Source organism: Callorhinchus milii, unplaced genomic scaffold (genome assembly GCF_018977255.1).
Source record: "Callorhinchus milii isolate IMCB2004 unplaced genomic scaffold, IMCB_Cmil_1.0 Scaffold6, whole genome shotgun sequence".
NCBI lineage: Eukaryota > Metazoa > Chordata > Chondrichthyes > Chimaeriformes > Callorhinchidae > Callorhinchus > Callorhinchus milii.
Genome location: NW_024704747.1, coordinates 16,951,899 through 17,096,077, shown reverse-complemented (window position 1 = coordinate 17,096,077; position 144,179 = coordinate 16,951,899). Strand labels below are relative to the sequence as shown.

General features: G+C 43.2%; 5 protein-coding genes across 14 annotated transcripts in view; 2 read left to right on the top strand and 3 right to left on the bottom strand.

Moving 5' to 3' along the window:
* LOC103176821 (cyclic AMP-responsive element-binding protein 1) overlaps positions 1–8,641 on the top strand; it is a 25,738-nt gene extending 17,097 nt beyond the window's left edge. For all 4 annotated transcript variants that reach the window (XM_007890586.2, XM_007890584.2, XM_007890585.2 and 1 more), the window contains 3 exons: positions 4–180; positions 2,421–2,577; positions 3,538–8,641. In XM_007890586.2, coding sequence (XP_007888777.1) covers positions 4–180; positions 2,421–2,577; positions 3,538–3,682 — 479 coding nt within the window. In that variant the 3' untranslated portion in view covers positions 3,683–8,641. The remainder of the gene's footprint in view (positions 1–3; positions 181–2,420; positions 2,578–3,537) is intronic.
* Positions 8,642–22,175: 13,534 nt separating this feature from the next.
* mettl21a (methyltransferase 21A, HSPA lysine) lies at positions 22,176–29,286 on the bottom strand. Of its 2 annotated transcripts, none has more exons than XM_007890592.2 (4): positions 29,211–29,286; positions 25,228–25,402; positions 24,699–24,810; positions 22,176–23,057 (listed from the first exon to the last, which is right to left on the bottom strand). In XM_007890592.2, the coding sequence occupies exons 2-4, from the start codon at positions 25,372–25,374 to the stop codon at positions 22,660–22,662; spliced, it is 657 nt and encodes a 218-aa protein (XP_007888783.1). In that variant the 5' UTR covers positions 25,375–25,402; positions 29,211–29,286; the 3' UTR covers positions 22,176–22,659. The 2 variants fall into 2 exon arrangements, with proteins under 2 accessions (XP_007888783.1, XP_042192066.1); XM_042336132.1 differs by lacking the exon at positions 29,211–29,286 and adding an exon at positions 28,187–28,197.
* On the top strand, positions 28,848–48,855 carry ccnyl1 (cyclin Y-like 1). 3 transcript variants are annotated; one of them, XM_007890589.2, is made up of 12 exons: positions 28,848–28,935; positions 29,219–29,429; positions 32,344–32,418; positions 36,908–36,942; positions 39,301–39,318; positions 40,961–41,061; positions 41,770–41,805; positions 42,697–42,748; positions 43,508–43,627; positions 43,791–43,957; positions 46,381–46,543; positions 47,478–48,855. In XM_007890589.2, exons 2-12 carry the CDS (start codon positions 29,237–29,239, stop codon positions 47,592–47,594), a joined length of 1,077 nt encoding a protein of 358 aa, XP_007888780.1. In that variant the 5' UTR covers positions 28,848–28,935; positions 29,219–29,236; the 3' UTR covers positions 47,595–48,855. The 3 variants fall into 3 exon arrangements, with proteins under 3 accessions (XP_007888780.1, XP_007888781.1, XP_007888782.1); XM_007890590.2 differs by lacking the exon at positions 39,301–39,318; XM_007890591.2 differs by lacking the exons at positions 28,848–28,935; positions 29,219–29,429; positions 32,344–32,418 and adding an exon at positions 34,547–34,580.
* A 25,091-nt stretch (positions 48,856–73,946) lies between these two features.
* LOC103176824 (frizzled-5) lies at positions 73,947–75,945 on the bottom strand. The gene has a single exon (XM_007890593.2). The coding sequence runs from the start codon at positions 75,839–75,841 to the stop codon at positions 74,075–74,077; it is 1,767 nt and encodes a 588-aa protein (XP_007888784.1). The 5' UTR covers positions 75,842–75,945; the 3' UTR covers positions 73,947–74,074.
* Positions 75,946–92,171: 16,226 nt separating this feature from the next.
* On the bottom strand, positions 92,172–143,823 carry plekhm3 (pleckstrin homology domain containing, family M, member 3). Of its 4 annotated transcripts, none has more exons than XM_007890594.2 (9): positions 143,714–143,823; positions 141,740–141,886; positions 133,270–134,750; positions 126,918–127,841; positions 117,106–117,251; positions 115,001–115,194; positions 109,387–109,450; positions 100,089–100,246; positions 92,172–95,623 (listed from the first exon to the last, which is right to left on the bottom strand). In XM_007890594.2, the coding sequence occupies exons 3-9, from the start codon at positions 133,838–133,840 to the stop codon at positions 95,449–95,451; spliced, it is 2,232 nt and encodes a 743-aa protein (XP_007888785.2). In that variant the 5' UTR covers positions 133,841–134,750; positions 141,740–141,886; positions 143,714–143,823; the 3' UTR covers positions 92,172–95,448. The 4 variants fall into 4 exon arrangements, with proteins under 4 accessions (XP_007888785.2, XP_007888787.2, XP_007888788.2 ...); XM_007890596.2 differs by having other exon boundaries at positions 143,761–143,821; XM_007890597.2 differs by lacking the exon at positions 141,740–141,886 and having other exon boundaries at positions 143,714–143,738.
* Positions 143,824–144,179: the final 356 nt, after the last annotated feature.

The following is a 144,179-nucleotide window of genomic DNA, read 5'->3' as shown; positions in this document are numbered from 1 at the left end:
CAGTTGCTATCACGCAGGGAGGTGCAATCCAACTAGCTAACAATGGCACAGATGGCCTTCAGACACTGACAATGAGTAATGCAGGAACTACCCAGAGTAGTGCAACCATTTTACAGTATGCCCAGAGCACTGATGGACAGCAACAGATCTTTGTTCCAGGCAGCCAGGTGGTGGTACAAGGTGAGTGATGGTAGTGGGCGCAGAAGAAAGATGGTGTTCTTTCATGTGTTGTCATTTTAATATATTGATTGCCTTCACTTCAGCAGGTTAGTTCAGTAGTAGTACTAGTGTGTCATTTTTAATGCAGAGACAAACCTTAAAAAGACAAACTCAAGCCACTAACTGCATTACTGATAAGGAGAATGTCTTGCATGTTACTCTTGAGTCATAGCAGTAGTGGGACAGATATAATTGAAAATTGTTTGATTTCTGGTGTTTTAAACTAAGTTTTTATGCTTCAGCATTGTGGCTGCTGAATACCACAGCTTGCAATGTGAAAATTTGCTAGGCTGGAACAATGCACCATGGTCAGGCCAGAAGTGCCTCAGAGGTTGGTTCATGTGTAGACTTTGTTATACACACATTGCTCTAGATCTGAACAATATACAACTTAATTTTAAGCTGATTTTTGTCAAAGGATGTGAGAAATTGTAACACCCAAACATCTCTTATAAATTAATGTTCCTTATATAGTGTCAAGAGCCCTGTGCTGAATGTTACCATTACAAATCATGTGCATGAATAACACCCACTATCTTTTCTTTGATGTCAAAGATGAAAAATGTAACTTTCTCCAGGGCAAAAAAAATCCTTTATAAAATATACAGTTTTAACAACCCTATTCCCAGGCAGTTTAGTTCTCATAACCAAGGTATAAAGTGGAACAGGGGCTGTGTGTTCATTTAGTTGGTATCAGTTTGGATGCTACAAATGGCCACTGTTCCTTCAGAATTTCCTGCTGGGAAGCTTGTGTGCTGGGTGTTGGGTGAAGACAGAATTAACTGTAATTTATCCCCCTCCCCCCACCCCCAAAACCACATGGTTTCACGGCCTGCTTACACTCACTTTTTGGGTTGATGTGAACAATGTGTCATTTGAGAGGTACGTCAGAGCAGTCAATGCCTGTGAAACTGCACAAGAGCACAAGTCAACAACTTCAGGTGAAGAGAAAGGGGAATAAGAAAACTATTTTAGAGCAAGGAGGATTTATGCAGTATGAGATTTTATCACAATGTTTCAACTGTTCTTAATGTGGATCTTGATGGAATAATCCAATGGTGGTTACAGATTCCATCTGTTATATTTAGATCGGTTAAGTATGAATAGTAAGTGATTAATAGTGTTCTAATCTCTGCATTCCAATAACCTGATGACAGTTTCCTCTGCACCTTCCAACTTTTTTTGCGATGCATCCTTGAGTTTAATGTCGGACCAATGCATCCTTAAATTTAATTTCAGTCTTTAGAGATCAAAACTAGGCGGACGAAAATCTGAAATTAGGATCTAAAAAGTAACGCTTTAGCAGCTGGTTTTGCTAATGAGGAGTTCCCCTGCCCACTCCCCCCACTCCCTACTTCATTTTTAAAGTTGCAAAATGTTTAAAGTTGCTGTTTGAAGCTGGGATGGGGAATTGTAATGTCAAATCTGGTGTCAGGGCAAATTTAAATTTACTCTGCACCAATTCTGATCTAAGGTCGGAGAGTGTAGCTCTGACACTTAAGTATGGTGCTGTATTACCAGGTGTGATCTCTATGGTGTTAATTTTGACCAATCTGATGGAACAAGTTTTCCAGTAAGCAGCTGGGTTGTACAGACCTAACCAGTGTCAGGTTTGATGCCCAGTTCTGTGCAGCTGACCTCAGCCGGGGCAAAAGGAAGGGTACAGTAATGACTGTCATAATCAGCCCCTTTGGACATCCTCCTGACGTGAAAGGCGCTATAGAAATGTAATTTTGTTGTTGTTGTAATTGACCTCAGAAGATAAATTGGGGAGATCAAACATGGGTTTGGCTAGGATTCCTGCTTCTGATCACTGTCCAGTGAATTCCCTAGAGGTGAACATGTATGGATATCAAGCGAGGACAGGATTAGGCTTGGCTGTGCTTAACTCTGCATTCCAATTACCTGACGACACTCATTGTCAAGGCTCACACATGAATATTGATAACTTGGACGACATACTGGGGCCAGCTGGTACCAGCATTGTATTTCAGCAAGAGTTCAGTAAGTGAGAAACTGGAGAACAATTTGTCAGAAGCTAAGATCTGCAAAATTCTGATCCAATATAGGGAATTTATTGAGTAATTAATGTAGATGAGGTTGTGTTAGCTAGTTCTCTGGGATACTGACACACTACAATAGTGTTATCTATTTATAAATCCTTATTGTGCTAACATACATTTGCTGCATCTTGCTTGCAGGTGCCGCTGGAGATGTCCAGACCTATCAGATCCGCACCAGTCCCAACTCCACTGCCAGCCAGGGTATGGTGATGACATCATCCCCAGTCATGCACAACCAGCCGCATAATGCCGAGGATACAGCTCGCAAGCGAGAAATCCGCCTCATGAAAAACAGGTAATCCTTTGCTCTCAGTGCCAGGGCTTGGTGGGCCAATTGCTGTGCACACCATGGAGAGGTGATGTGAACGAAAACCATAAAGTGTTCGCCCACAAATATACAGTCAATTCACTTTACAGTGTGTTCTGTGAAGCGCTTTGGGACGTCCTCCTGACGTGAAAAGCGCTATATCAAATGCAAGGGTTATTATTATTATTATTATTATTAAGTCTATGAGACTTGCACTCTGCCTTCCCACTCCCATGGTGGCTGTTGTATTGCAATTCGTTATTGTAATGCAATGTTGGGCCACTTAACAGGAAATGGTTTATGAAGACTAACCTCTAGTGGGGTAACTTTACATAACTGTGAAAACAGTATTGTGTAATACACTCCTCTGCCCATTGATGTCGACATCGCAGGATGTCATTATAAGCGGGTGAGATAAGGGTGTAGCACTCTATTCATTTGTCGTAGTTCTAAAATAACCAACATGATCTTCCTACACAAAGCACTGCTTTTTTTTAAACAAAAGTCAAAATTTGAATAAAACTTGTAGGAGGGCGCCTCCCACAATAGTTCGGTGCACTATATATTGTACTGACCAGGATGAAACTAGCTCCACTTCATTGACTATGCTGAGTTAGCTGACTTCAGTCAAGGCAGAAATAAGTGGGTCAATTGATCTCAGTAAACTGCTCAAGAGAGAGGAGGGGTAAAAAAAATCAGTCAAGTGTCTCATCCATCGATCGCTCTGCTAGAAAAAATGCTTGAGTGGTCATCAGGTTACACCCCAGGCAACCAACCTGCCAGTCCATACTGCCAAAGTTCACACGTGAAGAATGTTTTCTGGTGGGTGGTTAGTGCCTGTCTCCCAGCATGAATCTCCACTATCAAGAGTCAGAAAGGTGGGGGAGAAAGATCAGTTGGTCCTGTTTGGTTGTCCTAATCCTATTACTCCCACTCTCCCCATTTCAGGGAGGCAGCACGTGAGTGTCGTCGGAAGAAGAAAGAGTATGTGAAGTGCCTGGAGAACCGCGTAGCTGTTCTGGAGAATCAAAATAAGACGCTTATTGAGGAGCTCAAAGCACTCAAGGACCTGTATTGCCATAAATCTGACTAGTATGCCACTTGTCAATCCTGTGAATGATAACAGACTGGCTCCCAAAGACATATCAGCATGAGCTGGGCGACTCTGCTACCTTTTCTATTGATTTCTCTCCTCCACGAACTGCATGGATGCAGTTCCGGCAGCTGCACTCCCATGCAAAGAGGATCATGCGCTGGATCCCGCGGTCCAGACCGGTCGAATATATCTTGTCCCAACCTCAAGACAGCCTCATAACCGGTTGAGCAATTGGTTTTCACACGAACATTTTTATAAACAAACTAACTTATTGGTACAAAAAAAATGTTCAGTGTGACCAGGAAATATCACAAGCAAATATTTTAGTTTGGTATCTCTTGAAATATCCGGAGCTTATTTCTCCTCCCTGCTTTGTTTTACTTCCACCTTTTCCTTGCAGCACCACAGTCGTGGATTGTGGTCATCCTTCGGGCTAAGCAGAAGCTTGCTGCAGCTTGCAGGACTAAAATGTTGCTTTGCTGGCCTGTTAGTTGAGAGGTGCACTCTTGTGTCTCAGCCTCTCCCTCACCCAACCAATATTAGGAGACACCAGCATTTGCTGCCAGCCAAGAAATGCATTGCACATGTTGGTAAGTGGGACAGAGGTTTGCATCGGGAGGGTGGGGGCATAAAGGCCACCTTTAACCAGAAAGGTATGAAATTAAGCACCTTCTACTGCTTTACTGACAGGCTGTTCGACTCGTCGCCTTTTTCCTAGCTTGCATTTTGGACGTGTCTCTTGTTTGTATTCATTGCATTTTAAAAGAACAATCCAGCAGGAGCATTCAGTCAGTCAAACTGAGCAGAGTAACCCATGCCTAAAGCTCATGAAACTGGAGATGTTCAATTTTGTATTGTGTTATCCAGTCCTTTAAGTAAAATATTGAGGGATTGAGCCTCAGCCAATTAATGCTGTAAGTCAGAACCCAAATTGCAAAGTGATGTGAAGTCGTGGGCTGTTTAGGGGATGGGGGAAGGCATTGTTGTGAAACTGGTCATCTTGTTGATGCCTTTGCACTGTATTAATAACACTTTACATTTTTATACTGTATATACTTCAGAAAGAAGCGCTTTGCTGCAGGGAGAAAGAGACAAAAAGTGGAAAAGAGCCAGGGTTTCTGATGCAATTCCTTACCGCTATCAACACAAGGCAGTGTTGCTTGGGCAGGCCAAGGTTTGGCATATTTTCCCCTTCCCTCTCTTCACCCCCCCCAGACACACACACACAAAAAAAACCCTGCTCCAATATAAATCCTACAAACCGATGAACGACCCACATCTTTTTGAAATGTTGCAGATTTTATAGAGTAAGCAAGAACAGACAAAATGTGCAATACAGAGTAAATGCATACAGTATCATCAATGGAAACCATCTCCATTCCAAGGCCTCTGCATCCCGCAGGCCTCCGGTAAATTCCCACAATGAGGAGTAGCTCTTGAGGGTGAATCACTATGTTGAAGACATAGCCCTCCCAGTGGCAAAGGTAGTGTCTGAATAATATAAAGGACATTGAGGAGCTTGTCTCGACAGTCGCAACGTACTAAGTTGCAGACCAATCTTGCCAATCTCTCCCCAAGACATCTTTGATATTTAAGACAGACAAACTATCCAAGATGTAGGATAGGTTGTAAATTAAATAAAATCCTAAAAGAGATGAAAATGGTTGAGATGGGAAGAAATATGTACATCCTAATTTACAACCAGTCTGCTAGGTATTTGGAAGGATTAATAAATTTCCAAGGGAATAGGTAGATTCAGATTCCTCTCAATCCACCAACAGCTTCCTGAGGGAGCTCCTGGGAGAGACAGTAATCCAGAAAGAACGCTGTTTACAAGTAGGTCAGACATCACTCTTGTGTGACTGACATATCTCCCAAAGTATCTGGATCAATTGAATGAAGCATTTGCAATAGCAGTCATGTGCAATGCTAGTTGACTGGAATGTGCCTTGGTGCAGCATAAAGGAAACAGTCATTCAAGCGTATCATCCTGGGATCTAGAAGAATCTTCAAAGGAAACCCCAATAAGCAATATATCAACAGGTCACATTCAGTTAGTACCCACAATAACTTGCTTTTATATAGCGGCCTTCACGCAGGGCAGCGTCCCGGAGCGCTGGACAGATATATGTCCAGAAGATGTGGAGGTTGCTAGCTCCTCAGACATTAGGTGCATGATATGTGCAGTGTAAAATCTTCAACCAATTGCTTCTGATTATGCATATTCAGGAAACCTACTTTATTTGAAAAAATATCAAATGGTAGGACATCACAAATTAAAATACTTCAAATTGAACATCAGAACTAAATATGTTAATCCTGCTGATAGTTTAAACTCCTTACAACGCTGGTTGATCAAGCAATTTACTGTCTATTAGATATGTTCATGCACCTTCATGCAGCAATAACTTAACCGGAGTTAAAAATATGACGACCTGTTCTGTGGCAGCAACTCTAATACCCTTCACGTGCACATATTAAGACAAGACTGTTCTGATCATTAGGGGTGGGGGGGAATGCTAAAAATCAACATCGCATGTGGAAACGTAATGATGTTTCAGCATGTTAAGTTGGTAATGGCAGTAGTTCTGAACTCTGAATGATGTTTTTAATTCATAATCTACCTTTTACACTTTTTTAAAGAAATAGCATGCAATTTTGCCAAGATGTTTCGGATACTTCCCTCCGGTAAAGTTGCTTCCCTTGTGTATGTTGCACTCTGATTGGAGACTGTTTTATTAATGCCCTGGGGTAAAGTTACTAAATATCCTGGGATGTTAGTTAGTAATTTATTTACTGTGTGAAGAGGGCTATAACTAAAGTATGAATACTTTCTTGTCAGTTTTCTAAAGATATGAGTATTGGGTGATTAACTTAAATACTGTGAGCCATCAATATGTGCTTACTGTTGGATGTCCTTGGTATCAGGGATCTCGTGTTCACATTTTCTTGCCACCTGTTTTTTTTTCAAACCACGAAGACAATTAATAGGCTATGGCGAGCAGCGGGTTTGATTAAGGAACAACATATGTGCTCACGTTGTACATCAACAAATTGGAGGATTGGATGAAAATCTTCTGACTGCAGTCTCTGAATGGTTATAAATGTTACAAGTAATTCATTATAACTTTACTCCTTTAATAGTGTGTCTGTTGGGTTTAGTAATGGGGCCTGTCAGAATCCTTCTGCAATATGAAAATGCATATAAAAGCTGTTTGCTGTAGAATTCTTTCTAGCATTTTTAATTTGTTCGCTTAAAATCCCAGGGCATGACGCTCCCCAGAGTGCTGATGTTTGCACTATTTGTTACATATTGCATTATGGTTTCATGATTTTTATTTTTTCTGTTGGAGCTCATTTATAAAGCCTTTCAGTGCTTTCGAAGTGTTTTATTTCATGCTTACCATAGTTTATGTTCTGAGAAAGACGAAAGAGCTGGAACTTCTGAGTTGGTCGCATCCTCCATTGTGTTGAGTGCCTCTGGATGAGGTTTCGTACTGATGCTCAGTTCCCTTTAACTGTATATAGCTTTCTCTGTTGCAAAGCATTGGCATTGCTTCTGTTTTCCTTTCAACATCAGCCTATGTTTATTGACCAGAATACCATCAATTCTTGCAGCAGTACTCATACATTGCTGTTGAACATTACCTTCAGCACACTGAGAGGGAAATTACTCCTTCAGCGAAGGAGCTAAATTAGCCTTTTTTTTTAGAATAACAGCAGTTTATCTTAAACAGGGAACAAGGCAAGTCAAGCCATTCTCTATCTCACTGCGGTACCCTCAGTAACGCCAATATTGTTTGAAAGCATAGTGAGTAGTCTATTCACAGGTATAAAGTTATGAGATTTAATGTACATGAAGTTTTTTTATTAAGAAAATCTCTGGCTTGCACCAAATTTCTGTGTTATTCTGCCTGAGTTTGTAGGTTGATAAGGTTTATATAGTACTGCATCTGTTATTTCAGGTTGTTTTTAAGTTACCTCTGTGGAATCTCACAGGAATACCACCGATTGAGTATTATGAGACATTCTGTTCTCATACCCTGAAATGTCCAGTTGAATTGCGAATTGTCCTGGAAGGGCAGTGCATCATGTGAGGCATCACATACAGCAAATTGCACTTTTGAAGCACCTTTCACATAGGACAATGTACCAAAGCGCTTTACAGAAACAGTGGGAACTTGAGCTGTGTGTGATATGGGGGAGGAGGAGTGGCCGAAGACAGAATCAAGAGGTTTTCGATCAGAGTGGTGGAAAGTGGTTCAGCACCTGATCATCTATCTGACCAACTTAATCATGGATAGTGTGTGTACCCTGGAGGGATTTGGGAGAAAATAACTTGGGAGAGGAGGGAAAGCTGAGCACCTTCACCCACAAAACTAAGCCAAAACTCAAAATGTATCTAAAAGGTTGCTTCATCAGTGAGATTTTCTATATTTTTACTTAATCAAACTCTCAAAAATGTAGCTGAAGGCAATAAATGTAATAAAGAAAGATGCACCTTCAGCTTGTCTTGGGTGACGGGGAGGCAGGGTTGTAGGGTTTTATTAGGGTCTGAAGCAAGGAGGGATGAGAAATGAAGGGACACAGGGTGAAACTTAATGGTGTTCTTGGGGATTAGCTTATTCTATGCAAGGTGGAACGTTCTCCTGTGTGTTTGCCCAGACACTGTTCTTAGAAACAATTCAATTTAGTAAGACTCCCTTAATCATGTGGGATCTGTCACAGTACATCCGCTGTGTGAAACGCAAAGGGAACCTTGACATTCACATGGGGCTGCAATAAAGCCATGCTGTACAGTTTTCTGGGGGAAGGCTGGCCAAATATAAATATTTCACTTTGTTTTCTTAAGTCTTTATAGCATAAAGTTATTCATTGAGATGTTTGTATTAGATCTAATAATGCAAGGAATTGAATATGTTTTGTTATTTTTTTGTATAAAAGGCTTTTGTTGCAGCTATGGTTTTTCAGTGTTTCTCTGCTACCAGTGTTTTTTTTTGTCTGTTCCTCTACCTTTCCTGGTGTTTAGAAAAGAAAGTCCAGAGTTTTCTCCTGTAGTGAGATTCTGAGGACAAGATTGATCAAGGTGATTGCACACTCATTGCCACCCCCTCTTCCCCCCCATTTACCTACACTTCCATACAAACACATTTTCCCACACGTCCGTACATACATACAAACACTTTCCCATGCTTGCTTACTTACATAATTACATATCAAACTCACATACTTTCTCACACATACACATGTGCAAACGCCAAGCCACAATGACTACATACAAACAAAAATGGACCAGAAATCAAGTTTAAGTTGCTGCTTACTCTTAATTCAGATTTACTGAGGTGTTGGTTCGGCACCAAAACCTGTAGCTGGGGCAACTCACAGAACAAGAACCATTCTTGTGTGTGAACATTTGAAAATGGATCAAGGAGTTCCATTCAATAAACTGCTAACTCACAACGATGAGAGTATATTTGATGCCAAGTTTTTAGTCTCTTATGTGCTGTTTTTAGTGAGTTATGTACATTATAAAGAAACCCATGTGATTGGCAGCGACTTGGATTTTTGATGTTCGAATGTATGCTGGCAAACTGGAACTTTTTATTTGAGAACTGAAGTCTGCCATCGGTCTGCCTTTAACTATTTTACATAAGAACATCTGCCATCCTAGGCTTTACAACACTAAAGATGGCATTTCTAAAATTTAAAGCATAGTATAAAAACTACAGTATTTCTTAATTCATTGTAATTCTTGTATAAGTACAAAATGATTGATCTTATTACATTTGAGTTTCATGGAGAGATCCCCAAGGATCCAAATTAAAGCATGTCAGACTTGGCACAAAGCTACTTGCAGTTTGGCATTGATTGGCATTAAGTTCAGAATGTCCCTCAGGATAGATGGTGTGGGCAATAGAAATGGTACAGTGGGCAGTACACCTTGTTGAACGTGATTTCATTCTCGGAAGTTGCGTGGGAAGCTTGTAGCTATATAATCATCTCATACCTTGGCATATTTAAAAGAAGAACGTTTTTATCAGGGGTGCAGTCATTCCTGTCAACTGGAATGCTGTTCTCCCCACCCCACCATAAATAGCAGAATAAAAGACCAGTTCTACTCTCACGGTTTTTAAGTATTGCAGTCTTACATAAGCTGTGTTTTTGCAGTGAATTTGCAAAAAATATCTACGGTTTGCTGCAAAATAGGGTTTATCTCCACATGAGATAAAAGTCCTGTAAAGGTAGGGATTACAGATCACATGGGGGAGGGGGATAGGGTTCTTTCTAACACTCAAGCACCAGAAAGGAACTTGAATCCTGCCAAAGGCAAGTATTTTAAGGTAGTTCATGTCAGCATATGTTCACTGGTGTTGCTGTGACCTGCAGCTGGGACAAATATGAAAACCGCAAGCATTTGGAAAGCTCGCCCAAGTGACCGTTGACTTGCAACTATCAAAATCTGGATTGTACTCCTGCGTGAACATAGTATTTCTAAAACTTGAGTTTCAAGTTCAATACTTAAATTTGACTTGTTTAACAATATGCAATAACAGTTGTGAATACAGTAGGTGAAAGTGAACATGGAAATCAGACTACGGCCACTGGTCTGTAGATTCTTCTCACTCGGCACAAGCCTCCCAAGTTTCAATCTGCCAATTCTATATCACCTTCAGGATAAGGCCTTTTTTCACCCTGGCAATGTTCCAAGCCACTGGACACAAGGCTGGAGTCATCGTCTCTCTGCTTGTTTAGTAAATTTACTGAAAACTTGTTTTTGTTTTTCAAGCTGTTTTTTCAAGGTCTTGCAAAGAACAAAATTGACAATCTTTTGGAAATGTCCTTGACAGTGTGCTTGTGGATATACTGGAAAGACTCTTAAGGTTTGAACTGAGCTAGACATAGTTCTCAGGATGGTTAACAAAAGTAGGGGAGAGGTTTGTAGGAATTTCTTAGCGTTTTATTAAGGGTGTGGAATTCATTAGCACAAGTGGCTACTGAGGGTGGATCAATAGAAGTATTCAAAAAGCGAACTGGATAAGCACCTGAGCAGTAAAAAGATTAATGGATGTGGGGAAAGAACTGGAAAGTGGGATTAATAATCACACGTGATAATACGCTAGTAACATCACAGACACAATGGGCCAAATTGCTTCCTCATGTGTTGAATGTTTCTGTGCAATCTATTATGGCATTGAAGGTACTGTATATAAAATATAGGTGAATTCCCACTCTGGCAAGAATGAGTGATGTTCATACTCACTCTTTGTTCTGACGCATGCCTGGTCACCCCTGTGTTATAAAGTTTGTGTTCAGAGCAACTCTTTCCAACCAGCTCAGATGGTAGCAACCCCATTGAGCAGGAGGTAAAACATTATAAATCAAGGTGGCTAGTTTGTTTCACAAAACTACTTACATTTTGTTAAAATGAACACATTGATAGTATTTGAGCAGACCATTTTGTCTACTAACTTCCACCGCAAAAGGGCTGTAATTCCAACAAAGTTAGTCGCAAAGTTTCATAGAAAATGCTATTGGAACTGTGACAACAGTTATGAAATAAGATGCACATCAATTTTAATGCCTGGCCTAGATTTTGCTCATTTAGGGGCCACATAGTGAATCACCCAGTAGCTATAAAGTGTTCGTAGATACTCTATGTAAAAGTTGGTCTACCTGGGTAAACGATGGCTAGCAATTATGACTCACTTTTTAAAAAAAGCAATTAGGTGCGGAGGATTGAAAATTGGTTTGGAAGCTTTTGTAGGATGAGGATGGCTTTATGAGTTACTGTGATCCAGGACCTAGCAATGTAGTTTGGAATGCCTGTGTTGTTATCGGTAGGCGTGCAGGCAATTTGAAATAAATATGCAGTCTTTACTGCAAATGTAGCACTTTTTTATAAAGAAGTGATGGTCCAGCAAAACACCAAACTTGTTTATAGTGTTTGAGACAAGGTATCAAATACCCGTGCTATTTTCAACCAGTAGTTGCTATTACTGTTACAAGAATGTGGATACACAGCCCTAGAAGACCAAAAATGCATAATTGATTGGAACGTTTGAAAGGGAGATTGTTATTTAAGAGGCAAGAGTCTTAAGCGATATGCAGGAGAGGTAGGGAGATGGCATTAAAACATCCCATTTCATGATTTCAAAAAATCAATCCTGTTTTTTAATAAGATTTTTTTATTTTATATTTTTGTGTGCCCACAATACTCACAGAACAGTGATATCCCACATACCCACACATGCAGCACAGTGATGTCCCACACATCAACACATACAGCACTGTGATATCCCACACATGCAGCATAGTGATATCCCATACACCCACACCTACAGCACAGTGATGTCTCACACAACAACAACAACAAGATTACATTTGTATAGCACTTTTCATGTCGGGAGGACGTCCCAAGGCGCTGGACAGTGTACAGCATTTCAGACCCGAGCTGGAATCAGGGCAGGAGAAGGGAGGGGAGGGGAAGGTGGGGTGGCCGATGGCATGGTCGAGGAGGCCGATGGCATGGTCGAGGAGGAGGGTTTTGAGGCGGGACTTGGAGGCTAAGGAGGGGACAAGGCGGAGTGATTGGGGGATGGAATTGCAGAGTGGCTGAAGGCTTTCCCACCAATGGTGGGGCGGGTGGGTTGGGGGACGTGAAGCAGGCCAGAGCCGGCTGAGCAGAGGAAGCGGGCAGGTTGGGAGGGGGTTAGGAGGCCACAGATGTAGGGTGGGGTGAGGCCATGGAGGGCTTTGTAGGTGAGCAACAGGATCTTGAACTAGATCCTCTGAAGGATAGGGAGCCAATGGAGTCGGGCGAGAATGGGGGAGATGGGGTCACAGAGTTTGGTGTAGGAGAGGACACAAGCTGCAGAGTTCTGGATTTTCTACAGCCTGTGGAGGGAGGATTGGGGAAGGCCGACAAGCAGGGTGTTTGCACAGTCAAGCCTGGAGGTGATGAAGGCATGAACAAGAGTTTCAGCGGCCTGAGGGGTGAGGTAGTGGCAGAGTCAGGCGATGTTACAGAGGTGAGGGAAGGCAGAGTGGGTCATGGCTTGGATGTGGGGAAGAAAAGACAGTTGAGGGTCGAACAAGTCACCTAGGTTCCTGACTGGCTTGGTGAATTGAAGTGTGCAAAGCACAACCACACATACAGCACAATGGTATCCCACACACCCACACATGCAGCACAGTGATATCCCACACATCCACACATGCAGCACCGTGATATCCCACACATACAACACAGTAATTCCCTACACATGCAACAGTGATATCCCACACATACGGCACAGTAACTCTCCACACATGCAGTATATTGATATCCCACACTTACAGCACAGTAATTTCCCACACATGCAGCATAGTGATATCCCACACATGCAGCACAGTGATATCCCACACATACAGCACAGTAATTCCCCACACATGCAGTACAGTTATATCCCACACCCATACATACAACACAGTAATTCCCCACACACCTACAAATTCAACATTTTGGTAATGCACACACAACTCAGTGATCCATCAATACTGTGAAATCCCACACAGTCAGTTGGTTTCAATTTATCAATCTGCCAATCTTAGTTTTACAACTGTTTTGTGCTTAATTTGTAAATAGGTGATAAATGAAAATGAGTATTTTAGTTATTGTTGGTGGCAAAAATGTTTCCATTCATTGAAACCATTACTCTTTAAAAGGTCAAAGTCACCAAATTGTGTTATGGGAGGATTTCGAGCTTAGGATTCTAGGCATCTGGAAATACTTTACTTTCCAATTCTGAGAACTGTTTGTTTAAATAAGGCCCTTACTTTAAACTGAAATGTTGCTTTTCAAACCTTGTCTGCATTGTAAGTCTGTTGTGCCAAGGTTGCCAGGTGTGACTGAATAACATATACAAATGTAAATATATTTTTTATTTGCTAGATACACAGTGGAACAAAAATGTGGTCGTGTCTAGTGGTGTAGAGCTCTGCTTCATTAAAATGCGGTATGCATCATGCAAAGTCTTGGAAAGAAACAGCCTAAGAGGGAGGAGTTGTGTTGTGAATGAGTATTATTCCTTTATAGGTGTACAACTAGCTCATAGAGGCCCCCCTATAAACTCTTTTTATTTGAAAAAAATCTGGTGTGGTCAGTGGGTATTGCTTTATCTTTTACCACCTTAACCCACAATGGCTGTATTGTGATCATTAACATTTATTTAAGGGGCTTCAAATATTTCAAAACTATAAACTGTTTCCTCTAACCCCACCCCCACCTCCCTCTCCCCACTTGCAGCTCTGTTGCCTTCTGTCACCAAAGTTAGTTGGTTCTAAGTATTCGAGATCTCAGAGTAAGAAGGCATCCTGTGAGCCGATTAGTTGTCTATTACCTTGTAGTTTGCAGAATGCCTCCTTACTCTCAGATATCTGTTAATTTGTACTGTAGATTACAAGCTATCTCCTGATTCTCAAATGTCTAATACAAGTCACAGGCTGCTTCCCTAGAATCCTGTAACTCAGTGATAAGAGCACTCGCCTCACAAGCGAGAGACCTGAGTTTGATTCCTGGCAGGGCGAAACCTTGGGCAAGTTTCCTTACTCCATATGCCTGATAATAATAATCCCTCAAAAAATATAATAATTTGGTCATTCAATCCACCACTGATTGTGGGACACTGCTGTGCGCAATTGGCTGCCGCGTTTCACTCAGAAATATACAGTCAATTCACTTTACAGTATATTCGGTGAAGCGTTTTGAGACGTCTCTAAGACGTGAAAAGCACGATATCAAATGCAAGGATTATTCTTATTATACTTTGATTATTTAGTTATAAACGTTGTTATCCCCCACAAAAAGCTTGTGGACAATTATGAGACCACGAGAGCCGTTTCAGTCTTACTCTGTCTGTGGTTTATTAATGGCAGAAGACACAAGTGAAATGCTGCAGCTGTCTCAAAATATATAACAAGTATGCCACATAATTTTATTTCAATGAATCATCTTTCCATCTGGCTTTTTTCTTTCCTGGCAATAGAAATTCAGTGTGATCTGTCAAAATTGTGGCTAAAAAATGTTTGCATTAACCCTACATACCACCAAACTACTTCAGGTAAAAAATGAGGCAAAATTGTTTGCACCTCCTCTTCACCCCTCTTTCCCCCTCCATCTACCTGTCACTTTTAGGCTCCAGAGATGCAAGGCTAATATATGATCGCAGTTATTTTATCAATTGCAGTTTTTTGCCTATCCAGGGAACTGTAGAAAATAGATCATAGAATGATGCCTAGTTGCTAATCCACAGAGCAGTTGAGTTATTGGGTTGAAAGAGGTGCCCACAGTTTGAAAGGAAAATGTTGATGAAATGCAATAAAAAATAGCTTCGCTTACAGTAAAACATTTCCCTGTTATCCTGCAATCATGTGGAATTAGCTGTAGCCTTTTCATACTCTCAGTCAGTATGTTTGCTGTAATACAGTATCTGTTTGAACTGGTACATTTTAAAGGAAAATTTTTGATGAGGTTTGAATCAAGAACCCATGATGTAATACATTCTGTGTACAAGTTTGTATATGGATCATGCACTGTATATATACTGTATATATAAAAAGTTTTTATCAAATATATTGCTTTCACCTATGTAATGTGTCTGGAGTTGTGGAGTTTGCTTGGCTGTAACTTGTAACTTCCATATCAATGTGCTTAAGCATGGGAAGACATTATATCTGTCTTGTCACAAATCAATTACCACCATTTGGGTCAAAGCAAGTGAAGCTATGCTCGGAAATTCTCTCGCTATCCTCCTCTGAAAAACACATCTGATGCAGAACATAAGTGACCAATAAAAGACCAAGAAAGAAATCTTAAGACTGAATGGGAACCCATTTGCAAACCAGTGCAGCATTGTCTGTTGGGTTCAGCTTGGCAGTCTTCCCTCATGGCACAGCAGAAGTTCTGCCAAGATTTGGTATCAATTGCAGATTTATTAAAATACTACAGCATTTGATGTATTGCCTATCACACTGAAATATCTCAAAGAGTTATGTAAACAACGTTAGTAACTGATCTGTACCAGCAACATTTCACAAATGGCAATATTAAGCCTTACATTTGATATTTGATATAGTGCCTTCACATTGTCAAGATGTCTCAATGAACAAGTCTGATTTTTGAAGAATTTTGGATGAGCAAGGAATATTTTGTGGGCGTTTAGTCAATTCACTTTACAGGTATATTCTGTAAAATGCTTTGAGACGTCTCGAAGACGTGATAAAGTGCTATATCAAATGCAAGGGTGATTATTATTATTATTATCATATTGGCTGGGTTTCCCTGTCCTTCAGAATACAATAGTGCCATGGGATCAAAAGTCCTCCAAAATGAGCAGATGGGGTCTTCAATTAACCCTTCATCACAAGTTTAGCAATAAAATAGAACTCCCTCTGAACTGGACTATAGGAGCCACATTGAACTTGAAGATTTTAGGTTTCAGGGAAAGAATATTCATAAATTTAACATATGAGCCATTAAGCTGTGACTCCTATTCTAAAGATTAATTTTTCCATTCTCTACACATCAGTAGCCAGTCATTGAGACAAACCAGGATTTTTTGTTGTGTAGTATCAGTCCACTGCCACCAAATGGCGCTGTTGAATGTGTTTACAGCACAAGGCAATATGAAGGCCTGTGAGGGCTGACAACTGATGCAAAACAGTAGCCAATGGCAATGGATAAACCTAAAATCAACAAAGATTATAGAGATAAGGTTGACTGAAAATTTTCCAGTATATTGCTTTTACAAAGGTATTTTAAGTTTGTAGATCTCTGTCAGTGTGATCACTAAAATTAAGTTTTATGGATTATGTTAATCTACATTTGATACAGTGCCTTTCATTCCGAGAGAACGTTTCAAAGCGCTTCACAGGATGTACTGTCAAGTGGAGTGACTATGTATTCTGTAGGGAGAAGGGTTCTGTAGGGTTTACAATTTTCCAACAACACACTTTTTATAAGAGGTATTTAAGAGGGTAGAAATGGGTTGACATTTGGTTGAAATTCATTGGAAATAATAATGGGTGGCTAACATAGCAGAGCAATAAATTGAATCCAAATGTTGCACTGGAGTGAGTACAAATGTATTTCACAGTGCCTGCAGCTCCTGGCCACTTGAGTCTTACATGTTTTGTCTCAGTTACCATTCACTTGAAAAATATGCAGCCATTACAGTTTACAGTGAAAATTCTGTGCAGCCCTTTGAGGCATTCTCCCAACGTGAAAGGCGCCATACCAAATGCAAAGAATGCTTTCCCTACAAAAGCTACATTGAACACTTTCTAGGGAAATGGAGAATTTATTTTAGGGTTTACTAACACTTCAAGTCTGGTCTGAAAGTTGACAATCCACAGTCGTGGGTTGAGTGTTATTTTTTGTAAAGGATTATTATCCCCAGAAAGCAATCTGCCAATCAACTAACAATAGGGTTCCTACTTACTGCTGGGTAAACAGAAGAGTGGAGTAAGGACACTTGCATAAGGTTTTGCGTTCCCACAGAATAGTGAAGCAAAGTCCCAACAAGAGCAGTTAATGATGTGCTGATAAACTCCCTGAAACATCTACAAGAGTCACAGGCAAAGCACCTAAGGGAATTTCAGGTGTTTGTAAAACGTAGCTTGTAGGTATGCATGTTTTTGATGCCTTGTGGCCTGTTATTTGTACCAAAAATACAACTACAGTCCGTAGCAGAGATTGGTGCGAGAAAGATTAAGTCAAGCTTTCTTTCCGATAGTTATCCTCCCAAGCAGTAAATAGTTCGAACAAGGCTTTGTGAGTGCTGATGTGCATACACGTGTTATGTGCTTATTAATTTAAGTGATTAGAGTGACAAAGGGCTTCTTGTTTGAAGCAGAAAATTAAGTAGCAGGGTTTACGATAAACAATGGATGAAAGGAGAAAATAAATCAGTGGAACACAGGGGTGCTGTCTTACTGTGTACAGAGAGCTATCACTTTTTATTCATTGGGTGTGCCTGCCAAACTGCAACCCATTACTTCACAATTACGCTTATTGCAATAAATGGTTTGACTGATGGGTTTGAATGGAGCAGTAGACTCCCAGCTATATCTCAATTATTTCATGTTTGATGATTTTTTTAAAAAAGCTGACAGATTTAAGTGGCCCAAAAACCCAAAGGATTTCCTGGAAATCAGCAGGTTAAAATTCTACCTCCGCCCGCACACACACACACACATACACACACACACACTTGCTGAATAAAACCACTCCATGGAGCTGCATGGGAGACAACAACCTCAATCCTTTCTGAGCTCCACACACACATGCACCCTTTCCAACAAGAATATCCGAATAGTGATCAAAAGCTAGAACCCTGGTTGATTTTTTTTCAGACTATTCTAGTGTGCAATCTAGGTGTCTGGTTCAACCCCCAGCTGTCCTTCCTTCCCCACATCCGGTCCCTGACCAGGAAAGCCTCCCTTCACCTCTGCCACATTGCCCACCTCTCCCAAACTCTGGAACACTTGCCCTCAGTAACTCCGCCTTACCCCCTCCTCTTTTTCAAGTCCGCCTGAAAACCTTCTTCTTCCACCGTGTTTATGGCCATCTCCCCCCACCCCAGGGTCAGAGTCAATACTGGGTTCTGGGTTCAATTCCCAGGTGGTGCGAAACATTAGGCTAGTTTCCTTACTCCACACTCCACACATCTGTTTATCACCAGTAAGCACTCCAAGACGCTACACTGCGTGAAGGGCACTATATAAGTGCAAGTTGTCATCGTTGTTGAACTTAATCGTCTCCTTTGTGTGACAAAGCCCTCGCTTTGTTGTGTATGATCCCCTGGACTGAGAATGTGGACTTATAGGAATATGTAAGATACGGGCCTGGAAAAGACCACAGTCATCTCCCTGACCAGTTCCAGAGTAAAGAAACTCTTGTACCCTTCAATTGATTTATTGGCAAATTCGCTAAAACCCTGGCTAACCAGTAGACAGTGGGGGTGGGAGATCTATTCTGACAAGCTGGATTTTCCAGCTAAATGTACTAGCATTTACCATTTTTGTTTGGAGCTGGCTTTTCTTGTCGAGTCTTATAGCGTATTGGTGAGAGGACCTGGGTTCAATTCCCAGGTGGGGCGAAACATTAGGCTAGTTTCCTTACTCCACACATCTGTTTATCAGCAGTAAATCGGAGCCCGGTTGTTCGTTGTTTGACAGAATGGTTTCCGGGGGTAATAATGAGGGAGAGGGAGGATTGGCTGCCCTGTTTCGTCCACAAAATATAGTCAATTCACTCTTTTAAGTATATTCTGTGAAGCGCTTTCAGACATCTCAATGATATGATAAAGTGCTATACCAATTGCAAGGATTATTATTATAGTATTAGTATTATTCAGTGCTGAACAATGTCAGAACCAGGATTGCAATTGTTTGAATCCCACGAGAAGTAGAAGAAAGCAAATCAGCTGTTCACCTTCCATTTTCTAACCTTGAGCCTGTGTCCCTTGTTCTTGGTATTTACTATGTGAAACATTATTAATATTCAGTTTATCGATACCATACAGGATCAACATCCTGCTGAGCCTCGTGTGAACATTCCCAGCTAACATAGCCCTTTCCTCCTAATTTGAGTGCCTAATTCCAGCTGTCAATCCAGTCACCCATCGCCGCACACTCTCCATAGCCAAGATGTCATTGCTGTGAAATGGGAGCCAGAAATGTATGAGGTTGTTGTCTTTAGATGTGGTGAAGTGACAGTGAATGAGAAGCACTTCCAAGACTGAGGACAGGAGACTGAACGTGTGAAGGAATTTCCCGGGCACAGTTGCGACATTACATCTGAAGAAAAGGGCAATTATGGACAAAACCCTGCAAATTGCTGTTCATTTGAAAGTGAATTGAATGGTCATTGGAGTAACTGAAAATACTGTCATTTCAGATTTTCTTTCCTTTGTTGCTGGACACTCTTCCCTTGCACAGAAAATGTGTGAACGTAATCTTCAAAGCATTTTCCAAATGAGAGGGGAGGACGTTCTCATTAGTTACTTTTATATATGAAAAAAACCTTCACGCTTTGAAGTCTTAAAACCTCGAGTTCAAATGCATATGACACCCAGAACATCCGGTGGAGTGCGTGGACCTTTCAAATGCAGTTTAAAGAGTGACGCAGTTTGAGAACAATAAGTAAGCCTTTTAATGATCTTCTAGAAAATGCTTATAAATGTTTTGCAAATAAAGTTATACTCTTAAAGGGGAAATGATCCCAATGGCACAGACATAATGGGTCGAATGGCCTCCTTCTGGACTAAAACAAAATTTGTGTCTTTTCTTTAAACTCATGAGGACAATCGATAAGGTAGATGTGGCCAAGGATTTGATAATAAACTGGGGAAACATAAGCAAACAACATTTATGAATTTGGTTCAGAATCGCAGATAACTTGTTGCAGGGTGGTCAAACAGGTAAGTCTCGAGCCATATCCGGTCCAGCAGATGATTTTATCCTGCCCAAGACTATTTCTAACATCGGGCTGCCCGCGCTCTTCCTCCCCGATGAACCATCCTCTCATAGCAGTGGCAGGACTTATTGGAATAGGCTGTGAGGAATGGGGATAATATAATAATCCTTGCATTTGATATAGCGCCTTATCACAGCGTTGAGACGTCACAAAGTGCCTCACAGAAAATTCTGTAAAGTGGATTGTCTTTGTATTTTGTCGGCGAAACGCAGCAGCCAGTTGTGCACACCATTGTTCCACAAACAGCCATGAACTGAGTGACCAATTTTATTTGGGGGATTGTTGGCCAGGACACCGGGAGAGAGAAACTCCCTTCTCTTTTTGAATAATGACATGGGATCTTTAACATCCACCTGAACAGGCAGTTGGGACATTGGTTTAACGTCTCATCCAAAGGACGGCACCTCCGACAATAGGACACACTCCCAGCACTGCGTTGGGAGTGTCAGTTTAGACAATATGATTCCAAGTCCCAACATGGAGCTTGAACTCACAATTTTCTGACCCCCAGGCGAGAGTGCTACCACTGGACCAGGCTGACACAATTGGGCACTCATGAAGGAATGGGACAGATTCAAAAGGGGAGAAGAGTTATGAGTTTGATACCAAGGCAGGAAATAGACAGTGTAAGATCTGAATAAAAATGTCACATATTGTAATGTGTTTGGGTGGCTGCGGGTGGGGAGCGGGAGTCGTAATGGTTTAAATTTTTTTGTTCATCAAAGTGACTCAAGTCAACTCTGAGAATTGAAAGGTTTTACATTTTCCACACAAAGGAAAGTAATCAAGAGGAGCTAGAAGTAAATTACAGCCAGACATCCAATTGAGGGGTTCAGGATAGCTGGGAGTGAGTTAAAGGCTGGAAATGAACCTAGGGGTTTAATATACTTGGGTATGAATACAGGCTTGTATTAGAGAGGTTCAATATTACCTAGAAATGAATTGCAGGCTGAGGTGGAGCACTGACGTGCTGTTCTGTCCTACCTATTTCGTAAGCTGTACCTTGTTCATTTTTAGACAAGGGAGATGCAGGAAGCAACATTGAGGATGTTGTTCTGATTACTGTTGAATGATATTTCATTGTCTCCCAATGATTTAGGAGATATTGCTACTATTGATCTCAGATTCTCTGTTTTCAATAAGATCAAATGAAGGATAAAATCAAATGGGTAGAAGGGCCACCTTCATCCAAACCTCTCATGATCTTGTGAACATGGAAATGCTCCAGAACCCAGTTAAATGAGAAAGGGTTAAGCATTTCCTCTGCTCCACTTTCTCCTCTCTTGCATTAATAGATCAATTTGCTAACATTGAATGAAAGCACCAAGACAATTCTGTGCTAATTGAAAGTCTGAGTGCAGATATAATCTCAGTGAATAATTAATAGTCAAGCAGTTAGCTTTCAATGTTAATTCAAGCCCAAATTATAAATGTTACTTGGTTCTTAATAAAGAAAAATAGTTGGGTAAATATTTAGTTCCAGCCTTTATTGTTCTGGGAGTTAGAAATGTGCATGCGCACCTCTGAACCTAAAAAATAATTGGAGACTCGCAAGACAATCATCTTCCATTGGTTTCTTTATTTAGACTGCCTGTCACAGCAACATTGTCAAAATGGCTCAAAGATCTTACAAATGAAAATGAACGAGGCTGAAAAGCACAAAGCAGTGTGCAGTAACTGTATCATATTTGATACAGTTCACTCACTTCACTCCCCCCCCACCCTCCTCAGCAGCACCAGCAACACTTAAACTGGAAATGTGCTCTCTCTGAATATTAAAAGTGAATTATAATCATGCTGGTGTATTGTGACCTTTAAAAATGTTCAAAAACCCTGAAAAACATCAAGGAGTTGGGATACGTAGGAGTCTGTTATCAGGTGGAATGTAATCAAGAGTAACTAACTAGGAGTGAATTATAGCTAGCATCCAATCGTGGGGTTCAGGATAGCTGGGTGGGGGGGGGGGGGGGGGGGGGGGGAGTTAAAGACTGAAACTAAGCTAGAGATTTGATATACTCGGGAATGAATACAGGCTTGTATCAAATCGAGAGGTTCAATATTACCCAGCAATGAATTGCAGGCTGATATGTAATTGAGATATCCAAGGAAGCTGGGAGTAAGATGCAGGCTACAAACTAATTGAGTGGTTCAGGACTGATACTAACTGTAATATCCCAGCTGTTAACTCAGCTGATATCAGCACAGATCAGGGTTCAAACTTGAGACCTGGGTTTGTGTGGCTCAATTTCCCTGGAGGGAATAGATTTACCAACTGGTAAATTGGTAGAGCTAGAACCAACTTTTCATTAGTTCGGGGCATAAAACAAACTCCCAAAACAAGAAGAAAGATTTGGGGAAAAACACTTAAACACGAACGGCAATTATACTCTCGGTGGGCACCGTCCTACACAGAGTACTGTGGTTAAGAGGTATTGTCCCAAATAAACAGTCTATTTGTTCAGAGGTCTTCCTTGACTGTTCTCTTCTGGGCCTTATAGACATGAACGTCCTTCTCAGCGTCATAGTGAATTTCCTCAACGGTGAATAGCTCTTGAAGATTCCTCAGGAATGTTTCGTCCCGTTCGTATCTGATGCGACAGGCAAGTAGGATCGTCGTCCGTTCAGAACTCAGGTATTCCAGAGTCTCCAGCAAAGCAGGGAACGTCTCCTCCAGGTAAACAATGTCTGCCCCTAGTATCATGTCATAACTGCCTTGCTCAAACTGCTCCAGACTCACACCCCAGTTTAACTCTTTAACCTGTGCTCTGGGCAGGACGTCAGAGCTTAAGTTTTCCTGGACATTTGACTCTAAGAATTTTAGGGCTACATCTCTGTCTGTGATTGTCACCTTGGCACCTGTTTAGGGTCAACAGCAACCCACCAAACAAAGAAAAATAACACATTTTTACTTTTTTAAAAATAAATTAGGGAGAAATTTGGCATTCCTCGGCCAAGCAATGTTGGGAATCCTCAGATAGAAGCATAGAGAATCAGAGATTAGAGAGTAAGCACATGTATGTTCCATGTTTTTCCAATCTCCAACACACATCTTGTTATGATGCAGGAGACAGAGAGGTGTGCAATATACCCAGAAAGGATTGTACATAATGAATAATGTGAATAAATAATAACAATCCTGGCATAGTGTTTTTCATGTTGTCAAGGCATCGCAAAGCACTTCACAGAATACACTGTAAAGTGGATTGACTGTGTATTTTGTGAGAAAAACTTTGCAATAGTTGTCAACAGCAATGTTCCACAAACATCCATGGAGTGAGTGACCAATTTTATTTGAGGTATTGTTGGCCAGGACACCGAGAGAAACTCCCTTCTCTTTTTGAGTAGGATCTTCGGATGTATTGGGATCTTTAACGTCCACCTGAACAGACAGACGGGAAACTTGGTTTAACGTCTCATCTGAAAGACAGGTTGCATAAACTTGGTCTGTATTCCCTTGCCCTTGAGGGGTGATCTAATTGAGGGTTCTAAAATAATAAAGGGATTCGACAGGGTAGCTACGGAGAAATATTTCCTCTGGAAGGGGAATCCAGAACACAAGGGCATAATCTTAAAATTAGAGGTAAGCCATTTAGGAGTGAAATCAGGAGTCATTTTTTTCATACAAAAGTTAGTGGAAATATGGAACTCTCTCACCGAAAAGTCTGTGAATGCTAGAGGTGGATAGATTTTTGTTAGGTCAGGGTATATGGTAATTGGAGTTGAGGTAAAGATTAACCATGATCTTATAGAATGTCTAATGGTGGAACAGGCTCAAGGGGAAGAATGGCCTACTCCTGTTCCTATAAGAAGGCACCTTTGACAATGCAACCCCCCTCCCCCCCACCTCAGTGTTGCATTGGAGTGTCACCTCTGGGATTATGTGTCCCAACATGAGGCTTGAATTCACAACCTTCTGACTCTGCCAGAATACGGACATGACCAGGGTATCACTCTGCTCTGACATGTCTGGAGGGAAACTGCGTTGGAGTCGAGTGCCCACCACATCAAGCTAGTGTCAAGATTCCTTGCCCAGGCATAACACCCACCCACACACACTCTCCTGTCCCCTTCATGCCCTGGCACCTCCCTATCTCTCCGACCTGCTTAACCCCCAGCCTACTGTCTGCTCAACTGGCTCCAGCCTTCTGCATGTCCCTCACGCCCTCCATTCCACCATCAGTGGCCGCGCTTTCAGCCACTACGCCCCTAAACTCTGGAACACTCTTCCTCTATCCCTCAGTCTTGCCCCTTCCTTCCCCATCTTCAGGTCGCGTCTGAGAACCTTCCTCTTCGACCGTGCCTACAGTCACCTCCCCCTCGCCCTGGCGTGGCTTCTTGCTCTGCCACTGTCAAGCGCTGTCGGATGGTATATAAATGCAAGTTGTTTTTATTGTTGTGCAGAGGGTTTCTAGGATTCCTCGCAAATTGAGAATGGGAATCTGATGCTTTTAACTCCAGGCTGATTTCACAGCTGACTGGGTGAAAGCCAACACCTACCTAGCAATGTTGCGACGATTCCGACCAATCCAGTTCCAGCCCCCAGCTCTATAACATTACGATCTCCAAGCTGGAAAGCTCCCAGTTCCAGATACATGCAAAGCACCACTGCCTGCAACGCAAAGGAAGGACTGCTGTCAGCATCAGCTGTATTGTATGAAAGCAGATGAACCATGACTGGTGTATGATGCTCTTTTATACAACAGATGTGGAGTGGAAACTAGGTACTAACATATCAGGGCGTCGGCAGCAGAGACTGGAGCTGCTTTCCTACTTGTGTTTGTGTCCCTGCAGCTACTATGAGAAATTGTGGCTGTTTCTGGACGCTAACCCCAGCAACAGTCAATATCGTCAGGAGCGGCAGGGTAAAGGGAGAATATCAGAACGAATTGGAGTAAAGGAGAGAAGTTAGGTTTATGTAACAAATGATGGTTCACATTAAAAACTGGGACTCCGCTCCCCCAAAACCATAGTATACTTAAGCGCTCTGAGACGCTATATACATGCAAGTTGTTGTTGTTATACTTACTGCGTCCCACACCACCGCTGCTACCCCAAGTTGCTTCCAGTCCTGTCGGATCACAATGTCCCGCTTGGCAAAGTGAAATGTTGCAGATGACTCGTGGAACTTCCGGAGCCCTGGCAACATGGCACCATCGTAGGGAAGTAAAGCCATTCTAGCGCCGGTTCAATGATCACCCGGACTGCAGGCAGACAGAGGAGGAAGCTGAACAAACTCTCTTTCAATATTAAACTGTTTTTGATAAAAAGTCTTCTCCATTACTTGCAATTGTCAGCAACTGTTGGAAGGCAAATAGAAGACCCAACTCAATATGAGTTTGACGTTCGTTCAAAAAGCTTATCAGACAGAATGCTAGTACATCTCCTAATTTGATCAATTTTGTGTGCAATGATGTAAGTGGATACATTTTATCTCGGAATAATTCTGAGGTAGACATTTGTTGTGAGGCACCCTGTTCTTGTTAACAGCGGGAAGTATTTCTTTACACGTTGGGGAATCCAACAGCTGAAACATAAGTTACCAGGAAGCGATAAGTTACCAGCCTCCTGGACTCACTTAAGAATCAGCTTGATGGTGTCATGGGAAGATGGCAGGGTAGGTATTCTGGAAGGACGAGATCAAATGGACTGAAGGGTTTTCACCATCCCTAGCCTCTTTCGTGAACAAACAGAACACTTTGCATTCACTGCGATGGTTGATGCATGCACTGGCATATTGGGCCATTCACTGCAGTACTCACTGGCACAGTATATCGAGTGCATTCACTAGTGCATTCACCACCTCAGTGTATCATTGTATTCATCTGTGTGGGGTATTTTTTAAAGTGCTTCGAGACAGGCGTTACCATATATATGCAAATTACTATTCATCCATTCACTTTCATTTGCATATCTGCCTGTGCTGGCTTTCCTGCTGGAGAACAGGCGTATTGCCAGATAGAGCAAGGAGTCAGTTTAGTGGATTATGTGGCACGGGAGTGAGCTCTGGAACAAGAAAATTTGAACTTGCTCTGAAAGGGTCAGTCTGAATGTGGATTTACCAATGAAGCCAACCATGTAATTTAATAAAGTTGTCATAGAGGCTGAAGATATTTAAAATTTCTATATCCCTAATCTTTCAGCACTGTAAATATTAATATGGATATGAATAAATGTTATCAGTGCTGCCATACGGCCTCATCTATTACCTGCTGCTAACAAAGTCATACTTCCTTGATCAATTTCCTTCCTGAACTAACAACTTAAAAGTATATTTAGACTTGCAATCTCAACGAGTCATTGGGAGGGAAATGAGACAAATTATTGAAACATGCTTTTCTTGGCTTATTAAGCCAAGGCAGGTCTGGTCTGGGGATTTTAAAGGGCAGTTAATTAATCCCCATTCTTACATTATCCAAATGTTTGAGCAATAAAATTAATGTTCTGTACCTTACACACAAGATGTGCAAAGACAATCGTATTGACCTCAGCTCCACATGCATTTCCCACCAGGGGGGCTAGATAGCAATCTGAAGCACAAAGCCTTTTTCACACGCACACCCTTTCCCCAACCCTATCCTTCCTAGCCCAGGGGTATTAATTTCAATTATAGCTTTCCCTGCTGCGGTCACTAACCGATCAAAGATCAAATCTGGGACTATCCTGGTCTCTGTGGCTCAGTTTCACACTGAGCAGTAAATTTACCAACTGAGCCTTGGCAAACAAGTAGCTTTTAGATTTTACTTTAACAGATGCTGTTTATTTTTTTCAACTTTTACGCAGTAGAGTAGCAATAAGAAACACTTAAGTGAAAGACTCCAATGCTGCATGCAACCTTGCAATATGGCATATAGTAACGGTGTATAGTTAGCAAATCAACTATGCTGTTGGCGGGTGGGGGGGATTGGGGAATGAGTTTATTTAAATCATTAGCCAGTCACTATTGGGACTGTGTGGAAGGTTCGACTGAAGTCAGAAAGCTGGCAAAAATACTTTGGTGAGATTAAACTTTTTAATCCGTTAACCTCTGTCCTTTCTTTATTTTCCTTTAAATACTTAGGCCCTTATATTCACCTACAAATACAGTCACTGAACTTTATAGTAAATGCTTTGAAACAGTATTTTGTCCAACCTTTCTGAAACATGCTACATGGTGCAAGCTATCATCACAGTGAAAATATCATGGAGCTTACATGTCTCTTATCCTTCTGACATCCAAAATGGGCTTTGCAGCCACTTAATGAATCATGATCAGGACTGGGAACCCTGGGCTGATTTCTCTCCCATGTTATCCCACCTATATAACACCGTAGTGTGCTTAATTCAGCCTGGCTGAATCCAGCTAAATCGACCCCGCTCCATCAGTGAAATGTGGGACCTTCCACCACTGTATGCCACACTTCGCAGTGCGCATTCGCAACTCAGCCATTGGGAGTGCTCCAGCAACTATCTGTCCAACCTGTCCGATTTGTGAAATCTTTTTGCAGTATTTATCGATTTTTGCTGTATTTATCAACACTGCAAATGCTGAGATCTAAAACGTCAATTTCAACAAAACGTGCAGCGTAAATGATGAGGAACATGCATTGGTGATTTATGTGTAAAAAATTACTGCAACGAGGCAGTCAAGTGTCCATCTCCATATTTGTTTCCCTGCCTGCAAACTGCACAGTCACCACACTTTACAGTTTATCCCGTGAAGTGCTTTGAGATGTCATCCCAACATGAGCGGCGCTATATCAAATGCAAGCGCTATTATTATTTGGACTATTCTTGCTCCGTTGATAAACTTTCTTTCTTTTCCTGATGACTTCTGAATTTCCCTGAAAATCTATCATGCGGCCAACAGAGAAAATAGTTTTCTTGTGCTCACGTGATGCCCACCCCAAACGCAGTTGCCAGGAAGTGACCGGTTTGCAATTAGCTGCAGGAACCCAACCTGACCATTTTTACTTTCCCCTCCAGATATTTCCAGTAAATCTACTTACTGTATCTCGTTACGAGAGAACCAGCGGAATAGAATTGGTAGGATGGGGCGAAGAAATCTCTGCAAAGAGGCAGGCAGGAGGCAGACATATGCATATCCTTGGATTTGTTTGATATTTTTATCGTCGTCCCCCCACCCTATCATCTAGTGATGGGGGGTGGGTGTGTGTGGGGGTTGGGTGCTACTTATTCTGCACAGCAATTCCGAGTGCGACTAAACCCGGATTGCGGTAACCGCGTCCCAGTATAAAATCAGTCTTTTGGGCAGTGATGCAAAAAAATACAAAAAAAATCCCAAATTGCTCCTTGTGTTTAAAAACACACACACACACGTTTTTTTCTTCATTTGGAAAAAAAAGCCCCTCCCTTTCCCTTGAAATAGCCTGTGGGGCTGTGTGTAAGGGATTGATGTCATCAGTTTGTCTATGACAGATCTGATTTTGAGTTTTTGCCCCCAAACAAATAAACGTGGGCGGGACTTTAACAAAAAGCCCCTTTAATTCACACCAGAGAGGCGCCGGGTGACTGACGGCGGAAGCGACCAATGGGGGTGAGCGGAGGCCGGTGATTGATCGAGCCAGTCTGACGTAGCCTGCCGTGGTTGGTTGGTTGGTTGACTGGTGGGCGGGGCGGAGCGGGACGTCCGGCGGGCCGAGGGGGCGGAGCCTGTTGCCATGCCGGGCTCCGGCGAGGAGGCGCAAAATGGCGGAGACGCATCAGGCAGTGAAATGAAGCCAAGGAGGCCGCGGGGGTGAGCGCGCCAAGAGGGTCGGGGGCTGCAGCTCGCCGACGCCTTACAGGACGACACGCGCCGACTTTCCCCCTTCACCTTCTTTCTCTCTCGAAGGCGGCAACTCCGTGCGTGAGTCGCGCCCCCTCCCCCGTCCTCCTCCTCCTCCCCAACCCCATCCCCCCCTCCCCGGTCTCCTCGAGGACGCGTTTAAATAACCGCTCCAGGCCCCGGGCCTCGGGTTAAATTTATTCTCTCTCTCCCTCCTCCACCCGCTTCTCTCCCCACCGCCGCACCTCAAAAGCTGGGACGATAGCTAGCGATGGGGAATACGGCGTCTTGCTGCGTGTCGCCGGGGGGCAGCCCCAATTCGTCGAGCCGGAGCGGAGTTCGGGGCCAGGAGCAGCGGCTGCAGGAGCGGTCCGACGCTTATCGAGTGGAGGCGGAGCTGAGGGAACCCGAGCCCGGCCCCGGAACCAACCTGCAGCACATCAGCGACAGGGAAGCGCCGGAGGGTAAGCGGGGCCGCACCGCACCGCACCCGACGCCGCTCTACTCCTAATTGATGTGACGATAATAATCCTTGTATGTGATACAGCGCCTTATCACGTCGTCCAGGCGTCTCAGAGCGCTTCACAGGTTACCCCGTAAGGTGAAGTGACTGTATTTTTGTGAGCGAGACGGGCAGATATTGCTCGGCTGGAGAGTCGCACAAGGAAGTTTTAATGGGATTATTTGGGCAGATCGGTCTATTAATATCCCCTGCAGCTGCCTCCTAATCCTGGTGCGAAAATGTTCATTGGTAGATGTCATGTTTGGATTTTTATTTGGCGGTGGGGGTGGGGGGGGGGGAGAGTGATCATCGCATTCTGCACCCTTGTCCCGCACTCCATTCCAGAAGCACTCCCTTCTCCTCCCTCAGTTAATGTGCCATACTTAGTTTCTCTATTAACTACTCCCTTTAATAAAAAAAACCATCCCAGATTTGTTTAAATGGGCTGCGATCGCTCTCGAATCTCGTTCCTGAGATTTATTTGATCATGATGTCTCTTGAGAGAGGACAAAGTGTTTATATTGAACGAATGTACTGAAAAGTTCAGGTGACAACGTAAACCAACGGAGTGAAGATCAAAGTGCATTAATCCCTTGAAATGTGCATCAAATCAAATGCGAGGATTATTATTCTACATTGTGAATACTGGTGGAATTTGGGGTGGGACTGACTCGCTGTTATTTTCAGCAGCTATTTTTGAACTGCAGTATTAGATTATTGGGTGCCATGGAGGTTTTGGTTTGATGCATGCCAGGGTACAACATACCCTGAATTACATATCCATATGTGACGATGTCCTGTAACCAGGAACAAGATTCATAAAGCCAACACCTGTCAAAGGTTTAGATGATGTAATAAACAGCAAGAGCAAAATTTGAGCAGTTTGAAAATATCATCTCCCCCCCATGCAGTTTGTGGCTAAGAATATGCTTTTGTGAAGGAGTGTAATACGCTTTTGTAAAAGAAGATATTTTGAATTCGTTGAAGGGCATGAACCTTTTGATATTCTTTCCCCCGCTACCACTTTTTCTTTGTCTGTGTTTCTCATAGGATGGGTGGTTTATTCCTGCAGCAGTGCTCGTACTGCCCTTTGGCTAGCTGCCACAAAGTGTACAACAGTGGCCAAGTGACAACACCTCTCTTATGTCCACTGTGGATTAAATTGAGTGGTGGATTAGACTTGATTCCTCTGACCTGCAGAGCTGCATTTTGGCACACTCAGTTAGTTATACCTCTCTCCAGTTTCTATTTGTGATTTTCTGTATCCAGATCCTCAACTTTTTTTTTCCTTTCTCTCCATCTCTCTCACTCTTTTAAAATCTGCTGCATACACAATTTGTGAATGTCACATTCCAAATCTCTCTCCAGACAGCTGTGCATTTATGAGACAAACTTTGTTCATTTATTATAATACAATTTAAATTTATATAATGTCTCTCATGTCAGGAGGACATCTCAAAACGCTTGATAATGTTGGCTGGGCATCCAGCCAGAAATAATAATTCTCCTTTGAGTTGAAGCTGCAGTTAGTTCATTTTACACTATTCATAAACTAGCTGTTAAATATCCCCAAGCATCTTCTGTTCAGAGACAGATTTATGTATAAATAATTTTAGAAGTATTTAGTTAGAATGCTGGTTTTTGCAATCATAATCTGAACATTCAATTCACTGAATATTGTTGTTGTTCCTCACTCAGTTTTTTAAAATGCAGAATTTACAAGCACCAAAATGAATAAATTTAGTTAAAAATTAGACTCTTGAGTATTAAATAGAATAGAGGTAAATATGCTGAATAATGCAGTGATTTCCTTCACATTCACTCAAAGGCTAGAAATGGAAGATCACTTGCAACTTGAAGTGTTCCTCTAAGATTATAAATAAGCATACTGTAATCTCGGTGTCACAGATAAAAAAGAAAGGCTCATTTGGAATGTTGGGCCAATGAACTCCTTCAGAACATGTACTGTTGTCATGTGAAGTTTGACCTGTTGCTCACACAGCATGTTCAGATCCAAAATAGTCTAAATAACAGTTTTGTTTTCACATAGCAATTTTACTGATGGGTCTAAAGGTTAATAATTGCCCAATTAATTACTAAATATCTCAAAATATATAACCACCAAATCTCAATTTATTTTAAAAGGATTTAAAACTATTCAAACAATTTGTAGAAATCTAATATAGTATATATCTTGTTGACACTAACGTTAGTTAGTTAGACTGGCTCTCTAATTATCAAAAGTGTTTCTGCTTCTTCCTATGGCAAGTTATTTAAATGGGGCTTTCGTTTTCAGTGTACGGGGATTTTTAAGAATGGAATGTATGGTGCTGATTTTGAAGCCGGTGTGGGTTTTCAGGTGCTGCTTTCCAGGATATTGATGTAAAGTTATCTTGTAAAGTAGCGTTGAAACTCCCAATCCAATATCGAAAACATCCACGCGGCATCAAACTCTTCCAAGAATTGTCCATGCCATCTTTGAAGTCCATTGGGTACTATTATTGGAGCCCGCACTTGCTGTTATTAATAATATATTTAGTCCTTGATGCATGGAATTTCTTGCATTATTCAAACATTACCCAATTGGGTAAAAGTCTCACTCTAATGAGCGTAGGTCAAAAAACATTGAGTGTTCTCAAAATTGAAGTTCTGTAACTACATTAGACGTTTTGAAAGGAAAATAATTTTTTGTGTGATACTTAATTTGGGAGGAAGCTCTTATATGGGCCATTTGAGGGCATTCGTCCTGTTATTTTGTGAAACCAGTCCAACAGGCGATGAAGGAACTCATCGGATTATATATGCTTACAACTTCAGATGCATTGATAATTTTTTTTCATCCAGTCTTTTCTTGTCCCTTTCTCCTTTTTATTTAGATCTGAACTTTGAATCTAATCCATCTGACCACCCAAGAGCAAGCACCATCTTCTTAAGCAAGTCACAGCCAGATGGTGAGTTTGTGAATGTTTCGTAATAGTGATTCTGCGGTGCCATTAAGTGTTCATTTTCGGTGCCCATTTGGAGGGGGGAGAAGATACAGTACAAAATTACATTTGTAAAGCACATTTCACGTTGGGAGGATATGTCCCAAGGCGCTGAACAGTCGGGGATTAGCACCCGAGCAGGGAGGTTGGGATCGGGTGGTGGAGGGTAGGAGGTGGCTGAAAGCATGGTCGAAGAGGAGGATCTTGAGATGTGCCGTGAAGGAGGCAAGGGAGGGAGCAAGATGAAGGGAATGTGGCATGGAGTTCCAGAGGGTGGGGCAGAGAGTCTGAAGGCCCAACTTTCAAGCTTCTGAAAGCATGGAGCAGGCCGAAGCCCGCTGAGCCGAGCGAACGGACAGGTTGATAAGGGTTAGCAAGTCGGAGAGGTAGGAAGGGGCAAGGCCATGGAGGGCCTTGAAGGTGAGAACGAGAATTTTAACCTCAAGATGTTGCTGTTCCATCACAATGTCATTGAACAAACCATGTGAGCTTGTGTTGATTCTGTTGTTTAGCTACTAGGATGTGGGAAAAAATCTTGCATTGGTGCTGTTCAAGCTTCTGAAAGCAATGTGAAAATTAAAATAGGAATAGCTGTTTTGTTACTCGAGGTGATGAGGCTTTAGCTTATGTGTGAGTGGTGGAATTCATGAACATTCGAAAGTACTTTTTTTTTCCTCTAACTGCTAGTTAACGGATGATCATGTATTGCAGTATGTCCTTTGGGCTACTAGTACTTTGATGTAGTGTTAGCTTCTTGCATGCATGTTCTAGACTGGTATCTGTTTCTAGCATTATAATCCAAAGTTAAGATATTGAAGTATAAGTTTTGGTTTGACGTGCATTGACTTCTGCACAACGTGTTCTACGTGTCTCCTTCAATGCAGTTGTAGCTGAAGATGAACTTTGCCTTGCAGTTATGGTGAAATTTGCTTGCGTCACCATTTCAAACATTGACGAGAAATGAATTCAGGATGTAAGTGGGTTGGGACAGTTCTTGCACTGGCCAAGTCTGATAACTTGCAGAATCAGCACAGGATTGGGTGGGTGTAGATCAGGAGTGAAACTCCGCTACCCAATTCATTTAACCTGGAATTCCAATTCAGTGTTGTCATCTGGTACTTTGGGGCAGATGTGCAAAAGGAAAGCTTACAATTACTCTCTCCCTGTATCAGGTTTGCTAAAGAATATTTATAACTTGCATGTTAGACAATTTTCCCTACTCTAAAGACCCAGCAACCAAGTGTATGAGACCCCCAGTCCTAGTCACAGCCATATTTGACTGACTGCACTTAGCTACTATGATGCTGTATATACAAAATGTTTACCAACTTGATTTTTGTTTTATATTTGGGCTGAATTATGTCCTGGTGAAGATGATGACCTCCTTATCTTGAAAATTGAACACTTAATGCATTTCACCAACAGCAATAACATTTTTTTTAGCACTCTCCTTGTAGAATAACAACGCTTTCAACCAATGTTAGTGTCAGGTAGAACAGGTTAGTGTCAGGGTACAGCTCCTATTGTCACATTGTTGGCATTTGAATGTTGACCCATGGTAACCTTGTATATTTTCACCTGTAGGAGACGACTCATCCATAAGACTGGGCTTAAAACCTCAGCACCCAGGGGTGGAAGCCCAATTTTAGACTTGTTGTCAGCCAGTCCTAGTAATTAACAGTTTTGAATGTTAGTCGCCTATGTGATATTCCAGCACAAACCATACTGAAACTGTTAACTTGCATTTCATTTGCTTTGATCTGACTTAGCATTGCAGGCATCTTACTGCAAGAGACACCTACGCAATCTGCAAGATCCTTTCACTAATAAACTAATGTTTATTAATGAATGTATCACCTCAAATTGGGTTGTGGAAATTGTACCTTTTTCTTTCTTCCTCCCCACATTTTCTTATATTCCAAGTACTTCACTAAATATGTTTGCGATTTGAGACGCAAAGGGGCCTTTTAGTTGCCTATTTCATCACTGAGATGCAAATACTTAAACAACCTTTACATTTGTTTGCCTTCAGAGCTGTCTGTCAACCATAAAGGTATGACCAGGACTGCAGGCTCCAATCTGACAGCGACCTGGGGTCCTGGGTGTCAGGGTGACCAACAGCTCTGCAGGTAAACAAATGCATCAGTATTTTTTTTAACCTTGTTCTCAGCATTGACTCGAGTTTTTTTTGAAAAAACTTTTCTTGTTGCAATAAAGTGTTGGTTTACTCCACTTCCTCTTGAGTTCACATTTTGTTGTGGATCGAATTTTAAGATTCTAAGATTAAATACGTGTTAGTTATTTCTGTAGGACAATTAACGTTGGTGTACTGTAATCATCACTCACAGCCAAGTCTGATCCCGATCTCATCCAGTATTTTCTGGAAGGTGGGAACTAAATACACCTAAGCCAGCTGGACTAATGGCAGGAAGATGCGATCCGGTGAGCGGGAATTTCCGACTAAGTGTAGTATCTAAGTGTATTGCCGGTACCGGTATTGTAATTATTTGAATCCTGGAGCAGAATATAGTGTATTTGCTATCTTCTGCTCGCAGGATTCAAACAGTCTGAGTTAAATATTGATATCCCTGACCGGTGTGAAGGCCAGCAAGGATGGTGAGGCTCTCAGCGCTGTGTTGGAGCATACTAGGAGAATTGGGCTGGCAGGATTCTACACGTGCCTGTAGATTTTTTTTTAAATGTTTTGGCGTGGGGCCTGGTCCAGCTCGCTACAAAATCCAGATACCCACAATCCTGTAAGCCGAGGTTTACTATTGCCTTCTGCCAATAAAAAACTTGGCCATCTTATTTTTTTTCTCAACCCTTTCCTGCTACAACTGGCACTGAGGCCAGTTGTAGTTCCCTTACCAGCTGACTCAGATATGCATTGAGACCTGGACCTTCCTAGTCTTTATGGTTCAGTTTTACATTAGGCAGTTGCTTTACCAACAAAGCCATAGGGTAATATCCCATACAGCATTCTCAAAGGAATTGCTCAGTTATTGGATTTTTCCACTTTGTATGCATCCACTTATTTTTTATTTCCCCCCTTCCACAACCACTTTATCAAAAAATCCATTGTATTCAACATACTTGTACAACAAACTATAACTCTTTGGTATCTTAAGTGCCTGAACTGTTGTGCACAGAAATTTTGTGGCTCCTGAATAAAGCAAATTGAAATGCCTATACTCTGAAGCAGTTTGGATTAACTTGTAATCTCCTTTGTCTAAAACGCAAGGCATCTGATGTAAAACAACTGAAGAGACTGCCTGGATAAGGTTTGAAAGACAACTGTCTCAAGGACAGCTGTTTTATTGGCAGTATCCATGTCAAATTGGAGGTATCCAAATGGGACTGTGTGTACAGCTCACTGCTGAACTTCAGTGATCCACACAGATCAATAATCTGAACCCTGGTTGATTCGCAGTAATAAGTGATTTAAAAGGTTTTATAAAAATGAATCTTGACTAGCTCCATCAATGGCCTGGTGGGTAAAAGCACTTCCTGGTGCAGTACTGGACAGGACAGAAGGTCGCAGACTTCATGTGTATTCTTCTGCGAGTTTGCTTTTCTAAGACAGGCCAACAGTTGGGATGTTAAATTGGAATCGGCTTACATGAGTTAGCATGGGCAGTTTAGTCTTCCTTCCTCATCTTCAGATCACGCCTGAAGATCTTCCTCTTCGATCGTGCCTACGGTCACCTTCCCCGACTCAGTATCGTGCTCCGCCACAATCAAACACTCTGTGACTCTACCCTGTGTGAGGGACGCTATATAAATGCAGAGTTGTTGTTATAGTCCTGACCTATTCAGGCAGTAGACTGTACTTTCACATTTTTTTCAGGTGTGGTTGGTAAATCAGTCCAGTCTGTTGATGCGAAAGTGATGCCGATAAATGGTTTCTGAGCATTTTTCTTCAAAACTAAACCTCAGTTACCACCAAATGTCTTCACAGAATCCTAATTGCAGAAGGAGAATATTCATCCCATTTTATGTGTAACCAGCTAGGTCTCAACTATCATTTTTATGCCATTTTGCTTTCTACCTACAGACATCTCTTTGGATCCTGTCAGATTGCAAATTTGGTTTTGTCACTCTCTACTGATATTTTGCCCCTTCACTTCCTCCATTTGGTTGACAAAAATTCTCATAATGAATCTTAGTGTTATACAATGCAGTCCACAAAATACTGCAGAAGTATCTGTATGTTACTTGACCCAACAGTCTACGTATTGTGTTCTTGTCTGCAGAGGATATCTTGTTCACACTGTTTGTTTCTAATCAGTGTAATGTAATTAATAATTTTCTCTGAGCTAGCAGCTTATCTTGAAACTAATGTCCTGGGCACTTACCCTTATGTAAAAGACTGTTTACCTTTATAAATTGATTGTATTTTTCTATGCCACAAGTTTATTTGACTGAGCAAGTTTTAAATTAGATTTTTTGTTTACAGTGAGAGAGAAGAGGAAGAGCAACCACATAAATCACGTAAGTGCAAACTTTGCTTCTGCTAGTTCAGTGGACGTGAGTAATTGCAAAGATGTTTTTTTTTACAGAAGGTAACTGAGAAATATTTGTCAAGTTTAACTTTAATTGTTGAAGGCTGGGGTTATCTCATCCTATATGTTGGTTGAGTAGTCTCCTGGGGAAGTTGAACCAGCTTCTAGGTGGCAAAACAATCTTTCGCCTGAACAAAAAAGATCCTGTATTATCAGAGACAGTATTCTGTGTGCTGTCTACCAAGAGTTATAGATTGCAATATCTTTTTTATGATTAACAATATGTGGTGGTGCGTTTTGCAAGAATATAGTCACTTTAGGAAGCTTATCCTCTTAGCAGATGTGACCCACTTCACTAAAAGGTATCTTCACCCGTAGACGTCTGCTCTCCTCGGTGACTACCGATGAAGCAGGTTCATCAGCTCCATGTCTACACTGAGTTAGTTGATCTGAAAGTCAGAGCAATGGTGGGATGCTGCAATTGCTGCTGTTTCTGATTGCAATCCAATGATCCTTGCTGCAAAGATGACATTGAACCAGGACAGTATCAGACTCAACTGATTGAATGGTCTTGCATCACTGACTGTCCAGCCTCACATGAAGAATGGCCACTTGGACGACGTACGGAAAGGCTGTTAAACCATAAAATTAACTGGGAGAGGGAGAAAGTAGGAGTGCTGGGCGGTAGGTGGGGAAGCAATAATTATTTTTAAAATCTGGTATTATCATCTTCATAGATACATAAGTTTAAATGAAAGTCAGCTGGTGAAAAGTTTTGACAAATTTAGTTATTAAATAAAATGTACTTTTTTCGCTGTCTATGCACTCGCATCTCAACCCACAGAGTTGCACTGCCATTTCCAAGAATGCACAAGCATTTGCATCATATGCATCATTGTCATGTTGTAAAATAAATCCCAGTTTTTCTCACAATTTACCCCATTTTATGTTAAATATTCTCCTTGAGTTTTTTTTTGACAGAAAAAAATACCCCAAAATGAACACAGGTTTTATTTCACGAATGGTTTCATTGGGCAGTTGAGGCAATTGTGGATACTCATCACCGTGCTTAAGAGTATCCAAATATGCCACCTACATATAGAAATCTGTGTGTCAGGAATGCCCACTCTCTCCCTAGAGGAATGCATTCTTGAAATCCTGTTATCGAGCTTCAAAACACGTTAGTGTTACAATAGCATTTGAAGCACAGCAATGCAATTTCAAGCTTTCTGCGCACAAGCTGTCGCCTTATGTTCGGATCTTACTGTGCTTAGACCTGAAGTATGATGGGATTTTGGTGCCACCTAGTGTTCAAAATACTTACTGCCTTAAGATTGGGATTTAAAGAATAGAGGGAAATCTCATTGTAACTGCAAAATGCATTTATATAGTGCCTTTCACATCGGGAGAACGTTCAAGTATATGGGCGACCCAGTAACACCCTTTGATGCAACGCTGCCTTGCTTATAAGATGGGTGGGCAAAATACACTGATGTCAAACCATGAAAGTCAATCCTTTTATGACAATTGTACGGTTAGGTTAGGTTATGAATCGGGAGAATAGTGTGAGCTTGCGCAATTCATTGTGTGGGAGCTGTTGCCAGCTTTCTGCACACACGCATCCCCTGTGATGTGCCGAATTTGAAAGCTTCAACCCCCAGCTGCTGTTCACCGCCCTTGCCTATCACATGGGTTGGAATTTCCTGTACCCAACAACCTTGTTATAGTACGGTTCCCCTGCAGTTGGTTTCAGAAGAAAGAGGTACCACTACCCAGGAGAGCAGGTAAACTGTTCACACTGTTGCTGCTGGATGTAGTGACCACTTGCTCTCAGTGGGGAGAGAGCTGATGTGTATGGAGCATGGAAACATAGAAAGTTTACAGCACAGAGGAGGCTATTTGTTCCATTGTATTTGCAGGTATGAATTTCCCTCTGAAACTATCTAATCACATGCTCTTTAATATTTGTTTTAAAGTATTTATCCAGCTTCCTTTTAAATTCTGCTAATGGACTCTGCTTTAAAAAGCCATTTGAAGTAAAACATTCCATAGCTCTCTGCACAGAGAGTGGTTTCACTTCACTGGTTTAACATTCCATTGGTGCATACTTATACATGATAAACCAGCGTGGTTTTAGCCTGTTTAATTTTGTTTCTGATGGTTGGTGTCTATTCTGTCTGGTATTCTCTGCAAAAAGTAAGTGGTCGTGTTGTCAGTGTAGTTAATTGATCCAGCGACGCATTCGTTTTGTAAATGTCTGAACCATTATTTGTTAAAGTCTTGATTGTTTTTATTAAGTGAGGGTAATTATTCCTGTTTCTCTTTCCCACTTCTCTGGTCTTCTCAGGTTATGCGCCAACTGCAGGTGAGAGGGTAGATAGGTAACCCATTTCTCAGCCTCCTTGAGTGCCACTGAACTGGATGCAACTGCATTACATCGCATGAGTGTTTTGTAGTGTCAACTTGTACGCACGGAATGTTAATTCAAAAACCATTGTCAGCTGCTAATAGATTTTTCCATTGTTTGTAAGCAGTTTGTTTGCATGCAGTTCCTGTTTCCATGCAAGCAAATTGGTTTCTAACTGTATCTGTTTAACACTGTCTGGCATTCTTTATGGAAACGTCCCGCACCAGGCTTTGACTGGTACCATTGATTCCATCACAGGCAAACCGTTCAATGTCCCATTTCATTGCCTAATTATCTGCAAACTTTGTTATCGTTAGACTGGAGAAAAGCAGAACAGGTGACCTTTTTTTATAAAATGCATTGTGTTAGCACCAAGTCACCAGCTCTACTTTTCCCCAGTCTAGGTAACGAGATTGTACAGTTCAGGTAATGAATGGGATATTGCACAGCTTATCTATGGTGACATTCGAGCTGCTAGTCACTCGGTGTGCTGTATTCTGTGCTGGCTTTATAATTCTGCTCCCTGTAGTGGGATCTTCAGTTTTGGTAGAGCAAACTAGACAGTGCTGCTGCCTCCAGGAGGTTCTTCACCACCAAAATAACCAATATGTATGAGAACCTTAGTGTGGCAAGCTAAGCAGAATTACTGGTTTTGCCAGTAAAAGTGGCCAAGCCTTGGATCTGCTTGTGCCAGCCATTGATTGAACAGTATAAGAGGCCCCAGCAAAAAGTTTCATCAGCTTTATATCACACTTTGACCTACACTTTAATGTTATGCCTCATTGCTATAGAATAAATCTGCAAAATATACAGGCTGGTTTCTACAACCCTGAGGGCTCCATCGGAGTACAGGACTGCTTCCTGTACTACAACAAAGTAATTGTACAAGCAAATATAGCATTAAAGGGAGTTGGGACAGCCAGGAATCCAGGATACTAAATGCTCAAGAGTTAGAGGCCTGTTTAAATTAAATCAGTGGTGCACTTAAAGGGGTTCTGTACTATTCTGTGTTCTTGGTGCTATGGAATTTCACTTCACCGCTGATGATACCAGTCGGTGCTGAAAGTTTAGATTTGCGACGTTGTTTCTGGCTGTTTAATGTTTCCCAGAGGCTGGGAAGGACTGTATGTTTCCAGTGATGAGAAACACCCATGCACAGCAGATTGAGCACTCTGCTTACCCAAGACCACCAATAAAGAGTGCTGGAGGTGGGGCTTACATTGCTACTGCCATCTCTGGTTGAGTTGGGCTGGTGCTGAAGTCAGTTGCTTAGGTAAATTCCGTCTCAAGGGAATCTAGGCACTGATCACGTTGAGTCCTACTGAATCTGGGTACAGTCACCTGAGATTGTTCATCTAGCTCCTAGGAGACTATAGTATCAACAAAGGGGGTCGCCAGAGATCTGGAAGCAGCTTGGCTGTATTTACCTCTAGAGTCGAGATGGAACAGGAGTGAAATAAGAGTAGAAAATACAGTAATGGGTTTGGGTTATTAAAAAGGAGCAGAGCAATATTTCTGATCTGCTCAGCAGTTTGTTTCCCAATATGCAGTGTCCTAAGTTCTTTTCAGTCACATTGAGAAGCATTTCTCTTTTTTGCAGGTATCCCCGGGTCAACTAAGTAAAAAGTACAGCTCGTGTTCTACAATATTTATTGATGACAGCACTGTTAGCCAGCCTAATCTGAAAAGCACAATTAAATGGTAGGTGGTTACTGTTGATTTGTTTGAGATTTTTGTATTGGTTTGTGGAGATCTTTTCAAGCACTTTCTAAAACCTTGTATTTTCATACTTTTATCTTGTAAAACAAATTGCATTCAAATTAATCATTCCGATTGGACCTATTTTCATGCAAATGTTGATGAGAAGCAGGTTGGTCTCATGTTATTGTGGCCAGTATTCCTTACTGATTATGAAAGTTTTACAGTATAGAATACTGCAATGAATTTTTTAAGTTATAACATACTGTCGTCCCTCTCCCCCCCCCCCTCCCAATTCCACCAACCCACTAGGACATTCTAAAACGTGATTGATATCCATGTTTTTTATCTCAAATTGCAACATTTCTTATAAAGTACCAAAAAAAAGTCAGATTGCTTGTCCAATCCATTTTCCTGTATATTCCTCCCGATGTGAAAGTCTCCTTATAAATGGTACTTTGTATTATATATTGAGGTGCTGTTCTATACCGAGCACACTGCTTTTACCATTTCTGTATTCTATAAATAAGCTTCATTTTGTACTGCCTGTACACAGTCCACCTTCTCTCTACTTCTCTAGAAGGGAATGGAGACAAGAGAGGTGATGTGTTGAATTAGTCCAGTCTTAGGAAATGGCATAAACGTATACAGTAGTTTGAAATCTGATTTGAATTATACAACTTCAATTTTAATAACTTTCTTTCCTTACAGCGTTACGCTTGCAATATATTATCACACAAAGAACAGGTAAATATTTTTCTTTTTCTCAAAATGCTTCTAAATGCCACCAATTATCCAGTATCTTCTCATATCAACCAGATTTGCAATACTACAATAAATGGATTTTCTCCAAAATGTCAATGTGTTATGGAGTGCTCTGGTTATTATTGATTGCACTGTTTGTTTTCAGGAGGTTATATGCTATAATTTGAACACTCGATTTATGCCTTTGGGTTCAATTAACCTCTTGAATAGCTCCCTGTGACTTTAACAAAGCACTGATAACTATATGGGGCATTCTCCATCATGTCTTGCGTTCAAGCAAAAATAATAATAGAAATGTTTCCTTTTTACCTAGAAGAAACTGAAATTAATTGTTCCGAAGACTGATTTCATGCTTTTAGTAGGGAAATGAGAGTACAAGGGAGGGAGCCTTTAAAGAAACTGTTTACAATTCCAGGGGTGATATTCAGGTTGATATTTGTGTCTAGTTGGATTTCAAACTCCAACCTGTTCATGTGGTAACATTCTGCATCGTCAACAAGTTTAAAAATATATTTTTAAAGGAAAGTGCTATCAATGTCGTGCGTCACCTTTATGTCTCGCCTGCGGTATAAGCTTTTGCATTGTTGATGATATTTTTCAGTTTCCACAATGCAACACTTGTTGGGTAATGTATTTTTAAACCTAAGTTGGTCACTATGATGTATTCTGCAATGTGTTTCAGACATGTTGCTCCATGATAATCTCTTTACAGTATCTATCTGTACATCCAGCCCCACCCCAAAGCAGCAGATTTGTGTTTTTACAAATTGCCATGAAACCTAGAATTCTGCTGCTTGTATTTGCAGCACATTTTACACTGCACAATTTTTTAATTAGAAAATGAGTAAGTGTGATTTCTGTGTTCTTTTACAGAGATTCAGACAGATCGTTAGATATATTTGATGAGAAACTGCACCCATTGACTGTAAGCTCTTCATTTTCTTTTGACCTTCCCTGCCTGATTAATAAATTAATAGAATTAAAATCCTGCAACACCCTTTCAATTTGGGGTGTAGTTCTCCATGGTAATACATGAATTAGCAACATACACAATGGTTTGCGTGCCTGTTTCGATTCTTTACTTCCCTTTCCCCTTCTCTTCTTACTCCCCCCACCACCAACACTGCCAAAGTTTAAATGTGTAACATTTGGTTCTTCAGGTTATTTGCATCTCCACACACACACTAAGCCCCCCACCCCGCTCCCCCCACCCCCATGCCAGGGAAGGGGAAAGTAAGATTCCAATGTAATGCAACATCATAGTGTTTTATATGAATATGGACCTTCATGCGGTATGCTATGAATCCTATGTTATTTCTGTAATGGAGTGCTGTCCAACACAGTTATAAAATGATTAAGATTGTTTTAGGGCTTGGAAGAGTTGTTTGTAAGCCATCATTTTATGCAGAGGAATGCTTTCAGCCCAAACACATCAGTTTCTACAGTCTTTGTCTGGGCCATCCATGAAAGAGGGGCTTGGGGAGTTTTCCACAGGAAAGTTGGGAGATTGTGTTGTATTGATGGTTTAAACGGCATAAATCAGATTGATGGCTTTACCTGCTTGCTTACCTCTCCGCTGACCCCAGAAGCTTAAAGATAGTCAGGGGAGAATGTCAGGGTATCATTATCATATTTGTACTGAGTATTGAGAATACAGCTTCTGAAATTTTATGTCTTGTTACAGAGAGAAGATGTGCCAGTAGATTACTATAAGCATGACCCAGAACACAAACATATTTATCGGTTTGTACGAACGCTCTTCAGTGCGGCTCAGCTGACTGCTGAATGTGCGATAGTGACATTGGTAAGGAATTCATTTGAGTTATCTGTATTGTGCAGTTTCCGTGCGATGCCCCCGAGAAAGAGATGTTCCTCAATATTTTGGGGATGTGGATTCACTGATAAACATTAGTTCTTTGTGTCTTTTTATGCAACGGGTTCAATAAGTTAAACCTTGTTTCTTGCAGGTATATCTGGAAAGACTGCTAACATACGCTGAGATCGATATCTGTCCTAGTAACTGGAAGAGGATTGTACTGGGTGCCATCCTCCTCGCTTCCAAAGTTTGGGATGATCAAGCTGTCTGGAACGTTGACTATTGCCAGATCCTGAAAGACATGACTGTTGAGGATATGTACGTATCTAACTCAGCCTCCTTTAAGCCTGTCCACGTCTCCTACAAGGACTTGGAAAGAGACTAGTGTTGTGTTAAAGTGTGAATGATTGAATTGTGTTCAGCCTATTATTGGAGTTTGGCTGAATTAAGCCTTTGGCTATATTGTGCCTGGATTCGCAAGTACGACTTGCCACCATTAGAATACAATAATACAAATTATATAGTGTCTTTCACATTTGGAAGATGTCCCAAGTTTTGGGCAGTTTAAGACTTGCACTCTGGGAGTCGGGGCGGAGGCTGAGCCTGTGGGGGTTGGAAAAATGGCTGGAAGTGAGGTCAAAAAGGAAGGTCGTGAACGAGGCGTGGGAAAGTGTGCGTTGAAGGGACTCTGGATGTTGTTCTAGAGGGTGGGGGCAGACCATTATCAGGCTATTTTAGACTCACAATTTTGCAGAATCAGATTCCTTTTAAAACAAATCTTAAAAGCATAACAATAGTGTCTTTTACTGAAATAGACACTAAAACAAGTACTCCTGAAAATACCGAGTGTATATATCGAGGATGTTAATACAATTATACAATCGCCTTGAAAGATGGGAATCCCAAAGGGGGACAGACTATCAATGGGAAGGGGCATGTTGAGAATTGAGGGTCCAACTGGCTGGTAATAAGTAGCTACTTCACAACTGGTAACTGAATATCTGCAGTACAAGTCTAATATGTGTAATCAGATACATTATTTAATGGACTTCAGACTTGGAGGGGAGAGTTCTATATGTATTCTATATATAAGTTCTACAAGCTATTAACTGTAGATTTTTTTTAACCAACATTTGAAAAGTAATCAGTCTTTAAGCTCTAAACTGCCCTGAATTCCACTCTTCTCCTTCAGTCTTCAGCCACTCTGTCCCCACCCTCTGGAACTCCACACCACAGTCCCTCTGCCTCGCCCCCTCCCTTGCTTCCTTCAAGACCCTCCTCTTCAACCGTGCTTTTGACCACCCTCCTTTCCCCGACTGCCCTCCACCCTCCCCGAACCCAACCCCCAACTTGGGTGCGAAATACTGACTGTCCAGCGCCTTGGGATGTCCTCCTGATGTGAAAGGCGTTATACAAATGTAGTGTTGTTCTTGTTCTCTGTGCGGGTTTGGTGGTATAATACACAGAATTGCCAAATGATGAGACGCGTGTGTTTGTGCCTCACCTACATCAACTGTACAGTCAGGAAAAAAGTACCAATTGGAATCTTTAAGGGATTTTTAGACCGTGTGTCCAAGGTTCCATCCCAAGCCACAGTTGGCGTACATCAATGTCATCACAGCATATGGTGTACAGTATATTTTAGATGCTCCATTGCAGATTTGTCCTGGAGTGCAAGGCAGTGGATTTAAAACCGGCTTGAGCTATCTTTGCATTAGTGTCTTTGTTAGTTTGTTCAAAATGGAAGGTTATTAAAGATGAGAATAAGTGGATGTTGTGTAAATCCATTTTTAGGTAATTATTAAATAAAGTATATCTAGAATTGCATGGCGGCTGAATGTCAAGGACAGCAGAGAGCACTCCTGCTCTGTGCTCCCTGTCTATTAGTGGGTTGCATAGCTGAGCGTGCAGTGCTCCGTCTCCCGTTAAAAGCCTTTCTCTGATGCAGCTCTGTAGCTTCAAGAGCCCTCATCCACAGAGATGATGATAGCAGTATGCTGCGTCCATTTGTTTCTGTAGCAACGAGCTGAGTCCTTTGTGCTTTTCCTTTCCAACAAACCTCTTCCTGCTATCAGCCTGATATAAGTGGCCATGAGTCATTTGCTGATAATGCACAACATATGAATACCTTTCATCTGATCCAAAGAACGTTGTGGACTTGTGAGCGAGCTCAGAAAATAAAGGACTGAAGATTTCAGTCATTAGAGATGGTGGGGGAAGGAGAGAGATGAGAAGAATGAATTCTGTGTTAAGAGTGCAGTGGGCTCCCATTTGTCATTCTTTTAATGTGCCGTATTCTAGTTGTTAAGGAAAGGGTTTGTCAGCAAATCTAAACCCCAAAATGCAGTTTTTGCTGTTTTTAGTTTTGCCAAATAGTTTACATTTTCACAAGTTTGTTGCACTGCAAGAATGTTGAGCGGTGGAGGGATCTGGAGTTTCAATGGGAGACAGCACATTTTACTGTTGCTAATCTTACTCGGGGAGAGTGTGTGTTGTGCATGCCTGTGTGTGTGTGCGCGCATGTTTTAGATTCAGTGTTATTTTATGTGGACTGATGTCGAGACATAATTTACCTCCGCTAATTGTATACAGGTGTATGCACAGAAACTTTCATGGTTTCTGATTTGTTGAGGCTTAAATTTTAAGATAAACTGATTGTTTACATGAGATTTGGATGTTAATTTTATGCCTTCAAGACTTGGTCTTTTAATATATTTTTCCCCATGATCACCTTTTTGCAGGAACGAGATGGAGAGGCAGTTCCTAGAGCTGCTACAGTTTAACATAAATGTCCCTGCTAGTGTTTACGCCAAATATTACTTTGATCTTCGCTCTCTGGCAGACGACAATAATCTCAACTTCCCTTTAGAGCCACTCAGCAAAGAGCGAGCACAAAAACTTGAGGTAATGACCTTTTCTCTGGTATTAACAAATTTGCCGCGTTGTGTTCACGGAAATAGGAATAGTCTGATTCTAGGGTTGGTTCTTCCATAGTGTGTTGAAAACTTTGGGACAAATGGATAGTTTTGAATGGTTCCAGTTCCATGCTGTGCATTATTACTAGCCTAAAGTCTGCTCCTAAATCCATGCAAATTCAATTGCTGAATAGGGCAGTGCAAAATCAATGTCCCAATTCATTTCACTAATTTTTCCTTCTCTGCCCCTGGAATTACAATCAGTGCCAGTGATAATGTTTTACAAGTGCAAACTGTTTATCTGCTGTATTTTTTTTAAGCTGAGGCCTATAGAACATGACTATCTTGCATGGGGGGTGGGTGGGGGGCATGTCCATAACATGCTGTTCAAGGAAAGTGCAGGAATCGTGCTTGAAAGATGGATGGTTATAGATGTGAACAGCAAAGAGTGATGTACTGAGCAGGTGAGGCAGCATGTGAGGCAACAGGTAGCTGTGAGGCAGCCTTGCTGTTCACGTCTGACTTCTAGCACCATTTCCAATGTTGATTTCTCCCCATTACGCAGGGTTACATCTGTAGTTATTAGACCTTCCTTCCAGTTTCCTCCCCCCACCCCACCCACCCACAACCTGCCTGGGATATTTCTGGTCCTAACTGTACCACCCAAACAAAGATCAGGTCAGAGCCAAGTGCAGTTGGGGGTTAACCCATGAAGAGAATGTATATTGAGTCGCTACACACTTCTCAGAAGCTAGCTGCACATGGCATTGACACTCTATGAACCTGTCCACCCTCTAAGTTGGGCAATGCTAATGGTGGGTGGGGGCACGCGCCTTGAGGAGGAGACAAATAGACTAAATGTGGTGTTTTAAGAAAAAAACGCATGAAGCTAAAATAACAAATGTTTCCCCCCCACCCCACAGGCAATCTCCAGGTTGTGCGAGGACAAATATAAAGACTTGAGCAAAGCTGCTATGAGGCGATCACTCAGCGCCGACAATTTGATAGGAATTAGTCGTTCTAATGCCGTCCTCTCCTAGAATGAAGACCCTCTTCGGCCCGTATTGCACCAGGAGAGACCGATCTTCCAGTTGGTGGCGCCGTTCGTCTGCAGATGAAACCCAAACTGCAGCCCCTTTCCCCTCTGGCCCTGAAGAGCACACTTGGGATTTTTAATGTTCCACGTTGGCCACCCCTCTGCAAGGCCCTTTTAGAAAGGCAAATTCAAGACACTACACTGACACAGCAACCTGCAGTGTGAGGAGATGTTATGCTTACTGTGTAGGCCTACAATTGAGATGTTCATAAGGTTTTATGTCAAATGGTTTTAATTTCTCAGTATGATTTTAAAGAACAGCATCCAGACAAACATGAATCATGTTGAGAGGACTCCATTGGGGCAGCAGCCAGTGTGAAAGTACCAGGGCAGGGGAAAATTATAGACAAATAAAACCAACAATGTGTACTGTATGTATGAGTTTGACCAACAACGAGCTGTCCAAGGGTAAAGATCCCTTTTATGTATTGGTTGGACTTCAAAAGCAGCTTGTGTCCACAACCTGTTCTGCAATGTCTGCTGTAGCCTTGCTTGAAAAATTTTGGAGGGACTTCTTCCCTCCTCTTCCCCTTTTGAATGTCTCCCTCGCCACCTATTCCTGAACTTCTCCCATCCTCCTACACCCATTGACCCAAGTTAATATGAGGAATTTGGCTTATGTGGGAAATTCTGGATGCCCATGTGTAACCTTCCACTCCAATGTGCCGCTCCTCCAGTCTAGTCAGTTCAGGTGTTTATTTTCTTTTTGAAGATGACAGTATTACCTCAGAAATAGGCTCTTATAATATAGCGAGCCTAAAACTAAACCAGAAACACTGTCTTGCAGTGCTTTTAGCAGCGATTTGAACAAGCTTCGTGAACTGAGTTTTACACTGCAGTATTTTAATTCATTGCTTTAAGACTGTTGTGAGCTGGTAGGTAGAGAAAAGGACATTCTTGGTAGGGTTGCTTCAGTGCCAGCCTAGTCACTCAGCTGCTGCAGCAGCATGTCAGCTTATCAATCCAGTATGGAGCTTCTGAACCTTGGGAGATTTGCACTGCTAGTCCTTACTGGGTAGCATCTTGATGGTACCAGTTGAAGACTTGTACCACAGGGTGCTCCTGTTTGTAACCAAATATCCAACTTCAGTTTCTATTGCAATCTAACTTTATAATAGTTTAATACTGAAGCGTGTCATTTCTGATGATCCCTGTACGGCTACAATCCTAAGGCATGTGTATCTAAAACCAAAATCTCTGCCTACTGTAATTTGTCTGTCTACATTTCATTGGCTTTTAGTTTATTTTTAAACAAATGATTCTATATAAACATTTTACATTTTTTTCTTTGTCCGGTGACTCCTCAGTGCACGCTTTTACTTCAAAGCATTTTAAACACTTGCGATTATGAGTCAATAGCAACTTCTGTAACAGGCGAGTTAGATCGTAGATTGCCATTAGAGGAAAGCTGGTGTTGTTTCAAGGTAATATTTTTTACAGAGGCTTTTACTTGCCTGTGTTTCATTTTGAGAAAATACTACGTTATAATTCAAACTACCCTAAACAGACCTCTCAAGATGTCAAAATTGCATTTACTAAAGTGATTAAGTCAGGTAGACCAAACCACAGCTTGGAAGTTAGGAGTGTTTATTGCCTAGCCCTGGTTATTTGAGAAGTTCATGGTATTGGGCCTCCTCTTTAAATCGCTGGAGTCCTACAATTGAGCGGCTGGCTCACTTGCCAGTTTTCAGTGATTATTGAGAACAGTCCCACGTATTGTGAGACCAGAGTAGTGTGTAGCATAGATGAAGATTTCCTTTCCTGAAGGATATATAACAACTGCATTAATGCAGCATCCTTCACGTAGGATGATGTCTCAGTACATCACAGTGGCAGGGTGGGATGTCGAACAAGGAGGAGGTGACCTAAGGCGTGGTCAAGAGGCAAGTTTTAAAGAGGGATGTAAAGTTGGAGTGGGTGAGGCAGAAAGTTAGAGGTAGGGAGTTCAAGAGTTAGGGTATGATGACTGAATCATAATGTGGAGGGAGCAGGGAATGCAAAACAGGAGTGTGTTAACTGAGTGCAGTGGGCAAGCAGAGGAATGAGATACAAGAAGAGATAGGTGTAGGGGTCAGTGAGGAATTTGTACGTCAGCATGAGGACCTTGATATTGATCTGTTTGGATCGATACATAGAATTACATGGGTAGTACAACACGGAAACAGGCCATTTTGTCCAATTAGTCCATACTGGTGTTCATACTCCACGTGAGCCTCTATCTCTCCTAATGTCTTCTCCCTATTCTCCTCCCATACCTCTCTATTCCTTCTCCCATGTGCATGCATCAAGTTTTGTGGCATTGATGCTTTCTGCATCAACCACAACTTCTGGTAGTGAGTTCCACATCCTCATCACTGTGAAGAAGTTCCTTCTTAGCTATTAGATCTGCTTGTGGCTATCTTATTTAACCCACAAAATACACAATCCACTTTGCGATATATTCTGGGATGCACTTCGAGGCGTCTCAACAATGTGATCAGGAGTTCTATCAAATGCAAGAATTATTATTTATGTCCCCTTGTTATGTACTCACCAAAAAGTGGAAAAAGCCTATGTGGACTTCATGGAACACTCATAATTTTTAATACTTCTATCAGCTATCTCAAACGCTTCATCTTAGTGAAACAGTTGGGTTTTTAACAGCAAGCTGGCATCTTTGTGGTATTCATGATTTCTGTGATAAAATTATGTTCACATTCTTGTAATAAATAGTAAATTTAAGATGCAGTGTTTATGTATCCCAAGTTCGAGTGCAAAACTGAATAATTTGGGATGCATTTTCTTTCCTTGCTTGGAAGTCTTTTCATCCTGAAGTCATGAGATTACGTTTCTGGGTACTTTTGGGAATCTTGTTCCAAGTATCTTCTTCATATAAAACCAATCGCTAAATCATAGTACAATATTTATTAATAATAATTGATATAGCACCTAATCACATTGTTGAGATGTCTCAAAGTGTTTCACGGAATATATTGTAAAGTGAATTGACTGTATATTTTGTGGGCAAATGGGGAATTGTGTGCAAGCCCTTCATCCAATATGTATGGGGCCAATTGTGGTAGCACACCCTTATGCCATCAAAGCAGACATCAGCCAATTCATTACAGATTAGAAATGAAACTGGATATTTAAAAAAATAAATGGACAGTTAGCAAACTAAACCTAAGCTGAGAGACTCAGCAAAAATGAATGAGTCTTGACTTCCCTGCCCTTGTTCTTTATGCCATAGGAAAGAACAGTTGGTGTGTTGATTTCACATGGTATAGTGTGAACAAATGCAAGCTTATTGATTCTGTTCCCGATACAAGGTTTCCTGCAGGGATTTTGCAGCAAGGTACCAGGTTCTTCTCCACTATTTGACAGTTCAACATTTTAACGAACAGGGTTGTTCTCTCTCTACTCTCCCTTTTCAAAAAAANGACTTGATACAGCGAACTGCCTGGGAATTGAAAGCCACGCCAGCCTGGAGTTTTGGTCAACATGAACATCTAACTACTAATGTTGAGAATTTGCTAAGGATGACCCAGGATTTCTAACCCTTTTCATATAATTGAATGGTTTCTTGCTCCTTTAGGGGATGATCCAACTTGTCGTGAGGTTGAGAAGGTCAGAGGTAATCTGAGGTTAAGTGTGGGGCTGGACTGCAGGAGTGTACACCTTTGCAGAAACATGAGCATCTGTCTGCCACTTTCTGTCCCTTCTGTCAGCTCAGCTAACATTTTAACAATGTAAATTTATGAACCTCATTGTCTTATTGCGAATGAAAGCCACGTTGGGAAGGAATATTTTAATAATACTTTTACGCTTGATCAATGTACCCAATGTACCTTTTACACACACACAATGTTGGTAGTTTGCTCATTTTGACAACTTTCTCAGTTTTGATCAGATATAAATAGAATACATCTAAGGTTTTAGCTCAGCTCTTGTCCATCTAGATCTGACCCGGGATTTTTTTTCTCAGTTGCTGCTAATGGAGGTGTAGTGAGATGTACTTTAAATTGCCTCGATCCTGCAATGTCAACTCTTGTTTCCTTATCAAATCATTTTGATATTTCAAATACTTTTTTTTTAAAAATTTTAAAGTCCTGTTTCTGCCCCCACTTTTCAACTTAATGATTTTTAAAAATTGGATAGTAAATTTGGGCACTGATTTTGCGCTCGCCAATGCTGCCCTGGTAACTTTGTCAGGAAAGAAAATGTATAATATAGTGTGAATGAGGATTTCTATGTGTGTGGAGGTGTGTATGTATACTATAGAAAAAGGGAGGGATTGAGAGATAGGTGCACAAGCACGCATATATAACCTGTCACTTTTTTATATACAATGAGGGAGCTACACTTGGTAATTGTTTTCATGGGTTACTGCAGATTGGCTAAACGTGAGGAATACCCAGTGCAGCTCTAAACAGCAGAAGCTGAGACTTAATAAAAACAACTTCATTTATATTGCTTCCATCATCCGAGTAAAATCTCAAGAGTGCTTAACAGTGATGGAGCTTGAAGAGGGGGGAGTCCATGGGCACAGTCAAAGAGCAAGGTCTTCAGATGCGATCTGAAGACGGGTTAGGAGCTGCAAACCTGAAGGATGGAGGCAGAAAGTTCTATAATAGGTATAAAATGCATACAAATATAAATTAATATGCTAGCAGCAGCTTTCCTTTTAATGTTGCTTTTGCATAATCAAGTCCTGCAGACACCTAGGATGAGATCTGAATAAAACCCATTCTGGATAGCATTTGCCATGTTTCTAGTTCTGCTGCCTTAACTCCACAAAGCAACTATGTGCATTTAAAGCTTCATGCTGAATGGTAGCATTTGCACAGTGTCAGCAATTCAACAGCACTTCAGTCTGAAAGAGAAGTGTACCTATTCTAGATGCAATTTGATTAATTTTTCTTGAGTGAACAGTGAGCAATTGGTGAGCCATGTAGTAAACCTGTTCAGTGAGTAATCATAAGCAGTGCAATAAAGACAGCTGTTCACACCACAAAGATTAGTTAAGGAAATGGGAAGCGAGCAGGAAAATGGGGTTAGAGTAGGTGGTTCACGTGAAGTAAAACAGCGCAGACTTGATGGGTCAAAAGGCTTGTTTCTGTCCTGTGTGATTCTATGTTAAGTGAATATTCTTATACAATTATTACAAACTTAACGTTTTATTGTGTGGGTGTATACTGCTGGTATGGATGTGTCACTCTTCCATAGATTCCAGAGAACACAGCGCTGGTATAGCCCTGGAATCAATTACTCTACTCATTTTTATGCGGTGGGATCAAGTGGGTATAGGGAGAAGAGGGAATTTTAAGAAGAATATAATACATGAGCTAGGCAAGATATACAGTTTCCTCTTCCTCACATATGCCCCACCCTGAAATTGTATTCTGCTATAATTTGAAAGCTTTGAAAAACAAACTTGATCAACGTTATAACACATTGACCTGAATTCCGAGATGCAGAAAAGAGTGAAACAGACCCAGAGGCCTTTAAGTACTCTCCCCGGAACCACTATCCCCCCTCTACCCCCATCCATCTCCCTCGCTATGTACACCTATACCTCTGTCCTATCCTAGATGGTCACATTAGGCCTCTCTTAGAGGAGGCAAGTCTAAATACGGATGATTTACAAGTAAATATTTAATTCTAGCAAAGGCTTCTTTTTTCCTTTCATTCAGTATGATTGACTGTAGGGTCAATACGTTTATTTTTCCCCACTGGTAAATTGAACTGGGTGTACCACAGTTGCCTGCCGATATCTCGATCTTAGAATTGAGAGTGGAAGCCTGCATGTAGTACTGCAGAACTAGTGACACAGTGTGCATGGCATATGGAAACTATAAACCATTGCACCAGATAGCCTTAAATGCATTTATTAAACAAGATTGCTGTCTGATTTCTAGACCCAATGTAAAATAAAATGTTTGCTCCCCTTTTATATCATCCCATGATTTTTTACTGAGATGCTCTAAGGGTACAGTGAAGAAATACATTTTATAATCTCTACATCCAATCTAACACCAACAATTTATAGTAATATGAAGCTAGTACAAATCATCCTCTAAAATCCAGCTCCAATACCAGCCCTCTACACCAATGCAGATGTGCATCTAGGTGCAAGGTGATTTACCGTTGACACAAAACCTCTTCTATTGAGTTTTGCAAAACTTGAAACCACTGCACGTAAGAATGTGGAGCCAAACGTATGCACACCTTTGTCCATTGTTATTAGGGTTGATATCTTGAAGGATGGGACCAGAAGGGCGTAATGGTCTTCTTCATCTGAACCTCTCAGAGATCAAAGTTAAAAGAAGACTATGCAATTACATTAATTGAACTACCTTCCAGCATTGCATGAGAGATGGTCTAGATGACATTTGCTTTCAGCTTGCTGCTTTCCTCTGAAGTTACTGGTAGGATTGTCTCAGTGTGGCAAACCGCAGGTCTTACTGATCAATGATAACCATGTTGGGCCACTATGCCATCATCATCTCCAAAAATTGATGGTTGATGGATTTGAAGAGGTACAGTAAAACCAATAGAAGTGACAACTAAATTTCAATTGTAGTCTTGCGAAGAGATTCTTCCAGTCCTACACAAACAGTTTCAATAACATGTAGGCATTTTCTCAGCAACTGGAAAAAATCCAGTCTCTCAAATATTAGTGACTTATTATTTGAGCCTGTGAATGAATCTCTCCTGGGCTGTTGGTGGTGTAGTGCTCCTCAGCTGTCTCCACTGTAATTGCTGGAGTTTTGCCTGGTGGTTTGAAGTTACTCTGTAAGAATCAGTGTTACTTGACATCTGTTTTGGGGATGGGAAGAATGGGGAGAGTTAAGCAGGTTTTCCTAGGGCTCAGCTGGCATCCAAGGTGATATGCTTGTCAATGGTATGTCAGAATTGGGTCGATCCACTCTGGTGGTCTAGGTAATCTGGTTCCTGAACCTGGCTGGTCGATCAACAGTGCCTGTGTTCTGTGGACCTGCATAGCTCATTGGACTGGAGGAACAGATCAGTCAAAGGAGGCAGGTGTTCTTCCTACTCGGCTCCTTTTAATCCAAAGCCCTAATGAACAAGGTGATCCTGTTTTTAGCTGTGCAGTTTTACCTGGTAAATTTTCAGCAATACCCTAACATACACATTTGGATCCCCAAGGCTTGGATCTTGCCAAACTGGACCTAATACTGGGAATTAGATAAGCAGGGTACATCCCTCCAGAGAGAGAGGGTGTTCTCCATTTCAGACAAAGTAAAATTTACATGCATGTGGGAAACTCAATTTGGTTTGGATACTTTTTAAGTGCGGTGATCGGTTTTCCATGCTTGTCGCTGACCAAATTTTTTTTAGGAAATACTGGTAGTCTTGGGGCGCGAGGTGCTGGTGGGGGAGGGGGAAGAGGAAATGGAGAATAAAATACAGTATCTTATAGACTTTTTCACACCTTGCTAGTCGTATCACTCAATATAACTCAATCTCAGCTCTGAATAAATTCTAATCATTGCCTGTTGCGTTTCAAATGCATGTTTTGCTGTAGCCATGTGATTTTTTTTATGTATGATATACATAGCAAATGATAGAATAATATATACATGCAAATTATCATTCCTCACTAACGTGAGCTCTTTTTATAAAAAGTTAGTTTTAACCAAAAAAAACTTTATAGAATTCAACTTTTTGTAGCATATGTAGCATATGGCTGTGAAAATTGTATATTTTGTAATATTCAGGCTGTACCTATATAGTCTATTTGAGAATCTGTAAATGGGAAGGTGGGGCAATAAAGCTGTGAATGGCTTAAATATCAGTAACTTACTAAATCAGTATTATCAATGTATATTTATTTTTGAATGAAAATGTGTTTGATCATTTTCCTTTGCTTATTTGAAAAGGAACTGGAATTCAAACTGAATTGCTCCATAATGCTATAATAGAGGGAGACATTGTCAATCTTCATTATTGTCTGCCCCATATTATCTGCATTTTGTTTTTTAAATAGAAGCCGATGGGTTTTCATTAAATTCCACATTCTCTCACCACACACACACACCATTGCTTTGTTGTGTTCCTTGTTGTTTTCTAGCAATTTGGGTTATGTAACAATTCAGCTTTGAGAACACTGAAGATTTGTGCAGTTTGTTACTCTATGCCTAATGACTTTTGCAGTGTTTACATTGCACAGAGCATTTTTAGCATAAAGAAGTACAATCTACAAAATGGCAAATAGGTTAGTAAGTGCAAACTCACAAAGCAAAGGTGGCTTTGGATGATTCTTCCCATAACATTTTGAAACTTACTAAGGGTATGTTTTCCTTTTGCTAGGTGGAAGTCCAACTACAGGGGAGATTGAATTGTCTTTGATGTCCATTTGTGAGGGTTAGGTTTATTTGCATTTGGTGGGCTTCCTCTTGTCTGGTTTTGTGAATCTCCCAACGAATGCTGTTCTGTCCAACATGGAAACTGAGACAGCATTCGCTGGAGGCAGGCAGTACATTGTTGCTGCCAGCCTGTGTTTCAAAGCAAAAGTCTGTCTCCTCTCACATTAAGATTGAATCCAAGTGACTCAATAAGGCAGTAAAAGAGGTGTCTTTGTGTGCATTTGTCTTGGTTTCCCTCATTCACAGAATAGAAACGATTACTACAGTTAAGAATTCCCTTTAAATAATTTTGTTTAATGACCCTCAAGAGTAAGTCTAGTGTAATAATTGTACAACAGCTGGACAGTGCTGTAAAATTGTGTGTGAACTCTGGATTTAAAAAAATAATAAAGGGATTTGATAGAATAGATACAAAGAAGCTATTTCCTCTGGTAGGGGAATCCAGAACAAGTGGGTATAATCTTAAAATTAGAGCTAGGTCATTTAGGAGTGAAATTAGGAGGCAGTTTTTCACCTAAACGGTAGTGGAAATCTGGAACTCTCACCCCCAAAAGGCTGTGTGGATGCTGGATCCATTCACATTTTCAACATGGAGGTAGATAAATATTTGTAAGGTCAAGATGTTAAGGGATATAGGGCAAGGGCGGGTAACTGGACTTGCGGTATAGATCCAGCCATGATTTTATAAAATGGTGGAACAAGCTGGAGGGGCTGAATAGAGGAGACTAAGCCGTCCAGTGATGGCAGTGAATACTCCCAGTTCATTAGACGTGCAAGTCAGCCTCGAGAGCACTACCTGTACCTTCGTTTTAAATAGGTTTTCAATCTCCACATTCCTGATATTTTAGAGCTGAGACTACTGAATGTTGCAGCCTGCAAGGATGTTTTTCTTTATAATCTATGTTCCTGTGTTAAATAAAAACTGGGAGAGCTGTAATTTCCATAATAATAATTTTCAGGAATCTGCCACCAATTTATTTCAGGCATGTGTCAATTTATGCTAGTGTAATAGCAATTGTTTTCCTTTGTAAAATTAATTTAAAAATAAAGCAATAAAGTGTGTAATGTGACCTTTGATGGGCATTGACTAGCTGTACTTTACCTCTTGAGTTTCAAGCTCTCATCCCAATCATCTCTCCTTTCTTTCAATTCCTGTAATTTTGAAAGAAAATGCTGCGAAATTCACATTGAATATTTGTCTGAAAAATATCTCTTAAGTTTAGTCCTTTCCCTCCTTCATTCCATCTCACCCTTTTCTTCCCTATGGGAATCCTGTAAACCATTTTACAAGATTTAATGTAAAGTGTAGTGACTGTATTTTGTAGGGAGATATGACAGCCAATTTGCACACAGCAATGCCCCACAAACAGCCATAAGGCGAATAGTCAATTTTATCTGGGTGATTGTTGGCCAGGACACTGGGAAAAACTACCTGGACAGAAGGCATTGTTTTGTGATCTGGAAGGAACTCTTTTCCTGTAAATGTGTGTGTGGGGGGGGGGGAATTTGGGTGATGCTGGGTAAATGATGAGATTCCTGATATCATACAGCTCTTTAAAACTGGTGCAAAGAGGTAAAAACAAAATATGTTTTCTGGAAAACAAGCTTTTGATCACATCGCTTCAAATGAAATAAACTGCCCTGTGGCAAAAGAGAACTAATGGGCCGTTTTGCTGTTGAGGTAACAGCAGAGTATTAGGTGTTAAGTGGTGCATTAAGTAGGCTCCTTGGACAAAGGGAAAGCCCTGCAGCTATCAGTGGGCTAATTGGAAATCTATTGTTGCTAACTATGCGATGAGAGCTGTAGACTGGCTCCACCCGACCCTTTCCTCCTCTCTGTCCATCTCTGACAACAACAAAATTACATTAATGCAGTTCCTTTCAATTCAGAAGGATGTCCCAAGGAGCTGGACAGTTAAGGGTTTGCACCCTAGCTGAGGGTTGGAATCAAGAAGGGTGGCGGGGAGGAAGGTTGACCAAAAACATGGTCAGAGGAAAGTCTTGAAACAGCTCTTGAAGGAGGCAAGGGAGGGGACACGGCGGAGGGATTCCAGGATGGAGGTCGAGAGGGTGTGGGAAGTGAGCAAACCTGAAGGCCCGACTGACAATGGTGGGACAGGCCAGTGCTTGCTGAGTGGAGAGTGGACACGTTGATATGGTGTTAATTATAGCAAGTTAACTGTCCAGCCTTCTATTTAAACACTTCACCAGTAAATTATGCCCAGCGAGGCAGAGCCATAAGGGGTAGGAATGGGTTTAGCTGGATGAGCAGTGGGAAACTTGCCAGATTATCTTTGCAAGGGCAAGCTGCATAGTTTTAACTGGTTAAACTCCAGCAGTACTGCAATGCACACTCTGGGGTCCCCAAACTTTGGCTCTTGCCAATTTGTGCCGAATGCTTTCTGGGATTAGGCAAACAGGATCTATCCCTTTGGGGAGAATGACAAGGGGAAATGGCCTTTCATATGGTGAACTGTCTGTGGTTAGGTTTGGATAGTTGTAAGCACTCAGCTGACCCCAGAAAATCCTCTCACAAGTGTGATGTTTTGTGCTCTGCTGCAGGCAGTCCAGCTCTTGTAACCAAAGATAATGCTGCTGTCTCACTAGTGATAAACAATCCTACCTTGAATGCCATCTCTGGTCATCCCTTGCTCAGGGCCATGGTGGGTGATAGACGGATCTAACCCACACACGCAGTGATATGTTGAAAATGCCTCCATTGCCCCGAGTCAATTTTTTCTGTATTTCAGTTTGTTCCATCGCATACACTTTACACAGTCTTCTGAGTAATAAGATGCTGTCAATTTTATTGCCGCATAATGAACCCAGCCCAGCCAAAGGTCATGCGATCCATTTCTCAGTGCTAAAGTGGTAACATAATATAAAATTTAACCTGACTAATAATTGACCTTGCTTAAATGCACAATCCATTCCCTGCAGACCAACAGCAGATTTTCAAATGAGACGTTAAACCGGGGTCCTATCTGCCTGTTTAGGTGGACGGTAAAGATCCCGTGGAACTATTTGAAAAGAGAAGGGTGTTTCTCTTAGTGTCCTGGCCAACAAATCCCCCAAGTAAAATGGGTTATTCACTCCACAGCTGCTGTGCACAGACTGGCTGCTGCGTTTTGCCCATTGAATGCACAATTCCTTCACTTTACAGTATTATCCTGTGAAGTGCTTTGAGATTTCTCCATAACTTGATGAGGCACTATATCAAATATACAAGGATTATTATTGTTATTCACCTTTTAGAAACAGAAATATACAGCACAGAAGGAGGCCATTTGGCCCATCGAGTCACAGAGCAAGGAGATCAATTCGATCCCCCACCTTTCCTTTTAACTTAAAAATAACTTTTTATCGCACCTTTCATGTTTTTTTAAATGAACATTTTAAAGCACTTCAAAAGTATCATTGATTAAAAATGAATGGAATGATGTTATAGAGGCAAACATGGCAGCTAAAGTGTGTCAGAGATGTCATGTAGGCGGCAGAGAGATAAGTCTAACTCTCTATTAGTCCTTAAAAGCCTCTCCCTCACAACATGCCCCAGTTCTGACGAAGGGTGGTGGACCCGAAACGTTGACTCACTTTTCTTTCTCCATAGATGCTGCCTGACCTGCTGAGCGTTCCCAGCGACTTCTGTTTTTGTTTTCGATTAACTCCTGTTTAATTGTTTACTACTTTTTTTTAAAAAAATGCCTCTCAGATAATGGGTGCTGTTTGCATATGATGGCATCTCGCAGACACTATTGTAAACCTTAGTGAGTGACTGATGAGTCCGTCCCTTCTTTTCATATACTAATTGTTTCCATTTACACATGGGGGGGAGGGAGCATCAAATACCTGCAATCTAGTGATAGAAACTGCTGTTATCACAAAACCCGCCTATCTTCCATTTGGTTCCTTAACAGTTTCATTTTATAATCAGATCAAGTATGTCTTCAGATTAATTGTTTCCAGCTGTGGTTTGGGAGGGGGGGGGCATCATTGCAGCATTCAGGGTGAACTAAGTTTTGACAAACTTCTGCAGGCTTGTTAAATCTAGATTTTTCATCTATTTTCTGTGCAAACACAGTCGCTGCGATTTGCAGAAGCACTCTGAGACATTTCAGTGGTTTAGGTCCTATACAGTCACTAGTAAATACTGTGAACTGAACAAAATACTGCAGATGCTGGAAATCTGAAACAAAAACAGAGAGAGCTAGGAAAACTCAGCAGGTCAGGCAGCATCTATGGAGAAAGGAAAGTGAGTCAAAGTTTTGGATCCACAAACCTTTGTCAGAACTGTGAACTGCCTTGTCGACATAATAGCTTTAAGGACCGAGCTGCTTGCAACTTATTTACCGAGCAGTGAGTAGGCACCTAGTTGTTAGTCGATTGACAGATCGCTTTCTGGGGGTAATCGCATCGCATCCACTAATGCACACTCCACGTACCAAGCCAGTCAGGAACCTGGGCATCTTGTTCAACTCTCAACTGTCCTTTCTCCCCCATGTCTGTGTCATGACCCGCTCTATCTTCCCCCAGCTGCGCAATATTGCCAGACTCCGCCACTGCCTCAGTCCGCCAAACCCTCATACATGCATTTGTCACCTCAAGGCTCAACTACAGAAACTCCCTCCTTGTCGGCCTCCGCAACTCTTCCCTCCACAAGCTGTAGATTATCCAGAACATTGCAGCTCGTGTCCTCTCCTGCATCAGGCTCCGTGACCCCCACCCTCGCCTGGCTCCACTCCCCATCCTTCAGAGGATAGAATTCAAAATCCTCGTCCTCACTTCTAAGTCCTTGCCCCCTCCTACATCTCTGACCTGCTGACCCCCTATCAACCTGCCCGCTCCCTCCGCTCAGCAGGCTGCAGCCTGCTCCATGCCTCCCGCCCAACCCGCCGTATCATTGGTGGTCGGGCTTTCAGCCTCTCTGCCCCCACCCTTTGGAATTCCATCCCACAATCTCATCACCTTGCTTCCTTCAAGGCATGACTAAAGACCCTCCTTACGACCGTGCCTTCAGCTGCCCTACTACCTCTCTGCCTTCCGTCATCCCAACCCCACTCGGGTCCTGACCCTTACTGTTCAGTGCCTTGGGACGTTCTCTTGACATGAAAGGCGTTTTGCAAATGAAATTTTGTTGTTGTTGTAATAATCCCTCCAAAAAAAATCTGGTCACTCAATCCATGACTGTTTGTGGGACACTGCTGTGTGCTTGGCTGCCATGTTTTGCCTCAAAAATACACTTTACAATATATTCTGTGAAGCACTTTGAGAAGTCTCAATGATGTGATAAGGTGCTATATCAAATTAATAATCTTATTATTACAGAGCAAGCAGTTTGAAAAACGGATCTGTTCTTTTTGAAACTGCAAAGATTTATTGCTCAAGAAACAGAGTTATGTTTGGTTGCTATCGTAAAGTGAAACAGCACAGACTTTACGATATCGCCGTAATTCGCAGCAGGTATAAGATGGTTGAGAGAGGGCAAGAGCGCGTTGGTTTGAGATTTCAAGCATCGGCTGGACTGCAGAGTCACCAGGAATATATCATTAACGAGAAGCTGATAACAAGATAAATCACCATTCAATAATCATTTAAAGAATTCCCCATGATTGTTCTCCCGTGTCACTTGCGGGTGTGTCTGGAAGATTAATCTTTAATTGCTGCAGACTTCAGGAGAATTGTGGAAACTAGACAACCTGAGCCTAGACTGTGAGCGCGTCCCACATGAGGTTTGAACCCAAAATCTCTGACTCAGAAGTGAGAGGTGTACCAACTGAGCCAGACATCTGATGCTCAGTGTTTAGAAATCTCCCAGGTACTCGGCCAGTGAATGAAAGGGGAGCGCGGTGTTGCTAAGTAAATATTTAGTGATCATTGACTTCAGTACAAAAGAAGAGTTATTTTAGCAGAATCGAGAAAGAGCATCGTGCCCTCACGTTCGACACTGACAGCTTGAACTGCGGGGCCTTTGCATTGCAGGCAAGCGTTTCAAAACCCCCAGCAGGTAAATAGCTGCTTCTATTCAAGGCAGTAGGAGAAATGCAGGTGGCAACTGCCGAGCTTTTGTTGGAATGGACAAGCCACTGCAATCCTACACTGACTGAGATGGGGTAAGAAGAAAGACAAAAATTCAACATTTAAATGGCTATTTTCTTAAGGGAGAACCCGTTGAGGAGAAGAGCCTTCAACCCAATGAGATTGTGACCCAGTTAATGATTTGTCTAGACTTTCAATTTCGGTGGCAACAAACTTTTTTTTTAAACTACATTCTTTGGTGTCAGCTTGGCTTTGTTAGTGTTGCTCTTACCTCAGAAGGTTGTGGGATTATCGTATTGGGATGAGAATTTGAACTCGCAGCCCTGGCCGATAGTACAGTATAGGGTGTCCACAAAGTCCTCTTCCCCCCTGTTGCAAAACAGCGATATTTAACTAAGGAGGTGCTGAAACAAGCAGTCAGAGATACATTTCTCTTCCTCACTCCATCACGTTACAGAACGTTCAGTTGTACTGAACTTGGTGACAGATCATTATCTACCATGAAAATGGCGCTCAAACCATGGACGTCTAAATAGACTTAAATTGTACTGAATAATTAAATACTTCTAAATACAATTATATTTCTTCCACATGTTTCAGTTGTTGGTCAGTGCACGCTAGAGATGGGGATAATGGGACTTGTGGACACCCTTTACAGTGCAGTGGTGTACTGGGGAGCTCTGGTGTTCATTGATGCCTCAGAGACATTAAATCCAAGGTTTCAAGCTTCAGGGGCTCCACTCAGCTGCCTCTGTCCTTCCGACCACTACCCCTCCACATCTCCCCCTACCACCTCAGCCCCTACCCATCCCTTCCTCCACGGCTTCGAACATGTCTCCCCATCCTCTCTCATCACCACCATAACTCACATGAAACTGACCACTTGCTCCCATGTGGAGCCCTGTAGCTCAATGGTTAGAGCGCTCGCCTCACAAGCAAGAGACCTGGGTTCGATTCCCGTCAGGGCGAAACCTTGGGCAAGTTTCCTTACTCCACACGCCTGATCATAATCCCTCAAGAAAAAAACAATAATAATTTGGTCACTCAATCCACGACAGTTTGTGGGACACTGCTGTGCGCAATTGGCTGTCGGGATGCGCTCACAGTCTCGGTTCAGGTTCGCCCACAAATATACAGTCAATTCACTTTACAGTATATTCGGTGAAGCGTTTTGAGACATCTCGAAGACGTGAAAAGAGCTATATCAAATGCAAGGATTATTATTATTATTATTGACCCCATTCCTACGCCTCTCCTTACCTCCCAGCTCCACCTCCTTGCCCCTCTCCTCACAGACATCATAAACCTCTCCCTGTTCACTGGCACAGTTATCACCTCTAAATACGGCCGTCATCACTCTTATCCTTAAAAAATCCTCCCTGGTCTCATCCTTGCTCTCAAACTCCCACCCCATCTCCAACCTCCCTTTCTTTTCCAAGGTCATGGAACAAATTGTTGCTTCCTAGTTTGTTCCTTCCTCTCTCGGCACTCCCTTCACAAACCCCTCCAATTGGGTTTCTGTGCCGCCTACAGCACAGAAACAGCTTTGGTCAAAATGACGTTTTGTCCAGCTGCCTCCTTGTCCTCCTTGACCTCTGCTGCCTTCGATACCATTGACCACTCTATCCTCCTCCACTACCTCTCCTCTCACCGTAACCTTCATGGTTCTGTCCATGAATGGTTCAGATCGTACCTCTCACATCGTCTCTACTTCGTCGTCACAAATGGTCTCTCCTCCAGCCCCCGGACTGTCTCGTGTGGCATTCCTCAAGGCTGTGTCCTTGGTCCCCTCCTCGTCAATATCTATATGCTCCTTCTTCTTGACATCAACTGCAGTCAACCGTATGCGGATGACACCCAACTCTATCTCTCGGCCTCCACCCTCAACTCCAAGACTGTCCTGACAGAATGTCTGTAAGACATCAAGTCCTGGATGAGAGCTAACTTTCTACAGTTGAATGTCAACAAGACCGAAGTCCTTCTGATTGGCTTCCATCAACACCTCAGGTGCTTACAGAATCACCATCCAAGGATGCACACTCCATCTTACTAAGCCAGTCCGGAACCTTGGCATCTTGTTTGACCCTCAACAATCCGTTCTATCCCTCATCCATGCCATGTACTGCTCTGCCTTCCCCCACCTCCGCAACATTGTCCGGCTCTGCCACTATCTCACATCATAGGCTGCCGAGACCCTCATACACACATTCCTAACATGCACGCTCGACTACGCAAACTCCCTGCTTGTCAGCCTCTTCAACTCCTCCATCCATAGGCTGCAGATCATCCAGAACTCTGGAGCCCGTGGCCTCTCCCGCACCAGGCTCCATGACCCCATTACCCAGATCTCAGCCCAACTCTGGCCTCCTTCACGTCCCCCACCTCGTCCGCCCCATCAATGGTGGGGGTCTTCTGCCTCTGGAACTCCATCCTGCAGTTCCTCCGCCTCACCCCCTCCCGCCTCCTTCAAGACCCTTCTCAAAGCTCTCCTCTTCGACGGTGCTTTCCACCCTCCCTGATCTGGTGCCCCCAGCTTGGGTCTGAAACACTGATTGTCCAGTGCCTTGGGGTATCCTCCTGACGTGAAAGGCGCTATACAAATGTAATTTTGTTATGTTGTTCAGGTGCAGTTCTGTTGGAAAAGAGACCATTTCTCCTGGCTTCATGGCCAACAATCCTTCAGATGTCTGTTTCTCCAGCTTTCTATGCATTACTCCATCAATCAGGAGCAGTATAGCACGGTAGATAGCAGACTAAAGCACTGATTCTGGAGACTGCATTGTCTTGCTTTCACCTGGGATTCCTCAGTTAAGGGACCTGGTAGAAGATTACTCTGATTGGCAGGAGCTCAGTCCTATTTGGTCTACTTCCATCGCAGAGTTCCTGCCAATCACTGTGACATACCTCCAGTTACCAGAATGAGTCTTCACTCGGATTCCTTATGTAAAGAATCCTGTTTGAAATCACTTCATTTTAGACATCCCCCAATGAGTCTGAACGTCAATCTCAGAAAAGCATCTCCTACTACACTAATGTGACTTCCCACATCAGCTTTGCCAGCCTTGTAGCCTCTTCAAGTTAATTCACCAACTACACAGAAGTATTATTTTATTGTGTACTTGTACTCAGTTTGGACCACAGCCCTGCACTGCCCAATGATTTTGTGTACCTGCTCGGTTGTACGTTATATACCCCAGGTATGGACTAGGTAAAGCCTTAATGTGCCTAAAGTCTCTGAAATGCTACCCCACATGAAGGGTGCTAAAAATAAATGCAAGTTATTGTTGTAGGTATAGGCTGGAATAATCTTAATATGCCGCAATGCATTATAAAACTACAGAGGACAGTGTATCTGCGTACACAAGAGCAAGGTTTTTCTCTTTAAAAGGGGGGAAAATGTGATTCAGTGAACAATAATCCTTGCATTTGATATAGAGTGTTATCACTTTGTTGTCCATCTCAAAGTGGGGTGATTGTGTATTTGTAGGTGAATGCAGTAGCAAATTTTCCCAATGCAATGTCCCACAAACAGCCATGTAATGAGTCACCAAATTTATTTTGATTGTCAGCCAAGACACCGGGCGAAATTCTCTTCTCTTTTTCAATAGTGACATGGAATCTTTAACTTCCACCTGAACGGTTTAATGTCTCATCAGAAAGACAGTATCTCCGACAATGCAACATCCCCCAGCACTGCATCGGAGTGTCAGCCTAAACTGTACGAGTTCAAAGACGTAACATGGGGCTTGAACCCACAACCTTCTGACTCACAGGCAAGACTGAGCCGGCCTGTCGGGCATTGTTGCATATTTTTATGCAAATGTTGTGTTTATACCACTGCCAATATCGTCTATTGATACTGTGGGCAGACAGATTATGGAACTGGCACAGACATTTTTTTGATCTAATCGGGTAGGTTTACCCTGAAGATCTGATCCTGAGTCACAGTGATTTAATGGCTCCAGAGTAAATGAGTCTGAAGGTCCTTAAATCCCTCATAATTTCATTATCCATGAGTGGCCCATTAAAGTTACAAGCAAACAATGAAATTATTGGGAGATTTAGACCCGGCACAAGTGAGATGTAAATCAGAGCCTCCTAACTTTGCACTGTTTTCTACTAACAATCGTACTTTAGAAATCTTAATTCTGAAATGCCGTTGCTGGTTTCAGTGACTTTACTCTGAAGTGGTTTGAAGTATAACAATGAAAATGTATCTATCAGTTGCTGGCAGCGATGGGATCTGAGCTTTAAGCGGTCTCCTGAAAACAGCTTTTTGTTTGCTTTGACTAAAGGTAAATGTAAAAATCCTTGCATTTGGCACAGTTCCTTTCATGTCAGAAGGACTTCTCAAGGCGCTTCACAAGATTTACTGGAAAGATTGTTTTGTGTAGAACATGGCAGCCAATTGGCATACAGCAATATTGCACAAGTGAATGATCAATTTTAACATGAGGCAAATCCTCTCAAATGCTTCTTATCCATCAGTAAAATCTATCTCCTCTTTCCCCTCTCACTATAGTAAACTTTGTATGTTACGGTCCCACCACACAATTCAGTCCCACACCCCCATTGCATTACCCTGTCCCAGTGTACAGCACTGACTATACCACAGTACCCGACATGCTGTTAGCTCTGTTGTTGGCAATTTCTTTGTCAGGTTGATAAGCAGGAAAGGTAGCTAAGTGTGATAAACAAAAGAAGCTTGAATTAAAGATAGTTTTAGTGCCATTTAAAAAACACACCAGTGGATTGGAAATCACCCTGGTTCATTAAGAGAAATCATTCAAAAGAAAGCTCACCAGTAACATTTTTCAGCTGAAGGATACTCATTATTTGGAGTCTTGTCTTCCAGTCATCGAGAGCGACAAAGCAACATCGAAAAGTGCTTCACACTGAATTAGAGTGTAACCTGGTTGTCAGTCGATTGGCGGTTTGCTTTAGAATAAAGCATAATAAAGGGTAATAATCCCACCCCCGCCTGCAAACAAAATTGGTCATTCAATCCACAATTGTTTGTGGTACATTGTGTGTGCAATTGGCTGCCATGTTTTGCCCATAAGATGAAGTCAATTCACTTTACATAATAATAATCCTTGCATTTGATGTAGCGCCTATCACATCATCAAGACATCTCAAATTGCTTCACAGAATACACTGTAAAGTGTAGTGACTGTGTATTTTGTGGACGAAACGCGGCAGCCTATTGTGCACAACGGTGTCCCACAAACAGTCGTGTATTGAGTGACTAAATTATTGTTAGTTTTTTTTAAAGTGTTTATTACCTCCGGAAAGTGATCCAACAATTGACTAACAACCTACTTACTACTAGGTAAAGGTGCGTGGAGAAAGGAAACTATCCTAAGGTTTCGCCCTGCCCGGAACCGAAACCAGGTTCTCTTGCTTGCGAGGCGAGTGCTCAAACCACTACACTGAAGCGCTCTGAGACGCCATCCGGCGTGGAGGGCGCTATATAAATCCAAGTTGTTGTTGTTGTTCATACAGGACTCCTATATTGAGGCAGACGGCAGCTCTGCTCCGTGCCCCCCTGTATATTCTCTGAAGCACTTGGAGACGTCTCACAATGTGATAAGATGCTAAATCAAATACAAGGATTGTTATTATTATAGTGACTGTATTTTGTAGGCAAATGTGTCAGCCACTTCTTTATGGGGACATTGGACACAGCACAGATCAATGTTGCATGAAAGTCGAAGCAGTGAAGCGAATGAGCATCTTATGTGGAGGATTGTAGACTCCAAGGATCCCTGATCTGTGTTGGCTTGTACTGCATCAGTCACCATCCACAGGAGAGAGCAGGTGGGGGCAGGGAATCTGACAAAGTTCTCTGTTGTTTTTTTCGTAGCTGCTCGAGTTGTTTGTCACTTCTCCAGCGGGTAAAATGTAGTGCTGGCCTGGGAGCCGTGACGACCTGTGAAGCTTATTTACATGCTTCCAGCTCGAAAACTGACAAGACAAAGCTTTTAATGAAATCTTTGTCAGCAGACACAGATAAAATCAGGTTGGGATTTTGTTACCTTTTAAACAATCTTTTGTTAGGGGTGTAACTGCTTGGCCAGGTTTCATTAAAGGCCACTACCAGCACATATAGGGATAGAACTGACTGTGTGGGCTGTTCCCTTTACAGGTGTGTGTCTCCCTTTATAGGTACTCACTATGTCTGCATGTATATGCGTGCGCATGTCCCTGTTTACAGGTTTGGTATCAACTATCTATGAGTGTGTCTGTTTGTGTGTGTGTGTCTCTCTCTTTATAGGTATGGAGACTGACTGTGTATCTCTCTGGCCATCAAGTGACTGTAGTTGTAGCAATTTTATTTTTTAAATCCCATGTCCAGATGATCAGTAATAAAAAAAATTGTGATATGATCAAAGTGATTCACAAAGTTTTTGTAAAGGGCAGTATTTGTGATAGAAATGTGTCAGCCTGGCTCCATTGATAATAATAAAAATAATAATAACAATCCTTGAATTTGATATAGCGCTTTTCATGTATTCCCAGTCGTCTCAAAGCGCTTCACAGAATATAATGTAAAGAATTGACTGCATTTTTGTGGGCGAAACGCGGCAGCCAATTGCGCACAGCAGTGTCCCACAAACAGTCATGGATTGAAGTGACCAAATCATTATTGTTTTTTTTATCTTGAGGGATCATTATCATGTGGATAATTAATTAATAGACATTAAGCTAAGGTCTGATCTGCCTGTTCAGATAGACGTCAAAGATCCCATTGCATGATTTGAAAAGAGATGGGAGTTGTTCCCAGTGTCCTGGCCAACAATCCCCCAGATAAAATTGCTCATTCACTTCATATTTTTCTGGGACACTGCTGTGTGCAAATTGGCTTTGAGATATTTTGATGTGATGAGGCTCTGTATCAAATGCAAGGATTATTTTTATTATTAGAAGTGAAGAAAAAGTGGGAAACTGACAAATTCAAAACACCATACTGCTCATCATTTTCAACTTTATTATTTTCTCGTTCCTAGAATAAAATCAGAAAACGAAACAAAAAAAAACTGTGGACCACAGAAAATCTTTCGATAAATATCTAATCTTTCCCTCTGTTATAAAATCTCCGCCTTTCTCTCCAAAATATAATACATACAAAGTTTTAAAACTATATAAAAAGCGAAAAAAAAATCTAAAATTAACTTAAAACCTCAGAACACGTTTAGGGGACCTACATACAATCACAGATGTGAGCTCTGAGCCGAGAACTGCCCAGGTATAAATAGACTTGCAACAAACCCGTAATTAGCTAGTCATCCTTAGAATTATTTACATTTGTTAATCTGTAACACGCTCGTGCAACACATTCAGGAGACACGGGACTGAATTAAACATAAGAAGGGGACATAAATATAAGACAGCCACTAACTGATCTAAAAGGGAGTTTCTTTATGCAGAGGGTGGTGAGAATGTGGAACTCACTGCTGGGCACTGTGTTTGAAGCTGAACAAATTGGGCCAAACGGCCTGTTTCAATGCTGCAGATTGATTCTATCAAAAAAAAAGTATGTACATTCGCATTGAGGTTATGAAGAAGAAAAAAAACTGTTCTCATCCTTTCTGTTTAAGTGCAGATTGAATTGTTTCCCATTGAAGACCTTGTTAAAGGCGGGATAAGTAATAGGCTGAATGTGGATTGTACTCTTTTTGAGCTGAAATGTTTAAAAGCCGTGAAAGCTTCAGCGCGCTCGGACTAAACCACTGAAGGTGCACAGAACATTCCTGTCACCTGCACCAACTCCCGACACTGGGCCAACTCACTGCACTGAGCAACAAGTCATATATCATCTGTACTTTTATTACACTTGAAAGATTGTTGCCCCAATGTCTTAAAAGTATCAGGCAGCTGTGGTGTGTGCTGTATAAATGTCCTCACTGGGTCCCCTCCCAACCCCAATGCATTTTGACAGAGGATAAGAACCAAGGGAGACAGAGAGGACAAGTGACTAAGGTATAAAAAAATCCAAAAAGGAGGTAAAAAAGCAGACTGAGAGATACATAAAGGTAGCTACGTAGAAAGAGAGAAAGAAAGATGTACAAAGAGGAGACAACAACAACAACAAAATGCATTTGTGTAGCACCTTTCACATCGGGAGGACATCCCAAGGTGCTGAACAATGAGGGGTTTACACCCAAACTGCAGATTGGGATCATAAAGGAACAGAGGGCAAAGGGGGTGGAGGAGGAAAGATGACCGAAGGCACGGTTGAAAAGATCTTGAAATGGACTATGAAGGAAGCAAGAGAAGAGATGACAGATTAAAGTTCCAGTGTTCAATTTTTGGTGGATGTACAAACACTCATCCACACATCGAGGGGCAAGGCAATTTGGAATGTAAATCACTCAACAATACTTAGACAGGGCCTAAGTCACAATGTCTGTGACTGTCCGCAATCCCCTTAAACATTTAAAAGGAAAGTGATTTCAGCACAATGCTACAAGGGGAAACCAGGCAGGGGGTAAACCCTCCGTGTTACATTTATACAGGCTGCAAAGTAGAAGTGCAAAGCACGGAACAGACATGTCTCACTCTGCTCCTGAACCCTTGACTGTTCAACATCAAAGCATCTGGTCAAAGCCAGGGCAATGTCAAACAATGGCTGGACACGTGGCAATTACAGGCGTTGCACCACAAGATGTCACCAGTACAGTGAGTAAACAGTAATCTGCCATTCAGAGGCAGATCCTTACATTACTGCACAGGCTGCTTCACCACTGACTCTCAGGAGGAATTCTCTTCCCCCACCATCTCCCATCACGTCAATGAGGCAAAATTCTGCCCGTCAAATATTCAGTACGGGAGTTTCAAAATGCCTGTATCTCACTGGATGCCTGAACCTTCTGGATGCCTAGATGCTCTCAGATGCCTGTGTCCTGCTGATTGTCTGTGCCTTCTAAATGCCTCTCACAGCGGCACAGCAAGTGTTTTATTACTGATTAAAGAAGTGCTACTCATTCACCCACCTTCATTTCACGTCTGACCAAACTTTAGCACCCTGCCAGGTGAAGCCTGTATTGCACTGGATGCCTGTGACCTCCAGATGCCTGGGTTCCAGTGGCGAAGCATCTACGATACTAGAGCACTGTATTTGCAAAGCATGGTAGTAACATCTAGTGACAGACGATAGTCTCATGCTTGCTCAGCCTGTGCTGATCTCAGATGGGGCAGTAGTTGGGGAGCTACGATTGTCCCTTGCAAGCTGAGGAAGCAAAGAGAAAACTCTCTTCTAGTTCCTATCCCAGTGGCCTTGGCTGAACAGAGCGAGTGTGAGGGGCATTGCTGCTGAGCAGGGTCAGGCTCAGCTGCACTGCCGCTCATGGTTGAATAGGCTGCCAGCACTCAGTGTTCAGGTTCACGCAACGAGAACAGCCAGTTGGCTGAGTTAGATGGTGCCAGTTGAACTATCCCGTATCAATTGAAATTTTCAAGACTGAGCGGATAGATTTCTATTAGGTAAGGGGATTATGGGATATGGAGCAAAGGTGGGTAAATGGAGTTGAGGTACAGATCAGTCATGATGTAATAGAACGGCGAAACAGGCTCGAGGGGCTAAATGGCCTACTCCTGTTCCTATGTCTCCCAACTTGAGACAATGCTTTCAGGGGAGGAGGAGGAAGAAAAGAAAACTTTACTGAATCCATTCTCTTATTGGGCTGCATTTGCTGGAGTCATACGATAGCCCATGACTACACTGGATCCAACACACGTAATTTTCAGTGGGATAATAACTAAGCACCAGGGAGTGAGATACAGACTTGATAAATGCGATTGAATTAAGGGCTAGAAACTGATGGGAGCGATTCTGCTGCTTTAGACAAAGCTTAAAACAACACAGGCTACACTCAGACTAAAGGCATGTGTTTGGTTATAGTACTTGGTGATGAGCATGGTGTGATGTGGGATCAAACATGTGTGTGAATCTTGACAACCAGACAGTCTTCACCTTTGAATTTCTCTCAAACTAAACCTTCCCCTGAGGGATGTGTAATTCACGGCATGAGGTCAAAGTGTTTATTGCCAGTGACCGGGGCTCAGATTTGTTGTCTAATTGCTGGTGTAAAGAATTTGGCGAGAAATAAGAACATGCTGGTTTAAAAAGATTGTATTTTTCTGCGTTATATAAAAGTAATTTTTTTTCCCTGTAATTAAGTTTTGTTTTGTACAAAGTGGCCACTGGCTTGTGATGATAAAGGGGGGGAACAAGGATCACAGCCAGGCCTGATCCTGTCCTTATCTAAGTGTCATGTGTGTACTCTGCCGGTCATTGGATCAAGAGTGGCTGATTTTGCTTACATCCGTGCAGCAGGTTTCTAACACTCCAATGAAAGTGTGATGCAGAAAAAGGGCTAGCGGCTTTTCTGTCAACAGGAGGCTGCCATCTCTCTCTCTCTCTCTCTCTCTCTGGATCGGAGATGACCAGTATTGGGGATAAGGGTCTCAACCCCTTGCGACCAGCCATGTTAAACAAATACACCTCCCCTCCGCCCAACACTTGCCAATTACGAACAATCACAAGACAAAGGAGAAAATGTTTACATTAGCAGGCTGTTAATTCGTGTAACGCCACTCGAGACCTTTAGTGAAAGAAATGAGTGATGCCAACTGTCCCCTGGACGCTCCCTTTCAAACCAACTCAACCCACACCAGAGTGGCGGCAACTGTTGCTGAGAGATGCTGTGGTGACAAACGCTCTGTAGTCCACACCTGTCTGCCCTGTAATTCTGAGCCTATGATATGGTGCTCAGATCCAGGAATGCACAGAAAACACATTTTCGTATCGAACAGCTGTGGCGAAACCATCCCTCTGTTCACTTCTGGTTGTGAAAAGCTACAGAAACAAATGTAGTTCAAGTAGATTTTAACCTCCACCTGCTAGCTAGAGGGCGCCTGTCGGTGTGGCATGCTTTGTCATGGCCATTCTACTCTTTTGACGGTTAATGGTTCCCTGCGCCAACCCTTTAACATGTCATAAACACAATTAGATATTAAAAGACACGCACGGATGGGCTTAGAATTAAGGCACGAAATTGGCAGTATTGATTGCTGCCTGTATTCAGCGCTCACCTGTTTTAAAAAGGCGCTCCAGCTTTCAGACACCCCTCATTGCATGGTATCATAATAACATAAGGACTATTCTCACCTCCTAACGCCACATCTGTTCAGTGTGCCACTTATTGACAAAGACCTTTAAGACATATCAGCTGCAGCGAAACCATCTCTGTGTTCATTTCTTGTTGGCAGAATCACCCTGCGAGCTTTCTCTAGTCATTGCTGCATGTTCGCATCACCTCATGGGTTCATTTAAATAATGGGTGCTTTATTGTGCTCAAGAGCGGCACATAAATGCTTTATATCAGCTCATAAGAAAGGTAGGATTGGAGACCTGCCATGAACCTTGGGGAAAATGCTGGCAAAATTCTCTCGCCATCAGAGATTCTACCTTTCTTCTCTTCCGCACGACTTATGGTGAACATGGTGTTACAAAGTGCAGATTCAGGGCTTTCTCTCTCTTAGGCTGCTGAGAGTGAAGGCTAAACAGACAGTTTCTCAAACTAGTTACTTTATGCAGTTTTCACCGACTTGATATGAAGGCTACAAAATTTTCACGTTTTTTTTATTCCTAAAAATGAGTATGTTGTAGGCGTCGAGGAAAGGGCAGGTCAGTGGGCCTGAAAGGATTGCTTTTCAAAGAGCCAGCAGAGACAACAATGGCCATCTCTGCTCCTCTCCTGTGTGTACATTTTCTATGCTTCTATATGCAAAAGGATTCTGACCACCGAAGCTGTCAAAAGTGTACCTATCAAAGTACACGGGCAACAATGTGCTGAAACATTTAAAAAACACACAAACTGGCTCAGTGTAAAGGACAAACCAGATAAGAGGTGTATTACCTCTTTTTTTGTTTATATATCTATATATGTACATATTATATATATATATACACACACACACATACATACACACACAACCCCACGGCTAGAAAACATTAAACATGTGATAGTGGCACTTGTTTGTGGTATGAAGCAGAGCTGGCTACCCCTGTCCGGGCTGTCAGTGCTGTGCTGGCCTCGCTGTACATGGACACGTTGGTGGGCTTCCTCTCTCTGCAGCACCTCCTGGTGAAGAGCCTCCAAGACTCCAGGGTCTTCCCAGACCAGATCCACACGCCAGAGGTGATGCCCACCACCAGGCACATGAAGTACTTCAGCATGAAAACAGCATACTCTGGCCTGGGGGAGTTCTCCTCTCCGGGGCATGAGCAGGTCAATGCTTTCTCCCAGCTCTCGCGGAAATGTTGTTCGTAGATGAAACAAGCCACCACCAAGGTGGCGGGGACGGTGTAGAGCACAGTGAATATCCCGATCCTGATCATCAGCTTCTCCAGCTTGTCCGTCTTGGTGCCTCCTTGCTTGATGACACTCCGTATCCTGAACAAGGACACAAAGCCAGCCAGGAGAAACATTGTCCCTGTGAACAAGTAGACGACCAAAGGAGCTAAGACAAATCCTCGGAGGCTGTCCAGATTCTGGTTCCCTACATAGCAGATCCCAGCCACTGGGTCCCCATCCACAGAGCTCAGTGCTAGCACAGCTATGGACTTAACACTTGGGATGAGCCAAGCTGCCATGTGGAAATATTGGGAATAGCTGGCGATGGCTTCATTGCCCCATTTCATACCAGCCGCAAGGAACCAAGTGAAAGATAAGATCACCCACCAGATGGAGCTGGCCATACCAAAGAAGTAGATCAGCAGGAAGACCACAGTGCACAGGGCAGGACCTGTGGTCTCGTAGTGGATGTGATTGTAATCATTGTTGCAAGCCACGTTGGCGTGGCCGGTGATCAGCCTGACAATGTAGCCGATGGACACGAACAGGTAACAGGCTGACAAGAAGATGATGGGACGCTCTGGGTACTTGAATCTTTCCATGTCAATCAGGAAAGTGGAGACTGTGGTGAAGGTGGAGATGAAGCATAGGATGGACCACAGGCCTATCCAGAATGTGGCAAAGGTCCTCTCGTCCTGGTTAAAATAAGGTTCATAGCACGGAATAGCGCAGTTTGGCACCTGTCCAGTCTTGATCTTGTTGTACAAAGGATGATTTTCTTTGGAGATCAAGACCAAGGGCTCCTTACACCTACATTCCCCATGGCAATCCCCAGGCTGGGCAGGCTGATGGCCAGGATAGGGAGGCATTGGTCTCAATTTTGTATTGACTTTGGGACCCTTGGGTGGATAAGTGGGCTTCAGGAACGGTGGAGAGAGTGTGGTCACTTCAGTCCTGTTATAGTCCATGCACAAATTGTCGGGGTCCCCGAGTACCGGTAGCTTGTCACAGTTCATCCTTTCCGGCCAGGCAAAGCCATACTGCCTCATCAGAGGGGAACAGCCCGACTTGGCTCTCTCGCAGACGGATCTGCAAGGGGGCAGAGGTTTCTTGTAGTCCACCAGGCAGATGGGAGTGTAGACACTGCACAGGAAGAAGCGGAGATCTGGCGAGCACTGGATCTCCACCAGCGGCCAGAACTGATGCACCTCCAGCCCCGCCTCGTCCTGGTTGTCGTGGTTGAACCGGTTGGGCATGTAGGTCAGGTTGTAGCCGATGCCTTTGCACATGGGCACCGTGATCTCCTGACACACCATCGCCTTGGAAGCGCAGAGCCCGAGCCTGGCAAAGCTCACCAGAGTCACACACAGCCCGACAACCAGGGCTGACGAGCACAGCCCAGACCGCTCAGAGAGGCGAGCCATGACGGTACGAGGATCCGCCGGACTCTTCCCTTAAACTTTCTTTTCGCCCTCTTAATAATTTTGTTTTACACAGCTGTATTTACTTATGCCCCCCACCACCACCACCACCACCACCACCACCACCCCCCCCACCACCCAAACCGACCGACACCCCCACTCCCCTCTCCGGGGTCAGGAGTAAAGCCAATCGCAACCCGATGGCCGGCGTGAAGACCGCAAATAAATAAAATTCGCAAACCAGGCGAAACGTTTCATTCAAGTCCTTTTTTTTTTGGTGGCGGTGGTGGGGGTGCGGGGGGCGGGTGTGGGAGGAGGGGGGGAGGCTTTCCTCTTCCAGTTGACTCGAAGACGATTCGACGCGGGGGGGGGGATTTCTTTTTTGCTCTCTTGCTATTAAAAATCGATTCTTTTTTTAACAAAAACGATAAAACAATAAACTCCCCCACCACCCACCCCCCCCCCCCCACGATAAAAAATAATATATATATATATCTTCTTAAGTCATTGCTTATTTCTCCTGTTCACCTTTCTCTGGGTGCTGGGCGGTTGCCTGTCCCCGGGTTGTTTCGAGGTGTTTCCATTGATCGCACGATTGCTTTGCAAGAAAAGTGATGAGAAGAAGAAGAAGAAGAAGAAGAAGCAGAAGAAGAATCCCCAACAATTGCTTTGCATCAAATTATTTCGAAACCCCGAGTTGTACGTCCAAACCCGAGCATCTTGTCCTCTGCGCTCCCGATCCTTCAGCAGCTCAGCGAGTGCTCATTCCCACCGAGGAACCCTGCAATCTCCGGCCCGGAGCACCGCATCTTTTATTGGGGTTTTTATATATAATATATATATATATGTATATATGTGTATCTATGTCCAGGTGCAAACTTTTTTTTTAAGTCTTCTTTCAAATGCTTCTTTTCATGTTTCCTCCCCCACCTCCTCGGTCGCGGGGGGAGGATTTATTTCTCCTCCGATCTGCTCCGATGTCTTTCTTTCTCTCTCTCTGTCTGTCTGTCTGTCTGTCTGTCTCTCTCTGTCTGTCTGTCTCTCTCTCTCTCTGTCTGTCTCTCTCTCTCTCTCTGTCTCTCTCTCTCTCTCAGTCCATTACCACTGCACTTAATCCCCCGATGGTTGATCTCTGGCTGTGAAACACACTCCCCCCCCCCAACCCCCACACACACACCGCCCCCCACACACCGCACACCCACCCACACAAGTTTCTTGCAGGTAAAGCTTTTTTTCTTTGCACCTCTCCAAAAAAAAAGAGCGGAGGTGCGTTGTTTTTTTTTCCCCTCTTCTCCTCCTCTGTGCTTTTCCACCCTTTTTCTTTTTGCTTTTCTTCCGGCTCTCCTTCCTCTACGTCGGCGTGTTCTCCTTTACCCTCTGGCGGCTGTTTTTCCCAACTTCCGAACTCTTCCCCTTCCCCTCGGGCTGCGGCTGCGGCTCCCACTCCGCCGCCCCTTTTTCCGCGGCTCTCGCACCGGAGTTACTTTTTAAAAAGCACAATGTAGCCGAGCGTTTGGCCGCCTGTCAATCAGCGCCGGGCCGCCGCCGCTCCTGACCAATCAAGTGGCGGGTCCCGCCCCCTCCCCCCCCCCAGTTGCCCCGCCCTCCATTGACACCGTGGGCCAATCACGAGCGGCGCGGGGAAGGTTCCGTCCATTCATAATAAACCTGGAGCGCCCCGCGCGCTGACCAATGCCCTCCGGCTACTACGAGTTTGCCCCCCGATGGGGGGCAAATCCGACTTGTGCAGAAAAGACATACCCCGTGTCCGTGTTTTGGTCACCAATTCACAGTCAAGTCAGCCACGCGCGACAAAAAAAAATGAGTCGTGTGTATTGCAACGCACGGTGTTTTTCCTTCTTCCTGTGTTGCTTTGCCCCAGTCAAATTTGTGTGACTTAAAGAGCTTTCCTTGTTAATTTTTTTAAAAATTTCCTTCTCAATTGCCCCTCTTCCTCTGAAGCTCTTGAATCTTGCCATCCTCCATGCACACGAGTGTTCCAGACTTTGGGGCTGGGCGGTGGGGGAGGGATGGAGCATCACAGCCCTAATCGATTGGTATCGATGCTTGAAACCCAACACAAAAATAACAATACTTGCATTTAGTAAAGCACCTTTCACGTTGGGAGGATGGCTCAAAGCCCTTCACAGGATACACTTTTACTGTATAGTGTAATGATTGTGTATTTTTAAGCGAGCACAAATATTCCAGCAGAGGGCACTGGATAATGATCAAGAACTGAATCTCCCCCTCCCCAAACTAACCCAATCCATCTGCGGTCACCTTGTCTGAGATAAACTAAATAAGCAGAGATCCAACCTGGGACCTTCTCCATCTGTAATGCTCATTTTCACTCTCTACCTTTACCTAACTGAACTATGTCAGGATCTCAAGGACTATACTCCTTTAATTTGCAACAATATATTTGCATATAGTCATGAGAACAGCAGTGAATAGTACACCTGTAACCAAGATAAAGCAACAGTGTTAATTACAACTATCACAAGTGTCCTACAGTAAATCTTCAACCTCATAACACATAAAAAAGATGCCCATTTTGTCCACTTCCTGGTTTTCAGCATGTTCCATATTCATAAACGCCTCCATAAAACGGTGACTGCTTGCTCACTGCCACTGTGAGTACCTACAAAGGAATGTATAGAGACTGCCTTACCAGATTAAGCAAAGTAATAAAAATGAGAGCATGTTCTGAAGTTACAGTGCTGCCAAGGGTCATGCAGCAAATGGATTGTCGCTGTCACAAGGGTCAAGGAAAACAACAACAACGAGATTGCATTTGTATAGCGCCTTTCACGTCAGGAGGACGTTCCAAGGCGCTGGACAGTGCACAGCATTTCATAAGGAAAGGGAAAAGGGCAGAAATGCTAATTGCGGGGAAATTAAAATAACCTTAGGTACCAATGGCTTGATGAGCAAAGTCACTTAGCCATACATGTCATAAAGGTTCCAAGTTCAGTTCCTGGTCTGTGATGATCTCAGCTGGGGTCTTACAACAACAACAACTTGCATTTATATAGTGCCCTTCATGCGAGTAGTGTCTTGGAACTCTTAACAGCTGAGCTGGAAAGAGAGGGGAGGTGGCCGATGACACGGTCGGAGAAGAAGCTCTTCAGGTGTGATTTGAAGAAGGGCAAAGAGGGGGCAAGAAGGAAGGATTGAGGCAGGGAGTTGCACAGATTTGAGGGACAGTGGCTGAAAGCAATAGAATTGGTCTCAATGTCCATGGGCTAGGAAAGAAGAATAGGAGAAGCCATCATCGCTCCCTCCCCTCCCCATTACTATCGTGTAATCTCCTCTCTTTGTTGGAAAGTGCCCGGGTAGAGATTGAGTGAGGGTGGTATCTGGCTCAGCTCAGATGCCCTTCACTGTCAAACTGCCCGTTGATGCTTACTGATTAGCTTACACAGGTAAAGAATGCTTTATTGTTATGCGTTGTTATGCATTGTTATAACATTGTTATGCTCAATGTTAGTGAAGCTCCTCACTACTCCTCCTCACCCGTTCAGGTGGATGTTAAAGATCCCACGGTACCAATCAAAAAGAAAAGGGAATCCTTCCCACTGTGCTGGCCAACAATCCTTCGGATTAAATTGTCATTGCAGTTGCAGTTTTTCAGCACCCTTCACATAGGATAACCTATCAGAACGATTCACACCAAAGGGGTTGGACATCGAACAAGGGAGGAGGGGAGAAAATGACCACAGGCCCAATCAAAGAGCTTGCTTTTCGGCAGTTAGAGAGGGAGGGAGCCCAACTGGGTAGAAGGAGTAAGTTCCAGAAATTAGAGGAATACTTGCTGATGGCTCTGCCAGCAATAAGGGACTTATTGCTTATAAGTACAGTACAGTTGCAGCACTAGCCTTGGGCATCAACAGGTCTTCAGGATCTCTCCTTCAATACAGTTTCCTGAAAACCAGCAGTGTCACTGTCGAGCACAAGCTGAGAAACGTACAGTATTTTGAATGTTGCTCTGACAAAAATTGCAATGATTGGACCCCAGACTCACTCAACTGTTATTCCTCACTGAATGAGTTTCCTTTATTGGAAGAAATCTGCATTCTCCACAAAGCTATGGTTAGAAAGAACTTTAACTCTGTGTTTTGATTTACACCTTGGATGAATAGCTAGTTAGGAGAGGAATTATACTATATAATAATAATCAATAATGCATTTGATATAGCACCTTATCATGTCGTCAAGACGTCTCAAAGCGCTTCACAGGATATACTGTAAAATGATTTGACTGCGTATTTTGTAAGTGAATTGAGGGTTACAAGGATAAGAATAATAAACCTTGCATTTTGATATAATCTATAATGTTGAAACATTTTACGGGTAAGTTATCAAATTTAGTGACTGTGTTTTTAGAGGCAAAAAAGAGCAGCCCTTTTGAACACAGCAACATTCCATAAACATTCAGGGAATGAAGAAAAACCCAGTTTATCTGGAATGTTGACCAGGATACGGAGAACCCTCCATGTCTTTCCAAATAGTCATGGGATCTTTAGCATCCTTTTGAGCAACAGACGAAAGGCACAGTCCATTACAGATTTGAGGAATGCTACAATCTTTAAGTTACTTCTTTGATCTCTTCTATTCAACACTATCGGAAGAATTATGGTTGGTGTACAATCTTAGCTCTATTGGAGAGACGTTAACTTAATGTGTTTCCCATATCGTCCATAAGAAAATCTCAACAGATGTTTTAAAAAGACTATTTTAACAAATGTCATTTGACCTCCTGCTGGCATTTACTTCTAAGTAGGATACAGTGTATAGCTTTAGTTTGCTAGCTGTTCAGGTTTTGTGTTTGGTGGTTTGCCACAATGTTGGCAGCTTGCGTTGTGCCCATCCAGCCCATTCCCTCCACTCTTCCTACTCTGTATTCTGGTCTATAGCTTGTTCCCCATTCCCTTCACTCCACTATTGGTAGCCGAACCTTCAGCCACCATGACATTGTCCTCTGGAATACTCTTCTTTGCTACCTCTCTTCTGTCTTCACGTGTCTCTTTGATACATCTTTAAATTCTTTTTACCCTGCTCAGTGTGTCCCACTTTACCAGCCTCAGCCACTGCAAATATTGTGTAATTGTCCAAACTCCCATCCCTGTTTGGCGATCAGCGAGATCAGTGCAGCTGAAGGATCAAACTTGGGAACCAGCTGGTGGGCTTGACTCAACCCCATATACTGAGCAGTGGACTGACTAACTGACGAATTGGGGGAAGCAGAGGATTATTTTTCATTTGAGGGTAAGCATATTCATGCCATGCCTTTTATGAGTCGGATTCTTCTGCATTCCACAAGATGCGGAGGATTTGCAAGACTAAAGCAGGATGCAGAAGGATTTGTGCCACCCATTGCAGCAAGCAAAGTCTGATGTTTTGCCTAAAATCTGCGGTTTTACTCAAAGGATTATGGCATTGGCTTTAACATATAGCTTGTAACAATCTCTTTAAGTCCCCACACTCCCTTGACATAGCCATATAAAACTTTCAACTTGGTCAACAATCAGAATGCTTGAGGCATCTTGAGAGAGTATTTCTTGTCCTGATTGTAGTCTCAGCCTTGAAGAAGTCTGTAGCTTGTTATGAATGCTACAGCTGTATGTAAAGGCTACATCTCCAAGAGGATGAGAACAATATTTGTGGCAAAGAGCATAAAAGATGAATTCGAGGTTACATTTGGGGATGGCTATAAAATAATATGGACAAAGTAACTTCACACCGGTAATTGGAACATGAGTTTCTATCAATCACTGTTCAAACCTTATATTGAGAAATAAATGGAAAGAAATGGGAGAGAAACCCCCCCAAAGGAAGGTCATAGTTATTGACAATTCTTTTGGAGGGTTTACCTATTGTACACACAGCTCCAGATCACCAGAGATCAGTTGAACATATAGCACTGGACAATTAAACACTGGCAGCTCCACCATCAGACTGTTCAGAATTAGCCACGTACAAACCAGGTGACCTGTAAGGAATCAGTCGTCTAATGACTTGGACCACATTAGCAAAGGGTCCTCTGTTGCCTTGGTTTCAGGCACAGAGGTCAACAATGGGCAATTTTTGGAGGGACGCCAAGAATGGCATCTCAATTTGTACTGTCTGAGCTGGCCCAATTTTAGACTTGGATAATGCATATTGTCCCATTCAATATCCATTCCACGTATTTAATAAATCATCATATAAAAGACAGAACCTTCCAATACTGTTTAATCTCTAGTTGTGCACTGCTTACATTATACATGATGTTATAGAGAGCTGAGTGGTTTGGTAGGTTGGCACACTTGGGGAGAAATTGTACCAGGCTATAGATTCACTCTGTTTATGTATATTTTAGAGCATTCCGATTGTTGAATTCAATCTTAGATTTGATGTTGGTTTTCTTCAGTTCCTACAGAAATTTATAGAAAATCAGGTTCAAAATGAAGGCTATATTTAAGAATTTGCCAAATTCTGTGCGCTTTGAAATGCTACAAAAATAGAGTAAATCGAGACCCAAGTGCAATTTCTCCCCAGAGCCTTTCACATCTCAGACCTGGGTTCAACCTGGCCTTCCCTGTAATAGCCAACAATCCCCTGAATCAAAATTGGTCACTTGTTTTATGGCAGTATGTGGGCTATTGCTGTGCGCAATTGTGCTGCCATATGCCTACAAATATAGTCACTCCATTTCATAGTAAATCCTGTGAAGCACTTTGGGGCGTCTTTCATTAAAACCAAGGATTGTTATTATAATGGTCTTAAGTGACTTGATTTGGCGTCATTGTAAAACAACAACAATGTGCATTTATACAGTGCAGATGATGTCTCGGAGAGTTCCACAAAGATTGGGTACACCGAGCAAGAGAGAAGGGGGAAGGGAAAACTTTGCCATTAACTAGCAATGTGAGAGGCGGCATGGATGGTTTGATGTTGATAATGGAAATGTTGCACTAAGGAAGGCTCTTCTGAAGCTGAAGTGAATGCATTTCATGTGGTTGGTTCAGAGTGAAGGGAGCTTTACTCTGCCACTGGGTTGTTCTATAAATGACCTGGGAATCAACACAGTGCCACTGAAATCGCATTACGTTCCATTCCCTGGTGCTAAAGTCCACAAATTCACAAAATGTATTCATGCCTTAATAGAAGTTTATCAAAAAATAATTCATGTCAAAAATGCAATGATATAGGAGGAGCCTGGCTGAGACAGGCATACAGAACAGAGAATGGAGAAATACAGAAACTCTCCTCCACACATAGGAAATGTTCAGCAAATAGTGTGCTTGGTAATATAACAAATCTGTGTTTACTCAGCCCTGAAGAGGTCAGGGTGTTTCTCCAAAGAGTTTCTATGGCTTCAGGAACTATGATTCATTCCCCTTAAAATAATTCGCTTACAGAGGAAAACGGATATGAAACAATAAGTGGCTATTGGTAGAACCTGGCAACGAAGGCTGCTCAGGAGCCTCACAATGTTTGTTTCTGCTACAAGCAAGAGCAGGTTTAACCCTTCCATGGGGCAGCTATGGGATCCTGCCCTCAGTAACAAATAATAAACGTTGCATTTGATATAGGACCTTATCACGTCATCGAGATATCACAAAGCACCAGAGGATTTACTGTGAAGCGTCGTGAATGTGTATTCGTAGGCAGTATTGTGCCAAGAGTGGATTTAACCCTTTCATGGATGAGTCGGAGTCTTTCACGGGGGTGCTAGAAGATACTGCAGAGTCACTCAGCACAGTGCTGATAATAGGGTTAAAACACTGTTCAGTAAATTAGAGAAAATCCAAATATTATTTGAGAGATATGAATTTAACATACATCACGTGCCAAACTTGGGCCTATTGTACTGAAGTAAATTAGTCTATAACAAGTATCATTAGCAGGAGATTAATGGGGTGGGGTGGGGGATTAGAGAAGAGAATTCAGAACAATAAATGCAATGTCACTGAGTTACTGGGACAGAGTATGAAAGTAAATCCCTTGATATATGCTGTAATTTTAAAAAAAACACTGTGGAGGTTTGCACTTTGGAGTTGAGAATAATAATAATATGATAGGGCAGCGTTCCAGCAGGAGAACATCTCAAAGCACTTCACGGGATCTACTGCAACGTGCAGTAACTGTGTATTTTGTAGGTGAATGCAGCAGTCAATTTGTGCACAGCAATGTCCCACAAACAGCCATCATGTGAATGAACCAATTTTATCTGGAGGATTGTTCGCCAGGACACTGAGAGAAACTCCCTTCTCTTTTGAAACAGTGCCATGAGATCTTCAGTATCCTGTGAACAGGTAGATGAGATCTTGGTTTAACCTCTCAACCAAAGGACGTAACTTTGACAATGCAGCACTGGAGTATCAGCCTATACAATGAGCTCAAAGTCCCGACTTGGGGCTTGAACCCACAACCTTCTGACTCAGAGGCATTACCAATTGAGCCAGACCAGCTCCCCCTCCCACCCCCCTCCTAATTGAGGAGTGTAAAGCTATTTCCAGTCTGGCATAAGTGATTCTTGAGTGAGGTTATAATGTTTTTTACACATCATCCCTGAGCATTGAGGGGCTGGTGTGGGAATGGCAAGTTTTCTGATTGACAGCCCAGATCTTACGCTTCTCTATTCATTTAGCACATCTTCTAAAGTCTAAAGCTGGGATGCCTGATTGATCAGGGGTGTAGTAGCATTCCAACTCGCAAACCCCAACGCAATAAAAATGAATGGTGGTGGAAGGGCAATGTAGCCCATACAGGGATTGTATGGAATCTCACTATCAGTTAACACTTTCCCTTTGCTAACTAAATAAATCATAGTTACTCCAGTTTTGTCTGTTCTGTCTGACAAATGTTGCTTTCTAGGCTCCTTTTTGCCTATACCGTATATGCAGATTAGTTTACTGGTTAACTATATTTCCTCCCATCTTGATAAGCATACTCAAAGGTGCTGGGCTTTCAGTTTCATTTGAAAGGATTGCCTGGGGTGACATACTCTCCAATAAGGCCTCTTTCCTGTAAATATATTGGCCCTTTTTTGTCTTCAGGGACTATGTGATACTGTTACTCATGTTAAATCATTACAAGTAGAAGATCGCAGGCCTCATGGAGAGGGCCACGAAAATCGCCACATTCACAACTTGGATTTGCTAAGCATATTGAATCCTTTCACTAAATGGATGTGGGTTCCTGATGCTCCACAACTCTGCCCCATCACACCTGAAATGTGATCACGCCGGTGTTGAGTTGGTGGCAGTCGCTGTTCCACATGTCCAGTTACCGGTAGCTTTGGTGTTTGCGGCTCTCGTACTTTAGTGTACTACAGATCCCTCTCTCCACAACCTCAATCCATCCCACATGTGCAGCCCGAACCTCCGCCCACAAGACATGTTGCTGGCTCCTCCACTCACTCCTCTCCACCATCAGAGGCTGAGCCACCACCACCATTATAGTCTCTGAGCTCTCTACGAAAATTACTTTGCCTCGTTGCCTGCACTCAAAAACTCTCTGAGCCTCTTACAACTTTCAGAATAAACTTACATGTAGAGAGTCATTAGAACATGGAATGCCTTGGCACCAGTGTCTGTTGAGACTGAGACTGTAATAACATTTAAAAAGGGAAACAGATAAACATTTGAAGAGGAAGAATATAAAAGCAAAGATAACAGGGTATTGGGGAGAAAATAATAATAATCCTTAATATGGTATAGTGCCTTTCACATCAGAGGGACACTCCAAAGCACTCCACAGAATATATATGGTAAAGTGGAGTGACTATGTATTTTGCGGGAGATTACGCCAACCAATTGTGGACAGCAACGTTCCTCAAACAGCCAAGGAGTGAGTGACCAATTTTATTTGGGTGATTGTTGGCCAGGACATCTGGAGAAACTCCCTTCTTGTTTTTGAGTAGTGCCATGGTATCTTTAACCTGAGCAATCAGACGGTTTAATGTTTCAACCAAAGGGTGGAAACTTCTAAGAGGGTTTGGGGAGAGAGCAGGCTATTGGGATTACAGGAGTTAGTTTCAGTGGAACGAGTACCAGCATTTAGTAAGTAACCTCTTCCTATTCAGTAAATTCTATGATTAAGAGGCACTTTGAGATGTGTTGTTAACTATTTAGTACAAGTCTTTGTATAACCATGTCTGTGGATGGATTGAGGTTATTTATGATGCTCCCACAATTGAACCGGCAGCTCAAGTCATAGATGAAGAATGGTGAGTTAGGTGCAGTACCAAGGGTCTGTATCACCACATGTTAGAGAAAGTGGGAATATTAGAGAGAGGGGAAAAATAAAAGAAGGAAGCCAGCGAGCTTATTGTTTCCCAGCACCAGCACAGCTCGTGGTTTAACCGTTTGAGTTTGGCAAATGTCCCACAGGTACTTTGTCCAAATGTTTGCTGAGGAGGGTGTAGCTAAGTTGCATCACAGTAGGGCAGTGCTGTAAGTAGGTCTATTCGAGCCCGAAACCTCTTGGTACCCTTGTATTCCTGTGTTGGGAGGAGAGGGGGAAGCAGTCCAGTGACAGGGCCCTTGTGTGGCCTTTTGTGGCCACCTTGAAAAGAGAGACAGAGGAGAGGGCAACAGCAGGAAATGAATAATCATGTGTTTTAATGCCACAGCCCTCCCAGTATTTACTTTTCCCCATTTTTATGTATATGTACAGCACATCTGTGTATCTGTGCGTGTGGACAAACACATACAAATATATTTAAACAAGAAGTCAGTGCCCCCGCAGAAAAATGTTAATAAGTGACTCCTTTGTCTTAACGGTGGGTGTGTTACCATTCACCTTGTGAGGTCAGGCTGAGTCAAGAGCGAGCTATCAGCAAAATGTTGATCTTTTACACAGTATCACAGATCAAGGTTCATTTAGGTGCAATTCTGCATGAATAGCACATTACTGTACACTCTTAAATGACTGCATTATCACAAGGGTAAAGTATTGCGAAAGGCACTTTGGTATGTTTGTTCACTAGACTAACAGCACCTTGTGTCGTTACGCCTTTGACAAATCTACTTTACCTCACCCAGTACCAACTCCAGGTCCGCCTATGTTCTATCACCTTGTCTGGCAGACATCAGGGTCTGGATGAGTGCGAACTTCCTGCAGCTGAATGTGGACAAGACGGAAGCCATATCCCTTGGCTCACGTCAACGTCTTCACTCCTGTGGATCTAAACTCCTCAAACTCCCTAGACTTTCACTCAGACTCACCGAACCAGTGTGCAATCTAGGCATCTGGTTCGACCCCCCGCTGTCTTTCCTTCCCCACATCCTGTTCCCAAACCAGGACCGCCTTCTTCCACCTCCGCCACCTTGCCCCTCCGACCGTACCTTACCCCAAATGCAGCTGAACCCCTCATGCAAGTGTTGTCACCTCCCGCCTGGATTACTCAAACGTTCCTCGCTGGTTTCCCCAGCTCCACTATTCAAAGATCCAGTTCATTCAGAACTCTGCCACCCGCATACTGAACCAGACCCAACTCCGTACCCACATCTCACCAATTCTGGCCAGGCTCCACTGGTTCTCCATAACCGAACAGATCAACTTCAAGATCCTCACACTCATGTTCAAATCCCTTCATTCTTTGTACCTCCCTACCTTTCCGACCTCTTCATTCCCCATCCACCACCCGGTGCCTCCGCTTGACTGGCACTGGCCTCCTGCTCGTCCCTCGCACCCTCCACCCAACCATTGGAGGTTACGCTTTCAGCCACTATGCCCCAAAACTCTGGAACGCTCTCCCTCAGTCCCTCCGCCTTGCTCCTTCTCTCCCCCTTTTCATGTCCCGCCTGAAAACCTTCCTCTTCGACCGTGCTTATGGTCCTCACCGGCTCGGAGTCAGGCTCCGCCACTGTTAAGTTATCTGAGTTGCTAACCTGCATGGAGGGCGCTATATAAGTGGAAGTAGTAGTAATAGTTATTGTTGTTGTAAAGCCTCACTCAGTGCAGCATCAAGTCACATTGACCAGAAAGTCCCAAGTTCCCAGTCTGTACTGAGTTTGACAACATCTGCCTCACCTGATGTCCACACTTCCCAACAAAGGCACTGGCTAGGGGATGGTAACACTCGCTATTTGGTCCCCTCCCTAGACCAAGGGCAATGAGGCTAAATGTAACACGCCAACATCTTATTGAACTGAGACCAGCTAACAGCACAGAATGTCAACCTGGAACTTTTGGGTATGTTTGACGCAGATTTATCTCCAGGCAGTTGTTTCCAGCCAAACAGTAAGATATTAAATAATAATAATAATCCTTGCATTTGATATAGCACCTTTTACATTGGGAAGACGTCTCAAAGTGCTTCACAGGATTTACTGTGAGGTGGATTGACTGTGTATTTTGTGGGCAAACCCAGCAGGCAATTTATGCACAGCAATGTCCCACATAGAGTCATGAAGTGAATGACCAATTTTATTTGAGCGATTGCTGGTCAGGACACTGGGAGGAACTTCCTTCCCTTTATGAATAGTACCACAGGATCTTCAATGTCCACCTGAACAGGCAGATGAGACCTCGGTTTAAAGCCTAATACAAAAGATGGCACCTCCGACATGCAACACCCCCACCCTCCCGGCCTGCATTGGAAGGTCAGCTTAGGCTAGGTGAGTCCAAGTAACCACTACCTTGTGACTCAGGCGAGAGTGCTACCATTGAGCCAGGGCTGACATGCTGTATATGCAGTTAAATACTGTAGCCATAAATGTGTAATTCAACTTAATCCTTTCGCTTTGTAGTGGATCTTTTCAATTCATAAACACTGGACTGGCCTGATGACGTTACTGCAACCAAGAGACACCAGGCTGTCCAATTAGGTTTCTGCGGTACAGAGGCACCAGGATGCTCCCTTGCTGCGTTGTAGTGTGCTGAGTCAGCATTTTTTTCACCAGAACAATTTGATAACAATTGTCTGCAGGTTTCTTAGGCTAGGAAGAGTTGAGGGAAACGTTTAGGCAGGTTGTCTCCCCTGATCAGTCTATCCAGTGACCTCTGGCTATTAGCATGTCTATATGTTCCTCAGGTGAGTACAGGATCTTAGGCTCAGTTGTGATACCCCTCTCCAATCCTCACCCAAAGTCAGAGAGCTTCCTTATGCTGGCTAGCTGGACTCGTGCATTAAGAATGGCAACGTGTACAGAGTCCCAAAGGGTTACTGACACAAACAAAGGGTAACTACACCTGAGCTTAATAAGTCAGTACTTTCAGCAGAGGAGGGAGAGAAAAAAAGGGGAGGGAAGAAAGTAGAAGCTTAACAAATCTTTACTTGATTCCACCAACAAGAAATGTTAACGCATGAATAGGTTCCTTGCTGCCAGCACTGGGTGTCCGCTGTGACACAGACCCTGACTATTTTTGGCAGGCAGTAAGTTAGCTCGTCCGGGAATGGAACCTGGGTCCTCTCGCTTGTGAGGCGAGCGCGCTAACCACTGCATCATGATTTACTGCAATGTGTAGTGACTGGGAACTGGCATGCGAATAGCACATTGAAGGCCACGACGAGCATTTACACAGGAACAGTGGGACTGTGCGCTCTTAAGATGAGAATCCATTGAGGTACTTGACCATTGCTGTAATTGGAATTACAGAACAGCTTGTGAAATCTTGCATAGCTTTGTATGCATCACAATCGTTCAAGTTATCATTTGCTTCCAAATATCCCTTTGAAAAATACGCAATACTAATTTCTGTGTACAATATAAGAGGGTTTATTTATGATGGGAACCAGCCATGTAAGTTTTTTTAAAAAAAAACATTTGCTTGGTAGTTTTGCAACCACACAGTCCTGGGATAAAAAAAAGGGCAGGATTTGTGTCTCTTTTAAAGTTTAATGCAAGTACCTTTTGAAAATAAAGTTCCGTTGGAATGAGGCACACAGTGTTCTTTCCACAGCTGAATCCACTAATTATATCTAAGCTCCTGAGTTTCCTTTGTGCAGCGATGGGGAGCTTCAATGCAAAGCTGCCACTCCAGGCTTTCACAGGCCTGCACCTTGCACTGAATCCCAGCTGCTTTTCTTTCCTGATGGCATTTTCTGTCCATGTTCCGGGAGCTCCCCCAAATGAATCTTGACTGCCCGCGGCCCATTGGGGAAGCACAAAGGCTCCCATTGCGCTTGCTACAGTGATGCTATTGTGCGGCCCGACAATGCACTAATTGGCATCGACAATTAGGCACTAAGACCACTCATATTTAATTTGCGAGATCCTCAATAAAATCACCCCGGCAAATGGATTTAGACGACAACACAGCAAATTGGTTACCGTTTAAAAGTCCCACAAATTAAACGGTAGAGTGAAGCGTTGCCAAGCTCTGAGCCCCGGGTGGCTGCAATGTGTGGCAGCAGTAATGTGTTCCTACTCCTGGGAAAAGGAGGCGGAGGTGGGTTGGTCGGTTAGGGTGGGGGGAGGCAGGCAAACCTACAGAAGTGCAGGCAGATTGAAACGCTGCCTTTCATCAAAGTGAAAATCTGAATGTTACTACATCAATAAAGCCAAATGGGTTGAAAGGTATCCCAGAGGAAGCAAGGCTTTTTATTTTTCTATTTATTTATCCCTTACCCTCCCTCACACTGCGAACAGGCTTTTTTTTTGTTTATGCAGAAGGTTATCTCTACTGATATTGTGGCAAGGTGCCTTTGCCGACCTGTGTCAGCCTGGCTCAGTCGGTAGCATTCTCGCCTCTCTGAGTCAGAAGGTTGTGTGTTCAAGCCACGTCAGGACATTGAACTCTTATATATAGTCTAGATTGTCACTTCAATGCAGTGCTGGGGGAGCGTTGCTTTGTTGGAGGTGCCGTCCTTCGGATGAGAAGTTAAACTGAGGTCTCATCTTTCTGTTCAGATGGGCATTAAAACTCTCATGGTAAAGAGAAGGCAGTTTCTCCCAGTGTCCTGGCAAGCAATCCTCCACAAAAAATGGTTATTCACTTCATGGCTGTTTGTGAGCCATTGCTGTGTGAAATTGGCTGCTACATTCACCTACAACATGGTGAAACAAATGGAAGCAGTGTGTGTTTTTTGTGTGTGATGAAGCAAGGAGGCAGTCAAATGCACATTTCTCACTTACAAATTATTCAGTCACCACACTTTACAGTATATCCTGTGAGGCGCTGAAATGTTCTACCAATGTGAAAGGCACAATGTCAAATACAAGGAATATCATCTAAATCTAATACATAGAAATTGTAGACAGAGTCCCTCTGTAATTATCTTTCACTCCTTCAATCGCAGAGGGACTTGAGCTCACTTACCGGGCTGACAGGCCAGTGCTGTGTTGGGGAATGTTGCATTGTTAGATGTACGATCTTTCAGATGAGATCAGGATCCCACCTGCTCATTGAACTAGATGTTAAACATCTCATAGCTTTCTTTCGAAAGAGAAGGAAGTTTCTCCTACTGTCTGAGCCGCCAATGCTCCATATTTGCCAGTCATTCCCTTCAAGGCTGTTGTTTTTGTCTACGAAGAGACATTAACTTATGAAGCAGTTTGAGTCATTCCAAATGTGATCAGATGCTATAGAAACACGTTTTTTTTTCAGTTCTTGTATGAACTGGTCTAAGTGGTCAACTTGCCTGTTTAGAAATACCACTATAAATGTCAGAAAAAGCAGCCAACTTGCTGCACTTACAACACATTGCCTTGGGCTGACTCTGTGTAGACGGTGCCCCAGGTCAACGAAAACATTTGTTTGGTAAATGTCATCACAGCAGTTACTGTTGAGTTAGAATTGGGCTCATTCAGGCAAAAANTGTTGAATTTTTCCAAATAGCGGGCAGACCTGCCAACCTACTGTGATACTGAGCATCGTCCCAGCAGTGAATGAACTGAAAAGTTCTGTGCTCACCGAGTGTAAACCTGCAACCACAGCTCCAATCATGTTTCTCTCACCTTTTCTTCCTCTTCAATGATTTACTTGCTTGCTTGTTTCAAGAGGGCTTGCTGCACTTACCCAACTTGCCATTCTCAAAATTGCAACGACGACGACAACAACTGCACAGTGAGTGTTACAAGGCTATTCAGTGAGGTGTGTTTACATGGGGAGTGACACAGAGGGGAAGAAGCTAACACAGCTGAGATTGATGCTGTCCTCAACCCCTTTCATGGGCCCCTGGATAGATGTAAGTGTGGGAACTTCTCCCTAGTGGATGAGTATTGAGGCCAACTTTGATTCCCTCCATTGCATCCTAGGTCACATCAACCAATTCAGCATAGACCTAGGATCTTCCTGGCCTATACTGCTCAGCATCACAATACACATGCAATACATCAGCCCACTGAGGTATGGTATCTTTAAAGCAGATTGTAGCAGAGCACACAACATGGTGTTGCAATAGAGTTAAATATCTTTATTTTTTTTTAAGGACTCTATACAGCAATGTAAGGCAGGAAAATTACTCCCACAAATATATATCTCATAGTTATACACACACACACTGAAATAAAAGCAGTGAACATCAAGCTGAAAGGGTATAATTGGCAGCTTTACAGATCAACTGAAAGGTAACAATTCCTCAAAGTTTGGCATTGATGCAGCTGCCACAGATCTGTGTACTTCATAGCAAGGTAGGGGAGAGAGAGGGTCCCTTATTTCTGTGTGTACAGACAATCCTATTGCGTGTAATGGGTGAAGCTGTGCGCTTGGTAAAGTTGTGTATTAGTGACATAGCAGCAATTAGTTAATGTGGGAGCTGTGCCTCACACAGGGGTCCTGTAAATAAGTTACATCTCTTCCCTTCTCATTTCAGACCACGGCGTTACAGTCTTAATGTACTGAAGACACCCAGGTTACCATTTTGTAAACATACGTAAAGGTCATTTCTTATGTTTTCCCTGCGATCTGATTTGGTCGGGACTTGCCAACTTTCCTGACTTTCGCTTTGCAGAAAAAATATAGACAAACGATGCATTGGCTTCACGGTTTGCCACCTGTCATTGAAAAACCTAATAAAGGGTTAATCATGGGCTCAATGTTGCTCCAGCATGCTTTCTGTCTGACATCATGATGCTCTGTCCGGCCAGCTGTGGAGTGTACAGGAAAGCAACTGGGGTGGCTCTTGTAATGAACCCAAGTGGCCCGATTAACTCACCTGCAATTACCACATACACCAGCTACCGGGACTGCACCAGCAATTTTCCAGCCACGAGCACGGGGGGCTTGTTTTAGAATAACTATTTGTTATAGTATTTGTTTTAGAATAACTGGTTCTGTAACCTCGGGCTCAGGGCTGTGAAAATTCTATAAAAACATACTTCCTTCTTGTTGTGAAGAACATTTGTCTAAAATAAAATAAACACATTTAAAATGTAACCTTCCTAACACCAATTTGTTTCCCGATTGACCTTTAACCTGAGAAAAGCAACTCTTGTACGGGAATAACATGTACCGTTTAGTAACGGGGAGCACTTAAAAGTCAGTGAGACTGCAAAGAGCTGTAGCAGGTCAGGTAGTGTTAGCTGCAGATCATTTTTAACAGCTTTCAACAACCAAAGCTGCAGCTGCATAAAGTGGGGTGTTTAATAGTCAAGCGAAAAACACTGATCCTTAGATTACCCTTCTCCCTTTTTAATCTGAATGTTCCAGCGGGTAAATGGACTTTCTGTAATTCCCTTTTTAAATCCAACTGTTGCGTGGAATATCCCCTGGAATTCCTACTATCAGCACACGGCTGTGTCCTACATTCGATCACTGTATATTCTTCTCCTCCCACTGTCACAATTGTGCTTCTTCTACAATCCCACTCTCACCGATGTGCAGCTCAAAGGTCCAGCCATACATCCAGGGCAGTGAGCTTTCAGTGCTCGTTCTGCAGAAATATCTACACACAGATTTCATTATTGCTCTATTCTTAACTCATGTCTGAAATCCTCGGTGAGTTTAAAGTCTCTTTGCTAAGTAGCTGCAGTTGCATGCAGCAAACCCTCATCCCCCCTCCAACATGGTTCTATGCAAAACCCCTTGCCATGAAGCTGTGCTTCCCTCCCCACACTCCTGTGCATTGCCTCAGTGCTATGAGGCGTGCTATGAGGCATCCTATTGCTGAGAAAGTGAGAATTTGCTTGTAGGCTTTCACTTCTGTTGCTCTGTGCACCAGTGACGCCTGGAATTGAACCCACTCTCATGCTTGAGAAGAATTTGTGCCCTAGGACTCCATGGCATGTTCTGCCAGTGCGCCAACACTTCCCTGCTGGACCTTCACCATTAAACATTTTTACCTGCTTAGCTGGAATAACTGCGTTCTACTCTGACTGTTACTTAAGGAAGCTTGTGCGTTAACTGAAGCCTCTGAACCTGGCAGGGATCAGAGAGATGAAAACAGTAATACTGCAGTGCGAGAATCTATACACCAATACGAGTTCACACCGAAATCTGGAGATATTCTGGAGTGGCAGGAGAATAAGCTGCAGATGCCTGTGAAGACGTTAAGAGATTGTGAGCATGAGCACACACGCAAGCACACATACACAAAGTAGACATGTCCACCCCTGACCAAAAGGCTTACAAGTTAGTGCTCTTCCTACTGGCTGAGCAATAAAACACTTCCCCGAACCCATCCGTACCCTGAAGGAAAATATGAGTAACTCCAGCGAGAGAAAAACTGGAGAAAATTGCAGGTTTGAATCAATTTAACAGGGAAAGGGAAATTTGCATGTGATGTAGCTCCTTTCACGTCGAGATGACATCAAAAAGCGCTTCACAGAATTTACTGTAAAGTGTAGTGACTGTGCATGTGTCACTGTATTTGGATTTGGTAGGTGAATACCGTTAGATTAGAAGTCAAGGCACTGGGGAAAATGAGCACAGTTAAACAGAATACCTTATCACCAGATGAATGTGGTGGATAAGAGAAAAAAAACTGGAAAGTGAGGAGTTGTGTGCCACATATTATTGATGGCTGTGGGTCTTTTTTTGGTGCGGGGTGGGGGGTAGAAATTTTGTGCTCATGAGGGTGAACAAGGTCAGTGTTGTGGATTGGGGCACAAATCCACTTAATGCATCTCTGGTGTCCACATTAAGCACTCCCAATTCAGGTACAATACAGGTCAGATCCACGAGTTAAAGCTTATTAGGCTTTGGACCAAAAAAATACACCTCAATTCCCAACCATTCTGCACTGATCCATTGGGACAATTCCAATGTTTATCACCAGCTACCTTGCGTCGTATCTGAGTCAGGTTGCTTTTGTAGCACCAGCCCGGTGCCATGTTAGGGAGAAATTTTGCAGTGTGCTGGAGCCTGTAAGCATCAGGGTCAGACCAATTTGCACTTCTGCCACTCAATACTCTTAAGCTATTGGAGAGTGGAGACCACTTATCCTATGCATTTGAAAATATCTCGAAAACACTGCACTTCCCAAAAGAGGTGTCAAACACAATCTACAATCGCTCATTGCAAGGGAAGAAGCCGCTCAGTCCATTGCCATACTATTCTGTAGCATGGCAAAGCCAAATCTCATTTCATTTGTGCCCCAAGCTCAAATCTCCTAATTTGCAAACGTTCTTATTCTTGCTTGTAGCGACGATAATAAGCTCCGTCTCTTTGTCCATCTGGAAAAAGTTAGCTGAAGGCTCCGTGTCGACTGAGAGCTAAGTCCGGCTTGCACATCAGGTGCTTGGATAGGCCAATTCAAAGGCGTTGCAAAGCTCAAAGTTCTCGTCCAAGTCCAGGTTCCTCCAGAAAGATCGGGGTCTTTTCTGTAGCTCTCTGTGTACACACCGAGGGCATGGTAGGGCCTTAGACTTACACTCAGCATGGAAGACAGCTCCACAGGCCTCACACCTACAAACAGAAATAAAATCAATACGTCATCACCGTGTCAAAACTTCACTTCATGTTTTTGTTTTTCTAAAAAAAAGGCCGATTCAGAACGGAACCTCAATGAAGCCAGCCCCTGTACAATAGATAACACTATATTGTTAGAGACAGACTGTGGACTGATTATTTCCCCTTCCTATCCCAGGGGCGCTGAATAATTGGACTCTTTTCTAGATGGGATTAGCTGACACCACTGACCAGATTTCAAGTTTAGGACATTCCTGGTCTATCTCTCAAGGTTCTTGCTTCTGATTGCTATCCGGTGAATCCCCTCTGGAAAATACCAGACAAGAACATAATCGGGCTGGCTGAGGTGCCGCCCACTTCCTCCCTCCAATGGTCAGCAGCAGCACTCACGATACAGACTCCACCCAGGAGAATGGCCAATTAATTGAGTTGCCTCCCAGAGATGCTGCTGGTGCCCATGGAGTAAACCAAGCTCATAAAAAACACAAGAGAACATTGGAAGAGAAACAGGAAAGTAATGAAAACCTTATACGTTGTAAAGAAGTCACAAACTAAATCTCTTACTCTCTTTCATACCAAAATATTACCCGTGTTGAAAATCTCTCTGGATATGACACTTCAACTCTCTGAAAAGAATGAGGGTCTAAGACACTGGAGTCTACTGGTGTTTCTCCAGTATACTCCAATCCTTAAGACACTAAAAAATGGCCACTTGGCTTACTACCAGGAAGTTTAATATATGTTCAAGATCTCCCCCACACCGTGATGTTTCTAATCTCTCTGACAACTATTTGTTCTGGAAGTGGGGAGGGAAGAACATGCTGAGCCAATGCTTCCCCACTTTCAGCCAACAGATGGCAGGGAGCTGCAATGAGTCAGTGTCTCTTCGCAAATAACTAACCAACATCTGGCACCTTACATCAGAAGTTTAATATTAAACTGCTAAGGTCACAATACCACCAATCCTCCTCAAACATCAACTTCTGAGTGAACTGGATGGCAAGTAGGGATTGCCAAAATGTTTAGGCTCAACTTGAACGCTACACTGACTGACCTCTGGCAGATCTGCCATCATATCTTTGTATGCACTAAAACATATTGCAAAGCCACAGTTTAGAAAGGTACAAAGGAAGCCTTATCTCAACCACCTGATCCAATATGAGGTTGCACTGCAGCTAAATCAATCTTACTTTTTTCTTTTGATCCCCAGCAATCGTCCCATCTTCATTCAGAAAAAGAAAGGAAAACCTCACGGGTCACAAACTAATACAGTGAAAATCAATTTAATTCAAAAGTTTCCCATTTACTCCCTCTCTCCCGCCCCGGACATCCTTAGTGAGTACTCTAAGTCACAAATCAGTATTCCTTGTAACAGAAAATACAAGGCTGATAAATAATAATCATAATCATTAAATTTGTTATAGCATCTTACACGTGGGGAGGAGGGGGGAATGTCTGAAAGACCTTCATAGATATATTGTAAAGTGTAGTGTCTGTATTAACCTGTGGTAACTACTCACCATGAATATCTACTTCCGGAGCAGTGTACCCGAGGGTTGGTCTGATGTAGACGCTGTTACCGGAAGTTGTCCCCATTTGCCACTGGGAGTTCTTATTAAGGTATCCCATTAAAAATCAAATTTAAAAAGTGTGTTTTAGCCCCCACACAGCAACAAAGGTGAAGAAGTCCTGGCAGGGACTTTTTATAAACAGACACAGCACTGGCGACTAAGCTGAAGTTTCCGGCATTCACATTAATCATTGATGGCGACAGGCCAGTGTACAGATCTGCTTCCCACCTGCTGCTAAAGGCAAGAGCTGAGAGGCACCAGAATAGTTAAAATAGGCAAGAGATGAACGGAAAGGGCAGGAAAGGGAAGCAATTGGTTTCCTCAATAGTGAGGTGCTTCTAGTGGAACAGATGAAAGAAAGGGATATAAAAACAAAGTTTGATTTTTTGTTTTAAAAAACCCCCAGAAAATCTGTCAGTGTCATCACAAAGCAAGCTCCTTCCACTTCATCAGCAAGATCTATTCAGTTTCCCCCGATTGCTGCTGTACTTTTGTTTAGATAGTTTGAGACATGCTTGCATTTCTGAAGTGTGTTTCTTCTGTTCTGATTGCCATCAAAGAGAGCGCGGTTCATTCATGTTTAGCTTAGTGTGCAGCCCAACAATACTCTCTGATATTTGTCAGAAATACCACAAACAAGACTTATGACTAAGCGTGAATAAATGGATGAATGGCGATCCATTAGAAAATTTAGTTTCTTTGAAGCAGAGCCCAGCTGTGTGATTGAGCCACACCCTCCGACTTAGCACAGGTGTGTTGCTCACCCAGCCTCCCAGGTTCAACAGCAAAGGAAATTCAGTGCAACCAAAGCGACAGCAGAATCAAAAGATGATAATGCAATGGGGGGGGTAGGGGGGGCGGTCAATCAAGGGTTCAGATTGTGACCCATTACCAACAAACAAGAGCAAAGCCAGAATAAAGGATGGAACACCGGTTTGACAGCATTAAGTGCTCGAAAACTCTTGTCTGACTGAGGAGTGTCCACATCTCCAGAGGGTTAACTATTACCCTACAATGGATAACGATCCATCACAAAGAATACTGAGTTACCAGCAGAGTTCGATGGGATGAATGACTTTTGTTACAGATAAAATACAATTGGTAATTTGCTTCATAGCTGTTTGTGGGTCATTGGCTGCCACATTTGCCCATGAAATACACAAGTCACTACACTTTACAGTATATCCTGTGAAGCGTTTTTAAGCCATCCTCCTGACATTAAAGGCGCTTTTCCAAATGTATGGATTATGATTGTTATATTATATTCCAAATATTACTTTCTATGCTCCAATCTATCTAGCCTTAAATCCCTGGATTCCCGTGAGCATGTATAAAGCAGCTGTCTAATAGAAGATCAAGTGATAGGAGAAGTGGTTGAGACTGAAGCTATTTGTGTAAGTTGACAGAACCTAGAAGCTGGAAAATGGAAATCCACTTTGTGATAGTGAAGATTTATTTTCATCACCGTGCACCTCATGAGGATGGTTCCCAGGAGAGGTACCTCTCACTGACCTCCTCCATTTGAAAAACGACACGTCTGAGATTACAAACTCAGTTTATATCATGTATGGACATCAATCAATCTCTTCAGCTTTGAGCTCCCCCATACACACAATGTGAGAAATTTCCGTATTTCGTTTTTTTACTTAATGTCTGCCCTTTCCCAAAGGTGCTAACACATGCTCTGCGATTGCCAGCAAGGTCCCAAATTCCCCTAAGCAGCCATTCACCCCCTGCTCGGGTCCAAATCCCTGACTGCCCAGTGCCTTGGGATGTCTTCCCGATGTGAAAGGCGCTATACAAATGCAATTTTGTATTGTATTTGTCATTCATTAGCCACAAAGCTGGGTTTCAGCAGGCTATTTGTGGAGGGAGAGGGAATTACAGCTAAGTCTGATCCAATCTCAGCTATCGCACCCTTGCCCCCCCACGAACGCAATTCCCCATCAGTTAGCAATAAAGAGGAGCTCTGCTTGATGTTTCTCCCTTTCTTACCCAAGGGATACTGAGACCAACCATGGTAAATCAACTGATACATCGGCCAAGAGAAGGGAACTCAGAGCAGGCTAGAGATTGAACCTGGGCCTTCCCTGGTCAGTATGGTTGAGCAACATATCCGTCAGTGCATTTTGTGACTGAATTATGGAATTAGTATGTGCGTGTGTTGATGGTGGTGGGGTGGGGTGGGGTGGGGGGTGGGGGGGGATTTCACCAAGCTTCCTATTCTGAAAAACATCTGGCATTTTGTTATTAACAAGACCGAGCCATTTCAAAAGTATAGACGTGGGGCCAGAGCAAAAAGGAGTGGAATGTTTACAAGGAGAAATCACCCACAGGAGGACAGCAAGACAAAAGCCGGCAAAGTCAACTTGCCTAAACACGAAAGCTGAAATAGTAAGTAAAGTATGGATTGAAAGGAACATGAACAATTTGATAGTTTGAGGACATTTTCTCTAACGGCTGTGCCCTTGGATCACATTTTAAGAATGAAACAAAAAGTAGACTTGTCATTGCTAGTAAGGAGGCTGCTTGTGACATTAGTAGGAAAGAATGGACAATTATTTGACCCCTTTGGTTACTGAATCGTTAAAAGGCAATATTTTGGGATTAGGTTGGAGAACTCTATTTTTGTGTCCATGGAAGTTCAGAGGGAGGTTTGGATGCTCATTACAGTATCTTAAATAAACATATGCCCAATCTATGCTGAGTTATGTGGTCAGAGCTCGGCCAGCAACGGGGGCAACCGCATTTCAGATCAGAGATGAGGACCACAACTCCTCATCACTGTCCAGTAAAGAAAGACAGACGAAGAAAGGCAACTTGGTAGCTAGGTCTCAAGAGGGTACTTGGTGCTCATGTTGGCAATTGTAAAACAGGTACAGGCTGCCTACCTTTTGGTGACGGTTCCTTCAAAGGGGTAAATGACTTGCCCATTGCTGCAGATTTCACAGATGAAGCCTTTCTGGCTGCACAGGCTGCAGCTATATACGTGAGCGCTGGCAAATTTGTTGACCTTCAGAAGAAATGGGGTGAGCTTGCCTTCGAAGACCTGGGCGATAAAAGACAAAGGGTTACAGGCAAGTGATTGAAAAAGGAATTGTGGGTGTGATAATGAATCTCTGACCAGAAACACACTGGGAAACACCCTCGCTTACATGAGAGAATGTGAACCACACAGATTTACAAGATTCCAAGTTCATTCAATCCAGTCTGTGCTGAATTAGCTGATCTCAGCTGAGGAGAGGAACCACTGACACTACAAGACAGGACAGAACCTCCAAAAATGCAGCGTTCGCCGAGCACTGCACTGGAGTGTCAGCCTATGACCTCAAATCCCAACATGGAGATTGAACCCACAACCTGCTGACTAGAGGCGAGAGGGCTACCAAATGAGCCAGTAGAATGGAACATTGATTAAAGCAGACCAAAGGATATTAAAATATAATGGAAATAGCACATTTGTGTCGATAATTCCTTAGTAGCTGCAGAACGTGGAGACAAGGATTATTAGGTTACTCCCTGTCTAACTATCAGTTAAAGATCGCACTACTGGCAGCAGGTGAATGAGTCCTCTACTTAAAGCTCAGCTATGTAGTGTCAGCAAAGTACAGAATATAGAAGTACTTAGCACTTGATAAATAGCAGGCTATTTAAAAGAGACAAAACTTATTTATTGCACAAATGATCCGTTACAGAGCTCATCATGTTCGTGAACAATTTGAGAAAGGAATTAAAATCTGATCTGTAAATAGAGAGAATAATCTCTTCCACACAATGGATGGGTTTGCGAGGGGATTGTCATGGGCTCTGTGACGCTCCGGAGATACTGTTCCCCTGAAGAGGATGAGCTCAAACTCTTTAACTAGGATTATACCACACTGGGTGGATTTTAAAAATAAGCAGCTGCTATTTATCTGGCATTGTTGCTCTAATTCGTTGAAGACTGACACTTTCACAGGAACATTTTCTCTCCCTCTCAGTCACTAACAGCTCTGTAGATCTGGCCTCCTCCTGTAGACCCTCGTCCTCTGCACTCCACCATTGGCGACTGTGCTGTCAACCATATGCCCTGAAGCTTTGGAACTCACTCCCCCAATCCCTCCGCCCCCCTCCGTCCCTTCCTTTAGATCGTGACTGAAGATCTTACTCTACAACCCTGTTAAGCGCTCCATGACACTGCCCTGCGTGAAGGGCACTGTATAAATGCAAGTTGTTGTTGTATTGTTGTAGGTATGAAAGCAGAATGCTGCACACAGAATATTCGTATCCAGAACATTAAGTTTGCGTTATGTTCTGAATCCGATTAAAGATGCCATCGGTGCTATTCAGTACTTGACACCTTAAGAAATCAAGAAATTAAGAAATTTAAGAAAGCAAAAGTGTGCGCGTCTGTGTGTGCCACAGAAGAAACAACTGGAAAATGCACCCTCATCCAGTACAAGCAAGAACAATCCCACAATGTAAAGGGGAACAATACCTGAATGAATAAGATTCTCTGCACTGAGCAACTTCATTAAAGGAAATAAAGGGACCACAATAGAGGGTTCTTCAGCAGTACCCGTGTTGCAGATTGTCCCTGTTCACTCAGACCAGCCGGTTACTCAGCTTGGCCTGAAAGAGAGAGACCACCAGCCAGGAAGAGACTCTTCCTCCTTCCTTCTCCCCCATCAAAAGAAATGGAAACATATCTGAAACTACTAGCTGGGTGGTCATTGGCTCACACACACTGGAAATCAGACAGAAACATTTTGGACTTGCTGAGTTTGGGAGAAGTTGATATTATTCGTGAGAATCATAGGACTGATTTAGATTGGTAGTAATGTCTTGTGTATGTACACAAGGACTGAATCACTAACCCTCCATTTTATAGTGGTCCTAAGTAATAATAATAATCCTTGCATTTGATAGACCGGGTTCCTACTTACTACTAGATAAACAGGCATGCCTAAAGTTTTGCCCCAACTGGGAATCAAACCTGGGTCACCTCGCTTGAGAGGCAAGTGTGCTAATCACTACACTACAGGACTCCAAGTAACTCTGCTGAAGGAGAAGCCACCATATTGGTATCAAGGAAGAAAATAACTCCCTTTTCTTCATCCCTTTCCAAATGTCCCTCCTCATCTCCTGGAAGTGCTGCCTTAAGTTGAGGTATGGCACCATGGGCAATGATCAGCTTCCAGACCCTCATCCATTCTTTATGTGTGTATCTAGGCAATAATAATAATAATCCTTGCATTTGATATAGCGCTTTTCACATTTTCTAGACATCCCAAAGCGCTTCACAGAATATACTGTAAAGTGAATTGACTGTATATTTGTGGGCGAACGTGGCAGCCAATTGCGCACAGCAGTGTCCCACAAACAGTCATGGATTGAAAATGACCAATTTTATTATTGTTTTTTTTGGAGGGATTATTATTAGACGTGTGGAGTAAGGAAACTTGCCCAAGGTTTCGCCCTGCAATGAATATTGGCATTTTTTTCCCCCATGTGTTGGGGGTAAAAGGAGGAAGAGAAGGAACACACAGCTATGCACCTCATCTGCATTCCATATCTTCAATTAGCAGGGGAGATACATTTCACAGATATTAGGAGCCAGGAGCAGGAACCCTGGTTGATATTCCCCTCTCCAGCCTCAGGATGTTAAGGCCAATTGTGGTGTCCCGAGGGCAAATAACTCAGCACAGATCATGAGACACACCAAGAAGGTGGGTTGGGGAGTGGTGAGTCTCTGACACTGGGCTCATTAAGAAACAACTTGATGTGTAATGGAAGGGCATTAGAGTGGATATTCTGAAAAGGTGAGATTAAAAAATGGACTTTAGGGCCTCCTTCATCTGAGAACAAACCAAACTAAGCTAGGGAAAGGAATCGCATGAAACGGGAGGGTACAAAGGCTTATCTCAATGTATATAAACTAACAGACAATCTTCCCTTTATAAAAAANGGATATTTGGAATTTTAATAGGATTCCTTGTAATAAGAATCATTTGTGGGCACTCTACTCCAGAAGTAGATTGTATCAGGGTGGGGTGACATAGTTCACAAACTACTGGTAGCTTCCAGGTGTGTCAGCCTGCCACACTAGTAGCATACTCGCCTCCGAGTCAGAAGATTGTGGGTTCAAGCCCCATTTGACTTGGAATCATATAGTAGATGACACTGCAGACCTGGGGGTGGGGGGGGGGGTGGGTTGCATTCCCGGTCTTCAGATCAGACGTTAAACCCAGGTCCCATCTGCCTGTTCAGGTGGATGTTAAAGATCCCATGGCACTATTCAAAGCCAGAAGGGGATTTCTCTCTTCTGGTATCCTATCCAAAAACTCCCCAAAACAAAAATTGGTTACTCACTCGCTCTGTTTGTGGGACATTGCTGCCACATTTCGCCTACAAAATACACAGTCACTGCACTTTTCAGTATATCATGTGAAGCACTTATAGGATACACTGTCTTATCATGTCTCAACGATACCATTATACCAAATGCAAGGATTATTTCAACACTCCAAATCTAACATGCATGAAGGGCACTAATAATAATAATCCTTGCATTTGATATAGCGCTTTTCACGTCTTCTAGACGTCTCAAAGCGCTTCACAGAATAGACTGTAAAGTGAATTGACTGTATATTTGTGGGAGAAATACGGCAGCCAATTGCGCACAGCAGTGTCCCACAAACAGTCGTGGATTGAAGTGACCAATTTATTATTGACTTTTTTCTTGAGGGATTATTATCAGGCGTGTGGAGTAAGGAAACTTGCGCAAGATTTCGTTCTGCCAGGAATTGAACCCAAGTCTCTCACTTGCTCTAACCACTGAGCTATAGGACTCCCACCATACAATTGCAAGTTGTTGTTATTAAGGAATTGTATTAAGAAATATCACATCATGTTATATCTTATGTTGTGGACCACCCTACCTGTTGGGCTTTGGCCCGCAGGGTTAGCTGCAGCAGAGTGGGAAGAATCCCAGGCCCCTTTAAGTTCAAAGCGGACTAGGTTTTCAGCAAACCAGTGACGGATAAGCTGAATTACAATAATCGGTCCGAGGCCTGTCAAGCATCGTGTTTCTGCCCGGTGAGCTTGAATTGCTGTAATTAGTTATCTTGCCTCAAATGGGGGAGGGTAGGATAATGAAAGAGGGGCTGGGTGAGAGGGGATGGGACCTCTCTCCAGCCCCCCCGCCCTTTCCCCCGCCCGTGAGAGGCGTGCTTGCACAGCCTCCGATGCTGTGACCTTGCAAGTCTGTCTCGAGGCTCAGGCATTCATGCTGAGGCGAGCGGCTGCTTTTCAGAAGCGAGGATGGTCATGCGGCTTGACAGCTCACAGCTTCCCACGTAGCATTTCACCTGCTGAGATCTAACAGACAATGACCATCTCCATTTACCTTTGCGTGCAGTCGACTGGACCCCACTCTCTGCAATGCTGGTCTTTGAAGGTAACACAAAAAGCATGTAGTAGCGAAAGGCCCTGGGTGTAGAGAAGGCCATTAATTAGAACAGCCATTAACTACAAACAGTCCTGTGGGACCACCCCAATTTAAAGAGCAAGTGTCACCATCAGTACTGTCAGTACTGCGTCACCATTGCCAATCTTTGACATGCATTGTTCAGGCCATGAGTGAACATGCTTCATCAATGATTTACGGAAAAAAACAAGTACTGAGTGGAGGCCTATAGCTCAGTGGTTAGAGCACTCGCCTCGCAAGAGAGGGACCTGAGTTCTATTCCCGGCAGCGCGAAACACTGGGCAAGTTTCCTTACTCCACACGCCTCGGTTTACCTAGCAGTAAGTGGGAACCTAGTTGTTAGTCGATTGGCGGATCGTTTTTCCGGGGATAATAATCCCTCAAAAAAAGCATCAATAATTTGGTCACTCAATCTGTGACTTTGTGGGACACTGCTTTGCACAATTGGCTGCCGCATTTCACCCACACATATACAGTCAATTCACTTTACACTCTCTTCTGTGTGGCGCTTTGAGATGTCTTGAAGACCTGAAAAGCGCTATATCAAATCCAAGGATTATTATCATTATTATTTAAATTAAAAGCCAGTGTCAGTGTAAAAGAGTGTTGGCAGTTGGGCCTTCAGCTTCTGTGTCTTTGAAGTCCATTCCCCAATCCCTTTGTTTTGCTCCCTCCCTTGCTTTCTTCAAAGCACATCTTAAGACCCTCCTCTTCGACCGCTATTTGGCCACCCTCCCACCCCTACCCTCCCTGCCCTCCATCCTCTTGATCCCAATCCCCTGCTTGGGTCCAAATCCCCGACTATCCAGCACCTTGGGATGTCCTCCTGAAGTGAAAGGCACTTTACAAGTGTAATTTGCTGTTGCTGTTCATTGGCTTGCAGAAGCAAGCCAAATGGTGGGACCATCGCTCAATGGGAAGTATGTCACATGGGTACCTACCATCCACCTAGTAAGATCTCAAATCCGTGCTTTTCAGATGTCAAACATACAACCAATTGTCCTCCGGGGGGGGGAGAGGTAAGTGGGGCCTTCTTGGAGCTTAACTGACTCCAAGGTGACATATTTGGCAACTGAATGTCGAATCGAGCCAACTCTCTGTAGCGGTTTTCGATAGTTTGGTGCCATGCAGGTCTGAAATACTTCAGGGCACTGCTGACAGAACAGCCAGCCTTACTCATCAGCAGACCAGTCACTCGGGTAGGATCTCTTCGCACTCAGCGAAGAGTGGTCCTAGCTAGATACACAATGGGAAAGCTTGCGAGACAATACCTTCAATGGCAAGCTATGGTGTTTTAGTTGGTTAGACTCCAGCAGTAACCCAACACATACTCTGGGGTCCCCAAGCCTTGGCTGTTGCCAAATTACACCTAATACTTTCTGGAATTAGGCAAGTAGGATGCGTCCCTCCAGGGAGAGAGTGTGCACTCCATTCCAACAAATATCTCTGGAATCTCCATGAACAGGTGGGATGCATGGAACTCTCAGTTTGGTTTGGATACTCTTGCATGGGTCAGACACCCGGCTGACCAAAGAAAAACAATTGGGCTGAATCCAAACTTCTCTTGTGATGTCTCTTCTATGTACATACAGTAACAAATGCTGGTACAGTTAGTAGCACTTTTGCTCTGGATCAGAGGGTTGTGGGACTTAGAATTGGTACCTTGGTTTACAGAAGCTCAAGTAACCCACTGCAGTTGTTGATGAATTGCCATTATATTACGGGGTCATGTCAATCTTCATTGCCCTAAAATATAGATCCCTTTAGAAAGACCCCTTAATCGTAGACCAAATATCTTACGACCATTATTCTTCCAAATCAGTTCACTTTACTCCAAAGAAACCTACCCAAGGAGATTCAACTGGATTGTGTTAATGTCACTTCCGAACAAGTGATCTGGAGGGTGGATTTGGGAAGGGGTAGAATTTGTAATAAACAAAGGGAGGTTTATGCAAAATTTGGTGCAGAATTCAAACTGTAATTGCCACCATAAACACATTGTAAATGCAGAGCCGTGAAAGGTCCCCTCCCTGTTTACCTGCTATCTTTGGTGCAAGACGTTTTTCCGGCCCAGAAGCAGATTGGATAAGATCAGAGTTTACTCTGTTTACAGCTCAGATACAGCAGGGTGGCCTAGAGATGAGATAAGAGTGCCTGACTGTGACAGTCAATGAGAACTATAAGCCTGGGATTATCAGCAGCTTTCCCATTAGCACCCCAAGCTTGTCAAGCTAGATATTCCTGCTGTTTACAAGTCACTGAATGTTTACATTAGGGGGAATAGCATTAAGGGTCTTGGGACCGTCTCTTCTCTCTGAGCTTGTGGCTCTCTCCATAGAACCCAGCAGTGAGGGAGACAAATGTACCTAAGTGGTGACCCTGCTCAGTACTGAGTCATTAATTGGAGGCATAAATAAATAACACCCATTTGACAACTCATATTGCACAAGTGGGTGAGATACTAGAGGGCTGAGATTGGGGGAGGGGTGGTGGGGCAGTTAATTGAATCAGGGAGCAGCGGGGGAGGAACCATACCTCACGTCTACCATATATACGTGAACCTTGTTACAGGGCAGGGACCTGGTTATACGCTAAAAATGACCGACTGCTGGACGATTAGGTTACCACTAATGTTACTTCCCACGTTGTTGCGAACATGCACAGGAGGTGCTGCTAACATTACAAACTTCACAAAGTGACTTCAGTGGTGCTTCCTGCCCTTAGTGACGCAGATATGGGAAGTGATGTCAGTGGCCACCGGAGAATCTGGCCATTGACCACTTTTTTGGGCAGGAAGCTGGATAATCAGCACTGAATCGCCAGACTGAAGAGCTCTGTAACAGGTATCTACGTAATAACGAAGGATCACCATGTCACACTTTTACAGTAACCAAAGCTGGCTTTTGCTGAATTCAAATGAGGTGAATCAAAGTTTTGTTTTAGAAAACGTAATACAATTTTCACTACATAAATAATCCTTGCATTTGATATAGCACCTTATCACGTCGTTGAGACGTCTCAAAACACGCTTCATAGAATATACTGTAAAGTGAATTGACTGTTTATTTTGTGGGCGAAACATGGCAGCCAATTGAGCACAACAGTGTCCCACAAACAGCCATGGAATGAGCCAACAAATTATTTTTTTTGAAGGAATTATTACCTCTGCAAAGCAATCCACCAATCAACTAACAACCGTGTTCCTACTTATTGCTAGGTAAACAGACGTGTGGAGTAAGGAAACTTGCCTAAGGTTTCACTCTATCGTTAATCAAACCCGGATCCTCTCGCTTGCGAGGCAAGTGCTCTAACCAATACTCTACAGAATCTATAATGTGTAAAGTTTGCTTATGCATATCATGGTTTAAAGCCAGTGATTGGCAGCTTTGGGGACTGCTTGTGCCACTTCCTATGTGCACAAGGTGATTGGATTCTGATTTGGTCTGTTGATTCGATTCAGGTCAGACTGAACAGCAGGGAAAACCGAAGAACAGGTTTGAGCTGGTTTCTGAATAAACAACCTGATCATTTGAACAGGGTCCAACAGCACCGAGCGTCCGATAAGCTGCTGATTGGCTCCGTCCCTACAACAAATATTTCCATCCGATTAAGCCACTTACTCAACTACCACACCAATCTGTAGCCTTTCCATTGTCATTAACTGGTTTCCTTATCAATTGTAGGGCAAAGTGACAGCTCCCAAGCCTCCACCGAAGACAATTTAACTCTTTACTGCCTTCCTGCACTGAGTGAACTTACGGGCCTGTGCTGCCTCCCTGTGCTGTGTGAACGCACACCCTGTGATGCCTCTGTACTCACATATCTCCGAGCTCATGCAGAATATGACTGAAATAGGTTAATGTTGTTTATTCTCTTGCGCTCTGTTGCTGCTCCTTCCCAACCCACCTGGCAGCAACTCCTTTCCAATAGTGCATTGCAGCATTGTTTAGTATGCAGTCACTTGGGTTAAACTTTAATTTTGCAGCTGTGGGTGAGTGAATAGTTTTTTCTAAAAAAAGTTATGAATTGTTAAACAACAAGCAAATTTATAAAATATTTCTATTCTGTGCTTTTGAAATGCCACCCATCAATGTGTCAAATACACTAAAATAGGCTCTCGTCTCCATAGGGACAGAACTCACAGGTTCTGTCACTGAAATATTCTTCATCTATTCATCTATTAATTGGTTCTGGACTCAGCTTGAACAAGCTGTGTGAAAGCAGCTTAGGGTAACTCATCGTTGTATGTTCTGCATATCCTGGAGAAATTGGGCCCTTTGCTACATCGAAAGCAAATTTAGCAGCGATAATTTAGCAGTTCTCAGAGACAGGCAGCCTCCTCTGTTATGGAATATTCTCCAGACTAACTCTGCTTCTCTCTCCCCCCTCCGCCCATTTTAAGTAACTTTGGCTGCTCCCACAACAATCATTTTTAATCATTGAGTAAAATGACCGAGACTCAGCATGTTAAACATTTACACAAAGTACTGGAAATAGGTAACATTTTAAGAAGCCTCTTCCCCCCTCCCCCATCCGCCCGCCCAATCCCCTGTAGAATATTCCAGCCAACAGTTACTGGCAGGGCTTGCAAAGTTTCTGGGGACTATTAACACATGTACAGTGGCAGCTCACACAGGTTTGATCCAGATTAGTTGGAGCGAGAACATTACTGTTCAACGATGCAGCGCTCGTCATTAAAGTGGAGAAAAGAAGCTACCTACCTGCTGGAGGTCAGCTAAGGAGTACAGGTGCACATGCTGCAGAATGTATTCCCTGGGAAAAATCCTAAAGGAGTAAAAGGAAAAGCAGTGTGATGAGGCTTTCGGGATTACAAAAATGTGAATTTAATTACAACTTCTTTAATCCACCTGATTGAACTTAAACAGCAGATGCCATCATCAAGACCTCCTTCAAAATCAGAGCAAAATAAAGTTATGTTTTTAATGTCCTTGGGTTGCTTTCTTTCCCCTCCTGTACTGAAGGCACAGTTCTATGGGCTCCAATATATTGCCCAAGTGCCCATTCTTAACGTGTGATGTCAACAATATATTGCAAGCAATTTATATGACGTCGAGTCCAATCCTGCTGCCACCCAATGTCCCCACACAGACAGCAAGGCAGCTTCTTCCCACCCCACATGCACACAGAGCTAAACACAATCAGACAGCTAAACACACCACGTTGAGCACTCAACACACACACATCATTTGAGCACCCACCCAGAGGCACCGAGATAGGCACAAGTACACACTGAGCCAGACTTGACAGTGATCACAACAACAACAAAATTACATTTATAGAGCGCTTTTCACGTCGGGAGGACATCCCAAAGCGCTGAACAGTCAGGTATCGAGGCCCGAGCATGGGGGAGGTGGGGTGGTGTAGGGGTCAGGAAAGGCAGAGAGGTGGGAGGGAGACCAAAGGCACAGTCGAAGAGAAAAGTCTTGAGACCGACCTTGAAGGAGGCAAGGGAGGAAGTGATGCGAAGGGACCGTGGGATGGAGTTCCCGATCAAAAGGAAACTGGTAATTTTTGCCTTCCCCAGTGAATTGACTCTCCTGCAGTGTCCCCCAGCAGTGCTAACCCCAATCAACTAAACACTGACGAGAGATCAAAAGTGGGATGTTGGGAATTAAGATTTACAAATGTGACTTGGAAAGTCTCGGTGACATACCTGCGCATGGGAACCTTCTGAATAAAACTCTCCTTAACACGGCACTAATTGGCTGTAGTTTGCCAAACATTCCCGTGAACCACAGTGACGATAGGTCTGACGAGCACGTGGTTGTTGGGGGCTTACAAGCGCTCGGAAGTCAGGAAGCCGGGTTAGTAATGAATCGTGTTCAGTGATAACAAAACTGAACCAAGGAGCTCGATCTCATCTGCAGTGGGACTGTGTGATCATCCGTCACTTGTTCACAGTGTACACTGCAGAGAATATCTATTTTACCGTACACTCCCAGCGTGCATTTCCTTTATCTAAACCAAGAGCTGCTCCACAATGGCCAGCTCAGTGCACAACCAGACCCTGCAGCTGCACACGCTCAGAAAGGAATCTTTTGGCAGCTTTTCTCTCTCTCTCTCTCCTTCCCCAACCATCAATCCCTGTTTCCACAGAAACACTGCCACTAAAATGGTCTCGAAACGAGAGGTTAATTGAATTTCATGTAAAATCTGTTATTAATTCTAATGTCAAAAGCTTTACCTCATCTGTCTCTGGAGAAGATGCAGTGCCAAGTGGTTGGCGCTGACACAATCTTATAAATATTAAAGAGCTTTGCCGACTCCACTTTTTACTGGAATAATGGGAGGAGCAAAGGCCACCCAGATTACAGAAATCATTCCCTTTTTCTTTACCCACATAAAGGTTTCCCTAATAAGTAAACATTACAACCCTAATGTCCCCTTTATAATGACTGTCATTGCTTTCACATCGCCTGCTGATGTTACAGCTCCTTGGGGTAATGCCCTCTCTCAGAACATCTCCCTGGATAATGTTCCTAATCCCAGTACTGCTACTCAAATAATAATTATCCTTGCATTTGATATAGCACCTTTCACATCCAGCGGACATCTCAAAGCGCTTCACAGGATTTAGAGTCTTGTGACTGTGTATTGTGCAGGCTAATTTGCGCACAAAAATGCCCAACGAACAATTATGAAGTGAATGATCAGTTTTATTTGGGATTGTTGCCCAGGACACCAAGAGAAACTCCTTCTCCTTTTGAACAGTTCTAAGAAACCTTCAATTTTCAGATCAGGGTAAACCACGGGATCTCAGTTTAACGTCTCCACAAAAGACATCACCTCAAACAATGCAACACACCCCAATGTCATCTTAGACTTAAGACGTACAGCGATTCAGAGGCGAGACTGCTACCATCTCAGTCAGGCTGACACCTCCCTTCGTACTGTTCCCCTAGGAGAGGTGCCCCTCTCCCAGAACAACTTAAAATGTAAGCTATCCCGTTCCCGCCACCCCACTACCAGCGCAGCTTCCCTGTGTAATGTGCCATCCTCTGCTGATTGCTATATACTGAATTTTGCTGGAAAGTTTGGTTGTCGATCAAGGACCTGATTGGGATCAGCAGTGATGCCACACCACAGTCAGACAGACTCATAATACTCATGATCTGTGTGACATATAATATAATAATAATACTTTTGATATAGCGCTTTTCACGTCTTCTTGACGTCTCAAAGCGCTTCACAGAATAGACTGTAAAGTGAATTGACTGTATATTTGTGGGCAAAACGCGGCAGCCAATTGCGCACAGCAGTGTCCCACAAACAAGTCGTGGGTTGAAGTGACCAATTTATTATTGTTTTTTTTGTTTTTTTGGAGGGATTATTATTAGGCGTGTAGAGTAAGGAAACTTGCCCAACTTTTCGCCCTGCCGGGAATTGAACCCAGGTTCAATAGGGAGAATAGCCAGCTGGGAGCCTGCTGAGTCAGTGTCTTCAGGAGACGAGAGTGAAATTGGAAAGGGTGAGATACGGAAAGGTTGCTTTAGAAATTACAAATTAGCCGTATTTATGGCAGCTTTAAAATCTGGAATTGTAAAAACAATCCTCAATGTTAATGAGGCCCATGTTTAGCAGCAAACATGCACCACCTGAGACAGAGGATGAATGGGCCAACATCATTGTCGTGATCACCCTGAATGGTTTGAGTGCTAATGCCATTTGCACATCAATGTTACTTCTTGTAGTCTGTGTTCCCTTTTCATTATGCTCCTGTCATAACTTGAAATCAAATTATTATCTGCTAATATATAATGCCCACGTTGCTTAAACTCGCAGACAATTAATTCAGGGAGGGTGGGTACGAGTCTGTAGCCTGCTGAACGGAGTGAGTGGGCAGGTTGGTAGGGAGTCAGCAGGTCAGAGAGATAGGAGGGGGCAAGGCCATGGATGGCCTTAAACGTGAAAACGAGAATCTTGAACTAGATCCTCTGGGGGATGGGGAGCCAGTGGAGTCAGGCGAGGGTGGGAGTGATGGGGTCACTCTATTGACCTGGCTCTTTTAGTAGCACCTTTGCCTCAGAAGGCTGCAGGTTCAAATCCCACATTGGGACTTGAGCTCATAGCCTAGGTGGCACTCCAAAGCAATGCTGGGAGGTGCACTGCATTGTTGGAGGTGCCATTCTTGGGACGAAACATTAATCTGAGGTCCTGCCTGCTTGTTCAGGTGGTTGTTAAAGATCCCAAAGCACTATATGAAAAAAGAAGGGAAGTCTTGTGTGTCAAATAGACCAAAGAACCTCATTCAAGCCCCTCATGGTCTTGTGGATTCTTGTCCAGTGTACTGATTATTTTCACTCATCTTAGACTTGCATGGGGCTCTGTAGAGCAGAAATAGAAGAACTGTTCAAAACCAGCTCCATTGAAGAGAACTCAGTTTATGTAACCAGGAAAGAGCAACACCACCATTAGTAATGTCACCCATCAATGAGCAAGTATGTGGGTCTTTTTTTAGGCAACTCTCTCACGCACGCCACTCCCCCACCCCCCACCAAAGAGGTTGCCTCTTTTACTAGCTACAACAAAGTGTAGGAGTGGGCTGTATTTGAGTGGCCAACAACTCACTCCGTGTAGCTAGTTCTCAATATCTTCTGTGACTGTGGAGAGAGCAGTGCAGTCACCCAACACTGTAGATTAATGCTGTACAGCATTAGATCAAATTAGAACTAAAACTTATACGTTCTTAACCCAGATAAGTCTTCCAAGTCAATCTGGCAAAATAAATGAATAATAGTTAGCTTTCGCTGGTTCTGAATTCCAGTTGCGGTCAATTCCAAAGTTCTTCTAAACTTTTCAATCGCCTGGCAAGAGCCTCATTCATTTCTGCCAATCAAACTAAACCTTAAACTGCTCCCTCTGCTGCCATTTAAATCTCCAGCTGAGCAACATATTCAGCACCAAGTCACTTATCACTTTAATTGATCAACTCCCCAAAGCTAATACATAGATCAAATGGCAGGTATGTTTGTTAATTAGAATCAAATTCAAGGATAATTGATGTAAAATTCATATACTGTACTTGCAAAATACTGTACTGTTCAATCAAGCTGAGCTCACCCAAAACTCTGCAGACTCTTGCTGGGATTCAGTCAACACTGGTATACCTCACCCAAGTGAGCAGTCTACGTGAGGCAGTGAACAGAGCAGACAGGGTCTTTGACCACAGTCAAGCCTGATCATGCCCCCACTTGATGTCCTCACACATGTACTTTCCAGCAGAAATTATCAAACAGGGCTCCTCTTCCCTTTATATTATATCTTTCCGATCAGATCTCTTTCCAATCTTTTATTCCAGACAATTTTTACAGCATATAAGGTCGTTAATTGGAAACTTGCCTAAAGATTTGCCCTGTCCAGGAATCGAACCTGGGTCCTCTTGCTTGTGAGGTGAGTGCTCTAACCATTATCCTACATAATTCTGATTGCTTTTTTAAAAGCCATTATAGATTCTGCTTTTTATCCACTGTTCTGGGCATTCTACCCTCAGTGTAAGAAAAAAATTCCAACCTGTCTTTTTGGCTTTTTTGGTGATGATACAAAAAGGTTTGACCTCCTTTTACGAAACAGTGTTAATCAACTGGATATTTACCTAATCAGAACCATTGCTAATTCCTTTCGTATGACTGTTATTCATGTGACAGGAAGGGGAGAGTTTGTAACATTAAGACATTAGTTACAACAGGGTAATGAACAACAAGAGGGTTTCTTTTAAGAGCAGTCTAATAAATTGTAGGAGTCTCTCAATATAAAATACAACACCCAAATGAGCAATGTTAAAACAAGTTGCAACAGTATGGCATGCAGTTTTGTCAGTTATGTTTCACAACAGCTAGATCCAGCATGGAGTATTTGGGCCAAATGGCTTGTGTCTGTGCTGTACCATTCCGGATAGGGTTTGAGCTTCTGACTCACCTCTGAGTCAGAATGTCGTAGGTTCAAGGCCTACATTAGGACTCAGTCTAGGCTGGTACTCCAGTGCAATGCTGGGAGAGCGATGTATTGTTGGAGGTGCTATCCCTCAGATGAGATGTTAAACTATGTGTCCTGTCTGTGCCTATTCAGGTTAAAGAACCCATGGCACTATTTGAAAAGAGAAAGCAGTTTCTCTCTGTCTCCTGGCCAACAATTCAACTCATGTGAATTGTGGGACATATCTATGTGCAAACTGGCTACCGTTATTCGCCTCCAAAATACACAGCAATTATACTTTCCAGTAAATTCTAACAAGGGCTTTGAGAGGTCTCATCGATGTGATAAAGGTGCTAAACTAAATGCAACATAAAATATACAGTCCAGATTCAGCAACTGTACCTTCTGCGCAAATCCTCTGCCACTGAGGCTCGGCAGCTGAACAGATAGGCTCTCAGTGACTTCAGCTGCTGACGCACACGGAGGACAGCAGCCAGTGCCTCTACGTGCTCATACAGATTTGGATTTTCGTGCTGGATATCAATGAGCGGCTCTTCATAGACATACTCCAGGAACTCCTTCGCTTGCTTTGAAACCTGCAAAGGTTAAGTAAGATGAGTTTGAAAGAAAATGATGCAATAGCCAAATGAAACCAATGTCTAGCAATGTCCAATTTGAAACTTTGACCCACATACTTTTCACCATTAGATGTTGCGAAACATTTGCAATATTTACACATATTTTTACAATAGAGGCAGCAAAATAGTAAGTCCTACACTGTCATTCACCTGTTCGCTGTCCTACATGAACACTGACTTTTTGATGATCCTGGCCACCAATGCCCCAAATAATATTGTTCAATCACTTCACGGCTGAGACAATGCTGGTCGCTCACCTCAACAAGAATTTCCCTTTACATATTCTTATACCTGCCCAGCAAAAGACTCTGTCAGTACTGATATTAACCTTTCTGTAGAGGAGAACCAGGAGATAAAAGAGCAATGGGTTCCAAATCCACTTCCTCAGAGAGTGCAATAGTAACTGCAACATTGCGTCATTGAGCTCACACTCGTTTTGATTCTGTCTATGCCAACAATCAACAACAAAACAACAATCTATAGCTACGTAGACCAGAAAGCAGGAGGGGCCTGGAAGAGATAATCACTAGAACAGATCTCACCATTTTGGAATGATGATATCTCAGGAACAGAGCAAACTGTTCTCTCCCTTCTTCCCCCCCGCACCCTCTCTTAATTCATTCCTCTCCAATATATCCTGCTGAACTGTCAATGGAGCTCCTGTTTGCATCTGTACTGCCAGTCAAGCGCAGCAGACCTGACAGCTAATGTGTATCAATTTAGAATGCATTATGGACAGGATTGTCAAACAAGGATTAGAAAGTATAGTCAAAACAAACCAGCTGCATCTCTTTATGATCTTCAGAGGGTACAAACTGGCACTTAGAGCATTCAACTCCAAGGAGTGCACACTGGACTTTTATTCTTACGTACCAATTTGGTTTTTTTAAAGCTCAAAGTGAATACATTCAACACTGGAAGATGGGATGCTCTTTTCGTTCCTCTCACCCCAAAAACTCAACCCCAGATTCCTATTCAGCATGAGCACTGGACACTCCCAGCTTAAAGATATCAACAGGTAGGTAAAGGGTGAAGTTCTCTCTGTACTGCTTTCATAACTGTAGGTACCTTCAGAGCAACCCAAGTCCACCATCCTCTACCATTGATCAAAACACCTTTCTTTTGGGTTTCCTGAATAAGACATCCCTAACATGGATGGTGGTTGTGCTCGAGACTTAGGCTCTCCAGTGGCCCAGTTTTAATTCACTGAGAATCTTCAAAGAGATGTTCATCCTGTCAATGTGGACTGAATAAAAACCCACATACTAGGCGTACTCGGCATATTAGAATTTTGGTGACTTAGTTGCTCTCAACCCAATAAGCAGTTTTGGTGCTACAATTTCCTAACCCTCTGAGTTAGGGATGAGAAAAATCAGCCAGGGTGGCCTTTCCTGCTTACTATTCAGTACCACTGGTGGAATGTGCATTTGAAGTGATGATTGGGTTATTACAGGAGTGTGGTAGATTACATTGCCCACACTCACTATCTAATTCACACATGAAGCACGGCTACTCAGATGAGGTACGAGAGGTCTGGCTGTGCCTGTGAATCACTGCTTCCAGAACAAGTCGGTGCATTCAGTGGGCAGAAAATTGACAAAAAAAATAAAATGGGCTTGGGATTCACTGAAAAAGTCACTGTGTGTTGTATCTGATTGACCAGTTGGCAAATACCAATCACACTCAGATCGTAACTTCCATCAACCTTACAGCTGATCAGTCTGTGAAAGAAGACATTGTCAAATTGGCAGGAAATTGGCTGTGCAGTTCTTGGTGCACCGAATTCTGACCACTGCATCACTGGGGCCATGGGGGCAGAAAGCAGTGGAAAGTGTGAAAGCTGTTCTTCCTTGTAAGTGAGTCACGCACCTTGTGTTTGGTGATGTCCCAATTGTGAACCAGGCGAGCAGGGATCAGAAAGACATCATCCACATGGCACACCTGGCAGTAGTACCAGCCACTATAAGCACACACCTTGGCCTTGCCGTAGGACAATCCCACCAACCGTCGGCAACCTAGGATCAAAAATTAAGAACTACATTTTGTAATTCATTCCTCTCACCCTAAACTCCAAAAGACCAACCCCAGATTCCTATTCAGCATGAGCACTGGACACTCTTAGCTTAAAGATATCATCAGGCAGGTAAAGGGTTTGCTCTATACTGCTTTCACAACACGTAGGTATCTTTAAAATGTACTTCCTCCACATGCAGCAATCCTTCTTGTACACAGAGTCCAAATGAGGGGCAAACTCTGTGAAGCGCTTTGAGACATCTCAACAATGTGATAAGGCGCCACATCAAATGCAAGCATTATTATTATTACTAAATATGATCGCTGCCTTCAACACATGCTCCCGGGGATCCATTAGAATTGGCTGATTCCCTTCCTTAGTGTTCCATCACCATTGAGAAAGAGGAATGAGTCAATATTATTAGAAAATAATATATTGGGATATTATTATGTACTTGGGACATGATATGACAAGCGAATGCCAGGTTGGTGGATGGTGAACGAGATGGGACTTTGGTCCTCTTTCGCCTAGCAAATTCTTATGTTCTTATGAGTCGTGTATAACGTGGAGTCTTGAGAGGACCTGGGTTTGATTCCTGGGCAGAGTGAAACATTGGGCAAGTTTCCTTACTCCAAATACCTCTGTTTACCTAGCAGTAAGTAGGAATCTGGTTGTCAGTCGATTGATGGATCACTTTTCCGGAGGTAATAAGCCCTTCAGAAAAAAAATTTGGTCGCTCAATCCACGACTGTTTATGGGACACTGCTGTGCGCAATTCGCTGCCACGTTTTGCCAACAAAATATACAGTCAATTCACTTCACAGTATGTTCTGTGAAGCGCATTGAGACATCTTGAAGATGTGATAAAGCGCTATATCAAATGAAAGAATTATTATTAATATACATCACTCTTGAACATTTTTAATTTGTGGCCATTACAGACCCAGGGAAATTTTCACCTGTTGGTGGAATACATATGTGGAACTCCCAGTCTGGTTTGAATACTCTTGAGCATGGTGATGGTTTTCTACTTGTGACAGACACCCAATGACCAAGCCTTTAAGTATTGCCTAAGTGTTAAACCTTCAAATTAGCACCTAATTTTCAGAAAGACAAGTGGAAGTAGGTAAAATTAGAGTTAATTTTTTTTTCTTGGGAAATTTAAAAAAAACAGAATAAATATAAAGAATATAACCAATATATTTGTCAATCGTATTTGGAATATTTGAAGAGAAGGGATTATATTTGGAATGGAGTATTCAAAAAGAGAAGTGAGCTTCTCCTGGTGTCTTGGCCCACAATTTGGTCACTCATGTCACACCATGGCCATTTGTGGGGCATTGCTATGCACAACTGACTGTCGCACTTCGCCCACAAAATACACAGTCAATCCACTTTGCAGTATATCCTGTAATAATAATCCCTCCAAAAAACAAAACAATAATAAATTGGTCATTTTCAATCCATGACTGTTTGTGGGACACTGCTGTGCGCAATTGGCTGCCGCGTTCGCCCACAAGTATACAGTCAATTCACTTTACAGTATATTCTGTGAAGCGCTTTGGGACGTCTAGAAGACGTGAAAAGCGCTATATCAAATGCAAGGATTATTATTATTATTATTAAAGCACTCTGAGAACTCTCAATGATGTAATAAGGCGCTATATCAAACGCAAGGATTATTAAATTATTTGCTGTCACTTCCGTGGAGAAAGAATCTGGATTACTCATAGTTTGGTCACAAAATACAGGAGGGAAGTTCGGAAGAATGAAAGGAAGAATTAAACTTTTTATTTGGCATTTTCAGTCTGTTGTGCCCATTCGGAACAGGTGAGCGATTGTTTAAAAGGAACCTCCTTGTTTACATCCTTGTACCAAAATAAAGCAAACAAATAACTGAGGTTTGTTCTTATGGTAACTATATTACAATTGTTAGAGGCCACTTCCTATACTATCATGTTCAGATTTCCATGATCTACTGGGAGGTAGTAGATGATAGAAATCTTGAACGAACCCTTGAACTGAGTGGAGCAGGATACAGGTAATGCTTTACATCAATCTTTCAGGCTGAAATAATACTGTACATGGAGGGTCAGACTCCCTTTATAACAGTGTCTGGCCCTCTCTCCCTTGACTCTTTAGTACTATTCCTTTGGGCTGCAATGTACATCTGGACCTGGCTGAGTGGATACCAGTGCCTGAATGCAAAAAGTAGAAGCTCTGTCTGTGGTGCAGGATCAGAACGGGTGAGCAACTGTTTAAAAGGAACCTCGTTTATCTGACTCAGCGGTACCGCAGCAAAACATAGCAAACAAATAACCAAGGTTTGCATTACACCTGTTAGACGGAACTCACAAGCAGATAACCGAGCGATACAAATGGCGGGATGAAAAATCGGGACTTCTGGGTCAGTGAGTCATATAGACTGGGAAGCCTCCTAGATTCAGTCTGTGCTCACTCAGCCACCGTCACTAATTTGCCTCAGGGCTAGGCTGTAGAGAAAATCAGCCCAGGATTCCTGGCTGTGATCGCAATTCAGTGACCCCTGCTGAAATGTGCACGTGTGCGAGTGTTAGCTGAAGACAGGATTGGGGCTTGGCTGTGACGTCCCCAGTGGCCAAATAGTCTGCTCGAACTCCATACTAACATTTACACGTAAAAACTGGCAAGAGATACCAGAGGACAATCAATGCTTGTGGAACAGGACCCCGGTAGGAGGAAAATAGGGTCCAAATCCTTCAAGGAGGAAGGGAATGTTGGCCAGAGAAGCCACATATTAAACATCAAGGACCTTCTCCATTCCTATCTATTTCATCCAGTACCAAACACTGTAATATCATAATCTGGTGATAAATGAATCCTGCACAACAGTCGCAAGGATAGGCTAACCTCAAAGTACTGGGATTCATACTCCCCCAGTGTCAAGCTATAAGCGTGCTTTCTGCATGAAAGATGTTTTTTTTGTAACTGTGTACGAAAATCTAGCTTCCAAGTAGTGGCTTCCTCAATGACTGGAAGCAATCACTGACCTCTGTCGGAGGACGTTAGCAGCTTTTCTGTCAGGGCATCATGAGGTCACACTGCTTCCTGCAGGTTGACTGAAATCACATGACAATCGATATGTTTTAAATCCAGTACTGGAAGCTCGTGAAAACCCATTTCAATCAAACAGCACTCTCCAAGCAGCTTCCCTAATGGCCAAAGCCACTGTGTGGCACCCATGTCAATCACACGGAAGTCACAGAAATGAATCCTGGCCTCAGTGTCCTAGGCTAGGAAGGATGGGGAGAAGCAATGTACCAACAACAACTTGTATTTTTTTAGCACCCTTCACACAGGATAGCATCCAAGCGCTGCACAGTGGCAGGGATGGACACCGAGCAAGGGAGAAAGGGGGGGGGTGACCATAGGTGCGGTCGAAGAGGTAAGTCATGAGGTGGGTTTTAAATAAATCAGTTGGTTTTCTGAATCCTGTTCGCTAACCGTTGACTGCTCTGTAAACTGTATTGGAATGGACATTAAGTGAGCACAATGATACTCTCCATTGGCAAACAGTCTGTCAGCACTCACAGTCTCGAGTCTTGCCCATGAAGAATGGTAACTTGGAGTAGTTACTGGAGGACGCCCAGTGCCACCCAGCCATAACTCCAGCAGAGTTACCATGTTCAGAAAAGGAACAAAATTAGCCATAACTAAAAAAACAGGGCTCCCTGTGTTGACGCAGAGTTTTACCTGTGTATTTTCGCCAGGACTAACAGGCAACTGAGACAGCAACGTTTGGAGACAAAAGGCTGACCGTCAGGTTTGTTCACTTGACTTTTTTTTCTCAAGGAGATGGGCATCTTCCAGGCTCCCCAGAGAAGCTCTTAAAAAAACAGGATTTCAAAGAAATTGCTTGACATAAATGACAAGTAATCAGGCGGAACACATTAAGGGGCAAACCCTTTATGTTCAAAGGAATTTGTTTGGAAAGTTACCTTCCCCTTTAACAACCGTTACCAGGTACAGATGAAAAACATCCACTTTGAGACTGTTTTTTAAACTCTGCAGATGAAGAAGATAAAACAAAAATGAATCGGTGCTTAGAGACAGCTTCTAAAGGAGTGGTTTGTCTATGACATGCTGTTGATATTTTTTTGGAGTCTGGAGTTTTGCTTTCATGTGGTTTGAAGCGTGCGTGAGGATCACATCACCTAGGCTTGTTTTTAATGGAGGTGTTCTGGGTAGCTCACGATTATGAATGCATTTTTCACACCTTGTTATTGTACCATAGTTTCCACAGATCAATATACATTCTGAATGGGACATCAAGTTTTTCTTTCACTGTTTAATGGTCTGATGCTAATAAAAGATAAACACTAGTATAACGTGGATGGCATCCAGCTTCCTGTAAGTCTCTATTCTCACCCACCCCTTTCGAGGCAAGCAAACAGTTAAATGTCTTGTACAAGTCAAATACAGGCCACCTTGATGGCTCAATGAGTTAATCCTCTGAGTAGTTGAGCCATACAGACCAGCAAGGCCCCAGGTTTAATTCTTGGTCTGTGCTGGTCCTGGCCAGATAAGCACTGAGAATACTGTAACTGGCCTGAGCTCTGGATTAGGGAGAAGAAAATCAGCAAGGGTTCCCGATTCTGACCCTCTACCCAATAAATCCTGCTAGAAGTGAATGCATGTTAGCATTGCGTGTAGGTGCATCAGTGTGCACATGAGTGAGTGTCTGTATATGTGTGAGGGCTCAGCTGTGATCTGCCCAATTCTCCTGCAGCGCAACAGCCTGCCAATACTAACTGCCCTGCCTCACACATGAAAAATGGCCACGGCTGAGATCAGATCCTATGGAGCAAAATACCTCCTGGAGAGGCAAATAACCCAGAGAGAAAAATAGTAACAAAATACTCGTAATGTACGAGAAGTCCACAACCTGTTGAATTCAGGGGCAGATGTGGGATACCTACTTAATGTTTCCTCTTAATGTCTCAACTTATAGCTCAAATCAGTAATATAAGCATGCAAGTGTCCTTGTAATGGAAGCAAATGGAAATCCAATTTGGCATTTAGGAAGACTAAGCTATGATCGTAATAGTACTTCAAATCAGTTGCGTTTTTATCCCCTGGCTCAACCGGGCTGCTTTTACGACTATTACAATACTTATTCAATACAGAAGAACAATCCGCTGCACAAAGGACATCAGTCCATTCCAGACGGCTGCTGTACTTCAGATGCACAAAGTGATAACGTTCTTTCCGAGTGGATATGAAGGGGCTGCACGGATTGCTTGGACACAACTTCACCTTTTTGGACTTAGCCATTTGTTCTGCTTCAGGCAACACAGATGTTGGGATTCTTGGTGCTAAACTCTCATTTTTAGTTTGGAGCTGGATATATTTTATCACAAGCGATCGCACCGAGGGCATATATTGGGTTTCTGTTAATGTCTGGGCCTATTCAGCATTCTAACCCATGCATCACGGTACTTGAATGGTACAGATAATTTTCTTTCCACCACCGTGTTTAGACATTGTCTGAATTGTATTCTACCACTAGTTATTTACATAGATCTTGGAAGAGAGAGAGGGAGGGGGAAAAAAAAGCCACAAAAGGAAGTTGTTCCTTTGATGTTGTATTCAAAAGCAATGTGCAGTGAGAAATGTATTCATGCTCGGGCACTAATTAGTCCCGTTCGCTACAAGAATGAGGAGTCTCAGTACCTCTCGAACAGGAAGACCGTCTACCTACAGTGAAGAGGCTGGAGAGTGTGCACTCCCTGCCCAGACCATACAACTCTTTGTTGTGCTTACCAGGTCAGGGTTCGATTAGCGCTAAAGAATAGAACATTCAATTGGACTAAAATATAAGGGGTTGGGAGAGAGCGGGGAGGGGAAGGGAGTTGGGACAAAGCTTTGTTCCTTCAAAGCTTCATTTTGCAACACTGGCTTCAAAAGGAAAATGTTTTAACCTGGCGTTCTTTGCGGTGACATTATTGGAAAGCAGAGTGAGCTTACTCCCACCCATATCTTTACAGCTTTTCCTGTGTCTCACTCAAAACACTGCTTAGCACGCCTGTGCATCCTACAGAACCTGCAAGCTCAATCATTTCAGGATTCAGGATGGGGAGAGGGGAGGAGGGGAGGAAACAGAAGGGGAAAACCAGGTATGCTAGAAACTATTGAGAGCAATTCTCATTAACTGGAAACACACAGAATTCCAATGTATTAATCCACTTCCATGAAGTGGTGTAGACCTCCAAATCAATCCCCATTCATTCCCTTCATACACTGAAACACTTTCAGTTCAGTTCCATTACACTGAATTCCAATGGATTCAAATCCTATTCCGATTCATGTCTTGTAGGATTCCAGTGGAATGAACTTTTTCAATTTCTCAAACTTTAGGGCTACAACCTCTTTTTTCTAAAGTCGAGATATGTTTTTGTTTTCCTGGTGAGGACCGTCAATGAGTCCCACACGTCAACTTTAAAATCTAAAATTAAATGTGTAAGTAAATAAGTGATACTGTCTGTCTGTAGTTTCCTGTGTTCTGAGGTCACAAAAGGAAAACCTTGGGATATCGATGGTGCCAGGCATATGATTCTGTATATCTTCTATATTGTTTTCATGATCTTCATTCACTGACGACGATGATAATAAAGTACTATAATGGCCAAAAAGCATCAAGCATTAACCCCAAACACAAATCAAGTACCTCAGAATATCAGTATCAGCATAATCACTACCCATCAGATGTGCTTTATAGAGAACAACAAATAACTGCCTGAGATGTACATCATCAACCTACTCACTCATTCACAACCGTCTCAGTGCAAAAGCTGAGTATTCAAACCTGGATTCTTCACCATTGCTAAACGTTTCCTCCAAGCAGCCAATTTCCCTGTTTCATTCAATATACTTTGGCCTCTCAACTCTACATAAAGCTCAAGCCTGTCTGAAGCTTGGCATACTGCTCCTGCAGGATGAAACAGAAGCTTGTTGTTTGATAGGTGTCCCTCTCCTAATGACAACCTTTCTCAATCCTAATTAGTGATCAGGCAAGCCTTATATTCCTCTTTCAAATTCACCATTAAGCTTTTCCTCTTCCCTGCGTTGAAACAGTTGATCTGTTCTCAACTCGTTCTTAGCCAGAATCTCAAGATTATGGAATTTGTACTTTCTTAAGTTTTCTCTTTCCCCAACAATCTACAACCCTAACCCAACCTAACCCTAACCCAAATTCAAGATTGCCATCACCTAATACTATTTTTCATATTGTCTGCTAATCCACCCCCTACTCTTTTCAATCTTGGTAAATTCCTGGAAGATTGGGAGTCATTGCACTTCCCAAAGTGCTTCACAGATATACTGTAAAATGCAGTGACTGTGCATTTTGAGGGTGAATGCAGCAGACAATTTGCGCATAATGACCCATGAATGAATGACCAATTTTGATTGGGGGAATTGTTGGCCAGGACATCAGGAGACACTCCCTTCTCTTATCAAATACTCCCATGGGATCATTAACGCCCACCTGAATAGGTAGACTGGGCCTTGGTTTAACGTCTCATCCAAAGAATGGCACCTTCAACAACGAAGCACATCCCCAGCACTGCATTGCAGTGTCAGCTTAGACAAAGGAGTTTCCAAGTCCTGATGAGGGCTTGAACAACAACAACCTTCTGACTCAGTGACAACAGTGCAACAAAATGAGCCAGGCTGACGAACGATGAGCTTGGAAAATTTTGCACTTTCTGTGCCCTTTGCACAGCCAACACAGGCCTGCTGAGCGTCCCTGACTCCTTTATGAGAGAAAGTTTCATTCTAGCAAGTATTTTTCTATTGTTGTGCAAATTAGGTGGTTGTTTCCATAAGTTGCCGTTCCATCTTCAAATCACACCTTAAAACCTGCTTCTTCAAACACACATATGGTCACCTCCCCCACCTCCCCGGCTTGGTGCCACATTGCAGCACCTTGGGATACTATCCTGGGTGAAGTTGTAAATGCACGTTGCAAAGTTTTCAGTTACCGGCACAATTCACAATAAAATCTCTACTGCCACATTAAGCTATCGGGTTGAATGTGCATACAGCAACTGAGCCAAAAACAGATCATGAGCAAAATATGTGTGCAGCCTCTAGAACAAATCTCACTGTACTTCTCCCAATCAGTAACTTGATTACAGTCTTGCCAACAACCCGAGAAAACCCTGGGAAATCCAACGCCGTAGAATAAAACTGCCATGTACGCATGCCTTGATCCATCCAAACACTGTACAGGAGAGTGAGTTACTCACTGTAAGAAATTGGGAAAATGGCGATGAGCCTAAACAAACCAGCCCGACTAATTTAGTACACACACGCATGCACGCACGCAGGCAGAGTCTGTGAATGTCTCACCCATGCTGCTGGTGGCCCCTCACTTCTCTTCCCAAATCCTGACAGGCCAATTCAGGAGCAGCACAAAAATAACAAAACAAGCTGCACCATATCCTGCCAATCTGCGCTTTAGCAGCATTTAAATGTCAATCAATTAGCCACGAGGGACAATGGCCGCACCTCTTGTATTACCATTTAATCACTTTTACTAAATAAATAGCCCGGCCCCGAGGTGTTGTTGCTGGGGATTAAAAAAAACCTTTACTGGCGGGTAGCACAAGACAGGGTATTACTGTAGCTTTAATGGTCTTTCTGGCACTTCCTTCAATTTCCGCATGGTCACTGCCACTTTCTGGCCTCAATTTGTCAAGCTGAACAATGGTGGATTTGTATGCCCCGTAAGGTCTCAATTAGACATGGCTTTTGCTGTATTATTTGGCATTCAGGGAGGGCACAATAGAAGTAATTACAGGAATCTGTACCAAGGGGCTGAGGAATTTAGAGTAAAAAAAACACTCTTTTTTTTCTCTCACCCCTCTTTCTTTGCCCAAAAGCCCACAGTAACTGGCTGCCTCCTGCTAATCCACAGACAAAGGCAGTGGGGGCCGCTGTCAGTTGCTGGGAGGTTAGCCCACAGACAGATCCAGGATGAACTCAGGTAGCACGGACGTGGGTCACTCGAAGTGCAAATACCTGCCCGAGGCTGGTCAGACTTTTTGAGATGTTTCAGGAATTTAAATGGAGAGCAGCGTAGCCAGGTTCTGTACATGCTTTACACTTTAGTCTTTATAATAACAATAATCCATGCGTTTGATATAGCACCTTATCTTATCGACCTCATCTTTGAAACGTCTCAAAGCGCTTCACAGAATATACCGTAAAGTATATTTTGTGGGCGAAACGCAGCAGCCAATTGCGCACAGCAGTGTCCCAAATGGATTGAGTGACCACATTTTTATTTATTTATTTTTTGGGGAAGGATCATTACCTCCAGAAAGTGATATGCCAATCGACTAACTATTCTTATTTTTACTGCGAGGTAAGCAGAGACACGTGGAGTAAGGAAACTTACCTAAGGTTTCACCCTGCCTGGGAAATGAACTCAGGTCCTCTCGCTTGCGAGGCGAGGGCTCTACCCACGAAGCTGCAGGACTCCATTTTGTGAACATTTGACTTGATCGAAAAACGTTAACGTCAATATGATTAAAGGTTTTTAACACATCAGACCATCAACGGCCAATATTATTATCACTACCTCCCACACACCGTTTCCTGTTTAACAAGTGCGAACATTCACCTGCACACCTGAAGCTCTGGGCCGTGAGCCCCTTTTCCACGGCAATCACGGTCAGGAGGCTCAGGAAGCTGCTGGTCACTGAGTAGCGTTTGCTTCTCTGCGAGCCCACCTCCTTTGTGTTGGCGACCCTGGAGGCGGAGTGGTCTGCAGCGCCACATCCCCACGTAGCGTTCATTGCGGCCGCTATTGCATCCGTCCACTCTTGGGCTTCCCTCTGGGCATCTGCCATGAGAAAGAGAACCTCTTCTGGAAAAATGACCTTAAAGCAGGTGGCGGAATCTCTCGTCACGTCCAGGTGAACATCTAGGCATTGACTCAACTTGTAATGGACTACAGCTTCCTCCTCTCGACCCGCAGAGCCAAAGTGTTTGAGCTGGCTTCTGCTAAGGATGAAGGTGTAAGACTTCCAGTTGTTTTGAGGTGTCAACTTGCGAAGTGTCCCAATCCGAAGCGCGCCTTCTCTGCATGCACTGTGCAGGGGAAGAGGTCCGAGCCAGATGGAACTGAGTGCAGCCTCTGCTTTGAAAGTCCTGGGGTCCCGGTTAGGAGGAAGAGGTGGCGTATTGCAAGTAGCATGTTCCACGTCCTTTAACACCAGGGGGCGCAGAGCGATCACCCGCTCTAGCAGATTCTGCCTCCAGTCTTCTGCCTCCTGCTGGGAGCGAGCTTGTAGCTGCAGCCATGCTCCATTGGAGAAGAGGACTTCCAGTACCCTGGCATCGTGAGTGGCCGGCACAGTGATACTTTGGCAACGTCTCAAGTAGTACGCTTTGCACAAATGCCAGTTTCCCCTATTGTCCAAACTGTACACACGCAGTTCTCGTGAGCAAAGCTCAACATAGCACTCCTCCCATAGACTGATGTGATCCGGCTTCCTGGCCAGATTCCCTTTCTTCAGGACGTCTTGACAAGCTATTTGAGAACCTACAAAGGGGAGAAGATGGGGTTATTGCACTGCTTTGGATTGCTTTGGAAAAGGCCAAAGGACTGGATTTCTCATTGGCGTAGCCATTGAGGTAAAACGTAAGATTGTGCAGAATTTTAGAAAATTCTTAAATCCAATCTAAATTTGGAAGATAGTTCAAAAATCAGCTTTCAAATTAAGATGTCCAAAATTTTGCACAACCTTAAATCTCAAGGCTAAGAGAAGCTTGAATAATTTGGGTTTCGGGGTTACATGCAAGGAACTCTCAGTCTGGTACAGATACTCTTCAAGCATGGTGATGGGTTTCCCCATTTGTCAGACACCCGGCCAACCCAAAAAAAACATTGGTTCCTTGGACACCACACTTGACAACTTCTTATAAGTTTTTCCCTTTATGGTGCATATGGAAATAAGAGATGCTGGATTCAGTAGCTATTGGGATGAAGGGAAATAGCTAGGAAGAGAGGTTTGGTAAATGTGGGCTATATTCCTTTGAAACTAAGGGCTAGTCAGACAGAGGGGATTGAAATAATGAAGAAAATTGACATGTAGAAACAGAATAACTTCAATCTTGTGGGGGAATCCAGAACAATGAAACAGAGTTAGAATCAGAACACGAGGACATGATCTTAAAATCAGAACTAAAATGTTTAAAAGTCAATCCAGAAAACCATTCTTCATACAGGATTCTGAGAAAACTAATTACAATAATAATCCTTGCATTTATTACAGCACTTTTCACGTTGGGAGGATGTCCCAAAGCACTTCGCAGGATGCACCGTAAAGCAGAGTGACCACGTGTCTGTGGTTAACATAGTAGCCAAGTAGCGCACAGCAATGTCTCACAAACAGCCATGCAGTGAATCACCATTTTTTTTGGGGTGGAGGGAGGGGGTAGTGTTGACCAGGAGACTGGGAGAAACTTCCCCGTCTTTCAAATAATGTCATGGGATCTGATATAACATTTGTGTTCCAAAACCCGTTGATGACCAGTTCCTTGTGAAAGGTATGAAAGTGTGGGCATCTAGTTAGATAGGATCAAGGTCGGCTTTGGTGATTTCTAAGGCTAAGCAGCTTCCCACAGGGTCCACATTCACATTTGATAAACAGTCACTGGGTAGCTGTGGTACTGTATAATAATAATCCTTGCATTTGATATAGCGCTTTTCACGTCGGGAGGACGTCCCAAAGCGCTTCACAGAACACACTGTAAAGTGAATTGACTATATTTGTGGGCGAACGCGGCAGACAATTGCGCACAGCAATGTCTCACAAACAGTCGTAGATTGAAAATGACCAATTTAATTATTGTTTTTGGTTTTGGAGGGATTATTATTTGGGGTTTGGAGTAAGGAAACTTGCCCAAGGTTTCGCCCTACCTGGAATTGAACTCAGGTCTCTCACTTGCAAAGCGAGTGCTCTAACCACTGAGCTACAGGACTCCAAAGACAGGACTGTAACCCAGCATGAGGAAGAGAGAGAAAAGGTTGGAGGGAGAGTGCGAGTAAAACGGTGGGGAGCAAGAGACTAGCAGCTTTCCGAATGAAGAGGGGACATTATAAACTCACTGCCCCCTTCATTTTCATGGTGCAGAAAGCGCAACTGCATGGTTTCAATCATGAATGTGGAAAATGAAAGCAAATGTAGACATAGAGATCCACCAGCAGTTAATCTGCATTTCCTGGGCCTCAGAGAGCAACAACAACAACTTCATTTATGTAACACTCTTCACGGAGGGTAGTGTCTCAGAGCGCTTGAAAATGTATCCAAATCTTTAGCCTTCACTCTTTAACGAACCTGCTGTGCACACACACGCATGTGACCATTCAAAAAGCTCAGCTCCTCTGTTGGGCCATTACCCACTGGGGGGCTCACGGGGGACTTGTTGACATGACATTGTAAAAGTAATATGAAGGTCACCCTAGAACCCCTTTTTAAAATTCAAATGGTTACATAGAATTATCGCCAGCATCAACATCCTTTGACATTCCAGGCCTAGAGAGGACCCTGAGCCACAGTGCGAGAGCGCTGGATTAATAAAACAGTAACTGGCTTGGCATGCCTCCTGTTCTTTCTGATATTACTGCAGCACCCTCACATTGCCAGGTGATCTGTGACTCCTCCAAACTAATTCCCCCGTGAGATCACTTGCTCTGTCCCCTTAGTGAAACAGCGACTGAAACAAATTGGAAGAGAAATGGGGTAAAGAAAGAGTTTTAAAAATTGACACCAATTCATAGACTTTAACTGTAAAATGGAGTTCATTGGCAATGCTCTCTCTTGCTTTAGATGTTAGTGGAGTAAAGCAATGATTTCTTTTTTGCGTTGAGATGGGAGCTAATCTCCTCTCCTTGTAATGTAGGCGAGAGCTGTTGCCATTCATTAGTATCTCCAACACTGAACAAACCATTAAATTATCCAGACACACTAATCCCCTATTTGCTAGATAATAGGAGTGTGCTTTCCACATTAATCCAATAATGCAAATGTTATTTTCAGTCTCTCGTCCGGGTCGCATGGCTACAATTGGCAATGCCTTACCCCCACTCGCAAACGTAGCAGAGCTGGCATTTCAAGTCATCTGCAGTCAGTGAACACCAATAAACCGAGGTTCACGGAGCCTTTTGTTTTATGAGAGAAAGTCTCATTCTAGCAAGTATTTTTCTATTGTTGTGCAAATGAGGTGGTTGTTTCCGCTCTCTCATGGGAGGAGGGGGCAACAAAACCGTGTGGGGTGGGGGGGCGGGAAACACAATAATAATTATAATAAAAAAGGTTTCGCAATTAAAATTTAAATGATTCGTTCCACATGGGTCAGTCAGGGAGGATGGCACAGATGCATTCAATTACACAGCCTCATGCACAATGAGACAGATAATACCTCGGTTTTGGAGTGCGGCCTCAAGATGCCATCCCTCCGAGCGATCTTTATCAGCGCTGCAACAAAACAAAAACAAAACAAAAACACAAAACAAATTTAAATGAAGAGGCGGAAAGCTAATACCTAGCAAAGAGCAAATGGCAAAGCAGGGATTGGAGGCCTGAGCCAGGCGTGCTCCAGAGCAGCTGTGCCTGTCCAATTAATGCCTCTGCCCAAGCAGCCACAGACTGCTGGATGCCAACTGGATTGTCAGCAGCATTTTGTGATCTAACGCTGCTCAGAAAGGTCAATCCCTCACCTACTGCTCCATGTGCGGGGCCTGCGGAACAACAATGACTTGCAGTTATATAATGCCCTTCACAAGTCTCAGAGCACGTAAAGGCTGCTAGGCTGGTATATTTGTATATGTCAGACATTTGCCTAGAAAATACACTATAGCTGCACTTTTGCACTGCAAAATACACAGTAGCGAAACATCCTCGTAATTTGAAAGGCGCTATATCAAATGCAAGGATTAGCAAAACTATTGTTATTTTAAATTGACAGCCCAGTGTGGAACTGTGCTTAAGACTCAGAAGGACCATAGCTCAATCCCCAGGATGTGTTGAGACATTTGGGACTCAGAGAAGCAGCCGTAAAGGCAATGCAATTGACCTCAGCATTCTTGGCCTAGAGAGAGAGAAAGAAGAAAAAAATAAGTAGACAGTATCCCTGCTCATGATCACCATCCAATGACCCTTTGCCAAAGGTGCAATTGTGTGTAGTTGTCTGAAGAGGACAGGATCCAGCTCAACCTCACTGAAATTCCAGTCGCTAAAATCCCCAAACAAAAGGTCTGCCAACAATCACCGTCAAGCCGCACACAAAGAATTGGCAAGACCTTGGGTGACGACTGGCACCAATGAAACAGTACCCAAACATTCAGGGGCCGGGGAATGGCAGCCTTGTCGTAATGTTTCCTCTTTAAAAAGCAATGTAAGATTCCATGAATGTAAAAGTACAGCGCATTCTGCAATTTAGTTTTAGTTATAACTTTGCTTTCTTCCTCCCCACTTTCCTCAGTTCCCTCGACCCTCAGCTTGGGCTCCCAGTTGGCTCTATGAAGCGATTCGAGACGTCCTCCAGACGTAAACTTCTAAAATGCCCTCTTCGTTGGTCTCCCCAGATCCACCGTACAAAGGAACCAACTAATCCAAAACTCTGTCACTCGTTCACCCCCATCATACCAGTTCTAACCAAGCTCCACTGGCTCCCCATCACTGAACAAGTCAATTTCAAGATCCTCACACTCATTTCAAATCCCCTCATGCCCTGGCACCTCCTTACCTCTCCGACCTGCTTACCCCTCAACCTGCTGCCTCCGCTCGACTGGCTCCGGCCTTCTGCAAGTCCCCCAGGCCCTCCATTCCACCATTGGTGGTCACGCTGCCCGTCACTATGCCCCGAAACACTGGAACACTCTTCCTCTATCCTTCCGCCTTGCCCCTTCCTTCCCGATTTTCAGGTTGGGCCGGATGACCTTCCTATTCGACCATGCCTACACTCACCTCCCCCTTCCCCTGGCTCAGAGTCGTGCTCCGCCACTGTCAGGCACACTGGGATGCTACCCTGCATGAGGGACACTATATAAATGCAAATTGTTGTTGTTGTGAAAGGCACTATATAAATATAAAACTGTTGTTGTTGCTGACTCTACATTTAGAGGTTGAACAAACATGTAGGCAGACAGGACCAGATTTCACAATACTGAACTGTAATCAAACACATAAGATGCAGGACCATATCAACTCTTAGCATGTTGAGAACAAGCCTATTCATACTATCCAGAGTAGATTACATTATTGATGAGGGGGGGGGGAAGGGGGGCCATCAATAGCCTCTTAGTGAGTTGTATATTCTGGCGGTTCTTCAGCTTCAAACCAGTTCAACGATATATGCAGCATCTCTGCATGTAGAAGCTTATGGCTTGTCAACACATCCCAGATCCATTATGGGATACGCATGACAGAGCAAAGACACCAACTAAGCACCAGAGCCCATCAAGGAAACTGGCATCGCGTCCAGGCTTAACATCCTGGGCAAACTGCATGGTTAGAATGGATGCCAAAATAGGTTTAGTGCTGCGAGCTAAGAGAGAGAGTACCAATGTGGACAGAAGTGGTACAACCTAAAACAACATTATGTAACACCTGGGAGCAACTACCAGAAGTCTGCAAGACATTGAGGTACAAAAGTGGCAATTAATTTGAGGGTAATAGCATGTTGATCCTGATGTAACCCAGTGTGGGTGGTGCTGAGGGCACTTGTCACCAACACACTAGAAAGCGTAAACGAGATTGCAGTGTGCATCTTGTTGCACACTTCAGCCCATTGCATTACAGAGCTCACTGGTGAGACTCGAGAGTTGCACTGTAATGTAAATGGAACCAATGCAAATCATGTGTGAAGTGACCTGTAAAAGAGCAGGAAGCGGAGAGATTATAGGAAAGAAAGTGTAATTGAGGAGTTAAGACAGGATCGCTGCTCCGGACATTGCTGGCACTTACAGCTTTTCCTTTGAATAACTGTCCCAATTTCGCCACCTCCGTTCAGAGAGGTTGAAAAGGAGGGGATGGAGAGAGTTAAGCTGCTATCAGTCGGGGGGTGGGCTCGAGCAGCCCCGGGACGCGCCTGGCCTTGGGACGGGACGATGTCGGACTGGGATCTGCAGAGCTCTGGCCGGTCACCAGACCAGCTTTTAGCCGAGGCGTTTCTCTTGCCGTAAGCCACCCCACAACAGCTGGAAGAGAGCTTCCTGTCCTCGAAGTCTGTACTCCCAGTGCTCCAGCACAACGACCTGCCGCTCACCCTGACCGGCTGGCTGCCAGGACCCCCACCCCCAGGTCTGGTTTCAGTCGTGGCTCTGGCAGCAGATGTCCCATCTCTACCTTGTAACTTCTCACCCCTCGTCTTCAGGACCTCGTGGCCTATGACAACAGGGACCTCCTGGATCCCGTATACCTCCCGCTGCGGGATGTCCGTGCTTCTCACTCGGTCATCGATGCCGCTGAAAAGAAAGAACTCCTCGGTAGCTTCCAATGCAGGGCTGATGTCATCTGCTTCCAGCGCCTCCTCCATTGGCTGGTGTCTCAGAGCTCTGGTCTAACTCACCTGGGCAACAGGTCAATGGTAAGTCATCGAGACGACCAGTTCTTTAAACTCTTTTGTGTAGTTGTGCAACAATTCTTTTAAAACCCAAACAACGGGTTGAGCTTCAGGCAGTCGTTTCCCTTATTTTGGTGTCTGGAGCGTCAAAGTCCACGAAAAACATTCTCACCCTCCATCCTGCCTACAAACCCGAGGGAGCCCTTGTGTCCAGTATTGTACAATCCACTAATATCATGAACCAGTGCCTGTCAATAAGAAAGTCCAGCCCCATTGCCCAAAATAATCTTCCAAGGAGGGAAACGCTAGAGGGAGAGAGGGTGCTTCCTTCTCAAAACTCTGGCCAGAAACAGGCTCAGGTATTACAAAGGCCTTCGAGCAAGATAATCAAAAATATACATCTGGAAGACTAACGTTAATTCATCAAGCAGCTTCGACAGTGTAAAAATAAAAAGTTTCACTTCAACTCTGACCTTGTCTTTGACAGCATTGCAGAAGTTTCTGAGTTCTATTGATAGTCTACAAGTCAAAGGGTAATCTGACAATTTTAAGTGTTTGCACTGCGAGAATCCTCGTGACTGCTCTATTGCATCAATGACAAGTTACAGCCTGTAAACAAGCTACAATGCTAAATGAAGGGATCAGTCGCTGGACTCAGCAAATCTGGATCTCTGCTCCAGCTGGTTCGGGTCGTCCATTTTCTACAAGGTGAGGAATGTCACAGGGCAGGAAAGAGACGCTGGTGCACTTTGCAAGGGTTGAAGATGTTTCTGGGCTACAATATGTGGTTGCTGTGTTCCACGGCAGATGTCCATCACTCAATGTACAACGTCAAACCGCCATCGAACCGTAGGAGTTAGCTGCAGATACGCAGAATCACTCCCTGAAGGAAACAAATTGAGCAAAAGGGGCATTTTAGTGTATATTTTTCACACAGCAAAGAAATGATCAGCTTAATTTAGAGACAATCCAGCATCAGGCAGCAGAATCTCTATGCAGAAACACTTAATTCATGCTGTGAGCCATTGGCTGCTGCGTTTTGTCCACAAAACACAGTCACCACAATTTACAGTATATTCTGTGAAGCGCTTTGAGACGTCTCGAAGACTCATTAAGGCGCTATATCAAATGCAAGGATTATTATTATTATTTCTCTGACATGAAATCAAACAGATACATTTATTCCTAAAGAGCCCCAATGGCCTTGTTAGTCAAGCCATTTAACTGGAACAATAGTAAGCCATACAGACCACACCCTGTTAGGTTTGATTCCTGAAGCCCTAAATTTTACCTATCCTTAGCTGAAGGATCATTTATTCTTAACATTTAAGATTGAGCAGAATTGTGGAAAATTCTACATTTTTGACTTAATTTGAAAGCTGTTTGTCTGCTGTGCTTAAAAAGGATGTTTCGCCCACAACATGCAGTCAATTTACTTTACAATATATTCTGTGAAGCGCTCTGAGATGTCTCGAAGACACGATAAGACGTTATATCAAATGCAAGGATTATTATTATTACAGAACCAATTTCCAAATTCTGAGTGAATTTAAGAATCCGTCCTTCAAATGAAACATCAAAATGAGACCCCCGTCTGCCTGTTCAGATGGACATTTCTCCCAGTGTCCTGGCCAACAATAACCCCAAATAAAATAGGTCATTTACTTCATAGTTCTTTGCAGGACATTGTTGTGTGTAAATTGCCTGCCTTGTTCGCTTACAAAATGTACTGCCACTACATTTTGCAGTTATTCCTGTGAAGCGTTTTGAGATATCCTCCTGCCGTAAAAGGCGCCCCAACAAATGAAAGGATTATTATAATTATGATAAGAATTGTCCACAATTCTGTGTGTTTTGAACAATTAAGACAAAATGCTCTCTTAGGGTAAGATTGGGTGGAATTTCAGGCCACTGGTATGTGCTATTTACTGATCTCTTCGTTCCTCAGCCTCAGCCAAATACACGATTTAGACCAGAGGAAGCCTCGAATCCGTGGGGTCAGGGCAAAGGGATGGGAGAGAGTTAACTAACGTGCAGCAAAAATTTCTGAACCACTTTGTAACACACTCAATATAAATACAGGAGACCACAAGCCATGACACTGTTATTCTCACACACACTGTTTATCCAGGCCCACTCACTATCTCAGCAATATTCAGCAGTTAATACAACAGTCTATAGGAATCCAGGAGCAGCCTTAAAACCCCCAGAAAATCTCTCCTCCAATTCCCTGCCCCACTCCCTCCCCCCTGCACTGTCCCATCTCACCATCATTGGACTCCACACCTCACTCTGACAGGACACAGCACAGAGCAATGCGCTCCTGCCTTCCTGCTGACGAATCAAAGAAGACAAACCACCTTACAGGCCTCGGAGAGATGATCTCACCGATGCAGTGTGCAGTACTGACTGAGCTCTCAAACGCAGCTTACAAAACACTCGCTGCAGAAAAAGGCTCTCCCCAGGTTCTAGGGGCATCAATATTTAATGAACATTACGTAAGGAAAAGCCAATCAAGTACTGCTACTTCACCAAAATATGACAGAGGGGAGGAGAGAGAGAGAGAGCGCAGAGGGCAAAACATATTTCACAAGCTGCCCTGTGCTTTTATTCAAAAATCTTTTTCGTATGTTGTCCATGTCAAAGGTACATTTTACTCAGTGGTTAAATGAAAAAAGCTTTAGCTAGGCCACGCTGCACTTTAGCTACATCTGCACTTTGCTGGTCCAGGATGAGGTCTGGAATGGGGAACCTTAAAACCCAGAAGACTTGGGGGTAAAAAGGAAATGCACATATCGTGTCACCAAAAAAGCCAAACTTTTACTTTCCTAATTCCTTTCTACCATCAGCATCCCACAAAATATACAGTCAATTCACTTTACAGTATATTGTGTGAAGCGCTTTGATATGTCTCAAAGACATGATAAGGCAAAATATCAATTGCAAGAATTATTATCATCTAACCTTTCTGTTTAAACACTAGCCTCCCTGAGCGGATCTCCTTCCCACTCTGGTTTTCCGTCGTCACCCCCTTTGGTTTTCATGGCTTCCCCTTCCTTTGAAAGATTCTCTCTCCAGCACACACGCCCCATCTCCCCCAAACCTCTTTCAGCTAAATGCAGGCAAACTGATGACTCACTTTGTAAAGATACTGGTCAGAGAGCAGACCCAGGTTAGGCCGTGCAGACAGCTGATGAGCAACATCAGTGGAAAGCACTGCAATCAGGCCTGAGTGTCCTGAACTAGAGTGAGAGAGAGAATAACCAGCCAGTGTTTCTGCCCTGAACGCTTGAACAGGCGGCCCAATTGGAAATCAGCTCCAGAAAGATGATAAACGAAAAATACTGCCTGTAATTCTAGATTTATTGCTATTGGCAGAGAAATCCAGCCCTCAACTTCAAAGAGTGCACCTGAATGCAACTAAACGATTGTGCAGTGGTTTGAGTGCTTGCCTCGCAAACAAAAGAATCTGTGTTTGATTCCCGGGTGGGGGGAAACTTTAAGCAAGTTTCCTTATTCCATACTCCTCTGTTTACCTAGCAGTAGGAACCCGGTTGTTAGTTGAATGATGGATCGCTTTACCAGGGGGGTAATAATCCCTCAAAAAAAATGTGGTCACTCAATCCGCGACTGTTTGTGGGACACTACTGTGTGAAATTGACTGCCACAAAATATAATCAATTCACTTTACAATATATTCTGGGAAGTGCTTTGAGACGTCTCAACAATGTGATAAGGCCTATATCAAATGCAAGACTTATTATCATTGCTCGCCCAATGGATCAGTTGATTAAGCTTTCTGCCCAGTGCAAAGCCACTCAGGTCTGGGTTCATTCCATGTTCTGTGCTGTTTTAAAACTGCTGTAATTGGTCTCAGCAAGCTGACCTAAAATAGAAAATGAGAAGCAAGCAGGAGGGGGGAGGCATTCCCACTCCCAATTTACTACTTTTGGATATGATCTGTGAGTAGTTGTCACCATATTTTAAAAGGCTACCGACAATTAGTGTGCAGCTCACTGGAGGACTCCCATGAGGCAATATGAGGACAGGAGAAAATTGGGGAGGGGAAATAGAAGAGGAAAAACATCCCATCTACTAAATTACCGTGAATCTGGGGGCTTAAGCTGCACCGATTATTTTATAATCTCTTTTTTCACAGAAAAAGAATAAGCTGGGGCCTAACATTAATAATCAGAGCTGAAAATAAGAGATTCCAAGTCACAAATAGTGACTCCTGTTTTTTTTTGTCAGCCGCGTGTCTGACACATGTGGAAACCCATCACCATGTTTAAGAATATCCAAACTAAGCTGAGAATTTCATGCATCCCACATGGAAATCCCAGAGACAGATTGTTGGAAAGGAATGCGTACTCTCTTCCTAGATTTTTAGGCACTGGCTGGCAAGAGCTAAGGCTTGGGGACCCCAGAGTGCAGGAGTCTAAGCAGCTAAAACCGCATAGCTTGCCATTGCTGTACAGCAAGCTTTCCTGTTGCTTGTCCAGCTAGGACCACCCTACCCATGAGGGCTTTGGCTTGCAGGATTAACAGGAGCTGAGTGGGATTCCTCCTGGCCTCCAGTGACCGGTCTGCCCTTTCAGGTCCTGCCGATGAGCCAGGCTGGCTGTGCTGCCATCAGCAGTGCTCTGGAATACTGCGGACCTGCCTGGCTCAGCGACTCCTGTTGGTAACAAGGAAGACAAGGCAGCAATAATAGACACGGAGAAGCCAAAGGCTGGCTGTCACAGCCTTTTAACTACCTAAACGGCTCAGTGTAACCACAGAACATCTTCCACGTTCACTCTGAATGTGTTTTGCGATAGAGGCCAAAGAAAGTGATTGAGAATCTGTGAAAGTGCCGTTATGAAAACCAGCTGCTTCGCCACAGTGCTTTTTTGGTACGAAACACACTTGTTATATAATTATAAATGTGCTTTGAAGATATTGTTCACAATAGTAAGTTTCATCTCATTAAACTCCAGGCAGTTACTCCAACGCAGAACAGAAATCTTCCAGCAAATGTAAGCGACAGTGAAGATATGGTGCATAGTGTCCCAAATGGAACAAGAGTGACGAGCAGCACCATCTTGAGGTTTGAAAGAATTCTGTAACGTGTCTGAGCTTCATTCTCTCAATTTAGACCATCATTGGAACCCCTCTGCTTACTACTGCATTATTGCTTCCTATCCCATCCCAAACGACTGTTATATAGTGATATGGCACGGAAACAGAACATTTAGCCCAACTGGTCATGCCGGTGTTTATATCCCACCCTCCTGTTCCCCTGGTTTATATACCTCTGTTCCCTCTCCCTCATGTATGCAGCAAGTTTCGTCTTGCATTGATTCTATTTGCTTCAACCACAACTTCTCACCACACTATGTGAAGAAGTTCCTTCTAAACTCCCTATTAGATGGACCAATAGCCATCTTATATTTATTGATAGCCCCAAGTTATGGACTCACCAACACACAGCATAAACACAATAACAACTTGTATTTACATAGCACCCTTCATGCCAGACGGCTGTAAGCCATAGCATTTACAATTTCCTAATTAATTGGGAAATGGAGGAAGCACCCAGTCTGTAACACTCTAATGCAACACAGATTATTTAAGGTTCCCTTGTGTACTGTGCACTAAAATATGGCATTCGATACAACACTCTATGCAGATCTTAAAAAGGGAAGTGTTAAAGTGAAAGGCTGCTGCAGTGTTCATTCTAATTTAAGCACTAATACTGCCTCTTGTACAAATTCAGTACATACACCAGTCAATGCTGCCTAACCACAACCAGTCCTTCCCTTCTTACAGCTTATATAACCAGCAGAACATCAGCCATCTATCACTTCATCTAACCACTAGAACATGCCAGCTCTTTCTCCGTCCAGTCTGTCCCTCTCCAAGCGATCTCAGGCTTCTCCCTCCACTCACAAACATCCAGCCTTCATTTAGGTGCACCAAAACCTCTTTCTTATGAGGCACTTATTATTATTATTAAGTTACACAGTGACCTGTTAAAATGTGTGAAGACCCATTTTAACTGGACAGTGAGTCAGTAACTTGAGGGTATACGTTTAAGATCAGTACCTTAAAAAACAAAGTGTGAAGTTTGGAGAATTTTTTTTCACAAACTCAGAGCGCTATTAGGACATGGAACACTCTACCTAAAAAACACTCTGATTGAGAGAAACAGACAAAACTTTGACAAAATATGAACGGGGGAAAAAAGTGCAGGTCAGTGGGACTAAACGGACACAGACATGATGGGCTGAATGGTCTTCTGTGCCGTAAAATGATTCTATAAAATGATTTGTAAAACGAGAAAAGACACCTGTTGCTAATTCCTGAGGGGACTAGACTGCCCTGTCCGGTTTGTCACAAGTCTTGTTCTAGAAATAGAAGCAGTTCCATCAGATAATGATTTCTTGGTGTTAACGCTAAATTAGATTTGAACCAGCTTCCCCTCTCCTCATGTGTCTGTGGCATTTCCCCTTAATAAGGGAGCACATTTTCCCAAGTCGTGACTAGCTCAGGCTCCGACCCATCCGGTCGCACGGCTCAGCTCATGGTCTAAAAATAGACCCAGCCCAACCAGAGAAAGCACAAAGCAGAGTGACCAGGCAGTGGCCTGCAATTAGGCTGAAAGCAAAGTCAAACCTTTGACAATTTATTTCACACATTTTATTTTTGGTATAGAAATCTACAAATCTTGAGGTGCAGACAGCAGCCACCCTACAAACTCACACACCCTCCTTCCAAACTGCACTGAGACCCTGTGGACCATAGAACGAGGGAAATTTACACCACAAAAGGAGGCCATTCGACCCATTAGTCTCTGCTGAGTCTCTGAAAGAGCAATCAATTTAGTCCCACTTGCCTTAACTCACATTCACCCCCGCATACACTTTTTAAAAATATTTTTCGTTTTTAGATATCTAATTCCCTCTTAAAAGCTACTATAGATTCTGTCTTGAGCACTGTTCAAGTTAGGGAATTCCACATCCTACGTCCACATTGAATATAAAAAAACTCACATTTATATAGCTCCCGGCAGTGTTTTGCACCTTTTTTTTACAGTAACCTCCTAATCCTTCCCTTTGGTCTTTTAGTGACTACATAAAATACGTGCTCTCTGGTTACAGACTCATTGATCAGTGGAAATAATTTCTCTCTGTTTACTTTCTCAAATCCGGTTCGCTTACAACAAAACAAAAGTACATTTATAGAGCACCTTTCACGTGAGGGAAGGCAGAGAGATGGGAGGGCGACCAAAGGCACGGTCGAAGAGAAGGGTCTTGAGACCGGCCTTGAAGGAGGCAAGGGAGGAAGTGAGGCGAAGGGACTGTGGGATGGAGTTCCAAAGTGTGAGGGCAGGGAGGCTGAAAGCCCAGTCACCGATGGTAGAGCAGGTCGGGCGGGAGACATGGAGCAGACCGGACCCCGCTGAACGGAGGGAGTGGGCAGGTTGGTAGGGAGTCAGCAGGTCAGAGAGGTAGAAGAGGGAAAGGCCATGATGGCCTTTAAAGTGAGGATGAGGATCTTGAATTCGATCCTCTGAGAGATGGGGAGCAGTGGAGTCGGGCAAGCGGGAGTGATGGGGTCACGGAGCCTGGTGCGCGAGAGTACACGAGCTGCGGAGTTTTGCATGATCTGCAGCTTGTGAAAGGAAGAGTTGGGAGGGCCGATGAGGAGGGAGTTTCCGTAATCGAGCCTTGGTGTGACGAAGTACAGTTGAAGTTACAAAATACAGTCACTTCGCTTTACAGTAAATACTGTGAAGCGCTTTGAGACTTCTCCTGACATGAAAAGCACTATATCAAATGCAAGGCTTATTATTAGAATACAATCTTATCGTGTCAGCAAATATGGCACCTTAATCATCCATGCCTTCATGATGTCCAAACTCCAGGCTTCATTATCCCAATGCCCTACTTGACGGACTTCCCAGCTTCTCCCTTCACAAGCTGCAGACCATCCAGAACTCTGCAACCTCTGTCAGGTCTCCTAACTTGAAATGCGCTTTAACAAACGTAAAGATTTTAATTATTATTATAAGAATGTTAATTGGTCAAATTCCAAGTTTTGAAAAGTAATTTAAAAAAAAACACTTGACCCAGTCGCCTGGAAGTGTCCAAAGAGGTTTGCAGCACTGACTGTCTCAGCATTGGTTAACCTCATACAGACTAATAAAATCCAGATTCATTCCAAGGTGGTGCTGAGGAGGTAGCAGATCTCAGAAGGAGTGCCAAAACAGGCCTCTATAGCTCCTGGGCCACAAAGTGAAGGTAAAAGAGAGCGTGAGGGGGAGAAACAGAATAGAGAGGAATTCAAATCTACTCGGGTTGGCCCTCTGGATCACTATAAATTAACCCCTCCTCTTGCTAGACGGTTAACTAGTGTGGGCACCAGGTGAGAACAAGGATCAGATTCAGGAGTGAGGTCCACCCAAGGACAAATAGCTCGACCAAGGCCACAGGCAAAGAATGGCCTCTTGGGTGAGGGCACCAAGGGAACCGTACCAGAGTTAAGTAAAAATAGGAGATCAGATTGAAGTCTGAGGCTCTGTAGCTATTGGAGAGTACGGAGGTGGAGGAGGGAGGGGGGTAAGAAAGGAGGATGAGGGGAGGAATATGAATGTGAGGTGAAGAGGAGGGGTTGAGGCTGAGTATGTGGAGTGTGAGTGAGGAGGAGGGAGAGAGCCATGGGAGACTGTAAGGAGGAGGGAGTGTGTGTAAGGCAGATGAGGGTGAGGAGAGAGGGGAATGAGGAGGCAGTGAGTGTGAGGAGGGTGAAGGGAGAGTGATGGTGAGTATGAGGAGAGAGTCATGGTGAGTGTGGCGGATGATAGTGAGGAGAGTGGGGGGAGTGATGGTGATGTAGAGGAGTGTGAGGAGGAGAGAGTGATGGTGAGGAGGAGAGTGATGGTGAGGAGTGTGAGGAGGAGAGAGGGGGAGTGAGGCTTGGAACATCCTCCCGACATGAAAGGCGCTATACAAATGTAATCTTGTTGTTGTTGTCATTGCGAGTGATGGAGAGGGGGAGAGAGTGATGGTGAGGAGTGTGAGGAGGAGTGATAGTGACGAGTGTGAGGAGGAGAGTGATGGTGAGGAGTGTGAGGAGTGATGTTGAGGAGTGTGAGAAGGAGAGAGTGATGGTGAGGAGTGTGAGGAGGAGAGAGTGATGGTGAGGAGGAGAGAGTGATGATGAGGAGGAGAGGGGCAGAGAGTGATGATGAGGGGGAGAGAGTGATGGTGAGGGGCAGAGAGTGATGGTGAGAAGGAGAGAGTGATGGTGAGGGGGAGAGAATGCTGGTGAGGAGGAGAGAGTGATGGAGAGAGGGAGAGGGGGAGAGAGTGATGAGGAGGAGGAGAGAGTGGTCATGAGGAGAGAGTGATGGAGAGGAGGAGAGAGTGATGGAGAGGGGGAGAGAGTGATGGTGAGGAGAGGGGGGGGGAGAGTGATGGTGAAGGTGAGGGGGAGAGAGTAATGATGAGGAGGAGAGAGTGATGGAGAGGGGGAGAGGGGGAGAGAGTGATGATGAGGGGGAGAGAGTGATGATGAGGGGGAGAGGGGGAGAGAGTGATGGAGAGGGGGAGAGAGTGATGGAGAGGGGAGAGAGTGATGGAGAGGGGGAGAGAGTGATGATGAGGGGGAGAGAGTGATGATGAGGAGGAGAGAGTGATGATGAAGGTGAGGGGGAGGATAACAGTTGTAAACTCGCCGCTTCCTGTCTTGAAGCCCCTGAGAGCCGCCGCCCCGGGGTCCGGGGTCCGGGGTCCCGGGTCCCGGGGTTCCCGTCACTAACAAACGCCTCTCTATCCCTCTCTATCCCTCTCGTTCACTTACAAACTCCCGAGTCTCCATCGGCGCCGCTCACTCACTCACTCACTCACTTCCGCAACAACAACTTCCCAAATCACGGTGACGCATTCCCCACGGGCCGAGCGTCACACCGTATACCCTCCCCCCGCGCCCCCTCAGCCGCTGGAGAAACGGGTCCCCGGACAAAAGGGCCGCCCCCGGAGTCCCTGGTCCTGACAGGTTGTGACATACATCACAACCTCAGAGTCGTTTTCATTCTACTGTGTTTTTTTTTACACACACACACACACACACACCACTAAAATGCAAACCTCTTATTCCCTGTTAAAGTCAAGAGATAGTTTTTTTGAACAACTTGTCCAAAAACAAATTAAAATAATTTTAAATTAAAAATCACTCCCCCCCCCCCACCCCCCACACCAGGGACTTTGATCACAAACTTCACAACTTTCTCTCTCTTTTTTTTAAATAAAGCGATGTTCTGCTCTCC

Bases quoted from the DNA above. Each gene is read 5' to 3' on its own strand.
- LOC103176824 (XM_007890593.2), bottom strand. From the start codon at position 75,841: ATGGCTCGCCTCTCTGAGCGGTCTGGGCTGTGCTCGTCAGCCCTGGTT.
- mettl21a (XM_007890592.2), bottom strand. From the start codon at position 25,374: ATGGCTTTACTTCCCTACGATGGTGCCATGTTGCCAGGGCTCCGGAAG. The intron at 24,811-25,227 runs GTAAGTATAACA...TTTGCGTTGCAG, and splicing joins CAGCGGTGGTGTGGGACGCA to GCAGTGGTGCTTTGCATGTA. The intron at 23,058-24,698 runs GTAGGTGTTGGC...GACCCTAAACAG, and splicing joins AATCGTCGCAACATTGCTAG to GTGCCAAGGTGACAATCACA.
- plekhm3 (XM_007890594.2), bottom strand. From the start codon at position 133,840: ATGGAGGAGGCGCTGGAAGCAGATGACATCAGCCCTGCATTGGAAGCT. The intron at 127,842-133,269 runs GTAAGTGCCAGC...TCCCCTTTGTAG, and splicing joins AGTTATTCAAAGGAAAAGCT to GTTCTCAAATAGCTTGTCAA. The intron at 115,195-117,105 runs GTGCGTGACTCA...TAACCTTTGCAG, and splicing joins GGGACATCACCAAACACAAG to GTTTCAAAGCAAGCGAAGGA.
- ccnyl1 (XM_007890589.2), top strand. From the start codon at position 29,237: ATGGGGAATACGGCGTCTTGCTGCGTGTCGCCGGGGGGCAGCCCCAAT. The intron at 32,419-36,907 runs GTGAGTTTGTGA...TTTTGTTTACAG, and splicing joins AAGCAAGTCACAGCCAGATG to TGAGAGAGAAGAGGAAGAGC. The intron at 43,628-43,790 runs GTAAGGAATTCA...TGTTTCTTGCAG, and splicing joins AATGTGCGATAGTGACATTG to GTATATCTGGAAAGACTGCT.